Here is a 144,179-nt window from a genome sequence, read left to right on the forward strand (position 1 = left end):
CTTTGTGCTTGCTCGGGAGCTGGCCGAGCCTCAGAAGACATAACCCTTACACCTACTTAGCACCTTAGTTTTACGCAGTGATTTTTAAACTTGATAATAAGATAGGCTGGCTAGGCATTTATATATCCACTTACAGCTATGGATACGGAACTCTTTTTTTTTTTTCCAGGAAATCGTCTTCCTTGTTCTTCATCTTCCTTTCCAGTTTCTTTTTTCCTTTTCCTTTTAGTTGCTTCTTCCTTGAGAGAAAAAGGACGAGAAATGCCATTCTGGGAAATTGAAGCCATAAGAATAAAAGCACACTGCCTTCGGGCAGTAAGTCATAAGTCATTGAGATTGGTAGATGGCTGTCCTTGCTCATGTTCCAGGAAGCAGCCATCACAAATGTAGCCAATGTAGAACAAGAGTAACTTGGGAAATTGTAACATGAGATCACCTAATGGCTGTAGCTCTTGAGTGATAAGGTGGCTGATAAGGGCTATTGAGAAAGGAGCACTGAGCCTAAGAATTTGAAAGATTTCCTTTAAGGTTTCAAGCCAGCGTGATCTGACTTTGGATGACCTATGCTGCTTCTTTAGACTGAACTATTCCCTCCAGTGGAGAAAAGCAATTCATCAAGCAACAGAGCCGAAAGGAATTCACTGAAAGAACATCCAATGGGCTGGTCCATGCTCTCTATTTACCCAGAAGAGACCTTGTAATTTGGCCTCCCAAGTGCTGATAGCAGCCCGGGTTCTTCAGCTTCAATGGCTTGCTCATCTTGCTATCTTATACAACCTAGGGCCACCTGCCCAGGGGTGGCATCGTCCATAATGGGCGGGGCCATTCTGGGAGAGAATGTAGATATTGGTCCATCCATTACTCTGTTGTCTGCAACACTTACTCTCCAGTCTATTGCCCAAGTCTCTCTGCTAGGGGTGATAGAGACCATGGGCCTGCTCCAATGCCCAGTAGATATTGTGTTTTCACTTTGATGAACCTACATTTGGGTGGTTCTCACCTGAAAAAGACTTTGGGAGCCAACAGGGACTATGATCTCATCTGGTCTAACAGCCCACAAATCTGTCTAGCGATTGAAAGAAGATGTTTCAGAGTATGAGTTTTGGTAAGACTCTGGTAAAAGCATTTCTAAGACTACCTAGCTTTAGTATGAGACTCAAACTTATTAAGGTCCGTACCTCAGAGATGGAGTAAGCCTTGCTCATATAAGGTTAGGTGCCTATGCTGGTTAATTTTTATCAATTTGATACAAAGTAGAGTCACCTTGAAAGAGGGACCATCAGTTGAGGGATTGCCTGTGGCCTGTGGGCATGCTTATGGGAATTTTCTTGATCAATGGTAATGTGGAAGGACCCTGCCCATTACGGATGATGTTACGCCTGAGCAGGTGGTTATAGGTTGTATAGGATAGCAAGATGAGCAAGTTATTGAAGCAAGCTAGTCAGTAAACAGCCTTACTTCATGGTCTCTGCTTTAGTTCCTGCCTTCAGGTTCTTTCCTCGAGTTCCTGCCCTGACTTCTGTCAATTTTGGTCTATGAGCTGCAAACCAAATAAATTATTTTCTTTTTTAGTTGCTTTTGGTTGGTTGGTTTTATGTTGCTCATGATCAACCAACCAACCAACCAACCAACCAAACAAACAAACAAACAACCAATCAACAAAACAAGATGGTACCTGAGAGGCTCTTTGAACCTAGAATATACTAAGGTTTTGAAGGAAGGAACTTATCTGGATAGAGCAGCATCTCAGGAGGTGACAGGCTCTAGGGAACTAAGAAAGGAGATCCTCTCAGAGACAGCTTAATGTTGATTTGGAGACTGGGGAATTTGGTGAGATTAACAGTCAACTTTGATTTCTGGGTAATTTTAGAGATGTCTCCTGTGGTCTACGTAGCCTTAGAAAATGGCTCATTGTGGGAAATTCCTGACTAAGACTCTAGGCTAGGAGAGCAGATCCCTGATCACTGGATGTAGCACTCTGAGATTCCATTAAGAAGAGGCCACAAAGTAAATGGACCCAGGATTCTGGTTTACTGGGAACTTGCAGTCCAGGCAGTGGGGAAAAGAACAAAAGCTGGACTATTTTGGTTGTTGAACAAGCACATTATAGTGTCTTGGTGGCACAGCAGGTTTGGTGAGCACAGACAAAGTTGGGGGAAGGAAGGTCTTACTTGTGGCTGATGTTGGATGAAAGTGGATAGCATCTATGTGGGACGGTGTCTATATCAGGACTCTATACTATTTGTTGGGATTACATGAGATCATGTATGTAACATATTATCTTTGTAGTGTTAATTGTTATAACTAGTATTATGTGACAGGGGAAACTATTATCATCATCTACTATCTGTCCTCATCTTCCCCCTCTTTCTCTTGTTTATACCTATTTTCATGTAGCCTTCAGAAAATCTAAGAGTATAATTCTAGTACACTCTACTACAAGTTTACTCAATCAAGTTAGAAGAGCTCATGAAGCCAAAGCATAAATAAATACAAAGCTAGGGCCAGGCAGATATCATGCACATGTTAATCAGGCTGATTCTGGGCATTAGGGAGGATAGAGACTATATCTACTTGGAGGACTTAAGTCCAGTCCAGTATCAGTTGTGTTCCAGTTCTAGTTGATAGTTACCAGGAAGGTGTGTGAATCCCCAAATAATCAAAGTTAGGAGAGTCAGAAATGCAGGTTTCCCCAGTGAGCTTTCATAGTTTTAAATACACATGTCAAACAGAATGTGTTGAGGCTGTATGGAACTTTCTAGCTGTTAGTCTGAGACATATTCTCTGATGTAGGAGTCTTTGCTATGGCTCTCTTACCTGGGGTTATTTAGCAAATCCACTTGGAATGACATGATTGTCTTTTTTAAGTCCCCAAAGTGGTGAAACTGAAGTTGGGCTGGGTCAGGGCTGGGAGTACAGCAAGGTGCTGCTGCTTTCTGTTAGAGCAAAAATTGGATTATCCCCTGATCTTTCCCTCCATCTAACGTTACCCTACACTAGGTTTGAATTTGTATTCGCACAGTTGGAGGAGTTATTGGGTCCTCTTGTTTACATCCATGCCATTGATGCCAGATCAGTGCCTAATTCTATAAAACCTATGGAAGCAGGATTTACTGTTATGTTGAAAACCCCAGGCAGTACTGAAATGTCAATGTAGGTTGTGGGACTTAGGTGATTACCTAAACTTCACACTTGGGACAATGGCCTTCTCTTGTTGTCTTGACACTTTTTAATGTATACTTATTTTAATATTTTTATTTCACACCAGTCCCATGGATTATGGAGTTGCGAGGAAGAACTGTAATAAACTTGGAACTTGTGGTTTGGATATGAAGAGTCCTATTATCAGACTAATGTGTCATAGACGTGGCCTTCCTTTAGCAGTGCTACTGAGGTGATTGGATCGTGAAGGCACAGCCTTCATCAGTAGACTGTTAGGAGGTAGGGGGTGGTGGGAGGAAGCAGACTACACCTGTGTGTCTTTCAAGAGCATATCTTGCACTAGTCATCGTCTGTCTGAATCTCCTTGCTCCCTGGCTACGGTGAGGTGAGCACATTGGTTACATCCTCCTGGTACTCCGTCTCATCGTATATCCCAAGCAGTGGATCCAGATGACCTTGGACAGAAAACTCTAAAACTATGAGACTAAACAGAATTTCGTTCCCATAATTTATTTATGTCAGCTATTTTGTTACAGTAATGAAAGTCCAACTAACACAGGATCATGGCATATAAATAGATTTTGGGGTGGAGACCTTCTGCAGCTTAATTAGTTTGTGATTTTCTGTGAGTAAACTAAGTAAATCAAGCAGCATGAAAATTCTTTTCTGACCATTAAAAAAGATGGAGATTGTTTTTTCCCCACTGCTTTGTGGAAGGTGGACCAGATGAATTTGCTGTGATATGAGCATCTTCCAGGACCTTTTTCCTTATCCCAAAGTCTAGAGTGAGGGGGACACAATTAGGTATGGAACTAAGTGTACGGCTATCGTGATAGAGGAATCTGAAGACAGCATCCCTATGGGAGGAGAGGAGATCCAAATTATTTCCTGATCATTTTTTTCTGTAAGCAAAGTTCTATTGAAATTGAGGAAAAAATGCGAATGGGTTTGCAGTTGAATTTTAGTTGGCTCTGTAAGACTGGATCACAGTATCAAGCAAAGTCCTTGTTGGAACTCTGTGTGCTTCTTTAGGGTTCGTAACAGTCAATTCTAACTTTGTTGCCTCTTTAGCCATTATACATATACTATGCTGCAGAAACCTCAATTCTGGGACTTGGGGTTTAGTGGGACAATTCAATGGAGAAGGACTTAGAAGTGAGGGCTTGGGTCACATGCATTGCTTGTCAAACACAAAGAAATCAAGTTGGAATGGGGCTTAAAATTTCTCCTTGTTGGCTAGCCTTCATAATGCTGAAGACATTATATAGGCTGTTGGGGAGAAGTTTTATTAACAGTGTTAGTCAGCTTTGGGCCTTGTGTGCAAGAATACAAATCTGCCATAAGACGACCCCATTATGCATTAGTGGAAAATGTATTATGGGGTAATCAATTTATTTCTGGTTGAATTTTATTCCACAGGAGGAAATCCATATCTGGTACTGTAAACCTAGTTTTGGCCAGAAAGATTTTAGGCCTTAGTTTGGGAAGCTACTGTTGTTTTGCCAAACAGACTTGATGTCCCTGCTATAGTGCCTTCTAAAGGACTCTATCACTATGTTTATGCCTTTAGATTAGTGACCAGTTTTGGTCAAAGCAGCTTCTTTTTTGTACTGATCAGTGGTAGATGCAAAGTCAGAGGACTGGTCCAAGTACTGAGAATAAAGTGGCTGTTGATTTCTTGGCTTTAAGTAGATCATTTATATCACTCTTCCTGCAACACTGAGGGGACATCTCAGAAGAGGGGGCAGAAAGAACACAAGAGTCAGAGTAATGGGGAAGAGGAATAGTTTGGAATGTTGACCTCTGGATATGACATAGCTTCCACGTTTGAACTCAGCATCTGTGGTTACCTTCACAATATCTCCTCAAGGTATGGTCTGTCAATACCCTGTCATGGAAGGGGAAGGACTTTATGAGACCCCACTCCTCCATGAGCAGTTAGTGTTTGATGGGAGAGGAGACTTTTTTGTTTTGATTTTGTTTTAGGGGTCTAGCCAATGGCAAGGCTCCCATGGTCTTGTAAAGAAATCCTCATTCTTCAAAGGACGTTTGTGTTTCTTCCTCTGAATACTCTCTGTTCAGGCCCATAAACCACTTATTAATTGAGCTGTTTGTTTTCTTAGTGTTTAGTTTTTTGAGGTCCTTGTATATTCTAGACACTAATCCTCTGTCAGACATATAGTTGGCAAAGATACTTTTCTTTTCTGTAGGCTACCTCTGTAGTCACTTAGGAGGCTTTTTTCCCCAGAAGCCTTTTAATTTCATGAAGTCCCACTTAATTCATGGTCTTATTCTCTAGGTGCTCAGGATCCTATTTAGAAAGCTCTTATCTAAGCCTATATCCTGAGGTGTACTCTCTATCTTTCCTCAAAATACAATCTAAAACTACTTTGAGATTCACATTACCCCAGTCACAATAGCTGAGGTTAAGAAAACAAATGCTGGGGGTTGGGGATTTGGCTCAGTGGTAGAGCGCTTGCCTAGGAAGCGCAAGGTCCTGGGTTCGGTCCCCAGCCCCGAAAAAAAAAAAAAGAAAAAAAAAAAAGAAAAAAATAAAAAGAAAACAAATGCTGGTAAGGCTGCAGGGACCCCTCACGCACTGTGGGTGTGAGTACAGTTTGGTGCCATCACCACAGAGCCAGTGTGACTGTTACTCAGAAAACTAGGACCATATTGATCATATGACCCAACTATTACCACAACTGGGCATATAACCAAAGGCCTCTACTTCCTACTATAGACACATGTGCTTACCCATGTTCGTAGATGCTCTATTCACAATAGTTAGGACATCTAAACAGACAATATGCCCGTGAGCTGATGAATGGATAACGAAAGTGTGGTACCTACATACAATGGCAATTTATTCAGATATAAAATGAAACACAAGATTATGAAATTTGAAAGTAAATGTGTCGAAGTGGAAACATTGTACTGAAGTAACACAGGCTCAGGAAGACAAATATCACATGTTCTCACGCATAAGTGGATCTTAGTATTAAGTCTTTGATTTGTGTGTTTAATTTGGAGTACCTGTCGAATCCAGGAAATTAAAAAGGGATAGCCAAGGGGGGAAGAGCTCTAAAGGGAGGTGGCGGCAGTAGAACACAGATAATATGAAAGGGGAAAGGGAGAATAATGAGGAGGGAGTCATGGGAGAGGATGGGAGGCAGGACAAGAAGGGGATTAAACTCTAAGGATGTTTGAAAAAATATGGAAACTTACTATTTTAGAAGATTGCATATCACATAAAAGAGTTTAATTGGAGTCGCCTTACCCAGGGGGCTATGCTTACTCGAGAAGCCATAGGTTGCCACATAAAATCCCAGTGCCAGGTATGGGATACTTTCCCTTGAGTTGTTGGTCAGATGTGTCCCAGAGACCACCCAAAACAACTCAGGATGTTGACATTACTCCTGATTGTCTGCTAGAACTTGGTGGTAAGGCCTTATTGCTGAAAACACCACACGACCAAGTCAGTGCTAACCAGGAAGCTTTATTTCTCTTGATTAGCTCTCATAGCACTGGGAAGTGCTATGTCGACTGCTGGGGGAAGTTATCCAGTCTTATCCAGCTATGAACTTTGTGAACTGCGGTAATGACTTGGCATGGTACAATATGCCCAAGGGTTCAACAGTGACACAAATGATATGGGGACATCTAATTGCTTTCTGGTTGGATTTAAGACCCACTGCACAGGAGAAAACACATACCTAGTACTATAAATCTGGCCAAGAACTCATGACTGGGGAGCTCACAGGCCCAGGGGTGAGTCTACTACTGTTATTCTGCTAAATGGACATTGTGTTAAAGTGCCCTCTAAATCTGTGTCTCTCCAGTCTCAGACCAGTGCAGCCCTCAGACTCATGGAAGAAATTTCTTTGTGCAGAAGATGATGGTTAATGAAGAAACATAGTTAGTCAAAAGGGCAGAGAATAAATGATTCTAGCAAGCTCAGCCACAGACAGGACAACTACTTAGCAGCCTCTCCCCAAAGCTAAAGGACTATCTTGGAAGAAGCAGCAGAAAGATCCTAAGAGTCAAGGGTTACACCAATAAATGCACAGAGGATGCACTGATGTGCCTTCCTAAGTCACAGATAGTTGCAGATCGCGAATTTGTTGTGCAAAACTGGCAAACTAGCGAGACTACAGCAACTTGTCCACCTGGGTTCTAACAAGGAAGCAAGTACCCCTCTCATGACAATCCTACCATCTCTGAATTCTAATGCTCAAATCTTGGGAACTAGAATTACATTAACTGTGAAGATAAATTCCGCGGACACTTGACATCATTATGACAGCAAATTCTCCCACCCAAGAACATAGAATGTTCTTCAACTGGTTCAATTATTATTTTTATGTCTTTTGGTGAAAATTTATGGTCCTTTTTATTTAGGCCTGTCTCTTTCTTATTAACTTGTCTCTAGCTGTTCCATACTTTTCAATGCTCTTTTGAATGCAATCTTTTCCCATTATATTTTCTAACTAATTACCTAGTTCTTACTGGCATATTGGAAAGTTATTTTTATGTATTTATTTTGTAATTGCTACTGAACTATTTTATTAGTTCATATAGCATTATATCTTCGGGGGTAACTAATCATACAATATAGAATACATGGCATAACTGTTTTGAGTATTCCTTCTGGTAGTAACAGAAGGAATCCTTAGTGATCATGCCTCTTTTTCATTGAGGCCAGTCAGATACAGTAGAACATTTTCAGTCTCCATTCTGTTGGAAGATGATCGTCTATGGCTCTGCTCTATTTATGCACATACACTTCTTTTAGTTTTTTAAGATTGGATCACTCCAGCCTAGGTAAGCATCAGCCTACCCTGAGCTTGAGCTCATCATTCTTCAACTCCGTGAATGACAGGATTATGGGATGCCACCATGCCCAACTTTATGCAATATGACCTAGGATCTTCGCATTCTTCTGAGCTGCCTGTTTCAAGGTTGGTTGTAGAATAAATGATCTCAGAAGACACAACTGTGGTAGTGCCCTAAAGAGCAAAAAGTAGATTAAGGTTTCTTGAGATCAAAATTCTTCTATAACAACTCAATGTAGTACTGATAGTCTCAGGGCTTCTTCCCAGTTCTCAGGCAGGAACTAGTACTATAATGTAGATGATAACAGTGTCTGCTGCTAGTGATGCAAGTCATAAAGATTCCTTTATCTTGGTTATTCAGAAGTCTTCTTTCTTCTGTCAGCATCTGTGCAATGCACCAGGAAAACTTGTTAGCTAACAAGTGTGGTAAAATCTCATTCTCTCTCATCCTTAGTATTTTTGGTGATGAGAATGGCATGTGGATAGAAACATGCCTTTCTGGGAAAAGAAAAGATGGGGACATGATAAGTAGTGTCTGGAGAAAGTATATGAAATTGGTAGCAAACATGTTCTCTAAGTTGTATGGCCAATTGTACAATAAATGGTCCTTCACTTTATTACCCATTAGTGAGAATGAACTGGGAATAGGGTTGGGGGAGTGGTTGCAGAATGAGTTCCAGGCAATAACTTCAAAGTCAGCAGCCTAAATGGTGTCCTAGTTGGTGCTAATTGTCCCCAGGCAGGGGACCTTACTTTTAAGTGCAATGTTCAAGCTGAAAATGGCTCCACTGGAGTGGGTAGTGGTTAGGTTTGTCTGAGTGGCAATGTGCCTCCACTCCACTCAGAAACAGTCCCTATCCTAGGGAGGTCCTATTAAAATATGCAGAAGCCATTAAAGCTATGCTGAACACTTAGAAGACAAGGGATGGGTGTGCCAAGGTAGGGTGGCAATAGCTGGGACTCTCATGGCTCAGCTTATTCTGTAATCTGTTTTGTCAAATTTAGATCCAAAGGGAACCACAAAAATGGTCTCAGAGTATTTCTTCTTGGCTGCCCGTTCAATGTTAATAAAGGTGACTGACTACACAATAAGAATATGAACCAAAGCAATCTAGATACAGTCTTGTGAGCAGTTCAACTACTCTGGAAAATCTGAGCTCTTTTGTTGAAATCAGTCAAGGGCTAAAATGATGTCTGTTAGTAATGGCACAGCACAGGGATCAGCAAGCTTTCTTCTGTCAAGGGCTAGATAGTAAATATTTTAAACTTTGTGGGCCATGCTTCCTCTGTTGCAACTTCTCATCTCCGCTACTGTAGCACAAACTCAGCCGTAGGCATTATGTGAACGAATGGATGTGGCTTTGTCCCAATAAAACCTTATTTACAAAAGTAGGCAGCAAGCTGGCATGCTCCACAGGCTGTAGCTTGCTGCCCCCTGGTACAACAGATGTCTTGGATTAAGGTGGCATCTTCAGAGAAGGCTGCTGCGGTGTAAGCCAAGCTTAAGTCAGCAAAAAGGTGCAAATCCCTTGGCTTCGAGCAAAGAGCAATGTGTATAAAGGGATACTCAGAAAAGGGGTACCCAAGGCTGGGGTAGCTTGTATCAACCATCAGGGCTTTGTTGTCTGGGATAGAGCATTAAGTGTGTAGAAAATACTGGAGGTTCATTTGTGGGAGCCGTGGTGCTGAAAATCCAGTGCAAATGAGAAACAATCCCACCCCATCTTTCTTTCTGAGCCTCATCTACCTAATGACAGACAAATAAGATTAAAAGTGGGGTAACAGTTTGTCAAAGAGGACATGCAGGGGAATTTCAGGAGAGGATCCCCATCAGGACTGATGGATATGAGTGCCTAAGTCACTGTCTTCAGACTCATAGAATACAACAGGCCCAGATTCAGGTGTTGTGTCCCTGCTACTTGGACAATGATTGTATTGGACATTGCCACAAGCTTCTTTTTAATGCCACTAACAACTGAGGATTAAGATTAGCTCATCCTAATATGGGGAATCTCCATTATATATTAGCAGGAGTTCCTAAGTGCCGTTTGCTCTAGTGTGAGTCCAGTGTAACACATAGATGATATCATGTTGCAGGATTAAGATGAATGCGTCTCCCTAACATTATTATGTTGAAACATAGACCCACCCAGTGTGATTGTACTTAGAGACAGGCCATTTGAAGAGGTAATTAAACTGGGTATGCATAGTGGGAAATATTAAAAAAGCATTTTTCCATTCCATGCTACATGCGGCCACCAGTGGGTCTCGTAGCACCAACGGGGTGTTCTCATTTCGGCCAGACTTGGCAGACTCTCTGGCCCAGAGCTCCCAAAATGTTTCTACTCAACACATTATGTTCCCATAGCTGGTGGCTACCACGCCAGCCCCATGTGGTGACCGCCTATCTCACAGTTAGCTGTACCCTGGCAAAATCAAAACTCTAGAGGCTTGTAATTTATTTGTCAGATTTCTATCAGTAAATTCTCAATCCACAAGATGTCCACACAATAAACTCAGAGTCCATTGATATTGATATAAACTGCCCAACTACATAACACAAATTGTCCTGTAATTATCCACCCCTTATATGATACTCATAGCTGCCTGTGGCTATTTAAAGCCACACTGATCTGGGTCGTCCTTCTCTTCCTCCATCTTCCTGCCTTCTCCCCTCTGCATACTCTGTCTTCTCTAAAATTCTCAGCCTGCCTTTCTTTTTCACTGCCCAATCACAGGTCTTGCCTTATCTTGTGCCCGCCCTCACCTGCATATAGACGTCACGTCATCCACAGGTATGGTAGCACATGCTTGTGATTCCAGTTACTTAGGAAGCTGAGGCAGAAGAACTGTGAGCTTTAAGGGTTACTAGGGCAACTTAATGAGACCTTGTCTTAAAGAAAGGAAGAAGCAAAGAAAAGTAAAGGCAATTAAGTTTGAATGATGTCCCAATAGTGGTGTTCTAATCTGATACAACCAGTGTCCTTAGCAGAAGGAAAGAGACCCCAGAGGTATGTGTGCACAGCTCCAAAACCAATGGAAAACACAGTATAAAGGAGACAATCTACAAACCAGGGAGAAGCCTCAGGAGGTATCAAATCTGCTTCAGCCTGGCCTCCCAGTATTCAAGACCGTGAAGAGTAAATTTCTGATATGTCATATCCAATCTGTGTTTTGTAATGTCAGCCCTAGCAGACCACTGCAGTGGACAGATCAGAAACCTCAGACTCTGAGGATCCAACTCCTGTCTTATCACACTTCTGTCTACAGGCTTGGCTGATAAGCCTTGGCATTTTTAGACACATCACAGAATGAAGGTTCAGCAGAGGAGAATAATCAAGGAAAAGACACTCTAGCTCTTCTGATTCCACCCCCACTTCTAACCCATCACCAAAAATACACCAGCACCTTAGCTCACTGAGAATGGCACTGTTGAGTTCTCAGGACACTTTTAGAGGAAACATCACCCACTGACAATACATCTCATACACGGTTGTACTGATTCCCTGTAGTAAGCCATGTTTTCTTCCTCAGTGGTCCCTCCTAGAGGAAGACCAGTGAGTCATGTGACTGTACTCTGAAGGCAGTTCTCTCTAGGATCACACTCAAACAGTAATAGGGTAGTGTAAACCTGCCCCCGGATGCTAGCTGAAATGCTTTAGGATACAACTTTGGTCCCACAAGCTGGTCAGCCTCAGCTTGCTTGTTTAGGGTCCGTGTGACTCACAGAGCTGCCTTCAATCTTCTGGTAGGCTAATATGTGAGTCCTGATACGTTTGGATTAATATTTGGGTCAGGTTGGAAACACAATACAAAAACTCAAAGAGAAAGCCAAAAGTAGACCATGATGACTTATGATATTTGTTCAACGGATTGAATCTGAGACTCTGAGGACCCTAGCTGAGACCAAGACTTCAGGGCTTCACCCTGTTAACTGGAATTTGTCACTCACTACTGGCCTTAGATGCCACCTGAGGTAAATGATGGATTTAATCTTAGCCTGTTTTGAACTGAATAACTGGAACGGCCAACAGAGGAGGTACTCACGGGGGTATTCCCAATGACCCGAGGCTGAGAGATGAACAATGGATATTGTTTGAAACGGTCCTCCACGGGTCTCTTCACAACCCATAAGTGCGGTACTGTGTATCCTTTGTTCTAGACAGTCTTTCTGAGAATTTATAGACTATATTTGGAAGATACCATTTCTTCTTCCATATAGGTTTGACAATAATCTCAGAAGACAGAGAAGATACTATCTTGCTGTGGGGAAGAATAGCATTGCCTAAGTTTGTTATAAAAGATTTGAATTTCCTAAGCTCAGAATTCCTCTTCAGGGATGCAACCTACAGTGTCCAAGGCTCAGGTAGACCCTCTTTATGCTGCTCTGAAAGAGTTGAAGCATGGGGAATTGTTATAAAAATGCTGAAATTCTGGCTACTATTTCCTGTAAGCAATAAATTATCTCAGATCCAGGAATGCTGTGTTCTTCACTAATGCGGCATGAGGCTAACCCATTAAGTTGGGGAAAAGGCAAAATATCCACCAATTCTTAGCTCATATAGTGTGGAAGAGAGCAGTGTGCATGTGAGCGATCAGGGTATAAACATATATGAATGGGTGCACAGATGATCATAGGCTTATGGGCATCCTAGTGGAACCTACAGGCAGATCACTCTGATTTTAGCTAGGCCATAGCAGTTTTCATCTAATATGAAACATTCTTTAAAAATATTTGTTTATTCATTTTACTCACTTTACATCCCAATAGTAATCCCTCTTCTCCCCGCAGCACCCTCTCACTCAGATCTTCCTCCCATTTTTTACCCCTCCTCTCCCACCGCCCAAAACAAGTCAATGTAGTACTAAGCGAATCCTTGAATCCTTGCCCACTGAGGCCAGACAAAGCAGGCCAGTTAGGGGAATGGGATCTGCAGGTAGGGAGGCAACAGATTCAGGGACCACCCCCTCCTGCTCTTCCGGTTCCTTAATGGTTCCCCCAAATCTTCCATAAGACTCCCTGAGCTCCATCTAATGTTTGGCTGTGGGTCTCTGCATCTCTTTTCAATGACGGCTGGATGGAGCCTCTCAGAGGACAGTTACGCTAGGCTCCCTTAGGCAGGCAACAGATATAGGGACAGCCCCAGCTCCAGCTGACAAAATATATGAAGACTCAAGAAGTTAGACACCATATAAACTGTATGAACCAGGCTGTAGCCTCACTAGTCTACAAGGATTCTAACCCAATATGAAACACTCTTTGCTCTGACTTCTTCCAGATTTACTTAGAAAGAGAAGTTTTGTTTGATGTGTTTTCTGTTTTGCTGGGGATGGGCCAGTGTTTTATGAAAAGATCCAGGATATTTTGTTTTCTTCCAGGCTTTCTTTTTGTGTCCCTCTCTTCTTCCCAGGTCTCTCTTTTCTTCAGCAGAAGCCTGTCTTCATGGAGAAATCCATTAATGGTTAATTGTGTGGAAGAATTCTGATTCAAATCATTAGTGCATTATATTTTCCTTAGAGACTGTTCTTCGAGCTTATCTGTATTTTTTTTGGAAGAAAGGGCTCTTGTGTGTGGAAGACATTTGCAGCATTTTTGAGCAGGTAGTATTCAGAAGAACTTTCTGGTGCATTCTACTATGTATGTAAAAACTTAGCTTGGTCTATGTGGCTGGTAAGGATGCTGCTGGTAGTTCTCTGGTACTATCCCTCTATGAATAATTATTGCTTCCCTTAAGTAAAGTTATAGCACCCTAAAACTGGAAGGAAAACGGATCCAGAAATACATCATTTTTTAAAAAGATTTTTTGCGAAGATCAGTGGAGACTGGCTGCAATGCCCTAGGTCTTAATTTTTTTTATGCTAAGGGACCCTTTTTAGAAATTCCAAGGACATTTAAGTCGAGGATTTTTAAAGTAACCTTCATTCTAATTATCTTGGCCCATTTTTGAAGGAATGGGAATGATTAACTCGATGATTAATTGAGATTGCTAAAGATGATGGCAGACCTGGACCTAAACGCTCCCATAAATTCCTTTCCCCTTGCTTAGAATGAACACGTCATGGGGTGAAGGGCAGAGGTTGTTAGAGTGAAGGAGGTTATTGCCTTTTGTAGGTCAATGGTGTCCTTTCACTTGGGTGGCAGTTAGGAGAGGGGAGAAGGACTCTTCATTTCTCTCACATTTGGCCCCTATGGTACATTCCCTAATGTAATGTGAAATAGCATCATCAGAGTAAAGGAAGGAGTAGAGCGCCTGGGAGCTCGGGACTGCTGCTGCCAATAATACCAGACGCTACTCAGGAAAGTAGTTCCCTCTGACGCTTCATCTCAGAAGGCTTGACGGCTCCGAATGACATGGCCGAGAATGCCCTGGGACCTACAATATTTTTATCTTCTCTTAAGCAATTTACATTCCACCCCCTTTCCTCTGCCTTCAGACCACCCACTTCCTCCCTCACACAGATGCCAATTCTACTTTTATATCATTGATGTCCACACCCATATTTATATCTATCTGTATCTAAATTCCACATGAGAGAAAAAGTGATGTTTGTCTTTCTGAGTCTGCTTATTTTCCTTAACAAGATGATCTCCAGTTCTATCATTTTCCCTGAAAACCAGGAAAGGCCTATTTTTGTCTTTAGAGCCCAATAAAACTCCATTGTGTGTATATACAACACATTATATCCACTTATCTGTTGGTGGACAGCTAGGTTATTTATTGGTTGCACATCTTTGCGACTGTGAACTGTGCTGCAATGACTGTGATTTATAAGCCCATCAGTAGTATGCAGACTTAGCGTCCATTGGGTATATAAGGATTTACAACCAGGAGCAGGGTAACTGGGCCATGTGTTAGTTCTACCGTCAGTTGTTTGAAGAACCTCCGGGCTGACTTCCATTGTGGCGGAACCAGTTTGTAGCCTCACTAGTCTACAAGGATCCTTTTCTTTCCATATTTCTGACCTGCATTTGTTGCCATTTGGTTTCATGATGACAGCCATTCTGACTGGGGTGCAGTGAAATCTCAAAAAAATGTTTTAATTTGTATTTCACGGATGGCTTAAGGAACGTCGAGCATTTTTTCCAACTATCTGTTTTCCATTTATGTTTCCTCTTTTCAGATTTGTTGATTGGATGATTTCATTTTGGTGTTTAAGTGTTTAAATTCTTTATAGATTTCTCCCGGTCTTTAGTATATCTCTTCATTCTGTAGCTTCCTTTACTGTGTTTTTAAATTTCACGCAGCCTCTTCTTCCTTTTCGTTTTTTAAAAGTAGAAGAGTGTTTTGCCTGCATGCATGTCTGTGCACCACATGTGCTCAATGCACAGCAGAGGCTAGAAGAGGGCATTAGATTCCCTCGGGACTGGAGATCCAAACTTGTGAGCTGCCAGGTGGATGCTGAGAATTAACCCTAGTTCTCTGGAAGAGCAGCCAGTGAGTGCTCCTAACTACTAAGCCATCTTCCAACCTTCAATCCTATTTGAATCCTTGGGGCTACCCTGTGCTATTCAAGGCCTTCTAAGAAAAGTTCCTGTCTATACACACATCTTGAGGTAGTTTTCCAATATTTTCCTTAGAACTTTCAGAGTTTCGGGCCCTATACCAAGGTCTTTGAGCCATTTTATTTTTATTTTTTGTATAGGTGGAAACACTAGGAATCCAACTTCATTCTTCAACATGTGGATATTCAGTATTCCCAACATTATTTATTGGAAGATACTATCTTTTCTACAATGCATGTCTTTGGCACCTTTGTAAAAACAATTTATTGGGCTAGCTGTGTGGGCTTATTTCTGGGTTCTCTAGTCTATTACGTTGGGATGTACATCTGTTGTTAGTACTGTGGTACTTTGTCTCTATGGCTCTGTAGTGTAGTTTGAAGTCAAGTTCTGAATACCTCCAACATTTGTCTTTCTGCTTTGACTGTTTGGGGTCCTCCACGGTTCCATATGAACATTAGGTTTATTTATTTTTTAATTTGATGAGGAATATGCTTACTTTTTGAGGGAATTGCAGTGAATTTGTAGGTCAGTTTCATAATATTGTTATTCCGTAAGACAGGAATCTTTTTGAAAACACTTTTTATTGGTTCTTTGTGAATTCACCCCAATCCTGCTCATCTCCCCCTCCCCTCAAACTTGCCTTCCACCCTTGCAACCTCAACTCTCCAACAGAGAAAATAAATCTCATTGTGGAAGATGTAGTGTGTCAAAGTGTGTCCCACAGTACACCCTTTTTGTTCATGCTTCTTTGGTTGTGAATGTTCATTACAGCCAGTCGTTGGTCTGGTCTGAGGCCTCTGGCTTCTACTACTCTATCAATACTGGATCCTCACCAGGACTTCTCTTGGATATTCTGTTGTTGCCCTGTGTCATGGTGATACTGTAGTTTTGAATCTGTAGTGCAAACCCCTTCATTTACTCCAGCAGTAAATGGGGAAGATGTTGGGGTGGGCCAATCCAAAGCCCCGGATCTGGGCCTGAGAGGTATCTGAGCTGGTCAGCCCAAGGACTCTCTTGCTTTTGTGTCCTCCAGGCTGTCTTCCCGGCAACCTCACACTCAGGGCCAGTTCTACTCTGTTGCCCAGGTAAAAGGTGCAGGGACCTGCTCTTCCAAGTGTCCCAATTTCATGATCCCGGGGTCAACTCTCCTGCCTGCCATAGATGGTGAGGAATGAGGGAAAGGAGGAGGGTGCCTCTCCTTCATCCATACCACTGCCCAGTAGACGAGAGGCAGTACCAGCTCTCCTGCACTCATATCTTTGGGACCAGCTCACCTACAACCCCTACATGAAGAGCTGGCTCTAATGTGCTGCCTAGGCAAGGTTTAGGGTCTGGCCCACTCTGAATACAGCATCAGGTGAGGGGCAGGGCCAGCTCTCCCACCTGCTGTAGGTGGCAAGGGGTGAGGTTGGGGGATCGGGATGGGGCTAGTTCTTTGCAGTCCCTAGACATCAACATATCCTCTGGTGGCATCTCCATGGCCCTTGATGGTAACAGGCCCCTGCTGCTACAGGACCATGGACACGGACACAGCTTCTGGTGGCATCACCGGCTACTCACATCAGACTGTTCTTTGTTACCCTTTGGTTGGTTTCTAGTTCTGCCTTTCTTCATTGTGTCCACTTCCTTCTGTTTCTTTCTCTTCCATTTCTTCACCACTTACTTGTTTCTCTTTGTAGTACTGGGGGTCTCTGAGTGACTGGAGTCATCCTAGGAGTGGTTTCAAAAGTGCTATACCCTGCTATTGCACTGTGGCACTAGGCAAGCGTCATCTGGGGCACAGGTGCAGTGCAGATTTGTGGTCATCTCAGGCCAGCTCCTTGTCTGGACTCCACAGCACTGTTCTGGTTGTTGTCTTGGCTTGCTTTTCCAGGGATTGTTAGGCTGCTAATCATTCAGATGCTCACAGGTCAGAACACTGAGCACAGACATAGCTTCTCTCTTCTCTGCCACCTACTGACACACATGTGACAGAGCAAAAAAAGACCTGCAAAGTCTTTAGGGGAGGCAGTGTAGGAAAGCTGTCTTTTAAGGTCTTCCTCAATATTTTTCTTCAGTGTTTTAAAGTTTTTACGTTTGAAGTCATTCGTGTCCTTGGTTAGGCTTATCCCTAGATATTCTGCTTTTCAGAAGTTATTGTGAATGAGATCTGCTTCCTGGATTTCTTTCCCAGCAAGTTAGTTCAAAACTGATATGAAGAAAAGCTAATCAGTTTTGTGTGTTGATTTTGCAACCCATTTCTTTGCTGGAAGTGTTCATCATATTGAAGAGTTCTCTGGGGGAGTTTAAAAAAAAATACCGAGATTTTCATACATATATTCAATGGATTTTGATTATATAAACCCCCTATTCACTCCCCATTTTTTCAAGACCCCTCTACCATAATGTCTTCCCAATTTCATTCCCTCCTCTTATAGTCTACCCAGTTCAGTCTGTCCTTATGTACATGGCTATAGGGCCATGGAGGATGGGCATGTGTGCTAACAGGGACCACTTCCCTGAGGAAAGCAGACTCCCTCTGCTGCAGCAGCCTTCAATGGTCCAAGCTCCTCCGCTGTGGGTGAGATTTTGTGAGTGCCTTTTATAGGGAGGCCTGTAAGGTCTTTCAAGATTATAGCATCTGCAAATAGCTTTGAATTGCTTATGCTTAAATGCCCCCTTTATTTTTCTCTTGCCTTACTGATCTAGTTAAGACTTTAAACACTACACTAAGCAAGAGTGGAGAGAATGGAAGAACTTCTTTTGGTTTTCCTTCGTTTAGTATGAAGTTGGTTATAGGCTTGCTGCCTTGATTATTTTGAAGTATGTTTTGAAGCCTATGTTCTGTCAGGCTTTGATCATGAAGGAATAGTAAACTTTGTCAGAGACATTTCCTGGGTCTCCTGAGATGACCCTGTGGTTTCCGTCCTTGAGCCTATTTTTATGCTGTATAATATTTATTGATTTACGTATGTCGAAACATTCTTATGTCTCTTGAATAAAACCGACTTGATCACAATGCATCCTATTTTCAATGTGCAAGCATTTTACTGAGAAATTTTACATCTACGATCTTCAGGGAAACTGGTGTTCCATGTTGTCTGTGTCTGATTTTGATATCAAAGTAATACTGGTACCATACAATAAATTTAATACTATTCCATTCCTTTCTGTTTTATGGAATAATGTGAAGTGAATAGTGTTAGCTTTTAATTAATTATTTAATTTTCAATGAGAGGCCCTTTATATCTACTTCAATATTATTGTTTATTATAGATCTATTTAGGTTGCTCATATCCTTTTGGTTTAATTTCAGCTGAACTTATATGTCTAAAAGTTTATTAATTTCTTCTGGATTTTCCAGCTTCTGGGGATATGCTTTCAAAACATCTTCTTCCCCTCATGGTCCCATGCACTTCACTGATAACCATTGTAAACTCTCTCTTTTTTTTCAACTTTGATTTTGTTAGTTTAGGTCTTTTCTCATACTTTTGGTGATCTTGGCTAAGGATCTCCTGATCTTCTACATCTTTTTAAAGAACCTACCCATTTTTGTTGACTCTTTAATTGTATTTTAGTCTCCACTTTATTAACTTCACTCCTGGTCTTTGTTATTTCTTTCCACCTATTGAGCTAATTTTGGAGTTTTTCAAGTACCTTGAGGCATTGCTAATGTATTTATTTGATCTCTCTCTCTCTGATTTTATTATTTGTTTATGTAGTGTGCATGTGTATGCATCAGAGTATTATGGGGGCATGTGTGTGGAGGCCAGAGGATGACCTTCAGGAGTCAGTTCTCCTTTTCCATCATGTGGATTCTGGGCGTTGAATTCAGATTGGCCTCAGATACCTTTATTTGCTGAACCATTTCACCCATTTCACCTCTCTTAGTTTTTAATGTAAGCATTCATAATTACAAAATTCCTTTTAGGAATCTCTAGGGTGTCTTTTTATTTATATTTGACCCTAGTTACATTTTTGTTTGTTTGTTTGAGACAGAGTGTTTCTGTGTAGTCCTGGCTATCCTGGAACTCACTCTGTAGACCAGGCTGGCCCCAAACTCACAGAGACCCACTTGTCTCTGTTTTCTGAGGGCTGGGATTAAAGACACGTACTACTACCACCCAGATAACTCTAGTAACTTTTATATTTCCTTCCAGGCTCATTTATCATTGAAAATGCATCAGCGGCCTTCCCCAAGTGTAAACCTGTGAACTTCAGTAATGCCAGATATGGAAAATATTCTCATGGGTGAAGTACTGGCACACATGTTTTGGGAGCAAACATGTACTTTCTGGTTGGATTTAAGGAACATGCCACAGGAGGAAACACATGCCTATTGCTATAAATCTGGCCAAGGACCAATGATTAGGGAGTGCATAGTTCCCAGGGGTGAACCTACTATTACTCTATTATTCTTCTAAATGGACATAGCCTCAAACTGCCCTCTAAAATTGTATCTTTCTATCCGTAGTTCAGTGCAGTTCTCAGACTCACTGCAGAAGTTTCTTTGTGCAGTAAATGGTGGTTAATGTGGAAATTCACAACTAGTATCGAGAACAAGTCAGCGGAGTGCTCAGCTACAAATGGAACATCTGTATGATACCCTCCTCTCCAAGGCTCAGAGTTCATCCACAGCAGAGTGTGGAAAGATGGTAAGAGTCAGAGATTAGGGAGGACAGGAGAAATACAGCGTCTTCTGGGCATCATTTACAAATTTACAGTGGCTATAGTTATAGTTGTTTGTAAAGTCCTGCACAAGAACAGGCCAATCTATATTTTCTATGAAGTGAGAGAAGTTTATAAACCCTGACTCTTAACTGAGGAGCTATGGACAGTTGATTGCTTCTGGGGGAAGGGGATTCAGTTTTCTTTAAGAGTATGGCTTCTGGTAGGCTGACCAAGTTCCAGTAGACGGCCCTACACCAAGAAATATGTGTAGCACAATTTAGAGCTAATAGGCAATTTTAAAAAAAGGACACAAAGTTTTGGAAGGTAGAGAGGTAGAAGTGGTTTTGATGAGGGTTGAGGAGAAGAATTGGGGTGAATATGACCATAACAATTGTATACAATTTTCAAGGAATTAAAATAAATATTTAAAGATAAAACTTTTAAAAAACATAAAAGTATACCTTTCAATATGCATGCGTTTGTGAACTTTTTGCAGGTTTTTTTGCTATTGATTTCTAGTTTATTTCACTATAATAGGATAAGATAGAATTTTAAAAATCATTGTGCATGTGTTGAGAAATTTTTTATATAATGAAAGGTCATACATTTCAGAGAAGTTTCCACGGGCTTCTTAGAAGAATGTCTATTTCACAATCATTACTTGTTTAGTCTGGTTGATGTATGGTGCAATTTAAGCCTGGAGTTTCTTCGTTGTTTCTATTCTGCATGACCTATCAACTGAGGAGAGTATGTTACTGAAGCCTTCCGCTTATTATTGCATTAGGGCCTATCTTTCTTTTTATAATCAGTAGTGTTTGCTTCGTGGAATTGGGACTCTTAATGTTTGGTGCACATGCATTTACAAGTGTTGTATCATCTTCATTTGTTGTTCCTTTTATTAATGTTTAGCGAGCCTTATGGCTTGAAGTCTAGCTTATCAGCCGTAATAACTGTTCTGTTAGCTTGCCTTAAGCTATTATTTGCTTGATGTATTGACCTCTGTCTTTTTACTTTTAGTCTCTATATGTCTTTTCCAATTAAGGTGTTTATTTGTGTGTATGTGTATGCACGCGCTTGTGTGTGTGTGTGTGTGTGTGTGTGTGTGTGTGTGCAGGCACGTATCTGCATATGTGTAGAAGTTAACGGTTAGTGTCAGGTGTCTCGCTCTATCACTTTCCTCCTTTTTTATGGCAGAATCTCATTGAACCTGGAGTGCACTGATTTGAATAGATTGGCTGACCAGCAAGTACTAGGCCAGGGATCCTTATGTGTCTGCCTACCCAGTTCTGGAATTGCAATGCCTACTGAGACCGCAAAATGAATTAAAACAATAGTAAAAGCTTTAGGAAAAGACCATAAATCTATGAAAATAACCTCAGACCACTAAACCTAAACTATTAAAGCCAGGAACACATATAATGATATACTTCCAGCCCTGAAAATAGTTTGTACTACTGCACCTGGCTTTTTACAGGGGTGCTGGGGATCAAACTCAGGTTCTTTCACTTGTGTGACAGGTACTTTATTGACTAAGCAGCCACCACTGACCCCCCTGGGGTGTGTTTCTTGGAGATAGTAATTAGTTGGATGCTGTTTTTAACACAGTCAGCCACTCTGTGTCCTTTAGATCAGAAAGTTGAGGCTATTTAGAGCTAAGGTTATGACTTACAGAGATTTACTGATTCTTGTAATTTTTAGGCTGTTTTCTAATCAACCGAATTATTGTTTGTTATCTTTCTCTCTATTCATATTAAGGATTTTCTGCTTTACCGAACTGGACATAATTGATTCTTTTCAGTTTATTTTCATATTTCTATTTTCATGAAATATATCCCTTTGTCTCCTCTCATGATTGAGACATTTCCCCTATTCTCTGTGTAGAATTCGATTAAGGATCTTCTGCAATGTTGAATTGGTGCTAATGAATTACTTTAGTTTTTGTTTGTCTTGAAATGCCTTTATTTCTCTGTCAATTTCAAAAGATAAATTTGCGGACTCCAGTAATCTTGGTTGGTAATTATTTTCAGGGCTTGAAGTAGACTATTATGTGTGTTCCTGGCCTTAATAGTTTCTGTTGAATGGTCTGATGTTATTCTGATAGGGTTGTTTATGAGTTTATCATTCTCTCTTGAAGCTCTTAATATTGTTTCTTCATTTTGTGGTCCTAGTATTTTGACTGGTGGATGGACAAAAGGGTCTTTTCTGGTTATGTTTGCTTAGCATTCTAAATAATGATTGTCTCTGAGTGTCCATTCATTTCTGAGACTTGGGAAATTTTCTGCAGTAATTTTGCTGAAATAGAATTGATATATCTATATATATCTATATCTATATCTATCTATCTCTATCTATCTATCTATCTATCTATCTATCTATCTATCTATCTATCTATCTATATGCGCTCCTTCTTTGTCCCCATGGATTCTTAAGTTTAATTTCTTGATCATTTCCTAGAAGTCATTGACATCCTGATTTTGTTTGTTTATTTATGTCTGGACCTAACATTTCCTTGACTTTATTTTTCGTCTTTCTTGCTTTTTCTGCTTGGTTTAGTCCATTAGCCACATGTTCGCTGCATATTATTTAATTTATTAGGTTATTCATTTCTTAACTTTTTTGTCTTCCTTTGTACACATTGTTTCTGGACTGATTTATCACCTATGTCCCTCTATTCTCTTGGTATTTCTTCATTCATTTGATTGTTTGTATCAGTTTTGAAGTCATTGGTTATATATATAAGTAACAAAACATTGTAACAGCAATACTACCAAACTAAACCAGACACAAAAATATACTTTAAATTAATTAAAGACAACTGAATTACCACCGATGACCATAGAGTAGAAAATAGTAAGATAATATAGAATAAGCTTTGAAGTTAAAAATTCCTAACTATACTATTGTTGTAATGAACAATAGTATAATGGAATGAAGGAAGGTGGTGGGGAAACAAAAGGAAGAAAGAAGAATTTAGACAAACTTGAAAGAACAGCAAGCAAAAGACAGAATGATGTTTGGAGAGCGACAATGTCAAGAGAAAAAAACGTGAGTTCACAATAAACTAAAATGGAAGGAGCAGCAAGCGGAAGACAGAAGTAGTTTAGCAGAAGAGAAAAAAAAATCAAGAGAAGAAACCCTGACTTTACAATAGTCAAAAATGTATAAGCAAAATCGTTTAGACACAAGAGGATTTAGAATATTTAAACTGCTTCTAAGTATAAACATAATAGCAAGAGTGTAGTAGAAGGGAACAGAGGGGAAACTCAGGGGACAAAACAAAACAAACAACAACAAACACACACGAAACAATGTATCGATGGCATGAGCTCCTCTAATAGTGGACTCTGCCCGCTGCAAGGGTTTGTCTGGGCTTCCCTTGTTTCTGACATCTATCAGTGCTATAGACTGTTCTTGCGCTCCCGGATCCTTCCAGATTTGCATACCTTGGGATGCTGTGCCAAGGACTATACCCTGAATGTTCTGGGGTGCGAGAGAGACAGGTGGAACACTGAGATATGTTTCTGAATGACTGTCACAGTGCTTTCTAGCTTGGCTCAGTAATAAACAGCCTGTGATAGAGAAGGCTATAGGAGTATTTGCGTTTGAGAATTCTCAGGTCTGTAAGTGAAAGACTGTCCAGCAGAGAGATAGCTGTGTTTTCTTACCCACTGAAGCCAAGATGCTTTGTAGGTCACCACGGCAACTCTGCTTCATGGTGGCTGATGACCGAGTCTTGCTGGGAGGAAAAAACCCTGACACAACAGTGGCTTGGACAGGTTTCTCTATCCCATGTTTCCTAGTAGATCTTGTTTTGTTCAAGTACCCAGTTATCAGGTACTGGGGCTCACCTGGGTCCAGATAGGTAAATCTTCATTTGTACAAATCAGCCATGTAAATTACATTTTCCTTTGCCAGTGATTATTTTAGAAAGAAGCACACAATGGTATTTTTGGCCAGGGAGATAAAAGCCCAGTCTGTTTGTTGTGGCATGGGCTTCTGGGATTGTTTTCCTAACTGTCAAAGAGACATGAGAAGAGGGTCTCCGTAGGTCCTTTTGCGTTGCTGTGTGAGGCTAAGGTGACTGGAGCTGTTGTATCCATCTGATCACCATGAGGATTCAAAAGCAAGACAAGGGGTAATACGCTTGGAATGGTGGTGCTGGAAGACAGACGGGAAGAGCTTGGATCCGGTAAGACGTGACGAGACGCTGGATTACGTGGAGTGTGTCCTAGTTCTAAGCCTCACGTGAGACAGTATCCTTAAGCCTTTTTAATTGATGGAGGCCAGGGTGTTCTGTAGGGCGCCATAGCAGCCCTTTGTCACAATATGTCATGGGAAGCCATCTTTGCTTATCTACCTGCCTGGTTCTCTGAAGTGAGGGAGGGGGCAGGGTCAGTTTCTCTCCCCCTGCAGGTGTTTTCTGGGCCGACATCACACATCTATGAGAAGGAACAAGGGTTGTACTTTAAGGATGGGAAGACCGCCAGAAACTTTCTTGCGTGGAACCTTTTGCTTTTTATTCCTCAAGCTGGAGAAACAAGAGAATAAGCCCCCATGTATTTAATTTCTTCTCTTTCCTAGTCTTCGCATCTCCATATATCTCAAACATGATACTTTTATGAGCAACCGAGTTATACATAATACATTTTGTGTTCTTAAATGCACCAACTGATCTTAGATCTTTAAAGGATGCTGAAAAGCAAGAAGAGAGAGTGCCCAATTTGTAAATTAATTTGGGAATATAACTTTTTTTTGTCTAAGTGGATTGCTTGAACTCGGAGTGCCTCCCCCCACCCCGAAATGATAATAGCTGGGTTCAAAGTGTAGCCCACAAAAATCTGTATGATCTACAATGCACTACAGCCTCATCCTTTAGTAGCCGTGCCGAGGAAGTATTGTCTGTGCGTGCCCTGACTAGACTCTTATTCTGGTCTTCGTGTTATGTCAATGGTCTAATTCTCAGAAGAACTTCATATCAAAGGAAATCAGAGCTCAGATATGTTGAGTAACTCACACAAGGGCATGCAGCTTGTGTATAGTAAAACCAGATCGCTGAGGCCCTCCTGGCCTCAGACTTGGTTGTTTTCATACTCACCCTGCCCTCCTGATGGGTCTCAATTACCATCTTCATTAAGGTTTCTGTAAAAAAGCATTCTTAATTCTGTTTGCTCTGCCAGGCGCACATCTCTCAGCCCTGGCAACCGAAGTCCCTTTATTTCTCATCAATAGATTTTGGAGAGAGAGAGAGCATGTGTGTGTGCGTGTGTGCGTGTATGTGTGTGTGTGTGTGTGTGTGTGTGTGTGTGTGTGTGTGTGTGTGTGTGAGAGAGAGAGAGACAGAGAGAGAGAGAGACAGAGAGACAGAGAGAGAGAGAGGGAGAACCCTTTGGTCTGAACTCCATACTGTTATTCCTAGACAACTTGTACCCAGCCCGTGGTGTTTGCATGCCTTGGCGCCCCTGCCCCCATCCCCTCAATCTTGCAATCTTGTTGGGTAGCTGAACCGGAGGTAGTGTGACTACTCCTGATTTTATTTCTGCAGCTTTACAGCCCAAACCGTTGAAATAGACTTGAGGAAAGGGCTCTGCAATTTTTCAAGTCCCATTTTGGATCAGAACTTAACTTTGTCAACATTCAATAAAATGTGGTTTTAAAACAGTGAGATTTCTGATGGCCCCTCATTCCTCCCGATTGGCAGCTCACTAGGTGAAGATCATCAGGAACGTCTTTATGCCTCATGTCATCTACCCCTCCCGTCCCCTTCCTCTGGCTTTAGATCGGACATTCTTTCCCCATCAGGTTACTACTCCCTCGCTTCCTCTGAAAATGTTGACTGCAGGTAGAAGCTGTCAAGCTGCCTAAAGCCTCCCTCTGGCCTTTATCACACCAGTGTACAGTCATGGCTTCTTTCTCAAAAGGAGCTCCTTCTAGTCTAGATTGTGTAGTTTCTTTCAGTGGTACTTTCAGTTCCCTGCTTTCTTCAAAAGCGAGCCCCAATTCCTCCTGCTGCCTGGCAACTCTCTTACTACGCGTCCTTTACTGCTAGGGGGAGTATCTTAAGGCTATCCTTCCTGCCTTTGGTTATGATTAATAGTACATCGAGGTCTCGTCAATGTCGTAGTAATTACATGTAGTTGGCGCAGTCATTTGGACCTGGCTTTATGTTTGTTTTCCTTTCATATCTTAGATTTCATCCGCGACTTCACTACATTTCAGTTCCTACTCAAGGGGTGCAGGAAGGTTTACCAGTGAAACCCTCGAACCCGGGAAGGTGCTGGTTGCTGATTGGCCGAGAGGAGGAGCTTCCATAGATGCTGGTTGCTGATTGGCTGTGGGGAGGAGCTTCTGTCCTCTGTTGACTCTCTTATCTTTTCCACAGATCGTTGGAAATCGGATTTTTAAGTGGAAATAACACGAAAAACAAAAGAGGGAGATGTTATCAACATAATTGGCACTGACAATATATACAACCCAATGAGCACTTGGCTAAGGAATTACTCGGGATTCTTAGGACCAAATGATTTAAAGTTATTGCCAAAACAAGTGAAAAGCGTTCCCTTCGGGAGCTGAGCATCCGTGGTCTCCACAGACCTTTACTGCCATTAGTTGATTAATTAATTCATTAACACTCATAGAGTACAGGGTATTGACTCCATATGGCACTGAACAGGCAGTTGGATTTCTCCAGAAAATTTCTCATAGACGAAAGCACAGAAACAGTAAATAATTAAGCTCTGAGCGGCTTGGTTGTAATCTTTTATTGATCAAGGCAAAGATTTGAGAGCGGGAAGGCTTCAGGCGCTCTCTCTAACCTGACTCTCTTTGCCCCGTGATGACATGTTACCGTGAGACACTTGTTCTTATTATAAAGCCTTTAAGGAAGAAAACAAGCAGGCAACATGTTTATGGCCGGAGTTACTCCTGTCCAAGGTTAATCGTCCCTGCCATGAAGACTGAGCATTTTCTGGTGGGTTCCCAGGAGGTCATAGAAGTGAGATGACAACTGTGTTGCCTGCCTCCTTCTCGGCCCTGCTTTTGTTAAGCTTTCTCCCCCTAATAAAGCTATTAAGCCAATGACTTATGACCGTGTAGCTCAGTGAGATCTCCAGGGAGTGAAGGTGGAGGCCAAACAGAAGTGCTTGAGCATGGATCAATGACAGAGAAAGTGGCCGGAGCCTTCTGCCAGGTGGAATTTTTGTTGCTTCCCTCCAAGGACACCAAATTGGTTGCCGCAGCCCTAGATCGTGCTCAGCACTTTACTACCATTCTTATCCTCTGGGTCTCCAAAGAGATCCAGTGGGAGGGAGATGGGGGAGGGAGGACGGAAGAGGATGGACAGCTGTCTCTTGTGCTAAGCCTTCCCCAGTCTCATCCTGCTACGGTTCACATTGCTCCTGCCTGGTTGGTCCTCAGTCACTGCCCTCCCTCTTCTCAGCAAAGCTTCTTGAAGAAGGAATGAGCTCCACTCGCTATGTCTATAGTTTCATCTCCTAGACACATCCCAGTCTGGGTTTTCCTGCATCCCTCGTAGCTGCTCTTTGGTCCCAAGGTCATTGTGCATCTCTGAAGGTCAGTGTAACATGGAGTCATGCAAATCAGCTACTGTTGGAATGGTAGGTTTGAAAATTGCCCACAGCTTTCCCTTCATTTATTAACCCTTGGTACTTTTGGAACCTTGTGTATATACCCATGCATGTCTGTGTGTGTGTGTGTGTGTGTGTGTGTGTGTTGCATGCATTTGTGTGCATATGCATGTGCAGGGGGTTGTCTGTATGTGCTAATGGGGAAGCCATAGGTCTATTTCAAGTATCCTCTTCTATCATTCTGCATATTATTAATATTTTTAATAATAATAATGATATAAATGATATGGTGAGGATGATTTGAGACAGTCTCTCAGTGAACCTGGGACTATTTTAATTAGCGAGCTCCCAGAACCTTTTTTGTCTCTGTCTTATCAATGCTGGGATTCCAGGCTTACATGGGTACTGGGTTGCATGGATACCCAGGTCACATGGGTACTGGGGATGGAAACTCAGGTCCTCATGTTTGCATACAGCATTTTAGTCCCTGAGCTGTCCCCTAGCCCTGCCAGAGTGGACGTAAGATTCAGATCTGGTGTTATTTCCTGATTATTCCATTTAAATACGGTCCTTTTCTCCTCTTCCTCCTCCTCCTCCTCCTCCTCCTCCCTTCCTCCTCCTCTCCTTCTTCTCCTCCTCCCTCTTCTTCTCCTCCTCCTTCCTCTTCTCCTCCTCCTTCTCTTCTCTTCCTGCTCTTTCCTCTTCTCCTCCTCCTTCCTCTCCTCCTCCCTCTTCTTCTCCTTCTTCCTCTTCTCCTCCTCCTCCTCTTCTCTTCCTGCTCTTTCCTCTTCTCCTCCTCCTTTTCTTTCTTCTTCATCATCTTCTCTTTCCTCTTCCTCCTCCTCCTCTTCCCATGTCACACAAGGACTCATGTACTACATGTTGACCTCAAACTCAATATGTAGCCATAGGCTCTCCCAATGGTACAAGCTAAAGTATATCACTGACTTAGGTCTCTCTCTCTCTTTCTCTCTCTCTCTCTCTCTCTCTCTCTCTCTCTCTCTCTCGCTCTCTCTCTCTCCTGTCTCTCACTAAACTTGATAGCCTTCTGCTTCAGTTGCCCAAATGCTTACATGACAGCTGAGTGCCACCATAGCTGGTGGAAAGCGCCCTTGTTTCCAGGTTTTTAATTGGCCCTCCATCCTTTGTTCTGCTCCGACCACACTCCCTGTTTTGGCAGCTCAATGCAGGCTCCTGCTAAGCACCAGTTTGTTCCCGAGAATCAACACATGTATCACCTCCTCCAGGAAGCCTTCCAGGCCAGTCCCTCTGCTGCCCAGCTGAATCTGGTGCCCTTTGCTCCGCTCCCACAGTCCTCTATTCTTCATTCAATTACAGCCCTTCCTCTCAGGTTTTAGAATTGTATTTCAGCAGGCCGTGTATTTCCTGCTAGACTGTGAAGTTGTTCAGAAGAGAAGCTGCCTTTTATCTCTGACTCTATGGGACTTGGCTCACTGCCAGCCCGAGAAGGGCATAGCAATGATGTCCTGAGTCCTCTCTTCACCAGTGCTGCTGGCCTGTGCTGGCACTGTCAGCCGCTTGCAGTAGGCATATTTTGCCTCCCCTGGCAGCTTCCTGTGCCTCTAGACATCTCCTCTAAAAGTATGGGGCTAGGGTTTGATCTCATCCTGCCTGTTTCATTTTGGCCCCAGGGAGCTGGTACTGGCTGGTGCTAATTGGATGATGGCATCGAGTCCAGCTGGTTTTGTAAACGTGGGCACAGGCAGCGAGTGGAGCACAGTTCAAACAGAATCGTCTTGGAAAGCCTTTGATTCTCCCAGCTAAGCAGTCTGACCCTGCCCTTGTGGGAACTTGGCATCACTCCCTATGCTATTATTGATGAGACCCCGCCTTCGAGGCCCGCTCTGGAGTGGTGATTGCTGCTGCTGTATACACAGACTGTTTAACCCCAAAAGGCCTTACTCTGTCCATCTTCACAGTGGGCATCATGCAGATTAGTCACGTGCCCTGCCAAATGCTCCAGGCACAAGCCTTTCCGACAGAGTCTGGTTTAGCTCATATCATTAGGTGCATAGCTAGAAATGCAGCAAAATCTGAGGGAGAAAACTTGAGATGGGGGTGGGGGTGGGGAGAAGCATTGTCTCCTTGGGTCACCTGGATGCCCTGAGGGAGAACTGTCCAGGTTGTAGGTGCTGATTACAAATGAAGTTCAGAAAGATTACTTCTGGTCTGAGCAGAGCTTGGCTTCTCTCCTCCATCCCTCTTGGACAGATTCATCTACTTCCCACAGTCCAGGATGTACCAACCAGAGGTGTGTGTGTGTGTGGGGGGGTGTGCGAAAAATATGAACACAGCTTTGCATCCCTGGGGTCCTCCTGTCGACCCTGTGTGAGTTCAGATCCTCACATTGTGCTTGTCAAAGGGACAGCTTTCGCCCACGGACTTCCCCTCAGATCAAGGGTGTCACCAGCAGGCAGTGGTCTTTTTCTTTATTCTCTTTGGCAGGTGTGTGTGTGTGTGTGTGTGTGTGTGTGTGTGTGTGTGTGTGCGCGTGTGTGTGTGTAGAGTCTAAGAAAAGTGACAAGGACCCCTTGGAAAACAAAACATTCCCCGCATGTGTTCTGTTGTGTTTTAATTCACTTCAGGAGACCAGGCTGCTACTTTGGAACCCTTGCTGTGTTACCCCGATCTTGTCTGCACCAAGTCTCCTGCCACTGTAAGCCTCTGTGAGCCCTAGGCACAAATGTTCCCTTCTCAGTGTTCTCCAAGTGAGTTGCCCTTGATGCAGAGCAAAGCACTACAGGTCGTCTGATTTCATTCTCAGGCTTGGTGTGGGGGGCACGCCTGGCTCTTACACTGGCTTCCCGCTCACTGAATGACCTTGAGAGCTGGTTGGTCAGCTCCATCAGTCTCCAAGCTAAGAAGAGAGCATTGTCACAGTGTGTGCCCCGTAGGGGCATTTATGAGAATCCAATAGGGTCCTGCCCGTCGGGGCCATCTGTAAGGACTGACTTAGTGGGAACACAGGGCTTGGACCCTTTATTCTCTGTCCCTTGTGCCTAGTTACAGGGTCACCTATAATAGATATCCAATTAGCATTGGTGGAAAAGGAGATAGAATCAGTTGAGATACATTTATGCCTATGAAAGCCTGTTAATGTGGCCAGGAAGGTGGCAGTAAGAGAGGAACACCAGTGTCCCCATCCTTCCAGACTCTTGTATCTTCTCAATTTGTAGAGATGGTCACTTAACCTAGAACTTGGCAAGTATAGATGTTTTATAAAAAGAAAAAAGGGAAACTGTTGGTGTATCTGTGGAAACCTTGGCTTTGGAGGCAGCTCGGAGTCCAACACTGACACTCACCGGAGTTTGAGCACACCTTGTGAGCCTCCATTTCCTCAAAGGAAATATGGAGGGATTGACGCTTGTCACTCATACTTGACTACATCAAGAGTGGAAAAAAAAAAAACCCAGCCTATCGGGGGCTGTGGGAGGGGGGGAGGGCGGCTTCAGTTGCGACTGAAGCCAAGAGATAGCTGAACACAGTCCAACTGCAGAAGTCGGTGGCGTGTAACTGTCCTCAGCTGGCCTGAGATCCGCCCTAACCGCCCTAATGGCTGATGTAGCTGCACGGTGGTGGTGTGCCTGAGGTAAGCCTCCAGCTGAGACCGTTGGCACTCAGACCTCATTTTCATCCCCAGCTTGCTCTGTAAGTTGGGTAAGTTGGTTAACCTCTCCCAGCCACCCCATCCCCCCTTTTTTCTGAAATGAAGATGCTGCTTCCTAGTGCACAGAGTCACTTAACTGTGGGGTTAATGTACCTTGTCTCTGGCACATAGCAGGTGCCTTCTCAGTGGCTCTATGGCGACCCTTGTCTGAGAGTGAGGAAAGGGAGGATCTAGGCTACAGATCCTACCTTCTGCTGGAGAGCTCGAAGGGAGCAGGGTTCAGTCTTAGATTCTTGAGGAATCACCACATTGTGCTCTTGTAGCTGTACCTTAACAATATCGTGGCAAACTACAGATGGGCCAAGCCGGGAGGGAAACCAATGACTCCTAAACCCAGGGTGCCATGGAGACCCTCTATAGTCCAGGACAGCATGCGGTTTGCAGCTTGCCTTATTATAGATGCTCTGTGAATTCTTCCTGGACATCCAGTCCCTTCTCTCACGGGTCCTCGGAACCTCTGCCAGATGAGGTTTCTGTCCTAAGTGGGGGAAATCTGCCTCAGGTTATCTGAGGGCAGAGGCCGTGTGGACTCAGGCCTCTGTGCAACCAAGCTCCTTTAGGAGAGCCCATCCTCACCCTGGGCAGAATGCTGGGCTTCATTCATATTCATCATCACTTGGAGCTGCACCTTTTCTCCAGTCTGTGCAGGGATGTGCATCACCATGGCAACGCTAGAGGTGAAATCACTCAAGTGTTGGCAAGCAGGGTTTCTCTCTGGAGCTTGGGAAAATGGAGAGCAGGCTCGTGGTGTCACAGAAAGGAAGATGCCCTTAGAACAACCCAAGCATTCTCTATTCCATTTGGGGACTTTCCCTTTAAATAAAAGCTGAACAGTAAACGGAAAGAGAAATGTTTTTAGTCTCTGAATCTGCTACCCCAGTGAGCCTACTTGGAACGGACATGCTGATCCTTCTGGCTTTCCTAACCTGCTGTACCTTGTAGACTGTTCTGCCTGGAGTTACTATTTTAGAGTAATGAAGCTGGGGCCCACAAGTGTGATGTTTGTGCCTGTTGGCCAATTTCTGGCTCTTTGTCTAATTTGGGGGACTAGAAGATATTTGCTAAATAACTATTTGACAGGCTACTGGTGGCTAAGGGCAATGAGGACATGCTCACACACCCAAGGGGTCTTGAGATAAGCTGTTTCAGTACCTGCTCGAGGCAGCTTGCCCTGAGACTTCTGAGTACATGCAGCAGCCCCTGGAAATGATTTTGACAGCATTGCCTTTGGGCAGGAATGATGAGGAGAAGGGTACGGGAGGATGGGTGTGGACGCCAGGTACTGGGAAACTTGGGCTGTTAGGGGACCTGTGCATACCCAAGGCTTAGAGGAGACCATCAGTGCAGATTGCCTGATAATTCTACATGATTCTTGGCTTGATTTTATTCTACCAGGGACAAAGAGGCACTGACAGTAGTTCTCCTTTTAATCAGAACAGTTTGGAATACCTTGTGAAATAGCCTTGCCCTCTTCCCCATCCCCCTTCTCTCCTCTCCACTCCCTCCCCTCCCATTCTCCCTTCCCTTCCTTTCTCTCTCTTTTTCTCCCCCCTCCCCTTCCCGTATCCACCGAGTACTTGTCAGGCCTCAGGCATTATGAAGGGCTAAGTTACAGCCTTCCTGGAAATAGCCAGCCGTCAGGAAGTTAAAGTGAATATATCATAGATAAAGGCACTTCTTCGCAATTCTAGTTTTCCTGTTTTTAATCAGGGACTTTGATACTAAGTCTAGGTTATTCGATTGGACAGATAGACTGACAGACAGACAGGCTGTGACCCTGTTACCCTGAAATTAAGGTTAAGGTTTTAGGGTTCTAGTCCTTTGATTTAGTCTTAGATAGTTTGATCTGTTCTGTTCTCGGTTGTTAAGGACAAGCTTCCACTTCTCAGTGCCTTGGTTTCTCCGCATTAAGCTTCAGCCAGAACAATGAGGAGATCTCAGTGGCTCTCACTCAGAAGGTCTGAGGTTTGGCAATGTTGGCAAGTGGGCTCAAGCAGTGTTAGCTCCTCTGGACTCTTCATAATGGATGACGGCTTCTCATGTGGCACAGGCACTTCTAGGATGCGGTGTGGAGGTGGAGGGGACTAAGCTCCAGGAGGCTGGTAGGAGGAGGAGGGTTCTGCAGAGGGGCCAGGATGACCACAGAGTCAGGGAAGGTAGTATGGGCATCACTGTCAAGCATCAGAACAATACCGTCAGGATTCCAATGATGAGAAGAGTGAGTATATAAAGGAACCAATGAGGAGGATGGCCAAGTACTCAAGGTGATGAGACCAATCTTTCGGAGAAGAAAACCATTAAAAGAGGGAGGCCAGAGATTCTCCTATCATTTGTAAATGAGGTCTTGTAAAACCTGATTCCCTAGTCTGTGAGGGCCCTTATTCATGTTGCCTTTCTACTGGTGAGTAAATCAAACTGCTCGTCTGTGTGAGGGAGATGTAAGTCCTTTAAAGGACTGTGTGTTCCATGAGGTCCTGTGCCTGAAGTGCTCTTCACCGTAGTTAGCTTTCCACTCAGAAGTAGCTCTGATTTCTGATGTGTTTAATGTTGTGATTTGAGCCGTTCAACTAAGCTGGTCATTGGCTTTGAATATGTTGTCTTTGGTTCCCATCCAATGACACTTGGACCTGAGCAGAGTTATACAGCTGGCGGCTAACTGACATTCACACAAGGACACTTGCTTCTTGTGATGTGGGTACCAATGTCCCTTTTCATTAATCGGCAGGCCTATTAAATAGCTAGTCAGGCAGCTTGGTGTCATCTAGGTTTTCAGATCACTGGAACATTAGGGCAAGTCACATAGACTTGTTGAAGACATCAGTCTTGTCCTAGGCCTTGGTATCTCAGGCTACCTCCAATGGAATTGCCAGATGGGAGGTGGTTTGGGAAGCTTGAGGAATTCCAATGGGCTTCAATTATTTTCATACACTATATTTTGATCATGTTTTTCTCCCCCGATTTCTCCCATATTCTCCCCGCTTCTCTATTCATTCAACTTTATGATCATTTCCTCAAAACAAAACAAAAACAAAAATTCAAGAAACAACAACAAAAAACACCACACACACACACACACACACACACACACACACACACACACCCAAGAAACAATAAATCCTTCCACAAAGTCTCAAAAATGAAAATCAAAACAAAGAACAATGGCCAATAAGACAAAATGCCAAAACAAACAAAATGAAACAAAATATTTACAAAATTACCATTGTGTTTATTGTGTTGGCCCCAGGCCTGCCCTATAGAGTGGTTAATACACCCAGTGACGATTCATTGGAGAAAACCAATTTTCCCCAAGGGGCTTTTGAAAAGATTGTGTGGAACACTTTTAACTCCCCTTAGGTTATGAGTCATCTGGTGAATGTGATAGAAGTTCTAGATTTTCTTTCTGGAGAAACTTGACAACGTTTAAGTATCATCTGGGAGGTCTCTGTGTTACTCTGCCTCTCCTTGCTGTTACAAAGTATCCACCATAAATAGGGTAAAAGGAGGAGTCCATGGCTAGCTAGCACCTTTGTTTTCATGCCCGTGTTAGAGCAGAAATGTGAAAGGGGAAGGGGTCCAAGGACATCCCCTGATGAGTTTCTTCTGTCCGTCCACATGATGCAGGTCAACACAGTGGCCTTTCAAGCTGCTTGCTGAAGGCAGGCATAAAACATATTCTTCAAAGTCATGCTCTCTGACTTACTTCTTATTTCTTATTTACTCCCAGGAGCCCATTCAACATAAACTCATCAAATGCTTGACTCAAGGATGAAGTCAGTGCCTTCTTCATCCAATGGTACCTCTGACTGGGGATCAAGTCTTCAACAGGCCAGTCTCTTGAGGGAGGACCCTTCCCATCCAAATCCTCTCAGCCTCCAAGGAGTGAGCCCCCGGACTGATAGAATTGCTCTGGAAAACTGCCTGGCATTCTCAAGGAGAGGCAGTCTCTTTCTGGGGAGGCAGCTCCAGGCAGCATCCCCTCCTGGGCCATAGCTAAGCGAGAAAAATCTGAGCACTTTTCTCATCAAGCTCAAATCAACTGCGGGAAGCCTCAGAGGGGCCTTCTCTGTGCTTTCCTAGTCATCTCCATCTCGACAGTCCTACAGGTTCTGAACGTTAATCAGTGTCATCGCGAGTCTGCTGATGTTACGGAGAACTTAATTGGTTCTTTGGAGGAAAATGAGTCACCATCAGGAGAATAAGCTGCAGGGCAGGAACACACAAGGGGAAAGGGAAATGAAACTGCACGCGGAAAAGATCAAGTGTGCCCTTACACTTCTCCTAGGCTGCAGTCCCAGATGAGCCCACTTTTGCTGATGGGGCTTAAAGAGGTTTTCAGAACCACGAAGACAAAAGGTATTGCCTTCTCCTACCCCCATCGCCTTTGTTTCCCTCTCCCCTTCTCTGCATGTGCAGCCATATCCAGTGGAGGGGGAAGGGGACAGACCGTCCGCCTGACTGTCAGAGTTGATCATTGCTGACCTTATCAAAACACAGAATCAATACGCTCTCCTCCCAGCAGCCCAGAAAAAAATCATAAGGAGTTTGAACTGAAGCAATTTGAAGTGCAGAATTGCATGAATCAGGAGACAAGGCAGTAAACTGTTGGGCCTCTGAATCCTTCCAAGCCCTTCCTAAGAGTCAGGCAAGACCAATAACATCACTTGAAATAACTGTTCCTGGGTGGAGAGGGATCCAAAGAAGCTTTTGATAACCAAGCCCACCTCCTGGAGAAATGGTATTTTAGGTTCGTGGTAGTAGGGTGATTTTGAAAGAAGCCTGAAGGAGGGTGGGACTAGAGGCTGGGACCATGGTCCTCACCTTCCTCAGGACCACTCAGTAGAGCCTTTCCAGGCCTGGCCCTGCACAACTCTACGGCCTTTCACAATTGAAAAGCCAAGCTGGGTCACACCTCCTTCCCATTTCTTTGTTCTTTTAAAAAATATTTTCTCCAGATTTACTTTTTCTTTCCTTTTGACTTTTTGCTCCCTCCATCTTCTTCTTCCTCCTCTTCCTCCTCCTCCTCTTTTTCCTCCTCCTTTTCCTCCTCCTCCTCTTCTTCCTCTGCCTCCTTCTCCTATTCTTTCTCTTTCTTTTTCTCAGAAGAGCTAAGACTGGAAATGGATTACACACCTGACACCCTAGCTATTGAGAGGCTCTTGGCAGACGATATTTTGTTCCTGGCAGGTTGGATTACACAGTGAGGTCCTATCACAAAACAAACAAACAAACAAACACACCCCAAACAAAAAACAAAATATCAAAAAAACTGATCAAAATAAACAAAGTTCCCAAAGGCCTGGGAGAAAGGAATGGAGGAGGAACTTAGTCTGTGTTGTACGGGATTTAGGTAGCACCATTGTTGGTTGGTAGAAGGGCCAGCCCTCACAGAGAAGACAGAATCATACTATGTGGTCATTTGGCGTCAGGAGGAGAACCCATTTGCTCCAGAATATCAGGCTGGTTGCTGATGGCATTGGGACCTGGATTTCCTTGGGCTGTATCTTCCCTGGCCTCCCCAGCCCTTGTGAGGATGAACCGTAGTCTCAAACACTGTGGTCTGTCTACTTCCTAGCATTCCTACAATCTCAGAAACTGCAGTGGCTGGAGCCAGTGTGCCTCAAGGGCCCAGGACCATCAGAATGATCAGACGCTCTCCCTCCTGTCATTGTCCACCCAATGATTTCTCATCACCAGCAGGGGGTTCTTTATAGGGAAGAGCTGACCTCACAGCCCAACCTAGGGGTTTACACAAGGTGGGCTCAAGGACAAGAAATCCAAAGGGACTCAGAGCTTACTAAGGAAGCAATCTAACCTCAGAAGTTGTTTCTAAAAAAATTTAATTCATCTATCTATCTATCTATCTATCTATCTATCTATCTATCTATCTATCCATCCATCCACTCAACTACCCACCCATCCATCCATCTATCTATCTATCTATCTATCTATCTATCTATCTATCTATCTATCTATCTATCTATCTATCTATCTATCTATCCATCCACTCAACTACCCACTCATCTGTCTGTCTGTCTATCTATCTATCTATCTATCTATCTATCTATCTATCTATCTATCATCTATATAATTTATTTATAAGCTGGTTCTCTCTTTATACAGTATGAGTCCTGATACTGATCTCAGGTGGTCAGGCTTGGCAGCATGTATCCTTACCTCTGGAGGATGTCATCAGCCCTCCAGCTGACTTTTTGCATTGTCACTTATGCAGGAACATTGTAGCCAGTCCTGTGACCCTAAAGATTCGTTGTTGAGCAGTTTCTTCCCAGATCTCACTGCATACTTACCTATGACCAAGCCCATGGACATTTGGTACCTTCCCAAAGAACTTAATATTTACCTTAACAAGCAAAAGTAACTGTTCACACTGTGCTCTTTTGTTTGTTTGCTTGGCCGTCTCCTCTTAGGCAAGCAATTCATCTACTCCACAAACAGGTATCTTTGCCAGGTTTGCGGAAACACCAGGCATAACACAGGTGAATTCTGGCCCTCATTGAGCCATGAAGAAAGAATGACCGACAGAGAAAGCCCCTATCAAACAATCTTGAGGGACGGTGCTTAGGACGACCAAGCAGGGAAAGGCCAGAGTCCAGCAAGTGAGGCATGGTTAAGGACTTGATGTTTTATTTTTGTCATGGAGCCGCCAGTCTGGACCTGGGCGGAAAGAAAAATAGCCAGAAACAGCAACATCTTGTTTGTCAAGCGAAGCTGGGGTAGAGGTCCCAGAGGGTCAGGCTGCTGCAAGGACAGCATGAATGAGGAGCCTGCTGTCCACAGGGCTCATCCAAGGGCAAGGCTACAAGTGCTCCACCAGCTGTTCTCGCCTGTCACTGCTGTGGACAGACATAAGTCTTGGGACCCGCGGCTGCCAGTGCTGGGGGCCAGGGAACACTTATCAGGAGAGTGTACAAGGACCCATAGTGACAGGCAGGCCCTGGTGCCAACATTATTAATTAAAGGGAATGGAATCCACCTGATGTTTAAAAATCACATGGGCCAATGAGCAGAAACCATCCCAGAGCAAGCAGCCAAATAGGCCGGAGGAAGCCAGATGGGTTGGTATTCTCTGTATGGGTAGAGAAAGTAGAGTGGGGGCAAGCGGGAGTGACAGCCTCGGCTCTAAGTGTCACTGGTGTGTGGAACCCACACCTATGGTGTCAGAGTGGGGCCTCTGTTCCCTGTGCAGGCTAATGTGTCCCTTGGTAGATGGGTCTGCCCGCATGCACGCCAGCTGTCAGCATTTCCTGGCAGAGCAGGGGAGCGCCAGTGCCTGACCTCTCTTCTCAGACTTTCATTCCCCACACAACTAGGCTCCCAGACTGGGGTATTCTGGGAAATTCCCTGTGCTCCAAGATGTCATCAACCCGTGGCTGGGGAGCAGGGATACACATGGCAGGTACCAGCCACAGATGGCCCCAGCATCTAAATAAGCATTTCATTAGTTTAGAACCTGGGGAAAAACGGAGCAGGTTATGGGGAAGCATAAATGCGTACGGAGAGCCGAGTTTAAATCCTGCTAGTTATGTTCGGCGCCTTCATAAAAACAAGTGGAGCTCTCTCTCTCTTTTTTAAAGGGGCCGCAGTTAATTAGCTGTAGTGCTCCTCCAGCCCTTGTCTAGTTATAACGTGGTCAGGCAGGGCTAGGTTCCACATATCCTTTATATGCCTTCTCCTGTCATACGGAAATTGGCTCTCTCATCCCACAACTGTGTTTTATGCCATAGCTGAGTGGGGACACCTTTGCTTCTGTTTACCCTTACCCACCCTGGAAGGCAGATTCCTTCTCATTCCTCCTTTTGGAGGTCAGAGCTCAGCTCTGATTGGAAAGGACATCCAATTCTATTTTCACAAGCTGTGCGTTTAGTTTTTCCTTTTCCTTCCCCAGCAGTGGATGCCTGGATGTGGTGTCCGTGTTCTCTGTACGACCCTGTGGCTTATTCCGAGCTCTTCTTCATCTTTCCTGGGAGTGGCAGGAAACCTCTGCCCATCATCCAACACAAAGATCTCAGTCTGCTCATCTTTCCTGATAGACACAGTCTGTTCAAGGAGGAGGTCGTTTATTTATTTATCATCTTTAAACTTCTATTAGCATATATCAATTATGCAAAATAATGGGTTAATTATGACAGTTTCATACACATATATATGATACACTCATATTCACCCCTCATAATCGCCTCTTTCCCCATCCCCCACCTATTCCTCGTTCCTTGTCTCTAATAGTTTATCTTCTATTCTTCTGTGTCTCAATATTTCTCTCTTCCCTCCCTCCTCTCCCCCTCTCAATCTACATCCCACATAGGAGAAAACGCACTCAAAATTTGTCTTTCTGAGTCTGGCAATTATTTCTCCTAAATGATCATCTTCGATTCCATCCATTTATTTTTCGCGCAAATGATGCAATTTCATTTTCCTTTATGGCCTAATAAAACTCAAGAAAGACGTTGGACTGTGATTCCGAAAGCCCCCTGAATGTGAGCATGTTCGGTCATTTCATCAGACGACTGAGAAGGTGCGGGGTGTGACTTGCAGCTGCCCTACCGATCTCTTCACTGAAGCTCAGTTACTTCATCTGTAGGATGGGGCTGGGGAAGGGCTCATCTTCTCAGGCCGACAGTAAGTATAAAGCCAGAGACCTTCAAAGAGACTCAGGAAGGCCGAGGAGCTATTACTTCTATACTGATTTTGAGTGCTATGTTTCTGGGTCTGAGTAGGTCTGACTGACTACTGTTTTGGGTCTAGGTGATGCCCATGAAAGGCTCTTCTGTATAATGGCCATGGATTTCTGGTTTGCATTCTGGGTACCATTTTACCCCACCTCCAGAAAAAAATCATTCCATTTAATGCTTAAAAAGGACTCAGGAAAGTTAGGTGAAAGGTCCAAGGTCTTGCATCCGACAGTCAAGTGAGTTGGATTTCAGTTGATTTGAAGTCTTTGAGTTCCATCCACACCCATCTTTATTCTATGATCTACCGGCTCTGTAGACTGTGGGATGTCCAGAGTGACACCGTGTAAAGTTATAGTTTCTACAATGATGGAAATATTTCTTTTTTTCCATCTGACATGAAACCATTAGTCACTTGAAACATGGCCAATGTGACACAAATGAGTTAAACATTTTTAATTTTGTGAATGGTGTGGGAGTAAACAACCTCTTTCTAATTGGATTGAAGGCCTGCTTCACAAGACAGACCTGCCTGCCACTGTTAACGGCGAGTAGTTGGCTAGGCCATAGGCCCTATGAGAAACCGAGCACCGTTTCTCTGTTAAACGGACAGAGTAATAAACTGCTCCTCACTTCTTATTTTTACACCATAGATTAGTACATCTCTTGACCGTCATCAGAGAAGCTCCTTTTTGCAATGGATAGTGATTAACATACAGACCCATGGTCTACGTGCAGAAAAGAAACTGTCAAGTTCCCAGCTCCAAGTTAGAGATCTAGATCATATTACCTCCTCCAAATTCCCAGGGATCACCCCAAAAGATGCGATGAAAAGACTATAAAAGCAGAGGCAGTGGATATCAGCAGAGAAACAGTATTTGCTGGACATGGTAGGACAATTGCATGTTGTGGCTGTGACTGTATGCAAAAGGTCTACACAGGGCCAAGCCAGCTAAAATCCCTGCATGGAGCAGAGAGGGCCTCATGGAGTCACACTCCTACCTGAGCTGCTGGGGGCGGGGCGGGCGAGTCAGTTTTCTTTAGGGATGTAGACCCCGAGAGGCTGCACATGCCCCAGTAGAGGGTCCTCTCACACCGGTGCAAAGGTACCAGCACTAAGTGGATTCGGTTTTCTTATTTAAGGGCAAGGGAAATTGTGAGATAAATGAGGTAGAAGTGGTGGGGGAAGGGTTAAAGGGAAGTAAACGGGTAGACGTATTTGACCAAAGCGTTTTATATACGATAAAAGTATTACATATGCTAGAACCAGGTGTTTGGTACATGCCTGTAATCTCAGGACTTGAGTAGTCGAGGTAGAAAGATGGCCAGCCTAGACAACATTGCAAGACCTGGTCTTAAAAGCAAACTCTCTACCCAATAGCAGACAGCGGTATACAATCTTGTAAATGTACTAGAAACTACTGAATTCTGCCTAGAAGAGTCAAAATAGTGTCTTGTCACCCTGAGAGCAAACTCATGTTACTTATACAGAAAAGTACCTATTCAATGTGAGTTAACCTAAACTTAAATAACCTCTGTGACTAGTGGCTACCATATTGGACAGTGAGTGGACTTTAGAAGTTGTTTATTTCTGATGTGAGTCTTCAGGGACAGTCCATGAACTCCTATGCCATGGTCCTACTCCAGCTCCTCCCATATCCACCCTACAAATGGGCAGGTGCACAGTTGGCCACTTTTCTATGGCTCTGTGGTACACTCTGCATGAGATGCCACCTTCTGTTCACTGACATGCGGCTAGGGGTGTAGAAGCATTAGCCGCTCTCATGCCTGGATGGTCCTCCATATTCCTATTTCCTTCCCAGCTTCCCTTTAGCTTTTTACTTTCCACTGTTAGTCCCTGGGCCTCCATAGCTCATCCATCTTCTCTTTCTCCTCCCGTTTTGCAGATGTTCGATCGTTCCCACTTCGCCTCTCAGATAGTCACTGTCTAGGAGGTGTTGTGACTCTGTCACAGTGTTGCCATTGTGGCTAGTCTAGGCTCTCCAAACCTTCATGAGGTAGCTGGTATTTTGGCTTAAAGACATTTTTTTTCTTCCAGGTTCTTGGCAGTTTGAGGGCTGCCTATTTGCACATTTACAACAACATTTCTTTGATTGATTATAAAAGTAATGTGTACTGATTGTAAAAGTTTTATAAAATATGGAAACTTGTAGAATAAAATAAAAATCAGGAACTACAATGCTGTTTGAGTTTTTTTTTTTTTACTTTAGATATATGAGTTTTTGGAGTATAAGATTTCCACGTCTCTGTGTTTCTTCCACGTGTAAACTTGACTTGTTTTATTAAATGAGCCAAGTCCTAATCTGTGGTGTGAAGACCACAGAGCCCTCAGTCTTTGACTAAGTTCCATTTCAACTTATTTAGAAGTAGCAAAGTTCGTATATCTCCATGTCAGGTACAACCACACAAAGCCAACTGTTTTAAACGTCTTATCAGGCATTTCTAGTGCCTTGAGATAAATATTTCTCAGAAATAACTGTAATTTTATTCTTGAAGCCTTCAGTGTGAACAACATTCCTGAGGTTTCTGGTTTTTCCGATAACTAATTCTCATCCATAGAAATTATTAAAAACATTCAGAATCCCACCCCCCATCTACATTTCTGCTGAGGAAGTACATTGTCCACGTTGATCTCAGAGGTTTATCGTCTTTAGCACTCTCTTGAGAACAACCTGAAATAATCTTAATATAAGGAAAATAATATTTTTCTCCTAAGCCATTATTTATTAATGTACCATGAATATTTTTTATTTAAAATTTTGTTCTGAAGCAGCTATGAAGCAGTTTCTTTTGAGTATGAGTATACTCATTTAGTCAATGTCTCAGTAATGAAACCGGTTATTCCTAATATTTTGTTACAGGTGATATGAAAGACCATTTTTTGCAGTTGGTCCATTTCTTTTTCTCTTTTCATTTTGTATTTTCCCTTTTACTGAAAAACACATTCTTTTATCACATAATATGTCCTGACCACAGTTTCCCCTCCCTCTACTTCTCCTAGTTCCTCCACATCTCCCGTCCCCCTACCTCTCCCAGCTCCTTCCACCTCCCCTCCCCTCTGAACCCACTCCCTTTCTGTCTTTCATTAGAAAAGAACAGGCTTCTAAGGGATGATAATAAAACATAACAAAAATAAAATAGAGTTAAAAGATAAAACACAAACTATCACATAGAAGTTGGCCAAGACAAGTAAACAGAAAGAAAAGAGGCCAAGAGAAGGCAGAAGAACCAGAGACCCACTCATTCGCACACTCAGGAGTCCCATGAAAGCACCATATTAGTGCTTCCATATTGGAAGCCATAATTTATATACAGAGGGCCTGGTGCAGGCCTGTGCACACTGACTTAGTCTCTGCCAGTTCCTATGATGAACTTCTTACTATTGTACTTTAAGGAAAAGTTTAGCTTAGTGTTTTTAAGCTTGCTTCAGGCAGGTTTGCGAGTTTTATTCCCATGTGTAAAATGTAAGGATGTGTTGGGATGGAGTGAACTGAGCAACTATAAACACACACACACACACACACACACACACACACACACACACACACACACCTCCAAATCCCAACCAACCAACCAACCAACCAACCAACCAACCCATCAAAAACCTGACCCTTGTGTGCCCCAGGCTGGCCTCAAACTTACCACGTAGCTGAGGATGACCTTGAACTTGGGATCCTCTTGTGCTCCGTCCTCTGCTTCCCGAATTCTGAGATTGCAGGCATGCACCACCATGCACAGTTTCATTTAGTACAGAGGGTTGAAGCCAGCTAGGGCCTTTCGAATGCCAGATAAGAACCTTACCCACTGAACTACATCTCCAGCCTTCAGCACTGTAACTCTAATAATTAGATCGACTTCCTTTTAGTGTGTGATAACTTAGACTCAGACTTAGCAGCTTCCAAGAACCACTTTATTTGAACTACTACGTTGTGATTTAGTTATTTGAGAAGGACTTTCCTGAGTCCTTCTCAGGAAACAGACAGTCATGGGGCCTCTGAAATGGTCATAGTAAGAAACTGGCTGGGGGCTGTAATCATCTAAAGTCTTCAAAAGACTCTGTCCCCAAAGCCACAGTCATAAGGCTGTATTTGGCACTCACTACTTCCTGGAGACTCAGCCAAAGTTGTCTTGATCCCGATGTAGTTGAACTTGTGACATGGTAGCTGGATTTTCCCAGAATTTTGAGACTCATGGGAGGAGCTTCGTGATGTTTTCTGACTTAGCCTTGGAAATCACACAACAACACCTTTGCCCTGCTATACTGGTTAAAACTATTATATCAGTCCAGATTCAAGGAAAATGAATATGGGGGAAAGGCCATAAGGGAAAGGCCAAAATTCAATACCATTTAAGAACTGCTGTAGAAAGTATAAAGGGACCATAGTTGTGGAGGTTATAAAGAGGATCAGCAAGATGCAGGTGATAGGGACTAAGAAATGGAATAAAGGGGAGGGGCTCCGACTGGGTAGGGGAGAGGGAGGTCAATGCAACAGAAGGAGGAGGCATGAGGGACAAAACACCAAAGTTGTTTGAAAACTTTTAGAGATTATATTATTTTATATACCTAAAATTATATACAATATGTATAAGTATATAAACACACACACATAAACATATAAATATATCTTAAAGGAGGATGATCCACTTGAGCTGACAAAGTTCCCTACAAGAAAACCCCAGTACCAGGCACAAGAAATCTTTCAAGCAGTTTGTCAGAGTAGTCCAAGTGATTCCCAAAGCGATATCAAATATCAACATAGCCCTCAGTTACCGCTGGAGGACTGAGATGAGCCTCTATCGTGGAAGAACTGTACATGTAAGACACAGGACTCAGATGGTTGTACAAGCCTGAAATCCTCTTTCCTGATGTCTCACTTCTGTGGTTCCCTCAACTACTGCATAAGCTGCCAAAGGAGGGGAGCCATTAAACAGGCAACCCACAGCAACACCTGTGAACCACAATGACCAGAGAGCCAGATACACATCACATTACACTACGTGGCACTGGCATGTTTGGCAACCCATAGCTGTCTACTTGGACCTAGTGCACATCCAGTAGGAAGGAAATCACATCTGGTCCTGGAAACCTGGGCCCAGGGCTTCCTAGGAGGGCTAGTGAAGTCATGGATCTCAGAAAAGAGTATACGACTGTCACCTTCGTAGGTCAGGATAGTTCCTTACTGCACTCTACATCTTTCTTACCCTTAAACTAAGAGTGGCTGCCATCCATCATCAAAAAATACTTCTCTTTACAGCAAATGGAGACTGTTATAAAAAAAACACAACTGGCCACAATGCAGAGATCAAGAGATTTTTGGGTAGCCCAGCTGCCATGGATAAATTTACGCCACAGATCCTGCATCTATGGTTTGGGGAACATCGAGGAAGAAGGGACAGAAAGGTGGTAGGAGCTAATATACCAGGAATTCTGTTGTGAAACAGTAACTTGTGGAAATGGCTGCATTACCAAGACCATAACATTGGCAAGATCACTGGACATGTTGAAGAGGAAGAGGAAAAAGTTCACTGAGTTCCACCTCTAGACAAAGAACTCCAGGTAGCTAATGTGTGCTGGGAACAGGGGAAGCAATGTCTTCCGTGGATGATCCCCTTTACTGGGCATCCAATGCAGAGTGTCAGCCTTCAAACTATACACATATACAAAAATAGACTCAGTAAGTCGTGTGTGTGTGTGTGTGTGTGTCTGTGCACACACAACAATAATAAAAAAAGAAGTTTATCAACTTGAGAGTTGGGGAAACATAGTAGGGGCTCAAGAGAGGATAGCTAGAGGGTCTAGAGAGAAGAAAGGGAGAGAGAATGTGTTATGGCTGTATTTCAGCTAAAACACATGTGGTGGTTTGAATAAGAATGGCCCCCATAGCTCATATATTTCAGTACTTGGTCATCGGGAAGTGGTAGTACTTAAAAGGATTAAGAGGTGTGACCATGTTAGAGGAAGTCACTGAGGGTGGGCTTTGAGGTCTCAAAAGCCCATGCCAGGCCCAGTGGCTCTCTCTTTTCCTGCTGCCTGTAGATTTGGATGTAAAACTCTCAGCTACTTCTTCAGCACCGTGGCTGCCTGCATGCCACCACGCTCCCACTATGACAGCAATGGGTAAGCAAACCTCAATTAAATGCTTTTTAATGTAAGAATTGCCGTGATCATGGTGTCTCTTGGCAGCAAGAGAACAGTGACTATGACAACATATTAATTATTTCTAATTGTAAAGGTCACCATAGAATATACTTTACATATAAGCACTGGCTTTATAGGGGATATACTCCTGGAAGTGTCTGTGAGGGTGTTTCCCGAGAGGAAACTGAGGAAGGAAGACACATCTTGAAAGTGGGTAGCAGCATCCCATGAACTGGAGCTGTGGGCTAAAAGCAAAAATAACGAGAAAGTAAACGGAGCAGCAGCATCGTCTCCCTGTGCGTTGTGACCTCGATATGCTCCGTCATCTGGTCCCTCCAAGTCTCACCTTCTTCACCACAATGCTTTGTAACACTGAGCTAAAATAAACCCTTACATAGGAAATAGCCTTTTCAGGTATTTTGGTCACAGGAACAGAAAAGGTAACTAATTCAGTGTTTAAAGGCCATACTGGATGCACTGGCCTTCTATGGGGTTGATGAATATGGATAAACATAGGAAAAAGATTCAGGATCTGAGGCTGAGCTCCACCACAGATCTGGAATGCTCTGCTGATGACTTCCAGGCCTCTCTGACATGAGGAAGGGATTCGAGACAAAGCCAGATACGTGGGGTTGGTTTATGATGCTTCCCAGGAGACGAATCTGAAGGCTTAGCTGAGAGTCGGCATTTGTAGCCGTCCAGGCCGTGGTTAATATATTACTAGCATCTCTACAAGTACAGGAGCTCCAGCCCTGGGCTGAGAATGGAGGAGGCAAAGGTGAGTCCTGTGATTCTGACGGCCTAAGTTTAGTTAATAAATTTGTGGTTTAGGAACTTGAATGTCCACAAATGATTTAATCAATCTTGGGCAGCGGTGTAGGAAAAGGAAGAGTTCTGGAAAGCCCTGGTTGGTTATTTATTTTCACCGTGACTCTGGCTGGTTTGGGGCAGCCATGCACTTTGGGTAGCTTCCTGGAAAAAGGTCCAATCTAGCTTTGTTCTCACTTGAAATGATGGCCCAGCTAAACTCCTTCGGATTGTGTCTCTGAGATGTGTAACTTTGGGTTTCTGCTGTGCACACTTTTAATTTCCATCATGTTTCCCCCCGGAGTTACTAGCTTTGGGCTAAGAAGGCACATTTTATGAATTGACCTCCCCCCCCTACTCCATTCTAGCCCCTACCCTGGATTTGGGTTAGATTATCATTTTTTTTTTTAGTGAGTTTGGAAGGGAGTTTGGCACGCCAGCCTTGAAATAACTCTTCGACAATTGTGCGTCTTCTCTTCCCCAAAGAGCCTTGATTCAGAAGGTGTCTCACCTCACATCTGGAGCCTCCGCTGATCCTTGCAAAAGGCAGAGCAGACATTTTCGTCCGTTTCACAGGAAAGGAAATTGAAGCATGGAGAGGTGGCACCATTAGCTTGTAAATCTCAGAGCTATATCGGAACCAGGAATCTCTGACGCCGCTAGAAGCCATTCCGCTGGCTGCTTTCTCTGAAGACCTCATGGGCACTCCATCACGGCGGCATTCCCAGGCCTGCAGGTGGTAGGCAGACGGGCAGATGTTTTGTAGGACTGTGTTGATAGTTCAGTGGGCCAGAGCACCTGGGACAGGGGAAGCTCTGGAGCTTAGACAGAACCTCCTGCTGTGTACAGGGACACCACACTCTCTGATTAGCTTGCAAGTTTTGGCTGAATTTGGGTTGTGAAGGTGACACCTTCTCTGGTGGGAATACGGGGGGCTGTTAAGGCTGCACAGAGCAGGTCTCTAAATGCAACAGCTACGCTCCACTCCTCCAGAATGTAGGTTGGTGTGAAAAAAAAACTAAAACAACAAAACAAAGCTTTATTGCTCATTTTTAAGGGCTGCTTGAGGAAGAAGTCTGGGGCCCTGCTTTGCTTGGAAGTAGGTCTGGGAAGGACTCAGCACCCTTTGACAGAAAATGCAAGGTTCTATCTGGAGCAAGACCTCATGTCTAGCCAGCAGGAGTCATGCATGCTGACATTATGATCTTCCCTCATTAGGTGAAGGCTGGGAGAGACAGGTGAAAGTGAAACAAGAGGTTTAAGAGTTCAGAAGAGACCCCCAGAGACGTTCTGGCCGACTTGCGTGGCTTCCCATGACAAAATCCATCCTCAGACATTTGTTAGCTTCACTCACTGTGGGAGTTCTGACAAGGACAGAGTGGCACTCAGGTCACACGCTGCTTATCTAGGCCACTTGTGACTTCCTGGATCTCCAAGTGCTTGGGATGGGGGGTTAGTTACCCTTCATTAAGCAGAGCCAGGTGTCTTCTCTCTTCTAACATGGCGTGTTTTCAATGTGGAGTCCTCTCAGCGCCATTCTACTGCTGTTACTTTGGTGGAATGATGCATCATGGGTAAAATGAAGGATGTCTACCCTTGGCCTGGTCATCTCTGATCACTTGGATCAGTGACTTTGCTCATACCACTTTCTCTTCCAGGTAACTTAAAGGACATTTGTATGGTCTTTATGTTCCCGCTAGACTGTAATACAGTAAGCCAATTTTGTTTTTCTCATGAACAGGAATTGCCAAGCAGATCTTTTGGAAGAGAAGGAGGCAGGGGGCTGGAGATGGATATCAATGAACATTTCAAGGAAAAGAAAACTTAACTGAAAGTGTTGTGAGGCACCAAGAATACTATAAAAGTACCAAGAGCCTGAAGCAGAGGAGGGAGAACCGACAAAGAACAGGAGAGGCAAGGCACAACACCACCAAGGGCCTTCACTGAGTTACTCAGGACTTGCTGGGTTTCCTCTCAGCTCATCCACTTGGCTTCCCACTAGACAGCACTGCCATTAGATGATGATGATGATGATGATGATGATGATGATGATGATGATGATGATGATGATGATGATTGATTGGTGGTTGAAGAATCTGGTTCTCCTTTGTTCTGGGAGTATATCTGTTATTCCTCAGAAGGCGGCTCAAGGTAAATCTCTTCCTTGGACAGCTGAGGGCTGAGTCTGTATGGCCTGCTCCAGCTAGCAAGGGCCCCCGCTGCCCTGATTTATTCTCTGTCTAGACGGTCGTTCTGTTTTTCATAGTGGACCCTGAAAAGGTGCCATAAACTTCTGTCGGTGGTTTGCCGGTGTGATCTGAGGTTCCAGTTTTTACTTCCAGACTCCTGAACTGATAGACGTTGGGACAAGGCCGAGATCTCTTTACTTGGGCTAAATGGTTAGGCTGACCCCAAGGAAAGAGTGAATATTTCTGAGACAGGCTTATAACCTAGGAGTGAGGGAGTAAAGGGAAGAGGGAAATGTCTGTGTGCTTTGAAAATTACATGAGGATAAGGATTATTTTTTATAACTCCTTTCCCCAGAGAGAGAGAAAGAGAGAGAGAGAACCTATCCTGTTCACTCATCCTCCTGCCCCATCACTCGACACCTTTGATAGAGGCCAAAAATAATAATTTACATTTACTGAGAACACACTGCCAAGAAACTCAAAAACATATTATAAATGTCATATGCTGTGACATGCACTGTTATCCTGTGAGAGATATCGCAACAAATCATCCAATAATTAATTTACAAATACCACAAAACCGGAGGGTACTGGGCGAAAACCAGTGTGACTGTGCAGGCAACCAATCACATCAGATCCATTTAATTTCCTCCAATGTCAGAATGACAGGTCTAGAAGATAAGGCAACAGCCATAGACGTAAAATATTCTGACTTCAGTGAGCCCTTTAGCTCTGTTCCGTACGACGTCCTCATAAACATGCTCTGAAAGCATGGCGTACCTCCTGCTATTGTTATTTAGTCTCTGATTTATCGCCATTCTCTCTCCCTAAAGAGTTCGAGTGGAGTGCTCTGCACTAAAATATCTGTCGCTGGGGAGAGCATTGGAAGGGCCCAGCTCAGAACCAGGCCTGGGATTAGTCTTGCTCAAGTAACACAATTACAGAGGTAGCTCACAACGACACAGTCCTTTCATATTTACAAAGTATTGGGTCTCAGACCAAAGTCTCTGGATTCTAAACCCAGGTCATCTCCTGCTCTTCCCTACCTGCCTCTGAAGGAGCTATTCATTCATTTATTCCAGGAAGACTCTGTTTTTGTTTGTCATTTCTGTTTTCCAGTACTATAATTAGGAGGTCTTACTTAGAACGGTAATATTTATGGCAGTGGTGGTGAGATAATTTTCTTAGGACAGCTCCAGCCTGTGATATTCTTTCTGTGACAACCCTGGTCCCCAAAGTAGAGGTGTTGTTGGCAACTGTAAAGGCAGCTGTGATGTTGGGAGGGAGTTTGGTTCAGGCAAGGGCAGAATGGCAACACTGACAATGCTTTTCCTTTTTTTCTTGAGTTGGTGTAAAGATGGGGGACTCCATGGCTCCTTAAAGGGTCCTTGATGGTAAGATGGGTCCTTCAGTTTAGTTGATATGCCTAGTCTGGAAGAGACTTGGTACGCCAGGATCGGGGATACTGAAGAGGGCCCCATCCTTTCAGAGGGGAAAGAGAGGGGGAGGGGGAGGCACTCTGGGATGTGGGTCCAGGAAGGGGGGAGCAGAATTTAGGGTGTAAAAAAATAGATCCTTCGGAGCTATGTGTTGACGGATATAGTGCCTAAGACGATGACAGGGATGTATGAGGTAATAGAGGCCTGGCTGTGTCCCCCGTATCAGGAAACACAGAGGGGCAGAGAGAGCATCTCCCTTCCCCACTACAGGGAAGGTGCTGGCATGGGCTTGACAGCTCATTCACTGCAGTCCACCAGGAAGTAAAAGAATCCATCTTTCCTCTCTGGCGCCTTCAGGCTTGAGAGAAGCTTGGCAGCCCAGGCTGTCTGAGGGCTGAGGAAAAATATAATCATGAGGAAACAAAGGGAAACTCATCTCCACTTAAGGGAGTTTAGTAAACAAGAAAAACAGGTGGCCATTACTGAGGTAGAACCGAAGGATGAGGCGAAGGAGAGCTTCAGTCAAACAGAGGAAAGGACTCTGAGGCAAACAGCAGAGCCGCATTGATTTTCTTAAACAATAGAAAGCCATTTCCTAGTTTCAAACAATTGAAAGACAGCCTAGGAAGGGAGCCGTCACTGCTGGAAGCAAACCACTGTTCTGGATGATCATTTGGGAGAAAGAGAACGCAAAGCAAATCTCTGAAAAGAGGGGTGTGGACATCATCGGCAAACCCCCTCTACCCCAAAAGTGTCACCTAGAACTGTTCTAGAAACACAGGGGCACTAGAAGGGTAGATGGAGAAATAAAAATTAATGAAACAATGGAAGAAATGTCCTCTGAAAAGAGAAAAGGGAGATGTGAGACAGGTAGGGTTTTGAGTATGGAGGGGTTCGCTGAGAGTCCCAGCAATGTTGCCATGGACATATCCTGGGTATAGCGCGGTGACTCCAAAGGAAAAAAAAAGAAAAATTGGCAGGATGTTGGTAGGAATAGTATATCATTTATACAGGAAAGATTATGTTTATTTGCAAAACTGGAGGCCATATGTCTATGGAAAAGCATTTGTCAGATCATGATCTAAGAAGTTTATATCCAGCCAGGGTCACCTCTCAGATCACTTTGACACCTAGGTACTGGTGAACACCTCATTCGTATTCCACATACAAAATCAAAAATTGGAGGGGACCCTTAGGGTGGCTGCAGCCATCCCATCCTCCCAGCAACGTAGTAATTTTCCCCTTTATGGATGTGCACGCGTGTCCCCGGTGTGGTGAGGCAGACAGGATGAGGGCAGGGAGTGGGGGAGTGTCAGAAGAGCAGTTAAAACCATTAGCGAGGCTCCAGAAGGTTTGATGCTAATTTGCATTTAGACGTATTTACCGAAAACTGAGTTGGCCCTAATAAATATAATCTCGTGTATATGCGAGATGGCCCCAGGAAAACACAATTGGGTTGTAATAGGATTTCCCAGTGGGAGAAATAGACTGGAGTGTGGCAGTCCGTCCCTGAGAAGGTTGCATTGGAAGCTACCAGGTTTAGTCAATTAAATGAGGGGTGCCCATTTACATTTGAATTTCAAATAAATAATTAAAAAATAAGTATATTCTAATTATTGTTTTTTCTCCCTCATCCTGCAACCACACAAGCCTGTATTTTCTTCTCTTATTTTTCTTTTTTCATTTGATTCTTATATTCAGTGTGGGAATTAAAAATACACACACACATACACCCACACACACACACACACATACACACACACACACACACACGCACGCGCAAGACACTGAATATTGTAAAGAAAACTTTGAAAAGTTGGACCTGTAATCCCTTGCTTACAATCACACCGGTTCCTGGTTCTGGGGATAGCAGAGAAGAAGGCCACATCTTTTAATTTGATGACTTTTCTCCCCAAAGAAAAAAACATTCACATTATATATTTACACTAGCTCACTTGAAAGACGGCAGACTGACCAGTTAAACACCAAGCTGTTTTGAATGCCGAAGACTAATTCAAAACTGAAATGGAAAACAGTTTCCACCTTGAATATCTAGGGTTTTTCAGAGTCCTGTTCCACAGAAGAAATATTCCAGTCAGGTGAGATGTGATTGCTAAAATATATATAGGACTTAAAAATAAAAGCCCAGACAGGGTCAATTTAATCTTTCAAGTCCTGAAGTTTTTCCTCTCTCTGTGGCTCTCTTTGCCTCCTGCCCACTGTACAACTGCAGGGAACTTGCTCTCTTCTGCAAAAGAGGTCAGCAAAAGACTCAGAACCCCGATAGCCATGTCGAGGTGCTCATGGGCAGGGACCAGCCTGGAAGGGATACCTGTGGTGTGGTGAGACGGGAGGAGCTGTGGGAAAGGTTCTGAATGATACTCGGGCTCAAGGTCCCTGACATCAAGCTGATATGGTCTCTGATGACATCAAAATCAATCTAGGCACACCTTCTAGGTCATGACTTTCAGAGCTGTCAGCTGTGCTTGTCGCCTGGTTAGCACCCGGAGAAAGTAACTCAGAGTGTTCAGTGCCGTTCTCCTGGAGCAGGCTGTCGAGGCTGGCATTTTCAAGGGAGTTTTAAGGATGTACCTTGTAGATTGATGCTTATGCTTAAATGGGTGGTAAAAAGAATCTTGGAATGAGAGATGGGGCCCATGCCAGTGTGGGAGTTGGTGGAAGAGTGGCTTCTAAGTGTCTGTCTAGGTTTGAGACAGATTCGAATTATCCTTTGCTTTTGTAGCATTTAAATTCTGGTTATAAATTACGTGTGTGTGCTTTGTGTGTGTGTGTGTGTGTGTGTGTGCGCGCGCGCACGCGCGCACGTGCGCTTTTGTATGTTAATATAGAGTTAATTTTCTTTGAGCATTTACCATGTGTCAGCAACTATGTTAAGCATGCTAATTTATTTGTTCTTTGAAATAATGACTGCTTTTTTTTCAAGATATTTGCATTAAGATGCAGAAGAGTTTACACAGTTGGTCCGCCTTGTACGGCTTGCAAGTGGCAGAGCAGAATTCTAACCCAGATATGCCTGACCCTGTGGGTGCCTTTTATTTCTCTCTATGCCTTCCTACTTCACAATCTAATGAAGTGAACAGAAGCAAACCAAAGCACAGCGTTGCTAAGTTACTTAGGCACGGGAGGTTACCAGGAGTGGCCAGTGTGGACCAGATGGACTGAGGAAGCCTCTTCAGAAAGAAGCTGTGGACCCTGGCTTCTAACTAGTAGATTTGGATTTGAATAGATAAAAGGAAATGATCATTGAGTACATCACTGCTGGCTGCTGTGGGCAGGGGCTTATGGGATGTACATGAGGGCGGGGCCCATCCAATCAGAAGAAACAAAAGGAGATGATTTGGCCCAACAGGGGAGAATTTGTGTCCAATGTGACCAAGAGAGAATGACCAAGAGAGGATATGTTGTGAGGAGGAGGAGGAAGAGGAGGAGAAAGAGGAGGATGAAGAGGAGGCAAAAGAGGGAGAGAAGGAGGGGAAGGAGGAAGAGGAGGAGAAGGAAGCAGAAGAGGAAGAGGAAGATATTGCCATGCCCTCACAGGAGAGGGGAGATGGTAAGATACTATGGTTAGAGAGGAGGTGGCAGACATACAGTCTGCCTTAGCTTTTAGTCATTATTTTGAAGGCAATGAAGATAGGGTCTTGAGCTAGAAAGAGGGTGGGCAGGTTGAGGATGGGCGGGTTCCTGTGATGTTTAGAAGGAAGCTGGAAAGGGTTTGAAGATGGAACCACATGTGTGGGGAACCTGGTGGGAACGCACCTCTTAGAGTTCCCTGGGATTGCCCCAGAAGGGAAGAACTCACGAGATTGTAGGGTATGAGGGAGTCTTATTGGCTATGGTACTGTGGAGGTTGCTGCCTTCAAGACAGGTGGAATGATGGGACGACACAGATGGCTCCGGACAGAAGTTATGCTGCACCCAATCCTGGGCAGTGTACAGTCAGGAATGACAAGGTGGCTCTGGTTGCCAGGCCACCAGCATCCTACGTCTACAGATCTTGGAGAGGAGGGTTTCTGTCTCCCAGTTGGTGCACAGACCATGCAGAGACATGCCGTGATAAAGAACAACAGGATCATGTCCCTTGAATACCTCCGAGGACAGCACGTTGGCCATTATGCCTTTTACGGTCCTCTCCACGTGCCGGCTCTACATATCACCCTGACATCCCTCCAGGTCTCGCACCACCATGAGCTAGCCACCGTTCCCTACACTGAGTGTGAGCAAACCAAGCCATCACCATACAAGGTGGCTGAAATAAAATGTGTAATTGTGCTCAGAGACACCTTAATTGTTTATTAATTACTCCATAAATCATAGTGACACCTGTGCCTGCGCTCTTGTTGATTCCCTCTCATGAGGTGGGGGGTGGAAGCATGTCCTGCCTGCCGGAGAACTGCGTGGCTGAAGAACAACCGGGCCCTGAGCTGTAGAACAGAAGCAGCGAATGGGCCCTGGGACGAGAAGGCTTTTGATGCGTTTTCCTAGTTACGAGTCTCAGCTGCAAACGCCACCCACCTCTGTGGGTACACAAATGCTGTGTATTTGTGAGGCCTTGAGGGGGTAGACGGTATATGTGGAGATGCTCAACTCCCTCCGTCCCATTTCATCCTCCCAGAGTGCTGGTTCTTAACCTTCCTAAGGCCGCGCCCCTTTAGTACAATTCCTCATGTTGTTGTGACCCCTGATCATAAAATTACTTCGGGGCCTATGTATAACTATAATTTTGCTACTGTTGTGAACCCTAATGTAAAGCTTTCTGATGGTCCCCAGGGGTCGCGAACCACAGGTTGAGAACCACTGTCCTAGAGGCCTGCGAAGGGAGCGATTATTGCCTTTGTTGTAAGAGGAGAAACGGACTCACGGTGTTGATGCAATTTCCAAGGTCAAGTAGCCAGTTATATGGCAATGCTGGAGTCTGGGCACAGGCTCGCCGGACCTCTGAATGATGGAGCTTCTGGTGTGGCAGTCAGGGAATGGCCCAGGGGCAGGACATTAGCTCTGCTGTGTCCTTTTATGGCTCTTAGTGTTTATCCAAGGAGAGGTGAGACGTCTTCTGAATAATCCCTCTCATGCTTTTTACAAGATTATATCTAAAACAGAAGCAGAATTCACCCACAGCTTCTTGGCCAGCATATGCTGGTACCCTGCCATGTGGATGGGTCACTGCTGGAACTCCCCCTCTAACTGACCTCCATTCCAGACAGTCTAGCCTCTCCTGTCGCTGAGAACTGATCTCTGCTCACATCTGTCGACAGCCATCAGTGACCAAGCAACTAGCCCCAGAGAGTGCATGACTGCTCCAGATGGCTAATAGAACGTTATTGCCACAATCATTCTTACTGTGGTCAATACAGAAGCGCTGTCTGGAGGCATCTGTGTGGTACAGCAACCAGTGGCTTCTGGGAATAGCTGCTCGAGCTTCCTTCATGAGCCTGAGAACAGGTTTCTGATTCTGTAGACTGGCTCTGGGGAAGTACCCAGCTTTGAGAAAATGCTCTGTAGAGCTGAGATCCGATTACTGAAGAGAAGAGAGAGATCTTCCAGTAGTGGCTGGAGGAACTTGAGCTCTATGCTCTGAGTAGGGAAGAAAGTGGTTACTAGAGGTGGCAGGTGGGAGAAATGGCCTACCGTACTCTCTCCTAGTCAGTCCTGACCTTCCCGCAGGGCTCAGCCTCAATATAGTTTCTTGAGACTGGGGAGATAGTTCAGTTGGTGGGGTTGTCCTGTAAGCCTGGAGACCAGGTTTAACCCTTAGGACCCATGTTTAAAAAGAAGATGGAGTGGTGGTGTGCACTTGTCCTGAGATGCTGGGGATGTAAAGACAGGCAGATCTCTGATCTCTGGCCGGCCTGGCCTACTTGGTGAACTCCAGTAAAGAAGAGATCTTATTTAAGAAAGACGTGGTTGACATCTATGGAGTGACACTCCAGTATCCTGTGGCCTACACACACACACACACACACACACACACACACACACACACACACACACACACACACACACACACACACACAAAGAGAGAGAGAGAGAGATCAGTTAATTCTATAATTGTCTGTTCTTTGCAGCTTAATTTTTTTTATGACAACAATGTCAGCCAAGGATTTATTTGTTTAGCTTCTCTCCCTGTCCCGGTGAGGGCTGCTGTGCATGGGAGAGGCTTGCTTTGTTTAGTACCAAGCTAAGTGTCTGCACAGTGTATAATAAATTCTGAACAAATATTTGTGGAACGAACAAATGAATAAATGAATATTGTAATTGAGCTAGGGTGATGGTCCCTTCCAGAATGAGTCTCTTAAGTCTCAGCAGATAGGATATCTCATGATGCACTTGCCAGTAGGTGGTTTAATCTCAGAAGGAAAAAGAAAAGGACAGGGTTTCAGAAGCTAGTTGAAGCCAGTTGGAGTCAGCGGAAGTCCGTAGAACAGCTAGATTTTGAGGTTCTGAAGCCTGAGGTAAGGATGAGTCTCTTTGTCTGGGCCCCGGTAGCCACTGGATACATGGAGCAATCAGTGAATGGTGAGAAAAGTCAGGAGGGATTTGTTTACTTCTTGTGTGAGAAGTGAATTGGTCTATGAGCGAGGAGACTGTCTGCCAAGAGAGGAGCAGAAGGGTTTGAGCCCAGCTCATGCTCCTGAGGTAATTTCAACATAGGGAGAAGTGGGCCTTTGTCTTCCCAGCTTTACTTCTGCCTAGCCTCCTGCTGGGAGGATCTGTTGAAGGATTAGCGCCTTCCAGCAGGGAGGCACTAAGGCACCAGGATGATTCCTAGGGCCCTAGGTACTGTGGGTCTGGAAGGTATTATTTTCTGTGTCAGATTTCTGCTTTGAAGCCTGGAGGACCAGAAACATGCCATGCTACCACAGAAATGGAACCTACAGGTTGCTTTAGGAGACTGGCGAGCTTTCTCTGCCTCTTCACTCCCTGCTCCACTCTTCTACTGTGCCATGAGAGGGCAGGGCTGCAGATAGATGAGAGAGTCCAAAAGATGGAGGGACATAGCTAGAGGGTGGCAGAAAACTATCGACTTTTGCCAACCTATGTAGATCTGTCATATATGATCAGAAAAGACAATCAAGTAAATGTCAGTAAGCACATACTAAATATTGGCAGAGCAGCCCTTTCCTAGAACTTTCTCAGGACAGACCAATTTAAACACGATTGCCTGGCATGTGCTATAGATTATGTCTGGGAAAACACGAAAGTGTGGCAGAAGGCCGTATCCAGACTCAGGGTACACTGACCAGATTGGGTTCTATAGCTGTGTTCTGGCATCTAAGAATAAACATGTCTTGTAAGTTGAATGTAAATGTTTGTCACAGGAGGCACAAAGTCACATCCAAGAACAATCCAGGGAACAAAGTCCACTAAAGGGAAAAGGCCCTTTGCCTTGTTTCCTCTCACAGGTCTCCAAGGCATTGTTCACCATGGGTCATTTTTTTTGACTGTGTCCCAACCGGAAATTGTCCAACGGGATATACAGTTGCAGGAGAACCCTGGGGTGCTAGCCTAGGTCTGCTAGATTTAGTTACTATGGCGTCTGGACTGTCCTCTCCGGGGAGAGGCAGAATTAGCAGAGGGGCAGGAGAGCGTGGAAAGGGGCAGGCTGACTGTAGGGGTGGGATGGAGGAGAAACAGGAGCTCAGGAGGAAGGAACCAGGGAGTAAGCAAGAGGAGGCCTGTGGTGCCTGTAGGAGAACTGAACGGGATGGATTTGGGAGATGTGCCATTTTCCTTATAGGCCGCACAGAGAGGAACTGGGAAGACATACTGAGTACTGAGGGGCAAGGGAATGGTAATAGGCCCCGGTTGGGAGAACAGGCTTGTATGCCTTGTGGAGGTATAAGCTAATCCAAAGAATTGAAGCCAGAGACCCGTCCCACCCCACAGTTGACCACCTGGCTTACGAACACAGGGGAAAGATAGAAAGATCATTAGAACCCACTATGGATTCACTATATCCCATGTTCTGATTGGAGTACTTTGATGTAGACGTGCCTGGGGTCCTGGCACATCTTTGGGAGTCTGGCTTGAGTGAGCTAGGACCTTGAAGTCGCACAATCTCTGTCGTTAAGATGAAAAACAAAACAAAACACACCTCGAGTATAATTGTGTCACTGATGGGTCAGGATCACAGAGATCTAGGGCGTGCACAAGGTCTCCAGATAGAGAGGATCTGACAGTAACATGTGTGTAACAGGACACCGGCCAAGTGAGTCCTCTGGGAAGTAGGCACTGAAGTGGAATCGGAAAGGTTTTAAGGGAAGAAGCACCTGCAGAAGAGAATGGAGGAGAGGCGGTCTCTATTGGGCAGTAGAAGCTGCCAAGAATCTTTTTAGTCTGAGGGGTCGAGGATTCCAGAGCCAAAGCTGAGTGTTGAAGGGTCTATTTGTTGGCAGAAACAGTTGGGCTCTTGATGTGCCCAGTCTCTGGTCAAGACGGTTGGGACACATAAGAACACCTCTTGAAGGGGGCAGCCCATCTTTCCTGCTAGCATACCTCCGTGTCTAGCATGCGACGTGATTAATAATCACCTCGGGACCATGAAGTAAACAAGCACAGGCCCTTAGCAAACAGCACATCTGGTTACCATATTTCCAGAGCATTATTACAGGGTCAGCCTTGGATTTTTATTCTCTTCTGGTTCTATACTATTAATATTTTCAAAATTTGTTCTTGTCAGGTAAAATAGCAACATTCACTGGGCCTTTGTTTACACGACAGGTTGGAGCTGAACATTTTGCATGAACTTATTCTATTAATACCTTAACCCCTCAAGGCAGATAGCATCACCTTAGCTATTACATGCTTTACCTTATATGCTTATAATTATTTACTTACATACATTTATATAAATACTATAAATTAATACGTTCTCAAGTTGTGTGCTCATTGGCTTACAGAGTAGCATTTATTACAGTGTTCATTTTGTGGGTGAGGAAACTAATATGTGGGAAGGTTAAGTGATTTTCTCAAAGTCATGTATCATTTCAGAGGCAAAACAAGGTTTTAAACCAAGAGGTTTGCCTTCACCACCTAAATGCTTAAATAGTTTACGATTTGTAGACATTTGAACCAGAGTCTGCATGGTGAGAACCGGAGAAGTCGCACACCTCCCGATAGCCACATTAAGGCCGAGCCTCCCTTCAGGCCCTTCCAGTCCAGGGCTCCTTGATTACCACAGACCTCATACATGCTTTTTGGACTCTTTAGATAATAGAGAACCGGCTAAGAAAATTCTAAGAGTTGAATGGTTCAAGGTGATTACAACAGGCTAGAACGGTGTTTGAAACCAAGATGAAAGTTGCCAGAAATATATGTGGAATTGTAAATTTAGGTTCAAAACCCCAACTGGACAAGCGCCAGGCAGAGATGATGCAGGTTTTGAGGATGATGCTCAGAAGTGATAGGAATGTGGGCAGTGTCTCAGGATGAATGAAAAAGGGAGGGGAGAGGAGTGGGGGAGGGGGAGGTGGTTTTTACCTGGGTATCCCAACCCACAAGGGGGAGGGCGGTGTCAAGAACTAAACTCTCCTCTGAGATGGGCACTTAGTCAGGGAGAAGGTGTATGAAAGCAAGGCCCCCAACTGTTGCAGACTCAGCCAGATTATTAGGAACAGGTAGCTCCTAGTGAGAAAAGTAGAATCATCTGCATTTCCACCTTTGACAAGGTCCCCAGGGGTTCACAAGGGACCATTAAAGTCAGAAAAGTACCTGCTCTAGGTCAGTGGGTTTTTCAGTCCAGAGTACACATTAGAAATCTCTCTCCCCGGGCTCTGCTGGGAAATTTTGATTCAACGGCTCTGTGCTGGGACCATGTTTTCTTTCTTTTTCATTTCTGCCTTTTCCTAACCCCCTTTTAACCCTTTCTTCTTTAAAAGCAAAACAAGACACAGTTTCTCATGTGTCCCTGGCTAACCTTGTACTGGCCAAACAGTGGAGGATGGCCTTGAACTTCTGATCCTCTTGCCTCCATATCCCCGGTGCTGGGACTACAGGTGTGTGTCACCAAACTCAGTTTGGAGACGGAACCCAAACTTTGTCTACAAATTCTATAGTGCTATAGCTCCAGTTCCTTCTCTGTCCCTCTCTGTTTCTCTCCCTCCCAACTACTAAGCTGTCCTCAAACTTGATTGAGAATCAGAATGATGGAGAGGTCATTGAAACAGCACCACTGGTCTCACCTGTGGAGGCCAGATAGGGCCCAAGAGCCTGCATCTCTACCAAGTGAGCTATTGCCACTGTTCCCTAGGGCTCACACAGAGAGGAGAGGCCAGGAGAGTGATCTAGATAGAACTTCCAAGGAGAATCACCATGTGTGTGGTAGAAGAAGGAGGAAAGAGACAGAGTGGCTTAGTCATGGAGGTGAGCTACAAAGAAAGATTTTTTTCTCAGACGCCTTCTTCTGTGAAGTCCTAGCTATTTTATTTCTCAGCAACCACCATTTGAAGAATTTGCCCATGGTCACATCTGGGTCCTCTTTCAGCAGCTCCTGCCATTGCTTGCAGGATGAAGTGTGCTTCTCGGTGCAACATCCAGGCTGGGGACCAGGACCGTCTGCTCCTTCCCTACACTGGACTCCGCTCTGGACATCATGACCTACTTGCCAACCTTCACTTAATTTTGCTCTGTCACATTCCCTGCCCCTGTAATGTATCTGAAGTCCTCTCCCTTTTCCTCATCTCTCAGCTCCTACCCGGCAGAGTAGATGAATTCCAGTATAGATGTGACTGAGTGAGGGCTCCTACTGCTGTGAGGAGACTCCATGACCACAGCAACTCTTATAAAGGAAAACGGTCAGCGGTGTTCACTTACCATTCAGAGGTTCAGTTCATTATCCTCACTGTGGGAAGCACGGCGGAATGGAGGCAGACACATGGTGGGAAGAGGGCATAACACTGGGCCTGGCCTCAAAGCCCCACCCCCAGTGACTCCAACAATATTATACCTACTCCAACAAGGCCACACCTCCATATAGTGCCAGTCCCTATGAGCCTATGGGACCATTCTCGTTCAAATTACCACAGAGGGGCCATCTTTCTATTTTTACATTTCTTTCTGTTCCACCCACGGTCACCTACCTCCAACTTCTGGCTCAGTTTAAACATTGCTTCCTTTACCCAAACTTACTCTGATAGTAGCCCCCTCCCAGTACTTATACATAACATAATGTCATACTTCTTTATAAGGAAGGGTTCAGTTGTTTCCCTCCCTCTGTGTGACCACCTTTGAGCAGAGAAATGGGCAGGGCGAGCATGCTGGGGACTACTTTGAGGATATTGATTATTGCACCCGTAGAGCCCCTCATGGTACCTGATACACAACAGACAACTATCACTTTCCATTGATGGAGAACACCTAGATACTGGTGAGTAAATACAGGTATTTGAGAATCATTGTACTCTATTCAAGACTGTAGTGTCTCTTAGCTTTTGTCTTTCTGTATCTGGCCTGCTCCTTCTCCAGCATGGAAGACAGAGGAACCTTGTCTAGTCGCAGTCCTCTTGGGGGAGCACCAGTTGATCTGGTCTCTCCCACAATCCTTGCAATAGATGGTGGTATCTTTATATCCAGTTAGCAGTGTGATTGCCTCACTTTAGGCAAAATCATTTGGCATATTTCTCTATTTAGATTAGCAGTTCCTAATTTCTCCGTGGAGAACTGGGGGTGAGGGGTGGTAAAGGCCAGCATCCAAAGTTTCTCTTTCCAGCTCCCTTGAGTGTGACATATTGCAAGGGCCCAACCTAAAACAGATGTAAGATCAAAAACCAGACTTCCAACACTGCTGGTGGCTGGGAGTTGGTAACTCTCAAGGTTTTCAACTCACTGAGGGTAGTTTCTGAGTCAGCTACTGGCCGGACAGCCAACAGTACAACAAACAGAGGAAACAGCCTAGACAGTGGGTTGGGTAAGAAGGCTGGGGTAGAAGTCTGAGAGCATTACAATATTGCTACACTGGCAAGTCCCTCTCTCTTCACACCTGGAGCATCGTTCCAGTCTCTGTGAGCTCGCAGGGAAGGAGGGTGGCTACTGGTAAGATCCTCTTGCCCATAGAGCAGGAACCCATGGACCATAACGGATCTCACAGTGGATGAAAGTGCAACTGGATTTGAACCCAACCCAGCTTCCTCATCCTCTTCAATATGCTGCCTCTTTAAAAATGTTCAAACATGTACAAACCCATGCAGGGTGCAAATGCAAATTATTCCTTCTGGAAGCATAAAATAGCCAACTGGTGATGGGAACTTGGCAGGGATGGAATGGGATGAGTCACGGACAGCTTTCTGAGAGAGGAGCTTTGTTCTGTATGGCTGAGGGAGAGGGAAGCATGGCAGGCAGCAAGTCAGGGGGAAATGCTGGGAGGAGAACTGTGGGTGGGGCCCTGGCACTGGGACTGGGGGGCTGTGGACAGAAGCAGTGAGATACCTGAAAAGGTCTGTGTCATGTTGTTCTTCAAAGTCAGAACTGTGTATGTGTGGGCATGTATGATGTTACATGGTTACGTGGCACGAGTGCACGTGTATGTAAGCAGAACATGGATATTATGTGTGGAGCTCGGGTATGTGTGTAGGATGTGTCAGGGTAGTGTGCAATGGTGTGTGTATTCAGGGGAGTTCTGGCACATCAGAAAGCTGTTGATAAAAGGGTTTTAATATTCTTCCTTTCCTCACCTGTGCATAGGTAGAGTTAGGCAATACACCCCCGTCCCCAGCCCCCATACACACATTGTGTGGTGGTGACGCAGATGTATGTTTATGTAATGCACTTAGCTAGTTAAGTAGATGTGTATGCTTTAGCACACGTGTAACTCATAGTCTGCTTTGGCTGCCTTCAGGGACTCAGGCAGTGTTACTGGGAGGCTGCCATTTCTATTTTCAGCTCCATTATCCTTGCTGTTGGACCATGAGTAGACTCTGCCCATGTGATAGCTCCCAGCTTGAATCCTCGGCTTCACAAAACTCATAACTTCAAGCCCACCGGAAAACTTTTTACCTGTATTTTCACAAAAACCCAAACTGAACCCCACTGTAATGCTTAGGCCATGTGTCCATCTCTGGACTAGTTACTGTGGTCTGCAGGATAGAATGTTTGATTGGCATCCCTGGCCACCTGCTCATCTCTAAGTAGAGAAGCCAGGCTTAGCACCATATATAGAGGCTCAGTCCTAAGGACTTTGGGGATGCTGGTGCTGAAGGGATGGGTGAATGCCCAGTAGACAGGCACAAAGCCTGTTTCTTGGCTTTTAACCATTGCTTAGTATTTAGCTTGCAAACTTCAAGCTCAGCCCAGTCTGCAGTTGGCTTTCTCTCTTGCCTTTCCCCATGCTTCTCACAAGGGAAATTTGTTTAAGACTGGTGCTCTGGGATGTGAAGGAGCAGAGAGGTCAGTGAGGGTGAGCTGGCTCAGAGAAGGGTCAGAGCTGCAAGCGATCACTTGCTGTCAGGTGTGGGGAGGAAGGCTGCTGAGGAATTGTCTCTTAGGTCTTTATATCCTGCCTATGAGGTGAGTACCACTCATCTGAGAGAGTGCCATGAAGAGTCCTGGGTAGGACTCCTTAGGACCTCTGCTTCCTGTAAGGCAATGAGACCAGTTGGGGGCAAATCCTGGCTCTAGAAAGAACTGCATGTTGTGGTAGCACTGTGAGTGCTAGAACCAGATCTTCTAGAAGCAGTCCCTGTACTTACTGTTTGAATTCCGGATGGAGATGGTAAGGTCTGTCCTGCTGATGGTCCTATCAACACAAACAGATCCAGGGGAAATGGGCTTTGGGGGTATTCAGAGCTTAGTACAGCTTGAATGTGATGATGTCTAGGATTGGTTATTAAAATTGTGACATCTTTTACTTGGTACACAGTAAATAGGATCTGCTCCAACCGTCCATAGCCAGTCTGGTTCCTCCCCTTGGCCTTTGGTCTGGGACTTTAGGGACCACCCCTTTGGTCTGGAATCATAGGAAGAATTCTTGACCCTGACCAAAAGGAGAAACAAAGATTGACGGCCTGGAGAAGTAAGTGGAGCTCAGTTACTCCCTGAGCTCAGCTACTCTCTGTCTCCTTCCTGTTCTTCTGGACCAGAAGACCACATGACTCTGTTTATCTCCTCCTCCTTCCCGTCCTTTCCTCCTCCTCCTCCTCCTCCCTCCTCCTCCTCCCCTCCTCCTCTTCCTCTTCCTCCTCCTCCCCCTCCTCCTCCCCCCTCTTCCTCCTCCTCCTCCTCCTCCTCCTCCTCCTCCTCCTCCTCCTCCTCCTCCTTCTTCTCCATCTCTGATTCCTGGTGCTCACTATGAGGTCACCTGTCCTGAAGCAGGTGACAGAGTAGGAGGTAATATATTATATTATTTATTGGTGTACGCAGTAGTTTTGAATCTCAGCTGAACTGGTGAGGGGTGTGTGTGTGTGAATGACAGTTGTTGAGCAGGCCTGTAGGAAAGAAAACGTTGCATTTTGTTTTAATTGCTGTTTCTAAACTGTAACATATGTTGGTCTATATGGTTAGGAACTTGCGAGCCCAGGATGAACCTGTCCTCCTTCTTTATACTATAAACAATTTAGTTGTAATACCTGCCTCAAATTATCATCTGTAAAATGGGGGAATTAATAATGTCTACCTTGCAGATTTTTGAAAGGAAGGGGATATTTATATATAATTTAATTTCTGCCCTGCAGCTAGGTACTATTAAAAAACCTTTACTTTTTATATATTTATTAATTTTTATTTTAGTGTATGAGTGTTTTGCCAGGTGTGTGTATGGGCATTACCTTTGTCCCTAAAGAAGACAGAAGAGGGCATCAGATCCCCTGGTATTGAGGGTACAGGTCATTGTGAACCACTATGTGGGTGCCAAGAAATGAACCTGGGTCTTCTGTAATAGGAATAAGTACTCTAAAGCACAAAGCCTCTTAACTTCCGTTTTCCTGTTGTTTTGCTTTAGTCACGCCAGCTTTCCCTCTTTGGAATGGATACCATGCATTACTGCTTTTGGAAGTGTTGACGTGGAGGAATCCAGAACAAGAGGTTTAAGGTGTGTTCTCTGTGAGTTCTGGTTTCAAATATTATGACTTCTCAATTAAAATATTCCATTTGGGTTTTAGCCCAGATGCTATGATTGTCATCCCCTTAGCACATAAATAGGTTTTAAATAATCTTTTTTTCCCAGGAGATCCTTATTAAGCTATCCCCTCTCTTGGGAGTCTGCCATGGCTGCCCATTCCCTTTGAACGGAGCCTACAGCTCCTTCATCTTGCTTCATTTGCCCCCCTTCCCTCCACCTTAGCCTCCGCCATCAAGAGTCCTTTCCCCTTTGCCTTTACCAACTCTGTTTCAGCTGAGTCTGGGGTGCAGATCTTGCCTTTGCCTCTGGCACGTTCCTTTCCACTCGTGATATTCTCCCACCAGACTTCTGCCCAAACCAGAGTCTCACCTTCAAGCTCCAACTTGAAGGTCCTCTGTAGAGCGCCATATGGGTGATTTGAAGGACCAATGTAGAGCCTTGGCCTCAGCCCGGCATGTGCTACGTGGAATGTGTGCACATGCAAGCCATGCAAGGCTGGCATTTCTTGTGCATGCTCCTCTGGCTACTTCCCCTTCTTCTGTTTAACCAATGCAAGTCTTCAGGCCTGGTACCTATTACTCAGGGGAGGTAAGGACAGTTACCGAGCTGAAGATGGAAACTGAGGATCCAGCGTGTGTCTGAGGCCAGATCCCAATTGGGCTTGAAGTGATGAACTTGATTAGGTAACTAGAAAAATACAATTTTTGTAGAATAAGTTGTAAGGACATGGAGGGCAGACCTCTTCAATCTTCTTAGTCTCGAACGAAAGCCCCAAGATAACATACAATGAAGACTCAGGGACAGGACTGATTATCTACCATTTCTACTCAGTGAGCCCAGCCATGACTCATTTTCTGCTTAGCCCTTCAGTAGGAACAGAGATTGTGTTAGCTTACCCTCATCCTTTCCCAGTGACTTTAGGAGCTGTCACCAGAAGATTGAGGTGTCTGAGGGAAGGGTTTCCTCTGGAAGCTACCTTCATATCCTAGGTCCTTCACTCAACCATGTGTCCCTGGACAACCTCTTTAAGCCTCAATTTATATACTAGGTCTTGCCCCATGCAGATGTATGAATTCAGTAGGGTAACAAGTATGTGGATTCTTGTATGGTGCATGGTAGTAAGGGTTCACCAGCATTCATGGCATTACTAAGGGTCATGGTTCTGGAGAGATCTGAACTTTTGAGATCTCAATTCCATGAGGGTTTCCAGATTTTCTTTCCCACTGGAGAATTTCCCATGCTCCTGTCAAGGCCTGTGCAGCCCACTCATCTCTCTCCCGTGGATCCTTGTCACCATGCGCTCCAGCCACCTACCTACAGTGTGTTTCCTCTACGATCATGTCAGCGGTAAGAGCACAGGGAATGTGTTCTTCCCCATGCAACGAATGTTTGTAAGAATTAATATATTGAAAATGGCTTCTCCTGCCATTTTAAATGTCTCCTCTATGTTTAAATTTCAATTTAATTCATTCATTTTTAACATAAGGCAATCCCTCAAAATTCACAGGGAATGTAGCTCTAGTAGGAATCCACCATTCTCTGCCTTTTCTCTGCCTAGAGGCAGACAATGCTATAATTTTATAATCTAGAAAATCTGTCTAGAGCTATCATATTGATATATGGGAAAGTATGGAAGAATTCTGCAGGTATTGTCAATCCCTGTCTCTTCCTTATTTCTTTCTTTGTTTCTTTCATCCTTCCCTTTCTCTTTTAGAGACAGTTTCTTGTAGATCAGGTTGGTCTTGAATTTACCATGTACCGAAGGTTGGCCTTGAACTCCCCATCCCTTAGCTAATGTCTCTTGAGTGCAGCTCAGCTTCTGGAAGCAGATAACCATTAAATAACCAAATGATCTGAGACAGGTACTGTGTGTCTTGGTTCCCCCTTATGTAAAATTGCCTGTGAAGATTGCTATGATTATACATGCCTAAGATTGGGAATAGTGCTTTTGTAAAGGAGGGTCTTAGTGGTGACAACGATGATTAGGGTAGGGCACGATTCTTCCATGCTCTGGACAGGTGACAATTGTAGTAACTCCTTCACTCTCACCCCCTCAGTCAGAGATGAGATTCGTAGCTAACACACAGAAGATTATCATTTCTTGAGCCTTCTTGGTGATATTCTTTTCCTAAGGCCGTGATCTGTACACAGTAGATACTCAGTAAAAGCTATCTGTCCTGCTCAGAGCCTTGGGGCTTCGATTTGAAGGCATCCTTTTCTGAACAGGGTAGCTGAGGCTCTTGATTTGTCCTGGTTTAACCCCCAATTCAGGCCAGGGCCATATGCTTAGAATCTGCCGTTCCTGCCTGCTGCCATCTCTAAGGGAATCTGCCTTCCAATTATGATTTCTCCCCCCGCGTGTTTATATCAGCAGAAATGAAGGGGAGAAAAACCAGCCTTTAACTAGGATTTTATTACCCATTGACCTCAGCCATCTCCATCTATTTCTTCTGATCTCTGCCCATTAGTTGTCAGGGCAACGTGGCGTAACTCCCTGTCGGCTGCACTTGGCTGAGTTTAATTCTCCCCTGCTTCCCTACTGGCCAGACATGGATGCCCAGTGTGCTTGCTCCAAGAGCACTGTTGGGTACGGCCATGGAAAAGTAGAACAGGAGCAGGAGATGTATCTGGGGAGAAGAGATGGGTAACTGTCTAGTTCCTTATTCTTGGGGAGTAACTGTAGCTTTAAGTGTGACTCGTGGGTCACTGCTGGAAAGCAGGAAGTTGAGGGCAACACAGAAGTATGCACGTGGGGAAGGCAGAAGAAATTGGGTTGCTTCAGCCAGGCTGAAGCACTGCTGTGTCCTGTCTTGACAGCCTGCAGCTCCTTTGCACCTGGTGTCTCTGGACCAGCTCTTCCCTGTCACAAAGAACATGGGCTTCTCTGTTTTTTCTGTCTTCTTACTTTGTCACATTTCTGTCCCCTCCCCCTGAGTCTCCTTATTCCCTTCCAAATCGTCCACCTTGCCACCAATGCAATCTCTTCTGAGCCTTGAAATAGCTTGCTTTCTACCTTTTCTAGGCAAGAACAAAAGTGGGGCTTAGCCCTAACACTCAGAGGTCTACTTCTACTGAACCAGATCCATCATCCATGTCTCCATGGCTTCTATAACCTCCCCAAACAGTGACACCAGTTGGAGCCCAAGTGTAAGCCTGTGGCGACATTTCACATTCAGATTACAAATTTGGCACGAAACCCCATTGTGAAATTAGGTCTGTTTATGTGTATTTGTCCTGTTATCTGCTGAACACACGTGGCAGTTGTGTTTCCCAGCCTAAGACGGATTCTTTATCCACCTGCACTTCCAACCATTAACACCCGTATTCAACAGGCAGGAATCTTCAAGAACCCTCATCATCCATTTTGACTTCCCTTTTTGTTCTTTCTGAGTCAAGAACAAGGCAACTGTTTCAGGTTCCCTTAACTGGGTGCTTCCATCAGCCAGGAGCAGTGAGGGTAAGACCTCCCTCTGGAGGCTTTTCCTAGACTTTGAGGAAGTCGAGGTCAAATGTGGCAGCTCTCTAGTCCTGCTCTTCTTTCCCAAAGCACTGAAACTGGGTGGCAGACTGGGGAGTCGGTCTGACTTTGGTGTATGTTCTGCTGTGTGGCTTCCAGGCAATGGTAACCTGGTCTCTTCTTTCCTGATGTTCCCTGCCGTAGGAGAGGGTGGTTCACAATGGCTTCAGGTCTTAAATCAGGAGGTTTCTACAAGGATGTCTCTCTAGCAGAGTGCTGGTTCTTCCAGACTACTTTTCAAGCTGTAAAGAAGACATAGAGCGTCTTAAAATCAAATTCCAAGTAGGTTCCTTTAATGGAAGAGAAGAGGCCTCTGGTTCAGTCTGATGCCGGTCATTTGCTTCCTTGCTTTAAAATGTTCCACTCAGTTGCCCGGTGAGGCCGACCCTCTCTTTAAGTGTTTAAAGCCATTTCTTCAGCATTCTTTTCAGTCATTGGAAAATGGATTCTTTCCCCTTTAGGTTTTGAAGGAAAACACATGGGTGGGACAGCGATGCCTGGCCTTTAGTTACAAGGCTTTAAGAATTCCGGAGAGCGGCAAGAGTTGGATTCAATCATATATTGATTTTCAGCCTCGTAAATTGTGGCTGCTTTGTACAAGGGTAACAAGTACGCTGCTGTGCTTTTCAGAGACACACACACACACACACACACACACACACACACACACACACAATCAGCCTTTAAACAATAAAGAAGATCTCCGCTGTGCAGAATGATTCGATTTAAATCCCGATGAAAGCCAGCGGTGAGCTTAAAAACAAAGCAGCATTAAAAACCACAGCCACACCCAGAACCCCATGTCCACGATAAAACAGATGGGATCATTTAAGCCAACCAAGGTGAATTTTAAAGAAATCAAATTCCTTTGAGGATAATGGACTAGATTTAGCTGATGTATCTTAGAGGCTACACAGTTAGTCATCCCTTTTCCAGGCATGATGGAAGAATGTAGTACCAAAATTGTTCTTTAATGGGCACCTGAGGGACATATGGGCAGAGCCTCCTCCTCTGTTAGAACATGCATCTGGGGTCCTGGGCTCATCTTTGAGGCTGAAGTTTGTCTTAGGCCCACAAGATTTTCCAAATTGTGCTTGCCTCCCCCAACTGTGCCTCCACAGCTCTGGTTTTGGGGTGTCAGGGGAAAGTATCAGATGCTGCCTGCTTGAGCAGAGGGACTGAACACAGTCTTGAGACTTCTGGAAACTGCCCTTTCTGTCGATGGTGCTCCAGGGAGAACCAGCTTCCTGCTTTTAGCCCCAGGCATGTGGATCAGTTATTTTTGATGTCCTAATCATTAGTGAGAGAGTGCTCCAGACCTTCCATTATGTATGGATCTAGATCATACTCCTGAAATGTGTGGACTCAGGGCCTTATGAATATGTGAATGGATGTGAATGAATATGGGAATTATGAATATGCATGTGACTATACATGAAAAGATTTATGGTAAAGCATTGACTCCTCATTGTGGGAGGTGAAACGTCCCATGGCCTGTATGCAAATGAGCTCTTGAGAGCTGCCATATTCAAGTCTGTTCAAGTCAGTTTTAGCTGGAAGGCCTAAGAACCAGCACGCAGGTAGTACATGTCTGAGCCTAAGTGCACAAAAACCCGAGAGATCCCCCAGCTCAAACAGAGAATTCCTTTTCTCTCTACCTTTGTTCTTGTTAGTCCTTCCATGAACTGGATAGTGACATCGAGAGCCTTTTGGGTGCATAGTACAGGGAAGGCAATGGCGGTTGTAGTCCTTGATGGGATGTTCACCAGGTTGAGTCCATGGTCTTGTCTGGAAGTTGTTAAGGTCTAGATGCTAGATGGGGGTGGTCTCTGAATGAAACAAACAGCCAAGGGCACCACACAGACCAGCTACCCACTCTCTACTTTATTGAACCCACTGATTTAGACACTAACTTCCTCTGGAAATGGCCTCACAGACATGCTGAGAGATAATACTTAACCAGATTTTGAGGATCTGCAGTAGGATGGCCCTCTGCTATCTACATTCACATCTGAGGGTGCTGTGTACCTGGAACTCATTTCATAGAGTCCCCAGAGCTGAGGGTCACTGTCCCTCCATTCCTCAGGAAAGGCTGGTACTTGCTACTCCAGCCTCCTGACTCCAGTGTCATCACTGGCTTGGCACAGAGACCACACTGCATCAAGCTAGTCTTCTGATGTGTGTAGGGAGAGAGTCCTGTGTGCTTCTGAATTGATGTTTCTGACTGGAAAGTGTTCTGTTTCATGGCTGTTGCATAGAACCATTGTCAGGTCTGCAGAGGGGTTTCTAAAGCAAATAGAGCTCTTGTAAGAGGATGGCCATGTTCTGATAACTCTAGGATTGTAAAACTCTATCCCCAGTAGGACACTGACCTCTCAGAGGATCCTTGGGGGAAGGTGCCAAATGAAGCAAAGTCCAGCTTTAGGAGATGCCCTGTCTAGAATGCAGCTTCTTCCTTTAGCTTCTTACACTTCCAAAGCAAATTTGAGGATAGAGTTTTAAATGGTCAACATATTTATCATGAACTCTCAGGGCTGGTGTCTGAAGGCATACAAGTACCATGAACTTGGAAACTTAGAATGGCACCCACCTATCCTCACACATATATGTTCTTGTTTGGTTTCAGATGTCAAGTAGAACTATTAGTGAGCCCTTCTCCATGAGAAAACCCATGACATCTGATTCCCCCACACCATGCAGCCAGAATAGTCTCAGGCACTGACCTAATAGATTTGGGTGACATTGAGAGCCTTCTGGGTGCATAGTACAGGGAAGACAATGGTGGTGGTAGTCCTTGGTGGGATGTTCATCAGGTTGAGTCCATGGTCTTGTCTGGAAGTTGCTGAGGTCTAGATGTCTCTGAATGAAACAGCCAAGGACACCACATAGACCAGCAAGAGTTCAAAGGGAGTTGAGGGTTGGAGAGTGGAAGCACGTCCTGCACAATGTTCTCACACAGGGCAGTGGCCCCTGAAGGCACACTATAGTGCAGTGTATTGGCCTTTGGACTTATTCCAAGGATAAAGATGGAGGGTAGATAGGCAGGGATGAGTCAGAGCAGAGGCTGGATTCTACCATCTTCTTGCCTAGGGATAGAATCTTTCTAAGACAGAACAGTCTCTCTACTTTCTGGTTTCCTGTAGCCCACAACCAGCCTGAGAGAGCCATGATTGACTATTGTGATTGGATGCTGATGGTCTAGGAGGATTGTATAGTAGGGAGGTCATTCCAAGGCAGATGTTGACTTCTCTGTATCAAGATGTGTATGGGAAGGTTTTAGAAGATGCTATGTGTTTCTATGTACCCATCTTATTTTAATGGAAGCTGGGAATGGCAGATCTGCTTGACTTGGAGCCAATAGTTCCCTGAGGTTTATAAAGTCTGTGCAGAAGTTCCCCTTTCCATACTCAGTAGGAGAGAGAGTCCAGGCTGACAGAGTTGGGGTGTCTTGCTTTTATAGATTAGAAAGAGAACATTGGTTATAATTCCTGGGTGTGGGTTCTGGCTGGTCCATTGTCTGGTTAGTGATATTTGGAATACTCTGAAACCCTCTGGAATGTAGGATGTTGTCTATAAGAGTGTGACTCCTTGTCATACCCTATCTGCTTTCTTATGAATTCAACTTTCTTTAGACTTTATCTGACGCTTGGGCGTCTCTTTGTTTACCGTTAAGCCAGTGTCATTCCTGTTCTTTACACGGCCTTATGACTTTTACATTCTTTGTTCTTGATTCTCAAAACACAGAACATGCATGCTTGGTTGGCACCTTCTCATCATGGGACACCACCTGATGTCACTGCTTAGAGGCTATACCAGCTAGCCTCCTCACCTAGAATCTTCTATCTCGTTATCCTGTTTTATTTTCTTGTTGTGCTTACTACCATCTGAACCTGTCTTACCCATTCACATATTTGTTTTGAGTATTTTGTTTTGTCTTCTGCTTCTCTCACTATACACAGAATAATACTGAACTTTTTTTTTGTTTGTTTTGTTTTGTTGTTGTTTTGTTTTGGTTGCTGAATCTCTGGTAGTTTCTGACACACAAGTGCACAATAAATATTTATTCTTTAAACAAATGGAGGTGACAATTTGTCCCCGCCAGCGGGGACCCAGTTATTCAGGGTCCTGAAGAGGCTTTCTACCTGTGAGCCAAAATGGGGGTGAAGAGAAGAAGGAGACCAAGCAAAAGTTCTGTTGTCAAGGTCTCGTTTATTGGGGTGAACGTTACAGCTTTTAAGGCTTTCAGGTAGGGGGAGTGTCCTTTGTGAAACACAGAGGAGGGGGAGGTGCGGATATAGGTAGTGATAGCTGGAGGCAAAGAGGTCAGGCGGTAGATGATGAGGTCAGGCTGTGGAGACACCGGGTGTTGATTCAGGAGATAACAGGTATCTGCTAAGGGAGCTGAGGCATCCTTTGAATGTTATCTTCCTGTGCCGTAAATTCATGGGAGAGGCTTTCATCCAACAATCTTAAGACTTAAGGCAGTCATCTTAGGGGTGAGTCTCTGTGGCCAAACAGCCCAGAGTCACCTAGTTACTTTGAACCATGCAGTTCATAAAGCGGCTAGGCCCAAATCCAATATGGCTCCCTGCAACAATTAGCCATCACCCTGCTTGTTTCCCAGGGTGGTTGAGAGAATCTAATAAAGAGTTACTTAGTCTGAATGTTCTGTGGTGCTGGCTCGTCTGTAAGGAGCTGCACATCTCTGCCTAGAGGTAGGAGTGATGCAATGACACAGCCAAGAATGAGAATGATGTGTGAAAGGCCAAGGTGTATACATCATACATGCTGATGTTGGCATGGACGTTTATATGGAGCAAGGAGCTTATATTTCAGACCCATTTAGGAAACACATAGAAGTCCTAGGTTTAAGATGCTTGCTTTGGTCATTAAAAGAAGCTCACTCTATCCTGTGGCATATGGTTCCATGGTTCCTGGTTCTATTCTCCCCCTCCCTCCTCCCCTCCCTCCCTCCCTCCCTCCTTCCCCTCCCTCCCCTCCCTCCTTCCTTCCTGTCTGCCTCTGCTCTCCTTTGTGTCTCATGTACTTGTTTGTATGGTGCATATGTAGTATACTCATGCATGTGGAGACCAAAGGTGAACTCAGGTGTTCTTCCTCAGGAGTCTTAGTCTCTAATTGCCCTTTGGGTTGCCCAGCAAGCCCTGAGGATCTAGCTGTCTCTGCCTCTGAGGTTACCATGCTTAGCCTGTTCTGCAAGGGTTCTAGGGATGGATTTCAGGTCCCCATGCTTGCACGGAAAGTGCTTTCACAGAGTCATCTCCCCAATCCCCTTAGGTTTCTTGAGGGTATCTGGATTAGAGGAAATTGTTCCAAAGACACCGGCTCCATTGCATCTTGTGAGAGTTTAGCCAGTTTGGCCTCGGTTTCCCTCATCTAAAATATGGACTGAGAGACATGGGAAAAGCTCCAAGAGCTACTACTTACTGCTGAAATGGTGGCATGTGACGTTGGGCAACCTCTTTGTGAAAACACGCACCCAGCAAACTCTTACTCCACTCTGTATCCTCATGTATAAAACGAGGAAGCTGAATGAACAGGCTGTGAGCTTCTTTCTAGGATTCTGAGTTGCAGAAAGGCTGAGACATGATCTGTTAGTTTTCATCTGCAAACTGCTACTGACATACCCCAGACAGATCTCTGGCTGGAAGCCATAAATCTGGTGGCTGAACCTGCTGGGAAATAAAAACAGTATCAAAACTCATATTTGCATACAGCCAGAGCTATTTGCATAGAGTCATCACATTTATTTCCTTGCAGCAGCAGGAGGAGGCTGAGCAAGAGGCAAGCAGCTCCGGGCCCCGCCTCCCACACCCGACACCAGCGTGCTTCTGCCCTGTTAGGGCGTTCCTGGTCACTGCATTCATGAAGCTCTATCATGTCAGGGGCGAAAGGGAGTATGACCAGCAATGCCAATGAGGATAGGGTGAGAAAGACCCAGGATGTGAGCTGCTCAGAGGTAAAGCTTTAAGAAGTGGACTGGTAAAACTCAGCAGACTAGCACTTCTGACACCGGACAGTCCACCGGGCAGAATGAAGAAGTTCCTTGTGGGACACTAAATATTTTTTCCCTCGGTTATCTGTCATGGAGAGATCACAGCAGGTCATTATCACGTTACTACTTAGCCATCAATTAGCTGACGTGCACCCCTTTGGGTCATTGCTCATAAATCAATCTCTCCATTTCCTCATTATTTGCTTGTTTCCTTTAACAGCCTCTCCTGCACCTTAATTTATGGAGCCCTACTAACCAAGGGCGAGCACCACAGTTGCTTTGAATCAAAGGAGAGCCTTCTCTGGCGCTTTAAAGGGCTGGCTGGTGTAAAAGGCACAAGCAAGAAGCGCTTCTTTGGTTGGAGCCTCTCTGAATTAGGGTGATGTGCTTTTCTACTTTCAACCCCATGCCCCCAGGCATGAAGGGCAGAGAGCTCTGTGGTGAGGCTGGGCGAGCCAGGGCATCCACAACAGTCGTACATTTTCTAGCTGGAGTACTATTGTGCTGCTTCCTCATATTTATTACCACTTAAGGTTCATTTACATTCCCTATGTGTCCACAGCGATCAGAGCAACACCTCCCAAATTAGCATCATTTGCAAGTTTCATTAACATGCTGTTTACTCTCACTCTTTCAGATCATTAATAAAGATGACCCCGTGCCCCCTACCTCCCCCAACTTAGTATATTTCCATTTGTCATCACCCCGTGTTTGCCGACTTTGAGCCAGTTTTAAATTTATGTGGCATTGCTCCTTACTAAGCCAATTTGAATTAATTTTGAGTGTAACACTTTATGCCACTATATCAAATGCTTTTCTTATAGCTGCCCGCTCTCCGTCGATAGCATTCCCTCCACCTCCCTCGTTGGTATTCGGGTTGAAAACTCTCGATTCTGCCTGGCATTTCAGTTCTTTTAGACTCACTGTGTCCTCTGTACCAAGCAGTAGGTGCTTTCTTCTAATTTTTCAGTTATTTTGTGATGGTTGATGTGACGAAGGAGATGATTTGGGGAGCTATTTATGGAAATTGATGGAAATTGATAGCTTTCATCTTCCTCTCTCATATCTGCTGCTGTTGGCTGAGTTGGGCATTTTGGTGAAATCCTTTTACATCTCAGAATGCCTGATGTCTGGACCTCCTGGTCTGAAGGATCCAATATCCCCTCCCATTGTTTGGAACTCAGTGTTTTGCTTTGTAACCTGCACATTAGAGTTTACGGTTGTTGTTGTTGTTGTTATTGTCGTTACAATGGTGGTGGTTGCTCTTCTGAGGCAAGGTGTTATGTAGACCATCTTGGCCTAAAACTTGATATGTAGCTTAGGGTGACCTCGAACTCCTGCTCCTTCTGCCTTCACCCCCTATGTGCTGGGGTTGCAGGCGTGTGTCATTACACCTAGCTTTACATAGCAGCTCTTGTCTTGGTTTTTAGACTATGCACTCCTGGCTGGCCCAAAACTTGCTTTGTGGGCTAGGCTGGCCTCCAACTCGCAGAGCTTCTTGACTTCCGAGTTCTGGGATTATAGGTGTTATTCACAACATACAAGTCAGTTTAAATAGGGGTTTAAATCCCAGTCCTATTATGAGTGCTCAAGGCACGCCGCTGTGGTAAGTAGTTCTGCTGCTCGTTTGTGCCTCCTCGTCCTCTGCCTCCTCCTCTTCCTCAGAGTCGGTAAACACTACCCAGTGTCTAGCCGATGCTAGTGCACTCCTATATCGGTTCATCCCATTAGTGTGTACTGAGACCTCGCTTTCATCAGGCTAGACTCTCCGGATGCTATGATGTATAGAATCTTTTACCCTTTCTCTGAGTTGGAGATGAGCAGAGACACAGGCACATAACGTATCATCGGACTGTGACATGTGTCATAAAGGAGAATAAGGAAGAGTGAGGAAAGACTCCGAGAGGTTCCACGGCAACTCTGAGACGTTTTCTCTTGGCTGCTGACCTAGTTTCCAACTCTAATTCTTGTATATTAGAAGACGCACACTTCCCAGAGGCTCAGTGGGTAGAAGAAATGACCAACAAAGCAATCTCACGGTAGCAAGTGTTAGTCAGGCCTCTCCCAGACATACCTTATGTGCACACTTGTGCAGTACACGCGTGTGCACATGGACTCTCCCAGCTCTTGGGACCCTCCACGTCCACGAGTCTTTGAGAAGACCCAAGGATTATTATCCTTTTGAACTTCTTCAAGAGGCAGCAGTTGGTGACGCTGAGCTCATCCTAGGAAGTGTGCCACAGAGAGCGCTTAGTGCGGTGGCTCTCATCCTTCCTAATGCTGCAACCCTTTAGTACAGTTCCTCACCTTGTAATGGCCCCCAACCATAGAATTATTTTTGGTGCTACTAGATAACTATAATTTTGCTACTGTTATGAATTATAATGTCAATATGTGATATGAAGGATGTCTGATATGAGAGACCCCCATGAAAGAGCTCTTCAACCCCCAAAGGGGTTAAGACCAACAGGTCGAGAACTGATGACCTAGAGGGTCACTTGGCACAAGGGTACACTGACAGGGAGAGACCCTCGGCAGGCACTTTTAGTATGTGTGTAGTGGCTATAAGTCAAGCTTTAGAGAGATAAAGGGCTTGAGAGATCCTTACCTTTTCCTGGGACCATCCTACTCAGGGTCCTGCTGGCTGTGCTCTGAGACCTTGCAACGTGAGACCATCATTATTAACTGAGGTTGTGTGTAGTGATTTTCACAATGTTTAAAAAAAAAAACTTTTCTAGAGGCATGCTTATTTTTGTTTGTTTTTTACATTTTTTGTTAAAATTATTGTTATAACACATCAAAATAGTTGAGCCTAGTGGCCCACACCTCTAATCCCAGAACCAGATTCAGATTCAGGAGGATCCCAGGCTCCAGATAGTCTAGGTTACAAAATAAAATCCTGTCTCAAAAAACCCAAATCCAACCAGACTTGGTGACACTAGGGAGACTGAAGCAGGAACATTGCAAATTCGAGCCCTTGTGTGAGCTCTAGAGAGATTTCAAGCCAGTCTGAACAGCCTAGGAAGGCGTGACTGAAAACTAGAGAGCAGTAGAAGCACCAGGCACGTCGCTCAGCGTGGCGTCTGCTCAGCATGTGTGAGCAAGGCTGAGTGCTCTACGATGTCCTCAATGAGACTCCACTTTGTTTTTAAGACAAGACTACTCAACTGAACTTAGAGCTCACCACTCAGCTAGACTGACTGGAAGCAAGTCTCAGGATCCTTTTGTCTGCTTCCAAGGCTGGGCTTACCTCCACACGCCAGGGCTGGAAATCTAAATGCAGGGCTTTGTACCACAGACACTTTTCCCTCAGTGCCATCTCCCCAGCTCGTTCTCCATTGTTTTGACGTTCCTTTCTGATGGTGATGGCTTCCTCCTTGTCCCCTGCAAATTCAACTTTGTTCCTAACCTGTTTTAGAAGCAGTTGAGGTCTCTAAACTCCGTCTTTAGGCTTCAGTACCTGTCTGCTACCACTCTTAGACAGGACAGACCAGTGAGGGAGTCTCCTTCCCCCTCACTGTGCTTTACTCCACCCACCGGTCCCAGGCTTGGGGTAGGCGCGCAAGGGAAGCTTTTCTTAAATTGAACCAAAGATAGGGGAATGGCAGCTACGCATCCTACTTTACTGCTCAGTAGACTGAGGCTGAGAGAAGTAGGGGTATAATAAAGCCGTCTGGGGTTATTGTGGATACGGGAGAGCAGGGTAGTTGGCACCTAATCCACCTGATCTGGATAATTTCTCTGGGGATCGGAAAGTACCGTCAACTCACAGAGCTCCGCTATCTCTTGGCGCGCAGGCGACATTTTTGTTAGAAACATTTCTGATTTGCAACTAATGGCTTTCTGTGTTCTCTCCCCTCCCCCTCCCCCCAGCCGTGGTTATCAGATGGCCTATTTTTGTTGGTAGAGCTTATTCTTGCAAAAGTTCTTATTTATTTTCAAGTTAAATACGATCTGACTTTTATCCCCAAAGGAACAGAGATTTGAAACCCCTGATTTGAGCAGGATTTTGGCTTGAGTTTGGGCTTGACTCATCTCTTTGATTAAAGGCTTATCTTCTAAATAACACGTCTTAATAGTTACTCTTTCCCTTTCCAGACCTTCTAAATTTAGATAAATGAGACCAATTATCACTTCTAGAATGTTCAGTTTCCACTCTGGTCCTAGAATTTGGTCTCTAAGAGATGTTGATTTCCTTCCTGTGGGATTATTTAAATTCTGCCTTTTCCTAGTCAGTGTCCTCACTGGGAGGGAAGAGGGTTGTGGGTGGGGCAAGCTATATGCCTGTTCATCAAGAACCAGAAGGATGGGCATTGGGCCTCTGGAAGCCTGGGTGTGACCTGCAGGGACCTTGCCTTTCGTGGGCATCAGGATGTTCTACACAGGGCAGTGGATTAGTGCAGGTACCCACAACAGCTTCAGGTTTATAGACAAGGAGTCAAGAAGACAGGACAACCACTGCAAATGTGCTGTATATGGGGAGAAATTTTCTGTCTTTTCAAAATGTTTTTTTTTGGTCATATCTAGAGGCGATCTTGCGACCACAACAGGGGGAATAAAAGCTTCATCAAAACATTTCAGTGTGTATTCATCAAAAACCTGTTGTAGACAAGCCCCTGAGCCACGCTGTTCCCACGGGATGAAGAAGAAGGCTTGACCTTTCAATAATGGGGGAGAGAGGTATGTTTCCGACAGTCAGGGGGCGGAGGACTTGTTCCCAGTAGGGTCTCAGAGCTTGGTCTGGGACTTAAGATATCTTAAATTCTAGACATGCAAGGAAGTAGAAAACTTTTGCTCACATGTCTGCCCCTTTCCACTGAGCTCCCCAGCCCCACTGACCTCAGATCCTCCTTCCACGATGAGCCCGTAACTGGATCCCCAGGACCTCAGTGGACAAAGGTCATGTTGGTTGTGGTCATTGTGATGATATGCACCCAGTTCTAATTTTGATACATTCAAGGATATTCAGACGTACGGCTGAATAATCTGTGCTCCATCCCTGGACGCGAGACTCAGGAGCTCGAGGGCAAATGGACGTAAAAGGAGAGTGGCCATTTATTCACTAGAAACAGCGTCATCAGGGTCTCTTAGTACCCACCAGTGTGAGCACAGAGCAGGGCTGCTCCAAGCTCTGCACAGGGATCCTTGGGCCAGCCCCTGCTTCCCGAGGTTTCTGAACACCAGCCACTTGCATGTGAACTGTTCGTTCCTAAACGGGGTGCAGAATCTGGAGTCCAGATACCTTGGCTCTTCTTTCTTATCAGTTGGGGTCGGGGAGTCATTTGGGTGCTGACTTCATCCATGATGGAATAAAGTAACAGCACCTTCCCATTCAGAAAATGCACGTGGCACTATGAAGTTAAAATGAGAAAAATGGTGAAGTCTGTGCTTGGAGTGGTCACGTGATTCCTGGTCCTGCCAGGCTGCTCCCTCTTGGTAAGCCATCCCCTTTCTTTACCCCACTTCTCTTAACTGACTTCTGATCACAAAACCATTATAATGCTGCAAGCATTTGCTTACTGATCTGTCCTTTCTATTCAGACTGCGCCGCCCCGGAGGACATGGGGGGGAACAACCTGCTTATCTTTTCTGCCGGTCACAGTGCAGTTTTAACAGATTTTGATTCAATCGATTAAAAATGTTAGTTAATTTATTTTTAAATCGTCCTTTAATGAGCTAACTCCTGATCATTTTTATCTATTCATCAAAGGCAGACTTAGCTCCTTTCACTACGTGTAAATGGAAGTGATAAAATGGAATTCTTTACAAGCACCTTCCGACTGTCTGTTCAGCAGGCCTTCCTGCAAATTAGTCAGAATTAATTAGGGTTCATCTCCCTCTGTTGGGGGAAGCAAGAGGAAGGCAGATGTATGCAGCGAAGTCAGCCAGGCATTTTGACCAGGGTGAGCCTCTTCACCCAGCATCTTGGGTCCTCTCCAGTAGGGTGTCCATGGTCCATGTTGATCTAGATGGACAGACAGACAGACTGGACTTTTCTTACAAAGTACATTGCTGTGGCAACAGGCTGTCCCTAGACTCTCCCCCCGGACCCTTTAAAAAAGTCTTTTATTCCTTTTCCAGCTCTCGCCTTTGTTATTTGCTGGCAACAGCCATGAAAAATCTGTCTTCTGAAGTTTCTCTCCCTGGCTTCTGGGTTTTTCCTTTGTTTTGTCTCCTGTTCCGGTTCCAGGAGGTGCCCACGTTTTCCACCCTCCCTGCTTTGTGCTTTCATTTATGTTGCTGGAGGGGAAAAGGGTGGTGGGGGGCGATTATGTGCTTCTCACCAGCTCCAGTTTAGCTGGTACTAGACACTGTGTAGACTGATGTGATGCTAGCAAGGAGGATTAGTAAGTAGTACAGGGAGGAGGTTAATTTTCTCATTCACACCTGGAAAGCAAATCTGATGGCACTTGTACAGATCTTTAATGAAATAACATTGTTTAAGAAGTTTCCAGAGAAATTCATCACTAATTGATTTTTGAACTGTGGAAGAAGATAACACCGAGAGATGAGATATCTGCCTCCATCTGGCCTGCGCGAATCCCACTCCCTCCCCACTCTTTCGATTTCCTTAGTTACCTTGCCCATGAGAAATCAATAGCGGCTTCCCAAGCTGACTGTGGCCAGTGAGGCCCACATAAGGAGCTTTTGGGGGTGGGTAAGGAAGGGTGTTCAGTCTGTTTCAGTTTTCCTTCTTTGGGGGACCTGCTGTGAATTCTTGCTGAAGTCTGTGGGTGTCTACGGTAGGGTTGGCTGGAAGATTTTATTTTATGAGCCAAGAGAAAGGTAGTGAGTGGGAGAAGTCGATTTAGGCAGCAGGTTAGATGTCCTTAAAAGTCTCGGGTCTGGTGGGGGCGCATGAATACAGCCCTCCCCTCTCTGCAAGGACAGCCTTAGCACCCCTTCTTCATATATGTTAATGTATACATTGATAGAGACCATGGGTACCTTCCTCATTCATATGAAGTATAAAAGCAGATACATAAAATTTTGTTGGGAAATGTGGGCCTGAAATACGTGCGTGAACAGTGCTAACTCTACAAAGCTAGCCCTGTGGTACGTGTCCTAGCCTTTGTCACTACCTGTTCTCTTTACCATTCCAGAAGCTGCCGCTCTAAGACTTGGTTTCCTTGGCTGATTGGCCACATCTTCTTACCTTGTTGACCCCATCAGATTTCTCCAAGTTTAAGGATTATGGGGATCAGTAGATCTCGAAAGGTCACCATGGCTTAACGGGCCCTGGTTTAATGGTGGCTTGTGAATTCATTAAGGTAGATTGACCATACTTGAGACGGCCTCCCTAAACTAAGAGCAATCCAGCCAGTCCTTTCCTTGCATGCTGGTGATGTACTGGGACTTGCCTTCCCCAGAGCTCACACCTGTCAAGAAGGAAGTAATAGACAAGGAGCCTCAAAAGACTGTGAACTCCTACGGGGTAGGTACCTCAGTCAATCTTGGGGTTTGAAGGAAGACTTTCTGAGGCAGGGCTGTTTGGCTGAGCCTGAAAGAAAGGAGGGCTCTTTCCATTCTTTAAATGTACTCAGATTGCCTCTTTTGCACCCAGTGGTGTCCACTCTGGCCTTTTATAAAATAAAATGATCTATTGAAAAATAGTATTCTTTTTTCCCCAGATGTTCTCTTCAAATTATATTTACTTCAAATTAATTTTACTGCCAAACTCTGGCTGTTAGGGGTCTGCTAGGTTGACTTCCAGTATGGAGTTAACCAAAGTTCCAAAATTGGTTCTTAAGTTGGTATTTCCGTTTTAACATTTCTAGAGATCAGTACAAGGGGGCTGGGGATGAGCCCCAGGGACAGTTGGATATGAGAGGGAGGAACTGACAGTGTGAGAGTTTCTTTGATTCCCTGTCTTATGTTTAAGGTGTCACCAGTTCCAGAATACTGTAAGGCTAGCTTTTCTGAATGTTTTAGACCTCGGATGCCTCCAGAAGGGCCTGGTTAGGGCAGGTGGATGGGGCTGGAAAACACTGCCTGTTTCTGAGGACCAGTCTGGAAGCCTGTGCCAAGGAAATGTTGACAAGGCAAAAACCACGGGATTCAAGGTCTCCCGTGGAACGTAGTGGCTAAGGTCCTGTCTCCCACATGATAGAATTCTTGCTTCTCTGAAAATCACAATGGTTGAAAGCCAGCTCTGTGAGTTTCTGTATATAGCCACCGTTCTGCAACTATCTGGTTGGATGCTCACGTCTTCCTTTTTACAGAAAACTCTGGAAATTCAGTAGTACCCTTCCAAGAAAGTCCTTCAAGGCTGTACCATGCATTTTTTACTTATTTATGAAATAATAGTAACAACCACACTTCAAATAAAACCTTGGAATTTTGTGGGATCTTTTTCCGTTTCCCCCCCTTCCCTTGCTCCCTCCCTTTGGAATCAAATGGCTTCAAGGAGTCATACAGAATGAAGATGAAAAGAATTGTTCTCTGGGTACCGACGTATCCATAACCAATGTGAGAGAACAGTGAGCAGGGGATGTATTGGAAGGGTCTAGCTTTGAAGGTGATGCCTGGCTCAGGTAGACTTCCATTAAAGGTAACACATGGAAGACTGGTAACATTGGAGATTGGCTGGAGGTGGGAGTTAGAGTAACTTCCAGGAAGGATTTCTTGGGCACAAGGTGTTTTTTTTAATACAAGCAGATGTGCTCGAGCCTCTTAGTGGGAATAGGACATTAATCAAGCCACTGGCCACCAGCTTCCTTTCTATGTTTGGGAAATTCCTCAATCTCCCGAGTCTCTTTCTTCTCGAGAGGGACACCAGAAGTGTTGTAGAAACTGAAGACCTGAGGTACATCCAGCCAGAAGCTCCTGGCTCAGGCTCCAGTAAAGAGGCCCTGAGACTAGGAGGCAGCTTTGCAGAGGACTCTGGTAGCTGGGGAAAGGCATTTGATGTCCAGAGACAGACACTGCTGGCAGAAACACTTGGTGCACAGTGTGGATGGTGGCTCCTGTGTCAGAGGCCTGACGGTGGGGACCCTCAGGAAGCAGTGTGGAAGATGATACTTTTTTTTTTCTATTTGTTCCCCCTGCTCACGGGGCTTCCCAAAGGCATTGCCAGAGACTGGTCAGCGTGTTTCATTACGTTTCTTTTCTCCTAGGGAGAGTTGCTTTGTCCACAACAAAGAACCTTGACTGGTACAGCAGGCGACTGAGAGGGCTTCTGCAGTTTCTGAAGACGGTTGGAAAGAGAAAAGGCATCCATCTGTCAGCCTAGCATAATCAGAACATGTATCGGTCAGGGCTCATGGTCACAGACAACAGAAACCAACTCTGGATTTTAAATCGAAAAGGAAGCTATTGGAGAGTGAGCAGATGCTGGGGAATTAGAATGAGAGCTGGAGTCAAGAATCCTCTTCTAACAGAGCAACTGGACCAGGAAGTAGGCTTTGCTGCTCCAGGGTGTCACCAGGAATTTCAGCCACTCATCTTGAAGTCTGGCTTCCGGTGTATGAAGACAGAATCTTTAAGGATTTCTGAGGTGAAAGTCTAGGCTCCCGCTAGTAATATACAGAATAGCATTGCAGTGATGTAGAGAGACGATGTCCATGGCCATGTTAGAGCTTCTAGGAGGTGCAGCCAGGTATAAGCCTTGTTAATCTTTGCATTGTTCCATATGAGTGTGTTTTAGGCCTGAAACCTTCCCTCAGATACATTTCAAAGTCTTCACAGCCTGCCTGAGTGCCTGATTTTGGAGTAAGCTTTGTCTTGGGGTTTTATGTGAATGTCTTTATTTTGAAGTAAGTGCATGTGTATGTGTGTGTGTGTGTGGGGGGGAGGCATGTGCCAAACATATCTTGCATTAGTTGTGATGATGGCTTTGATGGCTTTGATGGCTTTCAGGGAGCAGTGGTAGCTACAGAAGCTGATCTTGCCCTGCTTCTCCATTTAAGCTAAGCACTGTACCATCCGTTGTCAGTGTGAGACACGCCTTTCTTAGTGACCTCAGCATCCCCATGCATGGGGTTGATATCCTAAGATTGTTGCTCCTTATGGTATGCAGTGGGGGCATTTGCTTAATAGAAGCACATGCCTTTAGTTTTTGGTGCTATAAGGTATTGACTTATAATAGAAAAATGGTGGGTGGCAAGGATTCTATCATGTGGGAGACACCTTAGCCACTATGTTCCACGGGAGACCTTGAATCCAGAGTTTTTTGCCTTGTCAACATTACCTTGGCACAGGCTTCCAGACAGGCCGTGTTTTGAATCTTAAATGTTTCCTAAAAGGTCACGTGCTGAAGCGATGACTTCCAGCTGATGAGTTTTGGAGAGGTGATGGAAACTTTAGGAGGTATGGTATAGTGGAAGGAAGTTAGGTCCTTGTGGACCCTTATGTAGCAATATGCCCTCAATTGAAACATCTCATCAGCGAGGGAGGCTCAGGAAGTAAACAATTCACAAGTCTTGAGAACTTCCTAAAACTTAAAAATTTTTTTCATTAATTTATTTATTCACTTTACATCCTGATCGTGCCCCCTCCTTCCTTTCCTCCCAGTCCCGCTCTTACAAACCCTTCCCCCATTATCCCTCCCTTTCCCTCAGAGAAGGGGACGCTCCCCTTGGGTACCACACACCCTGGGATATCCAGTCGCTGGAGGACCCACGTGAATACAAAGCTGCAAATCTGCTACAAATGTGTAGGACACCTAGGTCCAGCCCCTCCCTGCTCTTTGGTTGGTGGTTCAGTCTTCCTGAGCCTTTGAACCGGAAATGTAAAAGATTTTAAGGATCTTCCTTTTCCAAGGTTATCTATTTAATAAGGACTGCTGGGGAGAGAGGCTGCTGTGACCTAGCAGGCTACCCACACATCTTGTCCATGAGCTCCAGGAATTCAGCTTTGGTGAGTCATTATTGGTGGGATTTTTTGGTGATGTTGTTGCCTTAAGCTGTCCTTGTTCACGTAAGTAGCCTCTTATCTGTACTCCTGTAAGTAACCCCAATACACTCACTGGCTTACCGGGCTTGACTATGGCGGAGTCTTCACTTTGGCCTGTCCTTGGTGCTCTGTTTGGAGTGAGTTGACGTTTGTTCGTGGCTCACCAATGAAAGTCACCCAGAAGGGACATGACTCTGTAAAGGCTGGCAGGTCTCCAGCCCCTTCTTCCTCTCATTGCTTTCTTTTGCCTTGAAGTGAGTGGCTTCGTTGTACCATCCATCCCCTGCCATGATGTTCTACCTTATCACAGGTCTCAAAAGGTGGAGACAGCCCACCCTGGACTATGTTCTCCGAAACCACAAGCCCCAATAAATAAAGTTGATTTTCTCAGATATGTTGTCACCATGATGAAAAGAAGAGAAACAGCTAAAGAAAATTACATGTTGCACAACTCAATGGTATGGGATACTCACTCCTTCTGGATTGAATTAGTCATTTACATAGTCCCTTAATTTTTTCCTTTTTAACAGTTGATTTTCCTTTTCTATGCCACAGCAATACTATAACAGTGGAATCGTATGCATCAAGAATACTATAACACATGAAGATCCATATCTTATGTATTAAGATCCAGTCTTTTATCCATCTATCTCTCTGCCCATTCTAAAAACGATCACAGTCCATCTGGGCATGCAGAAGTCAGAAGAGGACATCAGATGCCCTGAAACTGGAGTCACAGATGTTCGTGAGCCACCATGGAGGTGCTGGGAACTGATCCCTGGTCTTCGGTAATAGCCACAAGTGCTCTAACTACTGAGCCATTGCTCCAGTCCAATTTAAAAACAAAAAACAAAAAGCAAAAACTTTTCCTAGCTTTAAAGTGGGAGAAGTCAGTGACATCTTTTTAAAAAGGATGTGTTTGGAGGGATTGAACTTTTAAAATTTTAAGTTATGCATGTGTGTATAATACATATGTATTTATACACATACATGTATATGCATGTATGTGAAGATGACTGAAGAGTCCAGATAAAGGGTGTTGGAGCCCTGAGGGCTGGGGTTATAGGCAATGTGAGTTGCCTCATATGGGTACCAGGAAATGAACCTGGTCCTCTACAAGAGCAGTCTGCGCTTCTACCCCTTTCCCCCAACCCCAAGTCATCTATCTCTTCATCCCCGTGTTGAAGGTTTTAATTGAGACAACTCAGATGAATTTAGCCTTACAAGTGAAGTTGGCCATAAAACTTTTCCAGCTAGAAGGGATGATCTCTGAGAGGCTGGAAGTGTGACATAGCACACTGTACTTGGACGTAGCAGACAGGGCTGGGGATGGGATGTTACTAGAGAGCAAATACTCTCCAAGGAATGGGACGATGAGACAGAGGCCTGGAGATCTCAAGGAGTCCATTCTAAGGCTCAGGGAGAGTCATATGTTGGCACATTGGAGTTGGGAGTAGGGCCCAAAAATTTGCATTTCTAAGCAGTTTCCAAGGACAGTGACTGCTGCTGGCCGGGGACCACACATTGTATCACTTCTCTCAAGAATAGACAGGACAGGAATAAGTCTGAGGTCTCGGGAGGAGGCCATTGCATTCACTGGGCAGGGGATACTAGCTCTGCTTACGTTCAGAGTCAGGGTGGCAAACATGGTGGGAATAGTGTGGAGTAAATGGGGTTTGATACAGGAGGAAATGCTCTGTGTGTATGGGGTGGGGTTGGGGGGAATGAGAAGAAGGGGTGTTGGGAAGATTCTCTTGTCTCAAGTCCTGAGAGAATTAGCAGAAGCCAGCCATTTCCTAATCTAGTTCTTTCTAGTGGGCGATGTACGATCTAAAGAGAGAGCAAACTGCCAGCATTGTGTCCTAGTACCAAGTTCCTGGCTTTTACAATATCAACATTTGTAGGTTAATTTGGAAACAAAAGAAAACAAAGTTCCTGGTTCCTCCCCAGCAACTCCTGGATATTAGTCTCACTGACCTGGCCTGCTCTTGGTTGAACGTGCTTCTGGAGTCAAGGTCACCTCAGAAGGTCCTTTCCCCTGACACAATCCTGGATAGGGTTCCTGAAAGAGAGACCAGTCTTCTGAGGAGAATTCTATATCCCCTAGTTGATTCCTTTTCAGCCCTAGCTTTTGGTTTGCAGGAGATTTTTCAATGGCTCAGAGAGCCTATCAGTGACATATTGGCTGAAGAATGGAGCTAAGGCTGGGAAATTACAGCATGCTCTTTGGATTTCCAAGGGGCGAGCTATTGAATGCAGACAGTCCCTTTCACACTCACAAACACTGGAGTGCACTCTCGTGCAATGGAGATCAATCTCAACCCCCAAAGGCCCCTTTGTCTCTCCGAAGCACTTATTAAATGCATCTGTGTTTCTGCTGGCAGCTCGGAGTCCTCTAGAAGGGGAGCACAATGGAATGTCAGTCAGTATTTGTTACTGTCAGAGTCTTCCCGCAGTCCATCCCGTGTTTATTGTCTTTTGGGAGCCCATTTTATCCATTTTCTATGTGCAAAGCCATTAATCTTCCTCCTGGCTTGGGTGCTATATGTTGCTGACAGCCGGGGTCCTGGCTTCCTGGGCTTCTGGGTAGGGGTACCTCCCAGCCTCCTGGCGATAGAGCTTTGATTAGAAAGACTGAAGAGCTTGGCAACTCTTAAAGAAGCCAGAGGAGGGGGGTGCAGGTGTCTGTGGTCACTGAAGTACTGGGATTGGTGGAAAAGGTCAGTGTGATTTTGAATCATCTACAGTGCACTCTGACACCAAAATACACTCACTCCCATGCAGAGTCACTTGATAAAGAGGCTAATGAAGTGGAGAGATGTCAACAGAGCTAAGCGGGCCAGGCTCTCGGGATGCCTGTGCCATGATTCAACCTCCCGTTGCCATGGATACCAGGGAGGCTTGGCTTCTTTCTTCCTCTCTTTCCCTTTGGAAAGTCTCTCCTTGGTAACCTTGACCCTTTCACATTGGCAGGCAGAGATAAGGAATTCCATTTTCCCTTATCTGGTCATGGTTGGCTGGTAGACTCTGATGGGTCTGTGATGGGGGAGGGGTTGCTGGCCAGGGGCTCTGGAGTGCCTTAATTCAAATGCATGAAGTGGAGGGTGGGAGGCAATAGAAAAAGAACAGTTAATTAAGGTTGATATTGCAGAGAAGGTTGTTTTCTGAATAATAAATTCTGCAGACTTCAAAAACAAGCGCAATTAAAGGAGTGCGGAGAGGAGAGGCAGCTGAAGGGCAGAGGAGGACCAGTTTGTTCACGGGATAGTTTTGGGGAGTGTGAAGTTGGGGGACAGAGGCAGATAAGAGGCCCTCAGCATGTGGAGATCTTAATAATACTTCCAATAAATACCGGACTCTATGAGAGCTTAAGTCCGTGCTGCCCATACAAATGCCTTTGTCTTAAGGGACAGAGTCAATGTTCTGAGCAAATGGAGACATTGATCCTGATAGGAGGCTTGACCTTATGTTGATAAAGAGGCATCTTTTTTTTTTCTTTTTTTTGCAATTTAAGCTTAGAAATCTAATCCCTGGGTAGATCTTTCTCAATGATATAGAAGATCACTTCCCAGTTCATGTATCTACTGTGCCACTGTGTTCTCCAGGCCACCTAGAAAACATTAGTATTCTACAAAATAATGCACTGGTCCCAGTGCCAGCTAGGGCTTGATGCTCCTGGAGATGGTCATCCACTCTCGAGTGAGACAGTGGTGAGTGGACAACAAAATGTGGTACCCTTGACTCACCTGTCAACATTATGGTAAGGATGCGTCCTTAAAGAAAAAATGGAGTCTGTCTTCATTAAATGTCTTTGCTACACAGGAACCTTAACCAAGTTACCAGAAGGAAGGAACAGCACGTTTCTTTAAAAATTGTTATAATAAGGGTAAAAAAAAAATCCTAGCACATTTTTGTCCATATATTGTGATATGGAAATGAAGTATCCTCCAAGATTTCTACATTGAAGGCCTGGTTCCCAGTGTGATATTTGGAGATAGGGTTTGGGGGAAGTGATTGGACCGTGAGTGCTTAGTCTAACCATTCATTGAATTAACTAATTTGTGGTTGCACAGTTTGATACTGTTATTGGGAGAGGGTAGAAACTAGAAGGTAGGACCAGTAGGGGTATCCATTTTCCTGGTACATCATCCTCTCTGTCTCCTGGTTGTCATGGGATGAACAACAAACAGAGCAAATTCTCCTACTGTGCTTCCTGTTATCATATATATAGTATATATAATATATATACATATATTATATATACATACTGTACACTGTAGATATGGAAATGAATAATCCTTTTATAAGTCTCCTATGTTGAAGACTATATATATATATATATATATATATATGTGTGTGTGTGTGTGTAGTTTTTTTTTTTATTTGTCACAGGCCTAAAAAGTATTTGCGTCAGTTGACTGTGACCAGATCCTTGAAGCTGTGAGCCAAAGTAAATCTTTCCTCCCTTAAGTTATTTATGTCAGGTAACTTCTCACACTGACACAATGTTGACTAAAACACAACATTAGGAGGACCTGCTTTCTTTTTTCCAACTGAGAATCAGGAAATGAATCCACAGGCGAGTAGGAGACACAGATAGCAAATTCTGACAAGCTGGTAAGGAGCAAACTCCTATGTCCCCTGGGCTGGGAAGGTGGATAAGCCCTCTGATTTCTAATCTTACCATTCTTACCACTCATTGGTGATTCTGGGCCTGGAGTGAGCAGACCGAGAAAACGATGGTGAGAATCACATTGTCCTATCCAGCTGAACAAACAAAGGCTTTGGGGAGCATTAGTACCAGAAGAGATTTGCTTCCCTTCACACAGTATTTGTAGAGATCTCCTGGTATGATTCTTCAGTAAAAATACTGACAAGATGTGCTCATTGGTGTAACAGTGGCACATATGTCGTGTGTGTGTGTGTGTGTGTGTGTGTGTGTGTGTGTGGAGAGGAGGTTGACTGATAGTTTTTCCGTTGGATTTAAGGCCCATGCAAACAGAAGGCCATGCCCAACCTGGTACTACAAACCTGGCCAGGAAGGGAGGTTTGGGAAGCTTTAGAAGGGGGTCTATTACTATTATTTTGCTATTTGCTAAATAGTATAACCTTCTAAGTACTTATTCCTATATCCATATGTTATAGTATAGCTCTCAGCCCTTATTCAAAGAAGTTAATTTTTGCAGTGAATGGTGGTTAAAACAGAGATTGAGCTAGCTGAAGTGCACAGGGTAAGTGACTGGAGTACTCAGCCCTAGATGGGACATGGGACATGCATATCACAAGCCCTCACTGATAGGGAACACCGAGGGTTAGGGTGGGGGATTGGGTAGAGATTTTGTAGAAGCCAGAGATCTAAGTTTCTTTGTTTTGGAGGATAATGATTTTTGGGGGATATCAACACAGTGTTGAGCTCATGAACTCACACTTGCGACTACCTGCACGAGACCTGCTTAAGATCAAGCAAATAAACATTCCAACATAGACAGGGGAGGTGTAGTGAGAGTTTCTGTTTTGTTTCTTTAAAAACTTGGTTATGTTACATGAATATGTTTTTGTTTTAATCCCAGGTGTGGGACATGAGGCTGCTTCACAGCAGGTGATTATGATTTGCCTCATGCCCTAGCAGAAGCATGATATTTGCCAGCTGCGGATAGTTTCATCCAGGGGACTCTGGAAAGGGTATAAATGAGAGGGCTCTGAAATGGCCTGGGAAGGCTACTCCTCCCCCTGCTGCTTCTCCTGCTGCTCTTCCTCCTGATGGTCCTCCTGCTCCTCCTAGTTGCTGTCATTTCAGTTTGTCAAGTGCTCATGAGCAAAGAGAGAAGAAGTTGGAGACACCCTGACAATGAAGGTTGGACTTGCCCTTAATCAGCAGGGAGTAGTCTTTTTTGTTGGGTGATAGGAGTCTGCGCACTATTTCCCCTTTAACCTTCTTTTTCTCCCACCTAGTATCGGAGCATTGGAAAAGATCAGAGTGGAATAATAGATAGAGGTATAGTCAAATACCCAGTAGAATAGTCAAGAAACAAAACCAAAACAAAGCAACAGCAACAACAAAAACATCATCAGAGAAGGCCTTACAAAACTTTAATTGAGGAGTTATTGGCAGTTGATGGATGCTTGGGGAAGGGAATGTTAGTTTTTTTTTTTGAGGATATGGCTCATGGTAAGTTTTCCATGCTCCAGTAAGGAGCCCTATACCCATGTACATACAGGCAGCACTAAGTGTACTCAGTGGGTTCTAAAAAAAAGAGGCCATGAAGACAGGAAGTTGAGAAGGAAATGTGTCTGGTAGGAGTTTAGGAGAGTTGGGGGTTGAAATATTCTTAATATGAAATCGTGAAAGGTAAATAAAACAAAATAACAACATAAGATATATGCTCAAAAGTCATATTGCTTTTATAAATGAGATACAATACAGCTATCCAGAAGAATGAAGAAATCCTAGAATAATGTGGAAAAAATGTTTCTGCTTTTGTCCATAAGTGAAGAGCAGGAGCCCAGTGATCCGTCTTTTATTTTAACTTATATTAGCAAAAAGAATGAAAATGAAGAACATACATGCTTACAGTTGTTGGAGTCTCTTTGAGACCTAAAATATGCCCAGGTGCTTAAATATCGGAATAGTTGGTGTCCAGTTGGCAGCACTGTTTTGGGAGGTTGTGCAACCTTAGGGAGGCAGGGTCTAACTGGAGTTAGTGGACTTCTGGAGAGCTGACTTTGAACTTGGTAGAACTATTCACTTCTTGTCTTGCTTCTCTTTCCAAATCCACTTAGATGTAAGCTAGCAGCTGTGTGCTTCTTGTGAGGATGATGGGCCAGTCTTGCTAATGTGAAGGACTTTATCTCCCCAAACTGGGAGGCAAAAATAAATCCTCCCTTCCTTAAACTCATTTCATCTTGCAACTAATGCAGAGCACTGGTACTAAGTATGTGAATGGGAAGTATGTGGAAGACTTTGGAATGCAGGTTGGAGAAGCCCTAGAATCCTATAAGCAGAGCTTGAGGGGCAACTACAATGGAGTTCAGAAGACCTGAATGCAGATAGAAGTGTTGAGAATGAAGGCTGAGCTCACGAGGTTACAGAGGGGAATAAGGACTGGTTGGGAAACTTGACTAGGGGCCACTCATGCTACATTCTGATAAAGAATCTGCTTGCCTGAATCCTGAGAACTTGAATGATGCTGAATTCAAAAGTAACAGACTGATTTATTTGGGGGGAGGGGAATTCCACGATGACGTAGAACATCCACGATGACGTAGAACACAGGCTATTTATTGCATGGTCACTGCTTCTTTCTTTGGTGAGATTTGTAGTGCAAATGCAAAGCAGAAATGCACAGGAAGTGTATGGGTTGGCGAAGAGTTTATACTTGTAAACAAGGGTGGGTTAGACAAGCATCTGCAACTTTTAGAAATCATAAGCAAACAACAAACTGTGGGCTTTGCCCTGGGACAATTGGAAAAAAGGCAAGATTAGAGCTTCGGGGTATAACAATACAAACTCTTTTGAAAACATCCCATTTGGAAAGAGACTGACTGCACAAAGAACCTCCCAGAATCCTGCTTAAGCAGGGAAGTCTAGAGTAGTGTTTTCCTTGGTTCAGCCTTAAAGGCATGCACAGGCTGCTGCAGCCATCATCCCGGGGGACAAGATTACATTCCCAACTTGGCAGTGGAGCTTGGTATCATCTCTCTCAGCACTGGCTCTTCAAGTACAGAAAATACAGGAGATAATATATACGGGGCAACTTACCCCAGGGCTCCAGAGAACCATTAAAACAAGACAACATGAACAAAAATCTGACAGAGGGGCTGGGGATGTAGTTCAATTGGTACAGTGCCTGGTGAGCATGCATGAGTTGTGGGTTCCCTACATGGAACTCCAGAGCTGCTATGTGTGAAGAAGTGAAGCCTATGTTGCTATGGATACTCAAAGATATTGGAGATGCTGGATAAGTAGAACATCCATTTAGGGGAACTGTGAAAACCAAGTGGAGTTTGCCACAAGCAATGGGAGGTTTGGGGCTACTTAAGCCTGCTGAAGACTAGATGATGCCACTACCCCACCCCCCAACATTTGAACGTGGAGCAGTGGGGTTTGGTGTTTGTTCTGGTTTTGTCTTCTTTCCTTCCTGTTTTTGGCAAAGTCTCACGTGGTCTAGGATGGTCTCAAACTCACCATGTAGCTGGGGGTGATTGAGTTTCTGCCCTGTTTCCTCCTCCTAAGAGATGAGATCAGAGGTATGTGCCACCATGCCTGATTCATGAGGTACTCTGGATCAAACCCATGGCTCACGCCTGCCAGGCCAGCACTGTTTCAATCAAACTACATCCCCAGTGCCTTTGTTGGGTTTTTGTCTTGCTTTGGCCTGATCTTTCTTGCTGTTCTCTCCTCCTACTCTTCTCTTTGGGAATGGTGATGTTCGTGTTGTGGCATTGTGTATCGGAAACATGGAACTTTTTCTTTTAATAAGACCTTACAACTATGATACGCTGGACTTTTAAAATGTGCCATAATGAGGACTATGGGTTGTTTGGAGTTAGAATGAATATGTTTTGTATCACGAGCTGACCATTAGCTGACCATGCTAGGGGCTGAATTTTATGGTTTAAATGTAAAATGTTCCCAAAATGCTTGTTTCTTTTTTAGATGCTTGGTCCTATCCTGTCATGCCTTTTTTGAAGGAAAGCCTTTAGGAAGTGGGTCTAGCTAAAGGAAGCAGGTCTCTGTGGGGCAGGCCTGAGGGGTTATAGCCTGGACCACACACCATGCTCGCTCATGGAGTTCCTAGTGAACCGCCTCACATTCCAGCCACAAGCCACACTAGTCGCCATGTCTTTGCTGTGATACTTAACCATATTTCCTCAGTGTGTGAGGCAGAATAAATTCTTCCACACCCAAGATACTTCTTATCAGCTATTTGGTTGTGGGATGAGAAAAGTAAAACTTTACGGAACCACCACATCTCAGTGGCCAGTGGAGCCTTAGGCACAGAGGTGTGTATGAAAGGCAACCTAAGAGGACCTAGAGGAAAGTAAGCACCAGTAGTGTTATGGGTTGAACATGAAATGTCTGCCATATGTTCCCTCACGGAAGGCTTAGTCTCCAGCTCGTGAAGCTGTTTTGATTGATGATGGACATTTTAGGGGAGGAGCCCTCGCTGGATGATGCAGGTTACTAGTGGCATGTCTCTGAGGGGTATCTTGTTCCTGGCCCGATGTCTTCCTCTTCCTCCTGAGCTGTGTCTTAGGTATTAGTTACAGTGATGAAAACTGCCTCCAATTTGAGGGAAGACCTCAAGGTGTCCTGCATTTTAAGTTAACATTCCCAGCTCACAAACCCAGTGACAGAGGAGTGGAGATCTTATTGGCTGAAGGTGTTTGAGCATAAACTCAAACTTATCCTTGGATGAATGTTAAGATATGGAGATATGGGACTGGGAAGATGGCATAGAACTCTGTGTGTGTGTGTGTGTGTGTGTGTGTGTGTGTGTGTGTGTGTGTATTCTCAACTTTCTTAGTGATATGACCCTTAATATAGTTCCTTATGTTGTGTTGACCTCCAACCATAAAATTACCTTTGTTGCTACTTCAAAACTGTAATTTTGCTATTGTTATGAATCACAATATAAATATATAAATATATAAGTATATTATCTGACATGTAAGATATCTGCATTGCGACTCCTGTGAAAGGGTCATTCAATATCCAGTGGAGTCGTGACCTACATGTTGATAACTTCTGGAACAGAATGTAAAAACCTCCTGAACTTGTACTAGGAGACAGATAAGTATACCTTAGAGAAGCTGGCTAGCTAGACTAATTGAAACAGCAAACTCCATGTTCAGTGAGAGACTCTGCTTCAGTAAATAAGGTGGGGGAGTAACTGAAGAAGACACCCACTGTCAACTTAGGCATCCTCACACACATGCAGATATATGCACTTGAGCCCCTACACATAGAGGCAAACATGTATGCAGACATATGCACACCTCTCTATCTCTCTCTGTGTCTTTCTGTTTCTGTCTCTCCCACACACATACATGTATACAGTGATATGAAGAGATTAGGGTGACCTTAGGAAGCCAAGTTTTAAAAGAATTGAATCCAAGCAGGGAGACCTTCAGCTGGGTGCTAGAAGGAGCCAGACTTCAATGACCTGGATCAGGGAAGTTACTGAACAAATAAATATGCAAGAATCCTTAGGTGGGTGTGGACAGAATACAGAACTATTAAAATATGCTATCTGAAAGACATAGGACTTAATAAAAAAGTATTAGCCAAAGAAGTAAATAGGAAAATTTGACTCATACTCTGTAAAAAAAAAAATAGTCAATAGAAATGGTCCCTGAGTTCCTCTAGAGGTTAGATTTAATAGACAAGAACTTTGAACAGGCTGGTGGAAATATATTAAAAGTAATGAAAAGAAACCACATTTAAGGAATTAAGCAGAAGCAGAATAACAAGTATTCAGTGAGTAGAGAATCTAAAGGAAGAAAAGCAATTATTACAAGTAGAGGAAATTTGGGAGTTGGAAAGTATAATAATTTACGTGGAAACCAGATCAGCTAGAGGCAGTTAGCGTCTCACTGCTGTCACAGGATACCAGAACGAACAACTTGAAGAAGGGAGCATTGGCTCTGGCTGATGGTCTCAGAGGTTGAGTTCATGTTTTCTCGGTTACCTTACTGTGACTCTGTGGTGAGGTTAGAGAGGAGGAGGAGAGAGTAAGGAGCTTAAAGACTCACCTCAGGCCTGCTCCCTCCAACTAGGCCCTGCATCCTCTTGCCCATATGGTATGAACTTGTCGGTAGAGTAACCCATTCATGACCTCAGCACTTTGCAATGCAGGCGTCTCTCAGTAGTCCTGAGTGCTGGGCATCCAAAACATCAATGCACAGGTCTCCTGCAGCTGGTAGGGAGAGCTGCATGTCCAAACCACAGCAAAGAAACCATGTCAGATTCCAGATGGAAGAAAAAAAGAAAGGCACAATTGAAAATAAATCGATAATAATACCCAGACTGAAGAAGAGGCAGAAAAGAGGAAATAAACACAAACTTAGAGACGTGTGGGTCAGCATCGAGCAGGCCACCATGCATGAAATGGTGTATTTGCAAAGAGGAACAATGATATTCAAACTTAACTTACAGATTCAAGAGACTCTTCAAGCTGGGGAACAGGATAGTAGGAAGAAATCCACAAACAGATACTTTTTAACTCAACTGTTTAGATGACAAAAACAAAGAGAAAGCAGGAAAAGAAAAGCCATTTCTCATATCCAGGGACATACTTAATGCAACCTTTGCTGATTTCTCAGCAGAAACAATGGATTCTGAAAGGCAGTGGAATGACATTTTCAAAGATTTTAGGAAAAAAAATGGAAACTAAATACACAGTGAGTGTTAAAAAATGAATAACAAAAATATTGCAAGTAGTTGTTCTGCCAACCTACCGCATAAGAAATACTGAAACAAGTCCTTTGGGTTGCCAAGATAAAACCAGAGATGGGACATTGAATTAGCAGGAAGGAATGAAGAGTTGTGGCACAAATGTGAATGCTTATAAATAAAACATGCTTCAAAATGACCCTAGTTAAAAAATCAAGTCAGAAGAAAAACTGGAAGTATTTTGAACTGAAAATAATAATATAATGTATCATGGTTTATAAAAGGGAAATATAGCAATACTTATACTTAGAAAAACGTGTGTGTGTGTGTGTGTGTGTGTGTGTGTGTGGTGCGAAAATGTGCACATACACATACATGTGCACATACAGTCTCACGTGAAGGTTAAAGGTCAATGTTGGGTGTTTTCCTTAATCCCTCCTTTATTTTTAAGACAGGGTCTTCCACTGAACCTTGGGGTTACCAATTGGCTAAATCGTCAGGCCTGCAAGCCCTAGGACTCTGCTAGTCTCCATAAATGTTGAGGAAACAGACACGTGCCACGACACATGGCACTTACACAGGTGCTGGGATCTGAAGCCGGGTTCTCATGTCTATGAGGCAAGCACATTACCCACCAAGTCATCTCCCTAGCCTCCAACTAATAGCTTTAAAAGACAGCATTAGAAAAGAAATCTTCAATCAATACAACTCCAGCCTCTGCATTATTACACCAGAGGAAGTAGAGAACACTAAATTCTAAGCATGTGGCGGGGGTAAGGACTGAGCAAAGTGGCAACCAAAGGGACAGAGAATAGAAAAGCATGGAGCAAATCAATGAGACTAAAGGTTGTCGCCAACTTGAAAGGTTCTGTATTAATTTTCCATTGCTGCTGTGATAAGTGGCGACAAACAAGGGTGGTTAAAGCGACAGCTTCATCACTGTCAAGTTCAAGATGTTAGAAGTCTGACCAGATTCTTCTCACTGCAGCAGTAAGAACTATTTATAAAGTTGCCAACCCCTTGAGCCAAGTGAAAATAACAATATAATGTATCACGGCTTATAAGATGGAAATAAACTTACAATCTGGATATAAAGAGGCTTTCTTTTCTTTCTAATAGATGGACTGTGATGGTTTGTATGTGCTTGGCCCAGGGAGTGGCACTATTTGGAGGTGTGACCCCATTGGAGTAGGTGCATCTCTGTGGGCGTGGGCTTTAAGATCCTCACCCTAGTTGCCTGGAACCAGTCTTCTCCTAGCTGCCTTCAGATGAGGATGTAGAACTCTCAGTTCCTCCTGCACCATGCTTGCCTGGATGCTGCCACACTCCCATCTTGACTGAACCTCTGAACCTTTAAGCCAGTCCCAATTGAATATTGTCCTTTTAAGAGTTGCCTTGAGGGCTGGAGAGATGGCTCAGCTGTTAAAGGGTAGATTCACAACCAAAAATATACGAGTTGTCTTGATCATGGTATCTGTTCACAGCAGTAAAACCCTAACTAAGACATGGACATCTATTAAAAACTACAATGACTCTATGTCCATGACGGAAGAGTGAGTGATCCCTCCCCCTGTGATCAGGGACAAGTCAAGAATGTCCTCTTTTGTCACATCTTCTCCATCTTCTATAATACTTTCTGTCAATGCAATAAAGAAAAAGTGAATAAATGAATGAGTCTTGATTGGCATATTAGAAATAAAGCTATGCTTATTTGCAGATGTTATGATCCAATATATAGAAAAATTCTAGTGAGTTTACGAAGAAGCTACTAGAACTAATAAACAAGGTTAGTAGGGTTATAGGAAGTTAAGGTCAATACAGAAAAAAATCTCTATATATTTTAGTAATGAGTAATTCAAAATAAGAACCTTAATATTTACCAGGCTACTGGTAAATATTACTGGTAAAAGTACTACCAGGGTAAAATACTTAGAACTAAATAGTAAAGAATTGCTAATATCATCTAATGTCCAGGGATTAGAAGACTCCACATTGTCAAGATGTTGGTTTTCCCTAAACATATTTTAATGCAATCCCAATCAATAAAGCTATTTTAAAATGTACTTGGAATGTAAAGACATAGAATAGCAAGAACGATTTTGAATAAGAAACACCACAAATTAGGGCTGAAGAGATGGCTCAGCTGTTAAGAGCATTGGCTGCTCTTTCAGAGGATCTGGGTGCTGTTCCCAGCAACCACATGGTGGTTCAGAAACACTTGTAAATCCAGCTTCAGTGAACCCATGAACTCTCCTGACATTTGTAGACACCAGGCACACACACGGTACACACACACACACACACACACACACACACACACACACACAGGCACGCACACACACACGGTATACACACACACACACACACACACACACACACACACACACACACGCGCAAAATGAAAAGACCTAAAACAATTTAGAAAAATCTAAAGACCAAATTTCTGAACTCAATATAAAGTATCAAGGTATCATGTTATTGGTAGAGTGATAGACATATAGATCAGTGACTCAGAACTGACACTTCTTATATCTGTGATCAATCGATTATTTTAAAAACATAAAATAGTTTAACAAGAAAAAATGGGTTTTCAACAAATGGTGGGACAGCTGAATATTCATGTGAAGAAAAGGTTGTGCATGCTTGTTTGTATTAAACCAGTATGTTCAAATAACTGAATATGAGAAATAAACTAATAAACTCCTGGGGGAAATTACAGGAGAAAGTATCTGTGTTGTCAGCTAGGTTACAAGTTCTCAAGTACATCAGAAGCTGAAGGCAAGAAAGACAAACAGAATGGCAAAACTGATTAAAACCTTTTGTACTCTGAGAAAGATAATTAAGGGAATTCAAGGACAAAGCACAGGCTTGGAGGAGCATTCGAAACTAATATATTTGATAAAGGACTTGGAGCTGAAACATATAAGAAACTCTTAAGATCCACTAATGAGAAGACGGGTTAACTGAAAAATGAACAATATACTTAAATTGTGAATTCACTGAGTGGCTAGAAAGCATATGAAAAGGCAATTGACACTATCTCACAACCGGAATATACAAATTAAAAAGTAGATGTGAGGCATCTGTAAAAGCATTGTAGAATGGAAAAATAAAGAAAATAGGTGTTATGATTGCCCCTGCTGGTGGGAATGTGAAACCCCACAGCCACTCTGGAAAGCACTTTGCAATTTGGTTGTGTTTCGTTTTGGTTTTCTAAGATATAGTCTTACCCTGAGGTCCAAGCTGGCCCAGTTCACCTTAAACTCAAGGCAAACCTCCTGCCTCAGCCTTCTGAGTATTGGGATTATAGACATAAATCACCACGCCTGGCTTTACTTTGGCATGTCTAAAAGCTAAAAGTGTAGGGTGTGGCAGTTCCTGTTTGTAATACCAGAGTTTGGGAAGCAGAGGCAAGAGGACTGTTTAAATTCCAGGACAGCCATGGTACACAGTAAATCTGTCTTAAATCTGTTATATTGAGTGGTGATGGTGCTGTCTTTAATCCCAGCACTCTGGAGAAAGAGGCAGGGGAATCACTGAGTTCCAGATCAGCCTGGTCTACAGAGCAACTTCCAGGGATACACAGAGAAACTCTGTCTTAAAAAACCAACCAACCAACCAACCAACCAACCAACCAACCAACCAACCAACGAAACAACAACCAACCAACCAACCAACAACCAAACCACCCCTCAATCCATCCAACCAACCAACCAACCAACCAACCAACCAACCAACCAACCAACCAACCAAACAAACAACCAACCAACCAACCAACCAACCAAACAAACAACCAAACAACCAACCAACCAAACCAACCAACCAACCCCAACCAACCAAACAACCAACCATCCAACCAACCAATCAACCAAACAAACAACCACCAACCAACCATCCATCCAATCAACCATCCAACCAACCAATCAACCAACCAACCAAACAACCACCAACCAACCAACCAACCATCAACCAACCAACCAACCAACCAACCAACCAACCAACAAACCAACCAAACAAACAAACAAGCAAACAACCAACCAACCAAACAAACAACCAAACAACAACCAACCAAACAACAACAAAAAATAAGTTAATCAAAAGCTTACCATATAACCCAGAATTTCTACTTCCAGGACTAGACCTAAGAGGAGTGAAAACATATGTCCACACAAAGACTTACACGAGAATGTTCTTAGCAACCTGACCCTAAATAGTCCTTGGACGTGATCCAAGGGTCCATCTGCTGTCCTCACATGGTTTGCTGGCTTCATACCATTCAACTCTCATTTCACGGTAGGAGGAACACCACTCTCACGTACTGTAGGACGGAGGAATCTCTAAAGCATTAGATGCATAAGGACTTCGTGTGACATGATCATGCTATGAAATACCCAGTTGAGACTAATTTCAGACAGAAAGCCATTGAGTGGTTACCTCCAATAAGGGATGGCAGTAAAAGGACCTGAAGGGATTTTTTTTTTTTTAGGTGACAAATGAGAGGTAAAACTGAACTGTGGCTTTGTAACTTTCAAAAACCATGCAATATTATTGAATCCTTCACTCAGTGCAGCTCAAGCTGCATAGTGCATGGCATAAAAGTTTGACTTTAGTAAAGCCCACCTCACCCTCCTTTCAATATAGGGCCTGGATGCTGGTCTCAAGCTCTCTGTATAGCTCAGGCTGGCCTCAGACTTGCAGTTTACCTGTCTTAGTTTCCTGGGTGCTGGGATTATAAGCACCTACCATGCCACATAACAAGGAGGGATTTAAAAAAAAATCCCATCAAAGAGAAAACAAGATGGTGTTACGTTAACTGTGTTCTGTGAAAGGCATCACTGAAGAGAAAAAAATTATGTTGTAGCTTCTGCTAGCCAGAGGTCAGCAAGGCCATTCATGGGTAGTTATTTTTCATTAATTAATTTATTCACTTTATATCCCAATATCAGCCCCTCTCCCAATCTCCGTCTCGAAGATCCTCCCCATTCCCCCCTCCCCTTCTCCTTTGAGAAGGGGGAGCCCCTCTCTGAGTATCACCCCCTACACTACCCCCACCCCCAGGATGTACCTAGCCTTGCAGTTGTTTTTACGAGTGAGATCTGTGTTAGTTTCCTATGACAAAACAGAAAGAAAACTTGTGAGTAGACCAAGTTAAGGAGGGAGGGTTTCTTTTGGCTGATGTGTCCAGAGGTTTCAGTCTATGGCTGTGAGACGTGGTGGTGCTTCTGGGTTTATGGAGAAGCAGTTTACTATGGTGGAAGCATGTGGTCTATCTCAGGACAACCAGAAAGCCAAGAGTGAGAGTAAGGCTCCAAAGACAGGACATACCCTGTGGAATGAACCTCCCTACCCACTAATGCCTCATCGCCAACCAACAATCCAGCAAGCCACAAATCATCAATGGTCATTCATTCCTGAGGTCAGAGACCTATGATCCGGTCACCTCCCAAAGGCCCCTACCTTTTAACACTGCACTAGAGATGAAGGTTTAAACCTGTGAACTTTTTTTGAGGGGCCTTTAAGCCCAGATGATAACAAGGTATGAGATAAATTTCATCATAAGTATTCATTATTTATCTTTCATGGGTCAAGCACTATGTTAGAAATGAGGAAACCAGTCATGGTTCCTGCCATCCTAGAGTATTATGTACCGTGAAGTTTTCGGTGTGGTTCCTGTGGACTACAATGTTACTTACTTGCTATTGTGTATATGAGCGTGTGCACTCCTGACACGGCACGCATCCTTCCCCCATGTGGATACCGGGGTTCAAACTCAGGCCATCATGCTTGGCAGCAAGCTGAGCCAACTCTCCAGCCTTCCCATGCATTTTCATGACATAATTGACATATGAATAATAAGAATAAAGAATAAGGCATCCTTCATAATTCTTATCTTCATTTGCTACAGCTATTTACCACAGCCTCCTGTGTCGAGCCTCCAACTTGTTATCAATTCCCTAGCATTATTCGCAGTGCTCCAAAAAGAATTTCTTTCCAAACAGATCTTTCTTTTTTTCCTTTTCTACTAGAATCTCAGAAGAGATGTTGTGAGAACCAGAGTTATAAATATTAACATCTTGATGTCTATTGCCAAATTATTTTCTGGAAAGTTGGTTTACAATTCACCAATGCAGTAGGATTGTGTTTTCTTAGACACTGGGCTTGGAAGACGAGCCAATGCCCACCAGGGTGAGACATGCCCTCAACTTTGGTCCCGCATATTCAATGAGCTCTCAGAGGAAATTTTGGAGCATGGACTCCTTAATGAGAGAAGAACTAATTTCTAGCTGATCTCTGCCAGCCTCAGGAAACAGAAAGTGACCATCCCAGCAACACCAAGGGCTCAGCGTGGGGTCCCAGATGGAGACAGGTGTCAAGGACCCTGCTCACATCCTGTGTGAGCAAGCTGAAGAGGACAGCAGAGAAGCCAGGCAAACTCACCGCAGGAGAGCCAGTCTGCAGTCAGGAGTGGATGATCCCGGTGAAGAACTCCATTTAGAGGAAACAGAAATTGAGTAACCGAAATGGCTTCCCCAGGAAGAATGTGTCCTTTAAGAGAACAAATTAGTAGGAATATAAATGTAATAAAACAAGAACTCAGAGATGAGATGATAAAGCACCTGAATGGGCTGTGAAAGGAGATGGAAGGAAAGGAGCTGAATTGAAGTTACAGAAAATAGCAAGGGGGGCGGAACCGACAGCGCTAAAACCTGAATTAATGGTGCGAAAGGGAAGCTAGAGATAACCATGCTGAAAGCAGAAGCAAAAGGTCAAATAATTAGAAAGGAGAGGAGAGACAAAGATGATTCAAGTTAAGGTAATTGGTGTCCCTGCCGCAGAGAAAGCGACAAAGAGACATGGGAAAGAATTCAGGAGATTCAAATCTGCAGCCAGGAAGGGGGCTTTGTGTGCCACGCAAAACAAATTCCGAAGGACAGACATCAAGGATTTTTCTAGGTTAAATTATTAAACTTAAGGAATAAAGAAGGAATTCTTCAGGCATGCAGGCACCAAGTCGTCCTTGATAATGAGAAAGATTAAGGCATCCTCAAATGCCCTATGCTAATTTTCCAAGCTGGAGGGCAATAGCGCTGGATTTATAAAGTTCTGAGGTTTAGAAGCCCTAAAAAATTATAGTCAAGAAGCGGTTGCTCACGTGTGAAGGCAACGGCCAAGAAGTCCTAAAATGAGAGAGCACCAGGACACCTGCTTGTGTAAAACCAAAGCCCTTTGACGATGACGTTAGGTTTGGCAAGTCTATAAAAGGGGACTGTGGGTACAATGGATCCATTTATACAAAGCACTGTTGACCCAGGGCTTACCCAAAGAAAGACTGTAGACTAACTTGATGAAGGGGATGGTTTGTTTGGTTTACAGTTTGAGAGACAGAGGGAGCTCTTTAAAAGACACATTCCCCCAACGACTCCAGAACACTCCCATTAAGCAACACCCAATAATGCCATCTCAGTGATCAAATCTTTACATATAACCTCTAGGTAGATGTTCACTACCTAAATCAAGGCGCTAAACCAATTATAGCCATGGAACAAAATGGTACTACTATAAACTCTGGCCAAGCCAACAGTAGATATTGAGCAGTGGAGGAGGGGAGGGGATAATGTGAGAGCATTTATCTCTGCAATAGCAGGCTGGTCAAGACTGTATCATTCAAGGTAGAAAGCACAACTGTAGCCCTTAAATAACTGCCCTATTCTTCCTTCCTCCCTCCCTCCCTCCTTCCTCCTTTCTCTCTCCCTCCTTCCTTCCTCCCTCCCTCCTTCCTTTCTTCCTTCTTCCTTCCTCCCTCCTTCATTCCTCCCTCCTTCCTCCTTTCCTACTTCCCTTCATTCTTCCTTTTCATCCTTCCTCCCTCTTTCCTTCCCTCTCTCCCTCTTTCCTTTCCTCCCTCTCTCCCTCCCTCCCTCTTTCCTTTCTTCCCTTCCTCCTTCCCTTCCTCCCTTCCTTTGTGGTACTGGGGATTAAATGTGCTTGCTCCATGCCGGCTAGGCAGGCTCTCTGCCATTGAGCTTTATCATCTGCTGTTTATTTTCTTCAACTTTAATGTTTAAGGTGTTAATACCTGTCAGGGATGAGGAAGCATTTGCTTGATGAACTATAAATCTTCCCAGTTCTCTTCAGTTCCCTTCTCTTGTTACTTGCAGGGAAACAATTACCACTTGGAGACTTATCTCATTTTGAGAAAATCCTCTCTTTTTCTCTTCATCTTTTTCTTCTCTCTGTTTCCTAACTTCTGACCGAATATCAGACACAGAACCTCTGTAAATATGATCACGGAGTGTTCACAATAATCATTTCTGATTGGTGACAGTTCTGGAAATTTGATGATTTTGTATTTAATGGCTTGTGTTTAAAAAAATAATAGACAAGAATCATTCTCTAACATAGACAATCATTCCAAAATGTCCCATATGCTCTTGTAAAGGATGTGAAACATATTATAAAACAAAGCAAAGCAAACCTCCCCCAAACCCAGGCACCCTATCATCTGAACGCTGTCCTTGGCTCTCAGGAAACAATGCCTCTGGGTGCACACACACACACACACACACACACACACACACACACACACACAGTGCGTTTCCTTCTACAGCTGCTCTGGGCTTGGCTCAATGGTATGGTCCATTTATGCACTCACTTAAGCAGTCATTGAACCGTTTGTTTGGTCGAACGCTAATCCAGCTGTCGTTGTGAAGGTGTTTTCTAGTTGCGGTTAACATTTGGTTAATAGTTGTGGTTAACATTTGGTTCAGTAGATTCTAGTAGAACAGAGGCAGCATCATGGAGTTCACCCCCATCTGACCATGCAAAGGCCTTCCATAAAAGCGAACACAGAGGCCTTCCTGGGAAGAAGGGATTGGCTCAGACAGCGACGCGGAAACTGCCATGCGAAGAATTTAAACCCAAGACTACAACATGAACTCTAACCTAAGTTTCTAACTTTTGTCTCATTTTAAGAAAGTAGATTTCTTAAAATACCTTTCCTTTATGTGCTACATATATCATACATATCACATGTATACAATGTATACCATGTCCTATATATATGCCTGCGGCGTGTGTGTTTGCTCAGCCTCTTACCATAATTCCATTTGGAGTCTGGAACCACAGTGTAAGGAGGTCTGCTACCATGATGTAATTTGACACGAGCGTGGGAGTAGGAATAGGGATGAGCGGGGGAGGGAGAGGGGGAGGAGGAGGGAGAGGGGGAGGGAGAAGAGGAGGAAGAGGATGAAGGGAAAGAGGGAGAAGGAGGAGGAGGAGGGAGGGAGAGAGGGAGAGAGAGGAGGAGGAGGGAGGGGGAGAGGGGGGGAGGGAGGGAGGAGGGAGGAGGGAGGGGGAGGGAGAGGAGGTGGGGGAGGTGGGAGGGGGAGAGAGACTAGGCCTCTGAGGCACCAGACTGGTGAATTTTGCTTTCCCGGATCTAGCCCCAGTCACACTATAAGATGATTACAGCTGCATAAGAGACCTCAGGAGATTTGCAGACCCATGTTCAACCCACAGCCAGAAGGCTGCATGCAGCTGCTTATAGCCAAGGACAGATGTGAACGCAACCTAACACACCTAAAACATTATGAGACTTTTCTCTGTGTAACTGTGTGTGCCTGTGTGTGCGTGCGTGCGTGCGTGCGTGCGTGCGTGTGTGTGTGTGTGTGTGTGAATCAATGGCATAGCTCTCATGCATGAACTTTCTAGACCACGTTGTATTACTGTCATGCCTGACTCTGGAGTGTAGAACCATAAGGGAGTTAGAGGTGACCGCTCTGAGGAGCTTACTTTTGGGCACGGGCTTTTGGACGTCCTGTTACTTGGCAATAGGTAACTTACTTACTAGCTTCCCTTGTCTTTTGGGTGCATGCGCTTTTAGCCATTTTAGGGATAACAACTTCAGTAATGTTGGAATCCTGCTGTTTTTCCAGTTTTATAGCATTCTTTTCCAGTGATAATCTGAGTAGTTCCACATGATCCTAAATTTTTGTTTCACTATTAGCAGAGATGAAGCTTTGACCTCATTCCGTGACTGCACATTTAGCTGGTTCCTAATATTTTGCTATTATAAACAATATTATGATAAATGCTCCCCATAAATTTTCAGAACTATATCCAGGCTAAGCAGATCTTGAATTTTCGACCCATGGAAACTGTGTAAAATAATAAATAAGTGTTTATTATTTTAAGCCACTAAGTAATGGGATAATTTGTTCTATGGGTTATATGAATAGCCAACATTGGCTCCTTTGAGACCTTTTTTTAAAATTAAAAATCTGCCACAGATTTGGTTCATTGTAATCCAACTCTTAGAACTAAGGTACCTTCCTTTTCACACCTCAGCAGTATTTACAGGAGAGAGTTTAGACAATTTAAACCACATAAACGCCCTTTTGGACAGTTCCTTCACAACAATGTCTTCTTTGCCTTATATCCTAACAAGGCATTGGTATACGCTGTACTGGAGGTTAGCCCCCTACAAAAACAGTTTTTAATTTCTAAATACCCATCAACTGTTAGTGTTTTGTCTATGAGTTGTTTCCTGGCACTATTTTGGGAGGCAATGGGGACCTTTTGGGTCTTATTGGAGGAAGTAGGTTGGTCACAGGGCATGTGTCCTGGGACTAGGTCCTGCCCTCACTCTTCCCGGTCATTCTGATTTCCAACTGCTATGGTGTGAGCATCTGGGCTCCACTGTACCTCAATATCAAGCCATAATTGAAGCCAACCACGAACTGAAACATAGTTGTGAACCCAAATCCTTCCTCCTTGAAGTTGTTTATGCTGGGTGTTTTGTCACTTCACTGAAAGTTCTAAAGCATTCCAGCTCCTCTGGATGGTCCTTGAATATCTTTCAGCCCCCTTCTGGATGGTCCTTGGACATCCAGAATGATGCGGGCTGATCTCAGCTCCATCTCTCCCTCCGCCTTATCTTCCTTGAGGAGTGGAGACGGTTGAGTGGGATAAGGCGCGTGATACCGTGTGCCTTATCTACCATTATATAACAATGTACCCCAATACTGAGTGGCTTCAAACAACGAATACTTGTTCATGACTCTGGAGAGTCAGAAATCTGGGAGTGGATTATCTTATAATTCCAGGACACCATGTTTCCTGAAATCAAAATCCAGGTTGCCTAGGGTTGTGGTCTTTTGACAGCTTCCCTGGGGTTGGCTGAAGGACCTGCTCCCACTCTGGCTTGCCCACAGAGCTGATGGCTGGAAGCCTCCCTGCCAGAGAGTTGCTTAAGCATCTCACAGAATTTCAGCTATTCTCAGAGCAAGTGATACAGGAGAGAAGGTAGGACTAAAAATCACTGATGCCTTTGATAACCTAGCCTTGAAAGTCACATCCTGTCACATCTCCTGTATTCTATTGGCTGGAATACAGCCAATATCCTGTCACATCTCCTGTATTCTATCTGGCATTGCAGACCATCACTGAAACAATACTGGAAGGTGTTCTGCAGAGCTTCTTGAGTAGGAGAGGGACAAGAGGAGCCATTTTAGGGGATGGCTACCACAGACTCCATTCCTGTGCCCTAGGCTTTGGGATTGCAACAATGACTGTGGGGAAGGGAAGTACTTGGAACCAGGTCACTTAGTGCAATGGAATACAGGGAGACGAGGAACCCAAGATGAGACCAAGTGGAACGAGGGGGCGATGTAGGTAATTTTTGTGTATCTAACCTGAATCGTGTGTGGTTTCTGTGAGGGCTCCAGATACAAAGACAAATATAGGAAAAGACCTTAAGGGGAGGTCTTTGATCGTTGTGTCAGCAGTGAAGGCACAAGCATTTCTCTCATCTGCCTCTGCACCTCAGCCTCACCCAGATAAGTAGCTACTGTTCCTTCATATCTGTGTCTCTTTCTCCAGTCTTGTGTTTTCCATGCCATGAGTTGCTTTGTTTGAGATAGCCCAGACACTGACTATGAGACAAACACTTTTAGTGTGGGAATTTCAGTGAAGAGGCAATGCCATGAGATCCCTGCAGGACACTGATGACATATGTCGGTAAGAGGAAGGGAGGTGGAGCTGGCGAGATGGCTCAGAGGGCAAAGGTGCTCGCTGCCAAGGTTGACGACCTGTGTTCAATCCTGAGGCCCGCAGGATGGAAGAAGGGAACTGATTCTTGAACATTGACCTCTGACCTCTACGTACACATTACGCATGTACACACAAAGACACACAGAGAGACACAGGCAACACATGCACCCCAAATAAATGTTTTTACAGAAGAGGAAGAGGAGGGAGAAGGAGAAGGGTGGGAGGGAGGAAGAGCAGGAGAGAGAGAGAGAGAGAGAGAGAGAGAGAGAGAGAGAGAGAGAGAGAGAGAGAGAGAGAGAGAGAGAGATCAGAGATCAAATCAGAGGTAGTGAAGGTAGTGAAGGTAAATTTTTACCTGGGGGCAACTGACTGACCTTAAGGAAGTCTGGGAGCTAGTTCTAGCTCAGTTTCTGGGCTGTCTTACCTGTGGGATAGGTTTCTGGAAGCTTCTGGATTGTCTTACCTGTGAGACCAGACTTCTGGGTAGTCTTACTTGTGAGGTAGGCTTCTGGAAGGTTCTGGGCTGTCTTACCTATGGGGCAGGCTTCTGGAATACTCACCCACTAACTCTGTCAGCCATTGGATAAGGGCTGCTTCTTAGGATCTGTGAATTCTTTGGCACTTCTGGTCTTCAATTGGAGCAGCCGGAGCTGAGGTGGCAGCTAGGGGATGCCTTGGGCTCAGGGGTTGCAGGTGCTGGGCCTGCTGGGGTTGGTAACGTCTTAGGAGGTGCATGAAGGGCACTGTAGCATGTTTTTGTGGGAACCTTTGAGATTCAAGCCAGGAAGTTCTTCCCATGACTTTTCCATGGTCTTGACTCCTCTCCCAACATGGAACCTCTTCATCTCTCCTGCTACACGGAGAGCTCACCGAAGAATGTAGGCAGTCTTCCATCTTAGTACCACCGAGGTGCTTAGAGATAGAGCTGGCCCAGAATCTGGTCCACAGTGGGAACTCAGTAGGTCTGGAGTGAGGGAACGCATCAATGGGTGAACAGCAAAGGAGTCTGCTCATCGGCTGGAATGGAACTGGCGACGCTCTTTGTATTCCTGTGTCTAAAAACTTTATTATAAATCACCACAATTTCTGCTCTCACGGGTTTGTTTTATGGGGATAATTTTCTGTGGAAGGGTCTTCCAGGTGCAGGGAAATCACTAACATGTTTATGGTGTTCTCACAGGCATGCCAGGCTGATTCACTGCTGAGTAACCCCGTGGACCTCCTGGAGGAAAGCTGGAAAGGGAGGTAGCAGGTTGCTGCACAAAGCTTCCTTCCCAGAAAACCTTGCCGTGGAGTGAGGCAAGCGAGGAGGAGGGACGGCTGTGTTTCCGCACAGCCCCAGCGCTGTCTCAGATCCTGTCTGTCCTATTGTGGAGAGTCACGATTTACTCGGTGTCACAGACACTTAGCATTTTGGGAAAGATGCATTGTCTCTGGGCAGAAAGCAGCGGGATGATTCGGCTGGTATTGAGGATAATAATTGTGTTTGTTGTCTCTGCTGCCCGGGCTTATTCCGGAGCTTTGTCACCGCGGCTGTAATTTTAAATATTTTAATTAATGATACTTTGCTGTGCTTGTGCCTCGAGGCTCCTTAAGCAAAATGAGCAATTAAAAAAGAAGAAGAGGAAGGAGAAGACACGGAAAGCAAATGAATGAAAATAAAAGAAAGGGCATTAAAAAAAAATCGTTGTTTCTGCAATGCTTCGGGCTTGAAAAATGTATTTGGCTGCCTGCTGCAGGCAAGAGAGGATCCTCGTTGCCTCTGCCTGTTATCTCTTGGTCCCACAGTCATCCATCTCTTGCAGCTGCTGAGTGACATGGAATATTCATAAAGCATCATCCAAAGGACAGGAGAGGAGGGATAGGGTACAACAGAAGCCCGGAGACCCAGCCAACATGAAGCCTTATGCTCTTAAAAATATTTAACTGTAAGTTTTGATCACCATGGAGTATTCCTACTCTTTCCCAATACTGTGAACACTGCTGAATAGACACCCCAAATCGGCCTCTACCTGTGGGCCCCTCCAATTTAGTAATGGACTATTATTTTGAATGAAGAATGGAAAGCCCATAATGTTCTTCGAAATCGATGTGTAAATGCTAAAAAGAGGGAGGCCAGTAGGCCAGGTACTATGTGGTTCTTTAATGTGGTTCTTTCCTGGAAAACACACATGGAGGCTTTGTCTTCCAGGGAGCTGAATCCCCGGAAGAGGTTGTGAGTCCCTTGAGGGGTCTATTAATGTGGACAGATTAATGTTTTTATTGTAGAAACGGGCTGGCTCTCAGATGAGCTAGGCCTCCTTTTCTTTCTTCCAAATGTGTTTTTGCCCTTTTAATTTTATATCGTCTTAATAAGCAGCCTGAAGCAGGGTCTGATTGTGGACATCCTAGTCTGTAGGTCTGCATGTGAAAGAAACTTTTTTCCTTCATAAATTATCTGGTCTTAACCAGTTTGTTATATAGCAATCAACTAAGGCGGTAACAGAGTTATAAAGGTCTCGGAGGCAAAGTTCCTTCCATTCATCATCAACACAAGGACTCTGGCCACATCGGGGCTTCAGGCATAGGAACACACAAGCTGTGTATTTTTAACTTCTTCAATGATTTTAATGTGTTTGAAGTAGCCTCTGTTGTGAGATAGAGATACCAAACAGGAAAATGTGATTTCTGGTCTGTTTGGAGAGGTTCAGATCTGCTACTCTGAGTCTAAATGACAGCTTGGGGTTGGAGCCTTTGGCAGCCACTCTGTGATGGGAGAGACGTATGTGGCCACTTCTCCATTTGTCTATTGGGTGGCTTTCCATTGGTGGCGGGAGTTCCTTGAGATCATCCATGGTAGAAATGGTCATCTCATAGAAACTGACAGATGCTATGTCTGTCCCTCTTTAATCCATTGGTGAGTCAGCTGCTCAACATTTACCACTGTGGCTACCCTTTGGGATGCATGTGCCAGGGCATGGATTTATAGGGTTTCTTTTGCAACCTTCAGAATGGACTGAATCAGATTTCCCACCAGTTCCAAAACAGAATGTCAAAACAGATGGATGTAGTCAGAAACACTAAGAAATAGATCACTTCCAAGCTGTCTTAACTATTGTGTTAGGTTGCCATTTCTTTCTATTTTATGATTTTTTTTTTTTTACCATTGGCTGCTGGGGATTGAACTGGGGTCGCAATGCCTACATTTGGTGGTATTGGAGTAATCCATGGCCATGCAGTGGTAAACCTACATTTCTTACCTCATTGGCACTGAAATCTGCAAATGTAAGTGAGGAGCAGGAATAGGAGCAATGGGTTTTGCACAGATGGGATCAGGGGGTTTGTGGCAAGGCAGAGGAGTCAAGGCTCTCTGGATGGGTGAGAGGAAGGTGTAAGGCAGATGCTTGGCTAGAATCCTCTGGCTGTGGGTTTTGCCTGTTTTTGAGGGTGTTGAAGCTTTTAGCAGTGTGAGGTTTCTTTAATGGCTTTGTGCACAATTACCTCTCCCATGTCTCCATGTCGGAGCCCTGATGGTACCATAAAGTCATGCTGGAAGTCCATACAAATGACCACATGGGAATCAGATCTTTCTTGACTGTGTTTAGGATCAACACTCAGAGACACTAGTATATGTCTGCTTCAGACACTTAGCCCTGCTGGTCAAACACCCTCACCCCAGAGAAGAGGAGGCAGCATAGTCATTTGCAAGGCTTTGGCCATAAAAGCTAAAGGCGTGAGGGGCCTTGGGGACAGTGAAGTGAGACATGCCATTTGTTCTGTATGTTGGGTAGGGTTTTCCAGACCAGGGTTGGGGAGACAGAGGGTCAGTGGGGAAGTAGAAATGAGGAGAAAAAGCCAGAAGGGGTAAGGGTCCTGAGAGCATTGGCCTGTTTGACTACCCTTTGTCAACATGTCCTAGGAAGAAGACAGAAGCTAATTGGACTCCTTGGACTTACTAAAACTAATGACTCTTTTATGTGATAAATGTGTTATGAAGTTTCCTTTACTACCTTGATGTAAAATAAAATGCATGGGTAATATAATTCCCATTGCTGCGACAACAAAATAACATGTCTACAAATGGCCACACTATCCCATGGGGGTTGGCACCAGTTCGGTTGTGAACCACTGTGTTTCCTGTCCTGGACTGAAACCAGAGAGGAGCTATGGTCTGTGCAGGAGACTTAGTGGAACATCTCTATTACCAAGTCCCCAGTGTCTGTAGAACACGGTGGGGTATCTGTGAGCATATGAGGAGGGGCAGAGGAGATGCCACACGGTGTCCTCAGCATCTTTGTGAAATGGAGAGAGCAGCGGATTTTGGAAGGTTGCTGAGTGACAAACCAGACCCACTGGAGCCCAGTGTCAAAAGAATGAATGGCACAGCCTTGAGTTGCATGGTCATGGTGTATTACTTATATAAACTTTTTTATTGCTGTGGCAAAGTATCTGACAAAAAGCAACTGCAGGAAGGAGAGGTTGAGTTTGGCTCACAGTTTTAGGGGATTCAGTCCATCAAGGTGGCGTGGTAGCGAGAGACGCTCCAGCTGTGGTGACCACAAGGCACCGAGTCACCTTGCATCTGTAGATGGGAAGCGAAGAGTGGTGGATGCTAGTGCTGTTTTTCCTCTTCCTATTCAGCTCAGGACCCCAGCCTATGGAATGGGGTCAGTAGCATCCAAGGTGGGTCTTCCTTCATCTGCTAATTTTTCTGGAATTACCCTCAGACACACCAGGAGATGTGTCTCCTAACTGACACATATAGTGTCACATAAGTGACTACAAATATAGGCAAATTGACAAGAAAGGTTAATCACCAAAAATGGCCTCATCACCCAAGTTGGTCTAAGGGGCAACTCGTAGACAGCACAGGCATTGGCAAGGTGCCTCAGCCCTAGTTCGTTGGAAGCTTTGTTAGAACTCAGTTCCTTTATCGGGTCATTTAACTTACTTCTGGAGATTTACTGAAACCACTCTTCATACTCTGAAGATGCATGCCACACAGCACACACACACACACACACACACACACACACACAGAGAGAGAGAGAGAGAGAGAGAGAGAGAGAGAGAGAGAGAGAGAGATCAGAAAATAAAGTATACAATCTTTGGTGAAAGTATAAGAAGAATCTTATAAAACTCGGACCTCGGTCAACTCAGGCCATAGGGCTGTATCTGACATCTGCTTTATGGCTGACTCCCTCAGGGCCTTTCCCAGGCACATGTACTTCAGCAAACATATGTTCACTGGCTAGATGGATGGATGGATGGATGGGAGGGTTTCAAGAAGCCTTTAACCAACTAGAAATGTAACCAAGAGCAAATAAGAAGAAATTAATGATCAAAATCCAACTCCTATAAATATAGCCCACATGCAATTAGTAGTTTACATCTCGCCCATCTGTATAATGAAATATACTCAGTTCATTCACAGGGTGATTAAATTACTTTTGGAGAAACTTTTTGAGCTTCAAGTACCAATCAAAGAACCCTTAAGTTGTAATTAGATGAGGCAGAAACCATTGAGCCTGCAGGAAATCTATTTACCCCATCTGGTCACTGGATTATGAAAATTAGCTGTTCCTGATATGACTTTTGTGATAATAATTAGCAACTATGATGCAGGACCTGGGGAGGTCTATCAACTTCTCCAATTTGTGGAGTTTGGTAAAGTGAAACTGAGACTGTGGAAGGGCTGGGTATGGGGTGCTGTTTGTAACTCCAGCACCTGGGAGGCTGATCTTGAACCTTGAGGCTTCCAGGGCTGCATAGTATGACCCTGTCTCAAAGAAAGAGAACTTATACAGTATTAGAATGATATATATCCACGAGGTAGGGAAGGCTTTCTAAAACAAGCCACAGAGCATCATAACTTCAAGAGGAAAATATTGATATATTTAATGAAATAATTATTTAAAATTTTAAATGTTGCATGCTACTATAAATAAAATCTAAAGGCGAAGACTGGAAGAAATACTCATAATTCACACAATGGATAAAAGTGCAATACTGTGCTTCCCAATCAATAGCTAAGAAATGGGGGAACAAACACGCACACGCACACGCACACATGGATATATGCTCTCTCTCTCTCTCTCTCTCTCTCTCGCTTGCTCTCTCTCTCTCTCTCTCTCTCTCTCTCTCTCCCACACACACACACACACACACACACACACACCCCACAAACACAAACTCAGTATCTATAAAGAGTAAGAGAAGGGCTCATAGTCATTCAAAAAGAATACAAAGACAAAAGCCACACCTGTGCTTGCAAAAATGAGAAGAAGACACTTGAAAAGATGGATAGCCCCGTTGGAGTCAGGAAAATGCAAATTGAGTAAATGCAATGCTATCTTGGAATGGCAAAGCAAAGCAAGGAAGACTGCCAAGGCTTATATAGGTGTGGGGATGCGCCTTTGTCTACTGTTTGTAGATATGTGAGTGGTTATACATTGGGGAGAAGTAATATATATATACATTATATATACATATATATACATATATATATACATATGTGCATACATACATGCATATATACTACATATTCTTTAATCTGATAATCAAAGTAATAAAGATGCTGACCTCTATGTAGGACTACATAAGGTAGCAGTTGTAGTGAGTGGTAGTTGGATTGCATGTGCTGTGCCCATCACTTCAGGGTGATTGAGTAACAGTGCATTGTAGTGGAGAATAGGAAAATATTATAAATCCCACTTAAAAAGAATTACTTGGGTTTATATTACTGGCTTGAAAGCATCTATATTACAGAAGAAATGAATTGTATATTGTTGATATCCAGGAGAAGTTATGAAGACAAATACCTCAAGCTACTGACCCTGGTTATTTTGGAGGAGGGGTGAGTTTGAGAGCAGGGGGAAGCTATTGACTGGATATTTAATGCATTTCTGCTTTGTCAGATTGTCGTCGTATATTTATGACCAATTATTTAATTGAAGTATAAGAGAAATTACCAGTAAGGTGGGTTGAGGAGAAGGGAGAAAGAAAAGAAATGGAAGAAGAATAGAGAGAGAGGGTGTGCATAGGCCCTTAGACTTGAAAGCCTGCTGTGGTGTTCACAGCTGCAGTCCTAGCTAAGAAACTACTGTGAGTTCGAGTCCAGTTGGACTGCATTGCGATTTCCAGGTTATTTTGGACTATGGAGTCAACGATTCTGTCTCAGGAAAACCCAAACCAATCTCAAACCAAAACATTTCTGACTTCCGACTTCACAGAAGAAAACCAAAGCAAAATTTCCAGCCACAGTAAAGAGCAGCCATAAGTCAAAGGTGCTTGGAGCTTACAGAAATGCCATCGTGGAGTTAGTGGTCTTTATCGTGACAGTGATGTTCCTGTGAGTCATAGACCTGGTCCTTTGGGGTCAGTGTTCCCTGGGATGGTAGTTAGCCTCTTGCTAGTATCTTGAAGAATTTGTGCCTTCCCTTTTAGTTTTACGTCTTAACAGTCTTGTTTGTTAAAGGATTATGTGAAGTCTTGATTGTAGGGAAGAAAACAAAAGATAAGACTGAGAACGGGGGAAATAAACTATTATTTGTGTCCGTTGGTAGTCTGAAGGCTGTTGTACTTCATCTTCAGGCGGACAGAATCATGAAAGATTGATTTAACCACATTCCTCTTAAGGTCAGAGGGGTTGAGACAATCGCTTTCTCTCCCAGACTCTCCCTCTCATCGCGACCCTCTTATTTATTTCTCTGTACTCCCAAGCCAACAGTTGGGCCGCTATAGAGCCTTCCAGTCGGTTTCCAGAATTCGAAGCCATTTTCCACCACGCCATCCATCTCTTCCCCCTGCAAGTGGCATTATCTTCACATCCTTAGCGATGAGTCGTCTCCTCCCTCTTTTTATCACTCTGTGCCGCACACGTTTGGTTCCCAACGCCCCGATAATGTTCTTGCTGGTCTCTCCCAACGTGCAATAACAGATAGTCATTCTCTCCGTGCTGCCGATGGCCTCATTGTGTACCCAGATAACCGGGAAAGGGTATCCAGTCTCCTTGCTGGCTGTGATTAAGATCTCACTGGCAAAGATACAAGTGAGATTGCCTTTATAAAATAATATCGGAGCCCATCTCATTTTACTCAGCTCAAATAGCAGCTAGCATGGTTTCTTGGGGGCCCTCCCCTGTTCCAATCTGTACCGGCTTTTCAAACATGTATGCCACCACCTGCCCTGCTAGGGAGATAAGAATAAAAGTATTAGATGGCATATTAAATTGTGCAGCGTTTTTCATATTACTCATACAAATGAGATAACAGCTGCAGGATAGTTTGTTTCGTTCTTGGCAGAACTCCCAATCTCGGTGCTGTTGAAACAAGGCTAGCCTGCCGTCTCCGTGGCGTGGGCGCTTGCTTGTCGGTGCTTCCATTCAGTAGTGTCAGGAGTCTCCCCTCCCTCCAGTTCACCTGCTCAGCCTGCTCAAGGTGAATTAATAGGGGGTAAATCCTTTCTTCCCAATCAGATTGAGGTTTAATGTGACGATAACTTAGAGGAGGTAACCCACAGAGCATTCCCCATATTTTAGCTAGCAAAGTCCTGCCTTTTAATGAGATTTTGTTGCATCCAAGTAACATCAGTAATATTACTTAATATTTGCATTTAAATTAATTTTAACGACCCGTTTTAGCCTTGTTTTAACTAATACTGAAGAAACCACAAGGCAGTTTTGCTGCTGCTGCTTGATATCTAATTAACACTGCTGTGATTAGAGCCGTTAATATTATTTTCTGTGCATCACAGAGAAAATAATTTCCACGTGTTTTCATGGAGAAGTGACATTAGAGTAGTTCTCACAAGAGTTTACACCATGAGTACAGTTTGTTCTTTGTCAGCTGGTTTAGAAGGAAGGGTGGTCCTGTGTAGAAAGAAGTTGGGGAGGGAAATCTGGACATCAACAAAACTCAGAAGAGAGATATGCTGGAGAGGAATAAGAAGTGTTGCTCATCCAGCCAGTCTTCCATGAGGACAATGGAGCCAAGGAAGCCTTGCCCTCTTTGTCAGTGGGATCTGGGGCTAGAGAGATGCCTGAAAAGTAGGTGAGACCCTGAGCCATCGTACACGTGACAAAAAGCTGCTCTAGGCTCTTACCACTCATGACACAGCCAGTGCCAATCTGGGGTCTGAGGAGAATCTCGGAGAGGAAAGGGTGGTGGAAAATGTCAGGTGCCAAGTGTGGTACAGTTAAACTTCTCACCCGGGCCACTGTGTCTGCCTCAGAAGAGTGACTCGAATATGGAAGAGTTTTACCTGCACAAACCAAACAAAAACAATCGAATGAACAAGGCGGAGGGTGTAGGGCTAATGGTACTTTAGACGTAGCAGAGGCCCCTGACAGCTGTCAGAGAGACTTCTGCTTCAGGCTTCTCTAGTAGCTTAGAATCCTAGGCTTCTGAGGGGATCTTATGAGCAATAGTAACCCCTTCCTTTCTATTCGGTCTCTAGTTCTCCACACCAGGTGATAACCAGGCTAACTTGGGCTGGTCCAATAGCGTTTTAGCATCCTACAATAGCGTTTTAGCATCTCTCAAGCTAGATGCCTTAAACATGTGGCATCTTCTTCTGGAAACCTAGGTGCGTATGGATCTGTGGGAGACACATGGTGGGTGATATGCAGGCAGGCAGGCAGGAAGGAGTTAATCTCCCAGTCAGCCATGATTTAGTGGAGGCCTGCCAAACCTCAAGGCTGAGCTTGGGAGCACCATGAGGGAGCAGTTAATCAGAAGTCGATGTCCAGGTGTAGATGGCCTGACTGGTGACCAAAGATTGAACCAACTGTCTAGGACCAGTTCATGTATGCTAGCCCAGGCCCAGGAGACGACCATCAATTCTTCTTCATCCTTTAATCCACATATGCTACTAGCAACAACACAGCAAAAGTGAGTAGGGACTGTTTTTGTACTCTGGCTTGAGGAAGCAGGAAGTTACTCCGGGGCTTGGAAAGTAGTATTTTGCTCAGTCCAAATACTGGCTGGCTCACATTTCTCCAAGTTAGATTTTGTCACCATCCTAATACCCATTAGTCTTAATTTCCACAAGCTGATTGCTTTGATCCCTGGAACTCACTGGCTGTACCTGTGCCCATTGGCCACTTCCCTAGTTCTCTCTGTGTCTGATTCTACCCCAGTTCCTTCTTTTTCATTAATAGAAGCAGAAGAATTATTTAAGGAGTATACACTTTTGGACTGAGTTCAACAGAGTAGTCTTCCTTCTGATGTCTTAAACCTAAAGCGTTCCTCTTTCTCTGCCTATTAAAACAGAGGCGGGGGAGGAAGAAAGGAAGAAACAAGGTAGGAAGAAGGAAGAAGACAGTCTTTACTTTTGACCAGCATTGAACATCCTCCCAATTAAAAACAAGAGTTTGGGGACTGGGGAGACGTCTTGGGGGTAACATGTTTGCCATGTAAACATGGGGACCTGAGTTTGGATACCCAGGCCTACGTGAAAAGCTAGGTGAGGCATTGCATGCCTGACTTTCTGCACTAGAGAAGAGGACATGGGGATCTCTGGGGTTTGCTGGCCAGGTGGTCATTAGGAAGCTCTATGTTCAGTAATAGAACCGGTCTTTAAAAAAGGGTACCCAACATTAATCTCTTAGTGTGCTTTAATTCTATTTGGGATATGGGGTGAGCCTACTCCATAAACACAAATATGTAGCCATGTGATCATTGATGACTGCATGAAGCTTAAGATCTCAAAGATTGCCCTGCTCATAAAAAGCAAACTGGAAAATGGCACCCACTGGCTATTTCTTGAGAGTTTTGGATAGGATAAAAAATATCAGGTGAGAAATCAAATTCCCAGACCTGAAGTACATAGAAGGATGTATTCCAAACTTCTATTACTTGTCTGGTGTGAGAGATCCAAGCTGAGAATTTATCATAACCGGGTCAAGGACCACTGAAAGCCTACAGGCTCCAGAACACACACATATAAAACTTCTCAGCAGGAGTTCCTTTATAATCCAGGGCTCTCGGGATTCCAGAGTCCTGATACTCCAGAGGAAGAGGAGCTTACAGTGAGAAACCGACAAACCCCGTGAATCAAACCATCAGGCACCAGGGCCAGGAGACATCACAGAGAGGGATTCTCATTTGCAAGCAGGAGTGTAAAATAGTAAAATTGCACTTGAGAGCAATCTGGCAGTAGCTGGCACATCAGGACATGAGCAGACGCCACAGCTAGCAAGTGCACACATAGGTACATGCTCTAGAAAATTCTCTTACATGACTATAAGATGATTCCCAAGGATGCCCATTGTCTATGTTGCCAAAACAGATTATAATGATAATTTACAAAGTCTGAATGGTAATAGTATAAAGTGTGATTTATTCACATACTAGAATACTACCAAATCATTAAAATGACTGAACATATCCAAGTATATAAATCTTAAAAACATGATTCTGAGTGGGGAAGCCAAGTTTCCAAAGGATAAGTGTAGCATACCATTAATGTAAATTAAAACATACAAATCAATGTTACATGTTATTTATGAACATGTGGAAAGGTAATGAAAAAAAAGGAAAAAAATGGCTTCCTTTGGTGTGGGAGGGAAGGTAAAAAGATTCAGTTCCTATGTAAGCCTGGTTCCTAAACTACACTCTAAAGTATGTGACATATGGGCGCCCTGCAGATCAATACATCCTACATTTTGCTGTGAAAGGGGGAACCTTTTCCAAGTATCGCTTTTCTGAAAAAAAATTTTTTTTTCTGAAAAAATTTTTTAAAGAGAGAAATAATGTATTATAGTTTCCATTGGAAAAAAAATATATGAGCTCTGTCCTAATCTATAGTCTTCTCTCCCGTTGTCCCTGTGTGTGGCATCGCCCCCTTTGTGTGCGAACCACTGTGGTTTAAATGTGTGGCTTGAAGGCTCCACAAAACCTCGAGTGGGAGCTCGACTCACTGTGGAGACTCTGGCAAGGCAGACCTTTAGGAGGTGATTTCAGGGGGTGGGGCCTGTGAGATGACTCGGATGGTGTGAGGACCTGATTTTAGATCCCAGCATCCATGTGAAAGTGTTAAAGGCTGAGCAAGGCAGCATGTGGGTGCGTAGTTCCAACGCTGATGGAGCGGGGAAGCAACAGACGAATCTCTGGACGGAGTTCACTGGCCAGTCTGCTATGGTGAGAGACTTTGTCTTCAAAAATAAAAGGGAGAGTGACCAAGGAAGATGTCTCAATGTTAACTCCTGGAAAACACACACACACACACACACACACACACACACACACACACACACACACGAGCAATGACCATGACGATGATGTTGATGATCATGATTTCATTCTTGAGGACGAATGCCTTTCTCATGGTAATGAGTTTAGATGCCCCTCACACCCAGTACATTATCAGAACAAGGGTTCTCTCCAGGACCAGGATGCGCCTCTTCCACTGCCTCTTCTTCACGTCCTGATCACTGATCACACGTTTCAATTTACACCCCACGTTGAAGCAGCATGGAATCCACACCAGATGTGACCACATTTTTTTTTTTTTTGGACTTGCCATGCTCCAGAAATGTGAGCCAAAATAAACCTTGTTTCTTTATAAATTATCTACTTCTTGGCGCTTATTGTGTTATAGCAACAGAAAATAAACCAAGCCCCCAACCCCAAATAAAAACCCACAGTCAAATTACACATCTAATCACCCTCATTGCACCAGGAAGGAAATGCCAAGCAGAGAGTAGACTATAGCCATAAGAATAAACTTCTTTATGGAAACTAAAAATCATGACCAGAAGAGACAAGACTGTCTGCACTAATGAATATCATGTATCAAATCTTTCTGGTTGTGAACAGTTCCCATTGACCGATATGGGCTGACCTTGTTCTGCCCAGAACAGCTCCCTTATCCAGTGTTCTCCTCGGTCGCATGTGAGGTGGACAGTGCAGTGTATATCTATCCTGGGAGCAGTATTTACTGTCCTAATTCACTTCCTGCTGTAGGGAATTTTAGGGCACTGGGGCCAACCTTAGGATATAACAACCACAGGCTTTTATTTTTAGGACTTGAGCTATGATCAATTAACCAGACAGTTAGCTTTCCAGAACCTTCAAGGGATATTAACCAAAGCCAGAGGTCTTATGGAGTCACGGTCCACAAAATTTGTCCCTGCTTTTATAGTGCCCGTCTCTTAGCAACAGGCTCAAGTGTCTTAGGCCTACTCCTAGCCCAGGCTTTAGCTATTCCATTTTGTCTTCCTCAGCAGTGGCCAAGGCCAAGGAAACAGGGTGGTGATGCTCCCCACTACCTTGGAGCTACCACTATGGGAGAAGTTGTATCTTTGGAGCAGCAAGTGAACTGTGGGTGTTGGAAGGGCTGACCTGTTAGGATCAACCCTTTGTCCTCATTCTTTCTTAGTCACCTCTATCTATCACTTTCCTATCTCTACTCACTAAGTTCTGCTTTGGGAACATACTGAGTTGACTCTTAGCCTTCTTAGATTTCCGGCCACTACCCCCCCCCCCCCTATCTTCACTTCTTGTTTTAGTTTGGCAAGCCTGTACAGAAACGACATTACTTGCTTCAATGTGATGATATACGTTTATCTAAACTGAGTACCAAGGTACAGCATCCGACTGTTTCACAGTTCTGCAGAACCCATAAGATGCATTCCCAGGGCTACGGCATCACCCAGTAATAGAGCGAGTGATTAGCATCAAAGCTCTGAGTTTGGTCCCCAAATTAAAAAAAAAAAACAACCTAACAAATCCACAAAACAACAAACAAACGTCTCACAGGATTATCCACTTGAAGATAAAGTCTTTAGTTGACTTTGGTCCACCTAATCCAGCCAATTCAGTGTAGGCCTGCAGATCGGTCACCCATAGCCTCTATCTTACATCTAGTATTGATTTACAAACCAGCTGTTAGGAAGCAGTCCAGGAAAAGTACTGCACTACCTAGCCAGTAAGTAAAGAGGTCTGTCTGGCTCTATTTACCTCAGAAACAAAGCAACTTGAGGGAGAAAGGCCTTATTTGGTTCACAATCTCAGATTGTGATCCATCATTGTGAGAAAGTCAAGGTGGCCGGAATACAGAGCAGCCTGTCACATCCAGTCAAGAGCAGAAAGAATGAATGCATGCATGTTTATGCCTCAGCCTGCTCGGTCCAGTTTCATCCAACTCATGGTCTGCTGCCTAGGGAATGGATATGCCCTCCACATACACATGACCACAGGCAAACCTAATCCAAATAATTCCCCAGTGAGACTCTCTTCTCAGGTGATTATAGGTTTTGTCAAGTTGACAGTTAAAGTTAGCCATCACAATGACTTTAGGTGATGTTGGACCCAAGGGTTCAAACAGCATCACCAGGCCCTTGTGTATTGCTCTATTTCTTGGCTTTAGTTTTTGCCGAATGCTGGCTTCATTTCAGGCAGACTCTCTGAGCGGTGGGAGGAAGGTAAACAGAATCTGTCAGTCCGTGTTCTTCTCCTTGTTAACCTCCTTGTAAAACCAGAAGTCTTGACTGACGACTCCTTTCGAAGGCTCAGAAAGGCTTGCATTGGACCAGCCTGGCTATGCCCATTTCTGAATAAACCACTGGGATCAGGACTGTGGTACTCTGATGGGCAGTTTGGATCCAGGGCTTTTAGGCTGCATCAGGACCACACAAAACTACTGTGGGTACAGAGAACCCTGGGCTGCTTCTTCAAAGAGATTTTTGGATGAAGACAAAGGTCTTGTAAAACAGGTCTTGTTATCTGCATGGCTTCTTTCTAAGAGTAGGTGGGTGGTTTTGATGGGGCTTTTTTTAGTGCATTTCAATGCAAAGATACCTATATTTATGCGACTAATCAGAATGTCATCAAGAGGTCACCCAAAGTAAAAGTGTTTAACTTTTAACGCAATCGCTCTCAGACTGGTATCCACGGACTGGGAATACACATACACTTTTATTTTAATGAGGATTCACCCATCCATTATTCATGACTGGAAAGTACATTAGCGTGCTCCGGTATAGTGCTGGTTCCCAGTGTTTCTAAATAAGAACTCTTTTTGACAGCCTTGCCTTGCGTGGACCTCCCACAGAGCTGTAATTACACATGTAGTGTATTAAGAGAAAAACGTGACAAAAATTATGACGGACTCAGTATGTCATTGAAGACAATACCCTGGAAACACTTTGAAAAACAGCGGTTGGCATGGATGCCAGACCTGGGCGTTAATAAGGCTGCCGGAAATGCTTGGGCACGTGTGGCTCTTCCAGTCCTTGTGAGGTTGTCCTTGTAGGAATTGGGTCCACAGGTTGGGAAGCACAGGAGTGGTGAGCAATTAAGTCTGTGATTCAATCCCAGCTTTACCTCTCGTGAGCAGTTTGACCTTGGGTGACTTCTTTAACTTCTTTAAGTCTACAGGTTCCTTAAATGGGACCGTGTGGAGGCAATTCCCAGGCTTTCTCTATTGTGATTGCTTCCGTAGGTCTCCTTGAAGGAAGGACATCATGTCTTATGCAGCGTGGATAGTCATCTGTCAGATGTGTGAGGGGATTCGCGCTCAGACCCTTCACGGGACGGATGTCTGTTTGTTCAGGTCCCTGGTATAGCATGGCATATTTGTTCATTACCTATGCACATCCTCATGTATACTTTGAATCATCTCCAGATTACTTATAATAACTCACACAATCTAAATATTATGCAAATATTTGTTATGCTCTACCGCGTAGGGCATAATAACAGGGGAAGATCTGTGCATGGTGAGCTCGGGAGCAGTTTGCTTTGTGCAAACCTGGGCAGTGTCTTACACTGTAGCTCCAGTTCAACTGTGAAGCCTAGGCTGACTGCAAACTCATGGCAGTCCTCCTGCCTCAGCCTCCCAGAGTACTCAGGACTGAAGTTTTGACTGTACTCCCAGTGCCTAGCAATTAATTAATTAATTAATTCACTTTACAGTTTGATTGCAGCTCTCCTCCCTCCTCTTCTCCTAGTCCCACCCTCCCACCACCTCTCCTTTTGTCAGAGAAGGGGAGAAGGGGAACCCCCGCCCCGGAACATCAAGTCACAGCAGGACTAAGTGCATCCCACTGAGGTCAGACAAAGCAGCCACCTCGCTATGGTAAACAGATCTAAAGGCCTAGCAAGATCCTCATGAGATAGGTTTATTATGTAAATAAAGAGAACGTTGAAAAATTCGATGCGATGATATTCAGAAATTGCCTGGTTCAGTGACCACAGCATGGCTGGTCCACAGCAAAGGATCCTTTGTTCTTCTCTTCACCATCCCAAGTGAGATGTAGCCTGGCCTAATTCTCCTCAAACTTCGGAGTGTTTAAGAATCACCCGAAGAACTAAATAAACAGACGACAACCCCTGTGGCATTTCTGATTCAGGATGTTTGTGGGTAGGACTGAAAAATTGCTTCTCTACCAGATTCCCAGGTGGTCTGGACCAACGGGTAGCAACCTTGAATGCGTATTAGAAACACTGCAGAGGCTCTTAAAATCCCTAATGCCAGGCTTCGTGCCTTGAGAGTGATGGATTGATCTAGTGTGGTACCTGGGCCGCCATGTCTTTCTAATGCACAGCCAGAGGTACAGATCTCCAGCCCTCTCTCTCGGTTTACACCCCACTCCCAAATTCAGGGCATCATCAGCTGACTATGATCAGCTGGCAGCCCTGTATCCAATGGGAAAAGACTGACTCCAGTCAGCCTGGTTTTGGATTTCTAAATTGGTTATGTAGCTACCAAATACTACTTAAGCCAGTTAGCAAATTGAGATTCTTCACAGGTACAGTATTATTTTTCCAGAGCCAAGGAGTGCTTGCGGATTGTGTGTGCGCCCACCTTATGTGTGACCCGCTCTCTGATTGCTTCTCTCTCTCTCTCTCTCTCTCTCTCTCTCTCTCTCTCTCTCTCTCTCCTTTAGAGGTGTGGTATCCATTTAATTACCCCACCCCCCCAAAATTGGATGACAACCCAATTTAGCCTCCATCACTTTCCAGTTATTCCTTACATCATTATATAATAAAGGGACTCACTCAGTGGGTGACGGAGGACAGGACGGAGGATAGAGGAGACCTGTTTTTCACACTCACAAATCAGCTGCCTCTTTGGGGCTACAAAATCGTCTCAAGACCCTAAATCTGTGGTTGTGGGCTCATTCAGAACAAACCGTGATCACAAGAATGTCTGTTTCTCTCCTCCTTGGCGCCTGTGACTGGAGCTTCTATTTTTTTTTTTTCAGTGTGAACTTTAATACATGTTTAATGCGAATCTTAATGATTTGATTACAATGGCATAATTACATAATTGGAATGTATTGTGCATGCTGGCGGGAAGGAGTCTTGAAGGTGCTGGGTGAGTGACGTTACACAAACAGAATAATAATGGTGGGCAGATGGAGCAGGAGACTAATGAGAAAATGATTAGAATATCTTGGAAGAGATGGACACCGTGGAAACGAGAAGAAGCCCTTTCTCCTTCTTAATGATTGAGATTCATTTCCCCTTGGAGGCAGGGGTTTCTAAGGATCACCGGGAAGAGGTAGGGTCTGATGGTTGGTTTGGCAGATGACTTTGAAGATGGGATAACAGTTCCAAGTCCTACCTGTCTGGGGATAACACAGGTCAGTCATCAGCCAGCTCTGATTCACTGCTTCTTAAGATCATTAAGGCAGAAAGCAAACTCGGTTCTCTTCCTCTCCAGGGTTCTTGCCTTGGAATGTTTTATGTGGCACATTTGCATATCACCGGAACATTGAGAGCCCCATTAATGTGGAGAAGAGCCACTTTCCCCTTCCCAGTGCAATTCCACCATCTCTTGCTGGTAACAGATTGCTACTGTGGAGGAATGGCACCCAGATGGTCATTTTGTGCTCCCAGTTAATGACCACCATTACGGTGTCACTTGTGCTAGAGAAACATGTCTACCTGCTTAGGGCCCTTACCGTGGTAATTGGTCTGTGCCATCCTTACTTGATGTTTACAGTGTGTGGCTATAATCACAGTGATTATTTCTCTAACCTATTTGTACTATTAACATAAAACACAGCCACTCATGGGTTCAACAAACACTAACATTTATTGGATATCTGTGTATGCTCTAGCTGCTGTGTATAATTCACATAATAGAAGATTTAATATCTGTGGTCTAGAGACAGAAGTCTAGACAAGGTATTCGTGAACAGTTCAGTACAGCAGACCATCATGTGGCACATCAGAGAAACGATCCAAGACATTTCTGCAACAACTACAAGCTCCTTAGTCCATCATCAAAAATAATGAGCTCTAATGGCTAAGGGGAAGGGGCAGAATATTGATGTGAATCTGATGAAGATCCTGCCTTTGGGGAAATTTCAGAGGCCAAAGTGGCAGAAGCTACTGCAGTAAATGATGGACACATTCCTTCACACAGTGGTTTCAGACCTTGGTTTCTACTCCAGATGGATATTCATTCATTCATGTGAGCGGAAAGTGTGTATGCAATCACAGTGATTGCAGTGATGTCTAATATCACACTGCAAACAGTCTAATGGCCCACTAACAGGGAAGAATCTATACCAGGATAAAGCCATACTTTTGAGGAACTCTGTCCCTGGACCATGGCGTGGCCAAAATCAGAGCAGCTCACAATACTGGGCTCGAAGACATTCTGTCATGGAATTGGAGAGGGCTCATGAGGCTGCACACAGGGTCCTGCTTTGTTCCAAGGTTATATAGGAGGTTAACAATTGCCCCCTTTCTCTCTCCCTCTCCCTGTATCCCTCTCCCTCTCCTTCTCTCTCTCCTCCTATTCCTTCCCCCTCCCCTCTCTCTGTTGCCTGCAGGTTGCCCATGTTCCTCCTAGGAGTAACCCTATCCATGGGTTTGCCAAGTTAGGTTTAGTGAAATATCTCTCTCTCTCTCTCTCTCTCTCTCTCTCTCTCTCTCTCTCTCTCTCTCTCTCTCTCTCTCTCTGTCCCTCCCATCCCAGTCTGTGATTGGTATCTGTAGTGAATAGACATTTGTTAAGTTTTGCAATAAATCTTGTTAGAAACTACACAGAGATGAAAAAGAATTGAGTAGAGACATCAGTAGATCTTTAGGATGCCCTTTAAATAGCAGAGGTGACAACTGGCCACGCGCAATATCTTATTTCTTAAATAGAATGAAAACCAAAGGAAAAAAATGAAGAACGAAGTGATCTTACACATTCTCTAAAGGTCATATGCAAAGTAATCATCCAGTCAGTCAATCAATCCACCCATCAATCATCAACAAACAAATCACAACAGGAAGAACCAGAAGTTCAGGTGGCTAAGAAGGAATAACCTGGGCACAGGCTTAAGTGGAGCCAGAACTGAGGATGTTTACAAAGCTCAAGTCTGATAGTCTTTTAAAAAAATAACTGAAAGTAGATTCTTCTCTTACACAATACATCCTGACCACAGTTTCCTCTCTGTCCATTCCTCCCAGTTCCCCTCTCCTCCAGATCCACTCCCCTTCCACTTTCCTTCAGAAAAGAGCAGGCCACCAAGAGCCAACAACTAAAGCAAAGCAAAACAAAGCAAACCGAACCGAACCGAACCGAACCAAACCAAACCAAACCAAATTGAACCGAAGAAGATGCTAACAGACAACTCAAAAGCTGTCATATTGAGGCTGGATGCAGCAGCCCAATAGGAGAAAAGGTCGCTGGAGCAGGAGTCAGAGACATACCGGCTTCCACTGTGAGGAGTCCCAAGCTAACAGTCATAATATATGCAAAGAGCCTGATGCGGACCCTTGCATGCCCTGAGCTTGCTGCTTCAGTCTCTATGAACCCGTGTGAGCCCTGCTTCGTTGATTCAGTGATACGTTCTCCTAGTATCCCCCACCCACTCTGACTCCTACAATCTTTTCTCCCCTTCTTCCTTGGGATTCTCTGAGCTCCAAGGGGCGGGATCCAATGGAGACCCCCAATTTAGACCCTCTCTCTGCAAACTGTCTGGCTGTGGGTCTTTGTATCTGCTCTCATCTGTCACAGAAGGAGCGAGCCCCTCTGATGATAACCTATGAGTAGATCGGAATATTACTACAAATAGTTTTATTGATTTTTTCCCCAGTCATATTTGTTTCTATCCTATGTCTCTGGGCTATCCAGTCTACTGTTCCTGGCCATCCATAAAGGAACCATACTTTGTTTATTTACTTTAGCAGTAAATGCCACAGAAAAACAGGTAGACAAAATCCTATGGGGATTTCCAATGTTCAGTACACATTTGGAGTTAAGTTCATGTTTACTGAAGTCAATGAAAGTAAAGAAAGAGAAAGGGAGAAATATTTGAGGCCAGAATCACCAGGGGAAACATCAACAGGGAGATGCGTTTAAACTAGTCTCTCAAGAACAGGTGTCAGGAATGTGGAGGAAAGGATTACCAAGCAGGTTCCAATGTGGCTGTGGATGGAGAAAGTCCAAAGCAACCATCATGCCATCTGTCACTGAAGAATTCCTTCCTCTGCAGTCTGTCCACTTGTTATGTCTTTATCATGCCTGATTATAATTTTTCACAGCACCTAAAAGAAAGTTAATCAAAACAATGAGGGCAACCATTCTTGCTTAGTTACCCATCATGGAGGAAGTGTTCTCTCTTCTTTTCACCCTCTACTCTTTCTTTTATTTGTTCAGAAAATTGGAGCTGGATTTTTCTCAAGTATTTTTTCTATGTCTATAATTATGTGTAATTTTTTTTTGCTATTCTGTTAGTGGGGTAAATTTTTTTATTTTGCTTATCTCTGCATTTTCCATTTCTATCTTTCTGTGTCAATCTAGCTATTTTCAACTCATGTCTTTCAACTAATCCTTTCTGTCCCGAGGCAGAAGATGGAAGCCAATCTTCAGAATGAGTTTACTCCCTGCAAGGATTGGCCTTTGTGGGGCAGCTCTTTGTGTACCTCAGCTGAAAGGAGCTTCCTCTTTGGGGGATGCTGAGATTTAATCTCCTCTCTACTCCCTACAGAAGCTCTGCTTATCTCTGTAGCCCCTGGTCACTCTCTTCTGCCCAGCTTACATTGTCAAAGACCTACTGAAGACTTGAGTAGAAAATTGGTGCCCAATACCTACTTCAGTCCTGCCTTTGTTTCCTTTGCACTTCTGGCATTGACAGCCCTGTCTATATTGGGAGTCCAGAGCTCTGATTTTCTCCCTATATCCATGAGACCAACATAAAGACTACTGAGTTTCTCAGTTCTTAGCAGCGACTTTGGCTTTGACTTTGGCAATCATTTAAGAATGATGGGCGTTATTAGAATTCCTTTTGCCTAAAAGAGTGGTCTCTTAGTTACAAGATTTGAGGAGGGGCACTGGAAGTCAACCGAGGAACTCCAGTATGCCAAACACAGGCTATACTATTAAATCACATTTAATCTGGCCTCAGATGCATCTCCAAATGTCAGTCATCTAAAGTGAGGTCAAGATAAAACCTGGAATGTGGGAAGAAAGCCAGTTCAGAACTTCTTCCTGTAATACAGTCCAGTTAAACATTGTGGTGTGGTTAGCCCCAGGGTGCTAGTTATGTTTTATGGTGGTGAGCAGGACACCTAACATAAAGCATGGAAGAATTTAATTTGACCTAGTTTTAGAGGGTTCAGCCTGTAGTTACTTGTCCCAGATTCTTGGGCCAAGCTTCATGGTGGTGTATGTGGTAGAGGAGAGCTATTTCTAACACAGTGGCTGTGAACAGAGAGAGAAATTTAGGAAGGAGACAAGTCAAGATATAGACTCTAAGAACATGCTTCCACCACTTGATCCTCCCACCCCAACTAGACCCAAGACCGAAGCCAGCTTCTAACCTTTTATCACATTCTGATAATGCCTTCATTGTACAAATCTATTATGGAATAAATCCACTTATTAGGTCAAAGCCCTCTACAAACATTCTCACAGACATACCCAGCAGTAATGATTTACTAATCACTTAGGCATTACTTTTGACTGCGTAGATGCATGTGTGTACATGTGTATAGAGGCCAAAAGTCAGAGTTGAGTGTTCTTCCTTAATAGCTGTCCACCTTGGGTTTTGGGGCAGTCCTTTATTGAACGTTGGTCTTACCAATTACAAGTGCATGCCACCACAACCAGATTGTTCTGTGGATCCTGGGGTGGATCTCAGGTTCTTATACCTTTATGACAAGCACTTTACTGATTGATATATCTACCCAGCCCCACTCCTTAGGTAATTCTTAATCCAATCATGCTGGTGATCAATATTAATCAACACAGTTATCCAGGCTGTCTTCAAAGCAAGTGCTTTCAGGCCTCTCTTAGAGATCAGGCCTTGGATGATGCTCCCTGAGGGAACTACTGCTTGGAAAAGAGACCATGCTTCACAGTTGCTCCTGTTGAGGCTTGTGTTAACATCCCAATGGGACTTGGACCCCTCTAGTTGTCACATCAAAGCTTGGGTGTATCTTGGCAAACTCCATTCATTATGCTGGAGGAACAGATATATGGATCAAGGTGCATCCTCATCGGAGGAATTACCAACGAAGAACTGACTATTGTATTGTTTCTCCAATATGTGAGTGATGGACTTTCGCTGACTTGTTGTTTCTGAATCACAAGTACTCAGCTCAGTCCTTGGGCCCTCAGGTGCTTTCTGTGACTTCTGACTTACTATGTTGGATCCTCCATGGATCACACCATGCAGAAGGGTGAGTGAGTGTGAACATGGTCACAAGCAGGCCTGCAGTCCAATTGGCTGAGAGTGTCTACCATAGTTGAGGAGTAAATTGTTTTCACATGTGGTGGTAGAAATTAAGGGTGAGAGATGAAGGCATTGATCTATGTAGTCTAAAATGGAGAAATATAGAGGGACAGCATTAGCTATACAACATCCCAGAAACTCAGCTTTGAGAATGACTTTCTTAAGAGCTGGGAGAAGAAGCCTGAGCTTGGGAGACGTTCAGGGGTCAGAGCTATTGCTAGGGCTAAGCTGTTCTACTGTGTCTGCTCTTAAATTTTCTTATCATCTTAAAAACACCTTGGGATGACCTGTGTCCTACTTCCTTTGAAAGGTTTACTTTTGAAAGGTGACATCTAAGATCCATATGAATCTGAGCATTTCACCTATCGAGCTCCATACGGAAGGATGAAGGGATGACTCTAGTGTTGAATGTCACAAGATGTCGAGAGCTCACAGAAGGAGAACTTGGAAAAGAGAATAACATCTTTCTCTGCTGCTGGTGGAGGTACGGATGGACTCCGATTGTTTCTCTGGGTGAGCATGAAAAAGTCTACATTTAAAAGGTCACTGATAAATGTTGTCCTAAGTTATAGGTGTTTCTCCAGGATGTGTCAAAAGGGGACCCCGTTACACATTGTTGTGAGTTTAATTCATCTAAACCTTACAGAAAACAATACAGAATTTCCTCAAAGAACTGACAATGCAAGGGCCACGTGACACCCATGCTATGCCTGGGTACTTACTGCAGTGCTATTCACAATAGCTAAAGTATGGAACCAGCCTAGATATCCATCAGTGTGTGTGTGTGTGTGTGTGTGTGTGTGTGTACATGAGCGCGCACACACACACACACACACACACACACGCATGCAAGCATATTTCTATTTACTATGTCAGCCTTATTTTTGATATCTATTTTGGAACTCACTGACAGACATCCAGTGCCCTGATTCTTATGTCAAACTAAATGGATATTGATCAAAATCTAAGCTTTGGAAGCTAGGCATGCTTTTAACTTCTAAAATTGATCCTAGGACCCTAAAGAATGTGACCACCGAAAGGGGTGTTAGCATTAATAAGCTCTGGAGAAGAACGGATAGTGGCATTTATTTAGTGCTGTTACGTGCCAGGTGTGTGTGAGATACTCTGTGTGCATTGCCTTGTTAAACAAGCTGAGGTCTTTGACATGTGTGCTTTCTTTCTGTGCCATCTTGCCGCGTGCCTGTCTTAAACATTGCCTTTAAAGAGCTCAGTGTTCCGCTCTTTTCATATACCTGTTTCAGATCCATGTCTGCAACATTATAAGCTGGCTTCTGCTGTTGTCTTTCTGTCCCCTACCCGAGCCTGGTGTGGACTGAGCGACTCTGTACATACTGAATGAGTGTTTGATGAATGAATGGATCTCCATGGAAATGAAGCCGACAGTGACAGAGAACCCCATCCTTCTGCCTCCAGCTCTCTGGCCCTGCTGATCCCAATTAGGTTGTGTCTGCAAAGATAAACACAATGAGAGGAGCTCAGCCAAGTCTTTCGCAGGCACATTCTTTCCGGCACTGCAGTTTGGAGCCACCATGAAAAAGTTACCCCCTTCGTGTGAGAATGACAAACACTTAAACCAGGAAGATAGTTAAAGGACAATAAATTTGGAGCCTGTCATTTAACACTTCAGTGGTTTTCAGTGCCTTAAACCTAACCATCAGGCAGGGGACAAAAAAAAAAAAATGGCTTCTTTAATCAGACAAGCTGCTATTTCATCTTCTTTGTCCAGTCTTAAAGAAGGTGTAGGCAGAGAATGCAGAGGTTCCAGATGATTCTGATTGCCAGCCTGATTTGGATCGCCACATACATGAAGCTCTGCAGCATGGCAAACAAAGCCTTCCTTACCACCTCTCTCTCATCCACTCACTCCTGTCTCTACCTTTGTGCATCCCCTGTCTCCCTCTCAGCACGGCTGCCTGGAAGGCCTGCACGGTCACGCACATTCAGATTTGTTTGGATCATCTTTCTTCCTCTCCATCCCAGTGACGATGGTTGATTTTTGTATCTTCTGGGCAAGAGCACAGTATTTAGTTATGCAGCGAGACAGGGGTCTAGGCAGTAGTATGCAGATCAAGCTAACATCTACAACAGATTGACTTTCAAGGGAGCTCGCCTTTTGAGAATGTGTGGTTGGGCTGAATCCAATCAGGCCTTGTGAGAAGAACTGAGATTTCCGTGAGAAAGAAGAAACTATCTGAAGACCATGGCATAGCCGCTTCCCTCGCTAAGGTTTCCAGACTGCCTCAGAGATTGTGGACTTTGTTAGCCTACACAGTCTCGTGAGCCAATTCCTTGAGTAATTCTGTGCTTATGCTCCCTTTGTGTTTAACTGGTAGACTCCTTTCTGTTTGATTGGCAGTGTGGGTACTACACTCTCTGAAAACACCTTGTCTCTCCTGTCCTGCTAGAGCTGGGGATATGCTCCTTTTCCCATGGCAATCTCTAGTCCTCACGTGGCCTACCTCATACCTTTATTGGTAGCCTCTGCCAGAATAGCCTACAAATCTTTGTGCTCTCAGTTCTTAGTATAAGGCCAGGTGGAGATAGGCACTTGACCTGTGAGTATGGACTGTGTGTGTGTGTGTGTGTGTGTGTGTGTGTGTGTGTCTGCCTGTCTTTCTGTGTAAGGGGTCGCTCTTCTGATTAGCCTCTAGTTCTGAGGTTGCCTCAACTGCTGAAAGCGGTGCTTTGTCATGGGTCCTAACATAGCTCAGAAAAGCTTCAGCCAGAATCCTCTCGGGCCTGAGGGCAGTCTATTTCTGTGACCTTTCAATTTATCCTCAATACATGGGAACACTAGAGAAAGGTTTTGAGAGTAAATATACACCAATTGTTGAATATAATCCAATAAAACAGAACTCAAGCTCCACTTCCATGCTGCCCAGTCCTCTTCCCCAGGGGCAGCCTTCTATTAAACTCTCTGTGGCTGAGCAATGTATATTCCGAACATGCCCACAAGCACCCACCCTCGTGAACAGCAATCACATCAAGAAATAAAGTAGTTGCAGTAGCATGAAGTCCCTCTGCATTTTCCCTTCTAGTCACTAACTCAATCACTTTTGCCAAACACAACTTCCACTCAGACTCTAAACTATGTACTTGTGGATGGGCAAAAAGTCCAGTGTTGGGAACATGGCTCAGGATAAACAGGAAGATCTGAGTTTGGTCTCCAGCACCCATGTGAACAAGCCCCATGGAGCCTTGCACACTTGTACTCTCTGGGCTGGGCAGGTAGAGATAGGAAGATCTTCCCAGCTTGCTGGATAGTTAGTATAGCTAAACCAATAAGATCCAGGTTCAGTGAGGAACCCTGAATAAGAATAAGGTCGTTGAGAAAGATAGCTAATGCCAACCATTGACCTTCACATGTGCATGTGTACATATACTTTCACACATATGTATACTCACATACACACAGAGTCCTTTACAGATATCTCCAGATGTCAAAGAGGTTACCTCAAAATATAGTTTATGTACAAAGTCCCATTGAATATAACTTTAATTAATATGCCTATGCCTATATATTTTGACTTACTAAATTTAGATGAGCTTTTGACTCTTCTGATTGGCTGTGTACTCACCCCTGCATTCTCCACCCCTCTGTCTCTTCTCAGTGGTATAGTATATACAGGTGCACGTGTATTATTATTTTGAAGAATAAATTACATATAATTTTATTTATAGAATAATAAAGTATACAGATATAAATCAGTTGAGTAAAATATAGGAGCCATCTTTAATTGTCAATAGTAATAGATAATCGCTGGCATTTACTGAGTTTTGACCACATGTCAGTTCATCTTCAATGGCACGAACTCATTGAATTCTTATACAACTGCCTAAGAAGACATCTCTGTTTTACAGACGAGGAAAAGATGAGGTTCACATCCATCAGCCAAGGTCAGGACTTACACTCGGACACTCTGGCTTTGGCTCCAAGATCTTAGTCTGCTGTAATTTTAAACAATGCACTTATTTCTTCCTTACTCCATCGTCTTTGTCCATTACCTCTGAGAATAATTCCAGCTATAAGCCTTTCTAGAACAACTGCAGGTAAAGTAAGTGTGTTCTTAGAAAATCCATTTGCTTCACCTCTTCATGATTTTAAACTAAATATTAGTTAAAAACGACAATGATATATGAGCCTAATGCTTCCATTATGAAAATTACTCTAAAACTTTTGCACAATCCTACACTTAGAAACTTGCATTTATTTTGTCCTGTTTCCAGCTTATAATCTATTGTAAAAGTGTGCTGAATCTACTTTTGGCTCTGTAAACTTTCTAACGATATTTAAAAGTAAGCAATACAATTCTAATCTGACCTTATTTGTTCATATTTGGTGAACAAGTGGGAGAGGCTCTGATGGAAATGTTCTAGCTTAGAGAACAACCTAGCTCCCAGTACTGTTATTGTTCCTCAGAGACCATAGGTGAAATCGGTACTGCAACGTGACTTAGCACCTGAACACTTGGAAGCCGAGACAACCAACACTCACATGCCTCTGTGCCCAATTCCCCCAGCAGGCTTGCCAGCCACGACCTTCTCAATTCTTCATTCATTTGGCTCTCACACAGGCAGCGCTTTGATCCTTCCTGTTAAGGGTCAGATTACCCAACATCTCTTTGCCTCAGTCTCACAAGCAGGGCTTGTGCTAGCAACCAAAGCTTATGCACAACCCTTTGTAATTTTCCCACCCTCGCCTGCCCTTGCTGGGATGTTAGGATGTCATCATGACTGTGACCCAGACTTAGGAGGCAGGTGCCACAAAGGAGGCCTGCTAGGCAGATCAAGTGTACACCCGGGTCTTGACTTGGGACCCTGAGACTTGTGCGTGGTATGGGTAACTTCCGTAGTCTTGTTGAGTCTTAGTTTGCACATCTGTAAAAATAAAGCTAATGATGACTTGTCAGGATGTTAACTTTAAATTAGACAGTGTTACGGGACACTGTAGACTTCTGCCAACTATCAGAGGAAACCACAGAGAGTGGGAGAAATTCTTCCTGTAGGAAACCATAGTTAATGGAATTCTAAAACAGCAAAGATATGGTTACTGGCCAAATGCATGTGTGCATGGTTGGAAAGCAGATGTTACAACCCAAGGCGAGGAAAGACAAAGAGAAAAATAAATAACCTCCAATCAAAGCAGCTGAACCCAGGACTGTGGGTTGGAGGTTAAGGGTGGAAAGCCAAGAGCACAGATGGGTTTGGAGAAATAACTAGAGCTCTGAAATGTGAGAGTTAGAGAGGCTGGAAATGCGCACCAAGTTCTTACTTGCGACAAAACAGGTTAGATGTGTATTTGGAATCATGAAGTAGCAGCAATAGAGGGAGTTTGGAAATGGCTTTGTTTTATTGATAGAGGAAATGAGAAATTAGAAGCCCATAGAAGGCCAGTTGTCCATATCGCCTTGTTCGTTAGGCAGTGTATGAGCCACGGGTTCTTGATTCCTCATGTAGTGGACAGGTCCTTCCTGGTCCAGAAGGTACCTCCCATCCTCACCCAAACTCTTGGCACTCCCAGAGAAGACATGTAGTTTACCGAGAGTCCCGCCAACCTATGTTCTGTATTCTTCTTTTCAGGTCTCTTCTATTTTTATTAGAATAGTATCTTAGTGTTGATTTTAAAAGTCAAAGCATGCCAGTGGACTCATGATGCAGAAGAATTTGTGAAGACACTTCCCAGAGCAGGGAGTAGCTGTAGCTTTCTGATGCTTCGTCTGTTTCCTCCCAGGAAGGGAGAGGTTGATACGTGTACCTCAGATCTGTAGGGCAGCATGCCATTATAGTACATCATCCCTCGGACTGGATTTCTGGCACTCAAAGCCTGGCTATGCCCTTTGTAGCCAAGTGATACCCATCCTTCTTATGGTGGGCTCTCCGCACTGTGTATGGTGCTTCAAAACAGCCTTGCAGGAACACCGAGGTTGCAACAGGGAGGAACTAAGATGCCATCATAGATAAAGATCCTCTTGACTAGATAAGATGGAGAGAGTGGTCTGTCCCCATGTGGGGTTGGATGAACCAGGGGTCAACCTCTAACATTACTCGTGTTCTTGCTGATATGGTTTAGAGGAGCTGATTTAAGCCCTCTGGATCTCAGTGTTGTGACTGAAAAATTATGTGGTAGAAAATGGATGAGAGGAGTCAGTGGCAAGGGGATCCATGACGAGGTGGAGAGACCAGAAAGGGAGCCATCCTTAACTTTTGAGAAATTCCTGGACGATATAAAGCAGATGGGATCAAATTGAAGAAACAGGGGCCGGAAAAGCCTTATCTCCAAACACAGACGATGCAAAGACACTGTGGAAGTAATACAAATTCCAGGAAGATTTTAATCATAGACTTCAAATACAGTTCCTTTGTGGGGAGGAACTTTAGGACAGTTACCAAAGCTTTGTGTTCTGAGCATTTGAACCTGCCAGGTCCCTCATGAGCACAGAGCTTGGTCGTGGTTAGAATCAGAAAGAAACCCACAGAGTTAGAAGCATCCCAGAGAGGCAGAGCAGAGCCAGGAGGAAGTCCAGACAGCCCCGAAGGACAAGGAAGGAATTAAAGAATGGAAAAGAGATAAAAGGAGGCCCTGGCTGTGAATTTGTCTCCAGAACAAATTCTAAGGACATCTGAAGCAGGGGGGTCCTGACCCAGGAACCTGGTGAACAGTTGGGTCAGAAGGGGGCTCCTGTGGCTTCAGATGATTTCAGCCTCTTTGAGAAGCAGGAAGCTCCTTCTCGGGGGGTCAGCTACTTGTTTGTACATCCTGTCATCTCTACGCTTAATTCAACCCAGACAGCTGGAGTCAGTACTTACATAGACTCAAGCAAACAAGAGTTTCAAAATCAAGTGCAAATGAGAGTTAAGAATGCCCCGTCAAGAAAATACATCATTAAAAAGAAGATCTACTCAGAAATTATATTGGTTTAGGAAAATGGCAGAAATCAACAAATAAAATTAGCATCTGTAGGATGGAGAAATAACTTTAAGATAAGTATAATTAAAATTCAGCTTTTAAAGAGCTAGGACACCATTAGTTAAGAGCAAATACATGAAAAAGGATCCTAACAAGGAGTTCATGGTCACCAAATGCTTTTGGGCTTTCAATAAGTGTTTCAAGCAGCAGAATGGACACAGAAAAAGGATAAAATCACAGGACTTGAGAGATTGCTCAGTGGTTAACAGCATTTGCTGCTCTTGCAGAGAACCAGAGTTTGGTTCCTAGTACCCACATCAGGGAGCTCAGAGTTGTAGGTAACTCCAGCTCCAGGGGACCCAACACCACCTCTGGCCTCCAGAAAAACCTGTACCTACTGTATACACTATACACAGCGCACCCACCCACATGCCTGCACACTCATGTGTAAATTCAAATAAGTTAAAGTAATCACAAGGTCACACAGTTGAGACTAAGAGAGAAGGGGAAAAAAGAAAACGAGAGGAACAAAGGAATGTAGAAGAGAAGAAATGAAGCATGAAGAACTATAGGAACCCCTAAGTTTTCAGAACAAAACAGGTCAGACATATAACATAGATGACTGAAACCCTTAATGTTGTTGAAATAGAACCACAAGAATAAAAGACAATACCGGAAGTGTTCAGACAGAACAAGTTACTCATGAATCAAGTGGGCATTCTGCTTCTTTGGCAGTCCTGGAAGCTCAAAGGCAGGGGAAGGATGGTTTTGGTTTTTAAGGGATATCATTTTGAAGTTCCTGTTCTACGCTGTGTTGGTGCTGGTACCGTCCCGTCTGCATCATCCCTTGGCCTGCCTCTGAAGATGTTTCCATATGAGATCACTCAACTTCTGGTAACAATGTCCCTTGTCTGTCTTTCCTGTTGTTTATCTTTCTCCAGGCTCCCAGATCTTCTCTGATGACCGTCCTAGAGCCTGAAGTTGGGGCAGTTCCTGATACTGTAGACACTCTACCAATTCAGCCAATGGGTGACAGAAACTGTGGAACACCTAGTTTGGGTTCTTGGACTTTCCCACATTTTGGTAATAACTTCTGGAGGCCATGCTACATTCTGTTCTACAGGAGTTCTCAACCTGTTGTAACTTTCTCAAAAACACACTGAGAATCCCTGCCCTCATTCTGGATTCTTAGGTCTTTCAAACCCACGTCTCAGGGATGACTTCTGGAGGGAATCAAACTTGGAGTTCTTCTACTTAGCTACATTTAGTCATAAGAACAATGTTCAGACATGCTCAGACCTTCAAGGAATTTTTTTTCACACATGGATCCTCTCTGATCCCTCACACCCACAGATTGAATAAGCCCTGCCCTTACATACCCTGGCACCATTTAGAGAAGGGAAAGGGGGAGGGAAGGAAGGTGTGGTAGTTTGAATATGCTTGACCCAAGGAGTGGCACTACTGGGAGGTGTGACTTTATTGGAGTAGGTGTGGCCTTGTTGGGAGGAAGTGTGTCACCCTGGGAGTAGGCTTTGCCACCTTCCTCCTAGCTGCCTGGAAGACAGCAATCTTCTCCTGTTCACCTTCGGAACACGATGTAGAACTCATCTTCTCCAGGGCCATGCTTGCCTGGATGCTTTTACGTTTCCTATCTTGATGATAATGGACTGAGCCTCTGAACCTGTAAGACAGCCCCATTTAAATGTGGTCCTTTATTAGAGTTGCCTTGGTCATGGTGTCTGTTCACAGAGTAAAACCCTAACTAAGACAAGGTGTTAGATGGAACTTATGCCTTTAAAACACTGAATTATTCACAGGAGACTGTGGCAAGTGGAACAGAGGGTGGGGCACACTTTGGTTTCTCCTTGACTCTCCCACAAGTTTCCTACCCTGAAGTCAGCAGACTTTGCGAGTGCTGAGGGAATGCTTCTCTAAGGGTTTACTGTCAGCCTGTTGATTCCAAAAGGTCTTCCTACAAGACTGTTTAAGGCAGCAGTTCTCAACTTGTGGGTCATGACCTCTGGGGGGAGGCATTGAATGACCCTTTCACAAGGGTCGCCTAAGACCATCTACATACAGATATTTACATTATGATTTATAGCAGTAGCAACATTGCAGCTATGAAGTACCAATGAAAGTAATTTTATGTTTGGGGGTCACCACAACATGAGGAACTGTACTAAGGGGGCAAGACATTAGAAGTTTGAAAACTACCAGTTTTAGGTATTGTAGGACATTCAGGATTTCTATTTCCTGTCATTAAAGGCTGGAAGCACCTCCCAGCCATTGTGACAATGAGAACTCTAGCCACCCCAAGGGAGACAAGATCTCCAGGAGGCCACTGTTAAATGAAATGAAAAGGTTAAGTGCTTTTTAACACTTGAGAGGGGTGTGCATAGATTTATACCTGTCTGGGCCATTTCCTGCTGCAGGGTGAGTTTCCAACATCCATCCAACAGTATCATGGCATAATTGAAAGCTGGACATGCGCTGTGGAATGTAAGAGTGATGGTGGCTGCAGGCATGGGATTAGAGTTGTCAACTCCACAGGAAGGGGGATGCTGTGACCTGGATGTCTCCCTCCAAAGTCATGCATTGCAAACCTAATCTCTACTACAGTAGTGTTGGGAGGTGGGAGTTGATGGTAGGGGTTGAAGCTTTAGAGCTTGTGGGAGCTCCCTGGTTCTGTTTCCCTCTTCAGTCTTAGCTCAGTTCACCCTTTTGCTGTCTTTCATATGGTAATGAAAACTCACCGTGTATTGGCACCTGGATTTTGGTCTCCTCTGGAACAGTGTGAAGTAAGTGTCTGTTGTTTGTGAATTGTCCAGGCTCAGGAACTAGGTTATAAGTATATGAAACCGACTGATGGAAGGGAGAGATTCAAGATGCTCTCCTCTGGGGAGTGAGCCACACGTGGTTTCCACACAATGATCTGCCTGCTGGCCTGCTGGGGCAAGTGCTGACAGCTGCTGACCTGAAGTCCACACATAAGATGCTCCCTTCAAGTTTCTGGAGAGGGGCCAGAGAGGGCTCACTGCCCCAAAGAGTAGACTCCAGGATTCTCCTGAGCTACCCATGCTCGCCTTCATCCTTTTTATGTCCCAAAGCACATGGGCATCATGCAGAGTTCAGAGAACACAGAACCAAGGCACGTATAACCACTTGGCCCCTCCTGCTTACAACGGGCCACCTCTTCCCTTCCTAAGGACTCACACCTACAATTTATAGTGATATCAGTGACTCAGTAACCTGGAAAAGGAGGCTATGACAAAGAGGCAGACTCCTTAACAATCATAATCTAGAGAGGAAAATAGGGCAAGTAGGTTCCTGTCCCATTCCAGTGAAAACAAAGGGATTCATTCATTCATCCATTCATTCATCCATTCTTCATGTTTTGTGCTGCTCAGCTTGTCACAAGGAATGTCACCTCACTTCAGCTCTGGAAGTATTTATCTTAAACACTATTCTCCCATCTACCCAGCATCATGTGTAACCTCCTTCAGCTGGGCCTTCTGACCCTTTGGAGATGAGCTCTTTCTGAGTATGCACATAAGGACAAGGCCCCCATCAAATATCCTTAGCACCATCCGCATTAGTTGCGACCTCCCCCTGGAATACCAGTATGGCCTCTACAGGGTAGATGCTCTGACAGAAAGGTGTACTGGACTCTGCTTTCTAGCTGTCTTCCCAACAGCACTTTAATTCTGCCCCAGCTCTGCAGTGTAAGATCTTATTACTGTAACCACCACTGATGCTTTGTGAGCCTGACCAATTTCCTGGGGGAGGGGGTGAGTGGTTGGGTGGGGGATTGATGCTTACTCTAAGTGTAGAGAAGCAAGCTGGAACTGAACTCAAATCTGAGTCCAGAACAATCCCTCTTTACTAATGTGACTGTGGATAAGTTGCTAAAGACCAATGGATTGTAGATTCCTCATCAATAATGCACTTTTATGCATTTTATATGAGTTGCTGTGCTACTATACCAAGACGATCAATAAAAAAAATTAGTCAGATAAGTTACAGGATGCCCAGTTAACGTTGAATTCAGATGAAGAACATACAACTCTCTAGGACAATGAGTCCTGAATGTCACATGAAGCACACTTACACTAAGCTAATGAGTTGCTTATTTGACATTGAAATGTAACTGGTATTTACATAGGCCAACTCTGAAAACGCTATCTGTTAAGTAGAACAGGGGTGAAGATAACTAGCCCTTGTTGAAAGTTGTGCCCCGCCATGACACTAATCTAATTCAACCCTCACATCCGGGCAAGGAAACATTAGCTCTGTTTTCACAGATGTGATAACAAGAGCTCAGAAAGATGGAGGAACCTACCCACCAATGCACACCGTCAAACCTCCAAGTCCAGAGGCGAACCCATGTGCCTGCTCGGTCCCTACACGGGACTGCTCTGTGGCCTCTGCTTAGAAACCCGGGGCTCGATTACCATCGTGCCCCCCAACACTTACAACAGGGGAGCAGGATGGCAAACCTTCAGTTCGTAGGCTACGGTGGCTGTGAGGTCCAGCCTGGAGACCCAGGCAACAGCATGCTGTGCAGTCATCTGGTCTTAAATATAAAGGGGTGCACAGATGTGGCTGGTACTACTATTTACTACTAAGTGGGTACTGGCCCTCAGGCCAGTGGGTAGAACTGGTTATGTAGACATCCCGGATATTTGTGCTATTTTTTTCTTTCAGGTCTTTAGATCCCAATTCACCCTAGTAATCTCACATACTGCCTCTGGGCACAAGCTAACAGTATTAAAATTGTTATTTACATGCACTCACCTCTCCTATTAAAGCCCAAAGACTGCACAGCGAGTGTCTAGGGATTACAGGTGCTGATTTGTTTACCCTTGTGTCCGCAGCATCGAGCGGAGAGCCCGATATGTAGCAGATGACCAATCAGTATTTGCTAAACAAATGAAAGGATTACTGTGGATGA

General features: G+C 44.2%; 1 non-coding gene across 1 annotated transcript; it reads right to left on the minus strand.

Annotated features, from left to right (window-relative positions):
* Positions 1–17,373: 17,373 nt before the first annotated feature.
* On the minus strand, positions 17,374–17,507 carry LOC116908401. Its single transcript, XR_004388945.1, has one exon. It is a non-coding gene; the product is annotated as a small nucleolar RNA SNORA17 (small nucleolar RNA).
* Between the last annotated feature and the right edge of the window lie 126,672 nt (positions 17,508–144,179).

This window comes from Rattus rattus, chromosome 8 (assembly GCF_011064425.1).
Source record: "Rattus rattus isolate New Zealand chromosome 8, Rrattus_CSIRO_v1, whole genome shotgun sequence".
NCBI lineage: Eukaryota > Metazoa > Chordata > Mammalia > Rodentia > Muridae > Rattus > Rattus rattus.